The 144179-nt window shown below is 43.0% G+C and overlaps 3 long non-coding RNA genes across 3 annotated transcripts; 1 reads left to right on the top strand and 2 right to left on the bottom strand.

The window, feature by feature from the left end:
- Positions 1-56348: 56348 nt before the first annotated feature.
- Positions 56349-68027, bottom strand: LOC129481140 (uncharacterized). The gene is made up of 3 exons (XR_008657273.2): positions 67788-68027; positions 62415-62476; positions 56349-56936 (listed from the first exon to the last, which is right to left on the bottom strand). It is a non-coding gene; the product is annotated as an uncharacterized lncRNA (long non-coding RNA).
- Positions 68028-83886: 15859 nt separating this feature from the next.
- Positions 83887-102762, bottom strand: LOC129481139 (uncharacterized). The gene is made up of 2 exons (XR_008657272.1): positions 102649-102762; positions 83887-84152 (listed from the first exon to the last, which is right to left on the bottom strand). It is a non-coding gene; the product is annotated as an uncharacterized lncRNA (long non-coding RNA).
- Positions 95838-128046, top strand: LOC134736503 (uncharacterized). Its single transcript, XR_010120567.1, has 3 exons — positions 95838-95954; positions 126944-127033; positions 127759-128046. It is a non-coding gene; the product is annotated as an uncharacterized lncRNA (long non-coding RNA).
- Positions 128047-144179: the final 16133 nt, after the last annotated feature.

The following is a 144179-nucleotide window of genomic DNA, read 5'->3' as shown; positions in this document are numbered from 1 at the left end:
CAGGGCACAAAACTCAAGTATAGTCAAGGGAGATGAAAGCAATTTTTAAAAATGACTATCAAAGTCTGTAGTAGACATCAAAGGATAGAGCAAAGGACACGAAAGAAAGATGAACACACCTCAGAGACTGAAGGTGAGGATGGGGTGGGTGCAGAGGTGTCTGTAGGAAGGAGGTAGAAAGTTGAGGGACATTGGGCCTGATGGCCTTGATGTTGGAGACAGGTTTATGTGCTAAGTATGAGACAGAAGGTTGAGTAGGAGCTTTGGGGAGAGTGCTGGAATGCTTGGAATGGTCACCTAGGGGCAGAGGAGAGGAAGCTCTTCCAGGACAGGTGAGGAGATGGGCAGCCCTGAGGCCCAGCAGAGGTCGGGGCCATGAACTTGTAGTGGCCTGGCCTATGCAGTAGAGTCCATTTCCCCGGGAGTACTCAGTCTCAGAGACAGAGCAAGGCAAAGGTTGACAGGTTGGAATTTTGCTTTGTGAGTGTCTGGTGAGACTAGATGAGCCACTGAGTCCAGAATGAAGAGAGAGAGAGGGCAGGCGGAGCCTGATGAATGGGGAGAAGAGGGAGAGGTCACTGGATGTGAGCACCGAGAGAGCATGAAGGATGCACGGATGTTGTAGAAAAGCAACACACTTGTCCTGCTTTCGATTTTGCTGTGTGTGAGATTCAAGTAAACCGCCAATTTTCACACTAAAGAGCCTATGTAACTTTGCAAATAGCTTGTACAAAAGCATTAAAGCTGAGTTAAAAGGGCAAGTATGCATTTCAGCTACACTGGTCCCACAGTGACATTGCTAGTTATGATTGTAGGGGTGGTAACTATTTAGAAAATAAAGGGAGGGGCCATTCAATATTTCTTATCTTTATCTGAATCTGAAGTATTTCAGCCCTATTGCAAGACAGTACCCTGTAATAGATAGCTGTGTCTCTCCAAGAATAATAAAGCCCCGCTTTGCAGGGAGAGGCTGTGGATGAAGTGCAGTAGGCGGAGGGCTCCAAGGAGTTTCCAGCTGTATTTTCTGAGCTTGCTGAGCATTTGATCAATGGCAAGGAACATCTCAGTTGTCCAGATGCAGTCATCTCACGCGAGGTGCACAGAGACCAGCGTTCTGATATGTAAAGAGAGCCTGGGACTCTCGTCAAATCACCAAACAGGATGCTGGCCATACAGCAAACAGACCTGCAAGCTGTTGGCAGCTGAATGGCGGGCTGCCAGAGCCAAGCCCAGCCACATGATGGGCATGGCCCCAAAGGCTTGGTGGCAATCTGTATTCCAGTGCACGCCCTCCACCACACTGCTGACCCTCCGCCAAGCGGGGCCCATGCTCAGGATCTAGAGACGCTGTTGTTGCAATGCATACAAGCCTCTTTGTTCAAAAATACTGCATGCATGAGAGAAAGCAGCTTCCTTTGGTTCTTTCCTCATGGCCTGGAAAGAAAGGCTTCACAGTCAAGCTGCCCAGCTGACCAGCATTGGGCAAAGGGGCGGGAGGGGAACTTGCTGAAAACTAGCTGGTTGTAGTACACCTAAAAATGGAGCTTGAAGGGGCTTGGCTGGGGCTGTGGCAACCTCACTCAGGTGTCATCCAGGCCTGTGTTGGGCTGGCAGGGGGCCCTTGGCAGCCCTTGCTAATTAAATGTATTGAGAAAGTGGCTTTGACAGGGAAGGCTCTGTCAACACTGCCACTTTGGTGCAATCTTTTCAAATGACAAGGAGCCTCTTCCTTTATGTGCAGAAAGAGCTGAAGAGCAGGATAGATTCAAAATGAGGCACAGGAGCAGTTGAGTAATTACCATTTTCTTCTGTGGCCGCTCCACCTGCCCTGCAGTGATCTTCTATCAGCTGAAGGACACTCTACTGTCCAATTCAGGAGCATGCTCTCTCTGCCTCCAACTTTACTATCTGAAAACTTGGAAGTCACATGAGTAAGAGGCACCCAGTGGGGAAGATGTCCTCAGATCATTCTTCACTTGAGAAAAATACCTAGATCGTCACTTCGCAGGCCTCAAGCAGTGCTGACAAATGGGCTCCACTCAAACCAAGGGGAGAACAGTTTCCATTCGCAATGGAGTGCCATTACCCTTTACTAAAACAAAATAACTTTTTTTAATCCTAAAGAAATTATTTCCTTATTTGTTGACTCCAGAAAGCTATTGGGTAGTTCCAAATGTTGGCTGCACAGCTAAGCTCCTGTTGGGTGATTTGCAGTTTCCCGGCAAGGTCAAAAGGAATTCCCTGGGTTCCTGGAAACAGGTACCCATGGTACCCACAAGCTAGGGTGAAGCTAGAACGATGGAGAGAGATGGCAGGGACAAGCTTGATGGGTCTTGGGGGCATATGCTTTCCCCAGGCCTGGACTCGCATCAGTGCTGGCTCCCCTGTGAGCTTCCTCCAAGTGGAAAAGAAGTCTTGTGATCAGCCTCGAGTGTAATTCCTTTTACGGCACTCCAGCACCTAGTACAGCACACAGCAGGGACCTAGCAGATTTTTAATAGATGGATAGATGTTTCACTTTTTTCCAGGGACTAGGAAGAACTGTTTCTTTGAATTTTGGCTCTATCAGCTTTGTTTGGGCGTGAGACAAGGGCATGCATCTTTTGAAAGGTTCCCAAATCTAGATATTCCTAATATATCACTGCTCCCTGCAGCTCAGCAGGGCACCCCTTCCCTGCCACTAAGGAAAGACCACCAAAGCTGAATTCATAAGCATCCCTGAAGCTCACTCTACTCCAAGTGAATTCTGGGAGTTGACATTTGAGCCAAAAGACTAAAGGAGGTGCACTCCAGTTAATCCAGTGCCTCTAATTGTTCCTTCTGATTTCCAAGAACATGTAAATATTTCTAGAGATCTAGCCCACTCTTCCCTTTGCACCTTTTCCTTCAGACTTACCTCTTCCATGCTTCCCACCTTACATTTATTCACTTAATGTTTATTCAAGGCATATTGAGCATCTGACACTACAGGTTGCTAGGGACATCAAATGGCTAAGACCCGTCCTGTGAGTTTACAGACCATTGGAACTGGGAGAAATGCAGATACTCAGCGTTGGTCTTGACACACGATCATGTCCATGGAGTTACAGTGGTGGGGGCAGTGCATGGTGAAGGAAAGTCAGACTTAATTTTCGTATTTGGGGAGATTGGTTTAGTGGCGTAATCATACCACCTTTAATTTATATTTGCAGTTTATGAAGTCTTTCCTTTCCTTTCCTTTCTTCCCTCTCTCTCTCTGTCTCTCTTTTTTTTAGACAGAATCCTACTCTGTCGCCCAGGCTGGAATGCAGTGCCACAATCTCATTGCAGCCCCGACCTCCCAGGCTCAGGTGGTACTCCCACCTCAGCCTCCTGAGTAGCTGGGACTACAGATGCATGCCACCATGACTGGCTAATTTTTGTATTTTTTGTAGAGACGGGGTTTCACCATGTTGCCCAGGCTGGTCAGGAACTCCTGGGATCAAGCTATCTGCCTACTTCAGTCTCTCAAAGTGCTGGGATTACGGGGATGAGTCACTGCGTCTGGCCAAGAGTTTTCTGATACATTATCTCTTTAATCTTCACACTAATTCTGTGAGATCAGGGATTAGAGCTTTGTTTTACAAATAAGGAAACTGAGGCAGAAATTAGTGACTACTCGAAATCCCAGGGTTAATAGCAGGTTTGAACTCAGGATGTCTGCCAGTAGCCCTGGCCCCTCCTACTCCACCAAGCAGCCTTCCCAGCAGGCTGGCAGCTCCTCCTCCCCTGCAGGTGGGAGTGGAGGTGAGGAGAGCACTCCTAAGGGGGCTAGGCAACTTATCCAAAGCCCGTGCCTACCACCCCACCTACTTCCTTTGCCCACAGCTGCTTGTCTCTTTGTTTTTCAGTTCCCAAACTGTAAAAAAGAAATAAAAATAGTGGTGAAAGTGTTCTGTTCCTTCCTTAATGAACCCACCTGCTGGCTATTGACTGAAATTCTTTTAAAGAGGCACAAATCCCTTCATTCTGCAGGTATAAATAAAAAGCTTAAGATGCAAATACCTGGAAGCCTTAACATACAGATATAAATAAGTTCCACTCAAGTTTAAATGATAATAGAATATTCTATCCTGTCTTTTCTGAGCTAGAAGGCAGAAATAGAAATTACTGGTATTATATAGCCTTTATAATTCCAAAGCAGTTTTACCATAATCTCATTAATTCTATATTCTATGTATAATCTATATCTATATCTATATCTATATCTATATCTATCTATATCTATATCTATATCTATAGAGACAGCATCTAATAGGTGCTAGGCGTTGTGTTGCCTGCTAGGGATGATGTGGGAACCAAAACAGATATAGTGCCTTCCCCCATGGAGCTGAGCCAAGTGAGAAACACAAAAACATAGGTAAATAAATGACGCCAGGCTTGGTGCTATGGAAGAGAACAGAGCAAGGAAGGGCTGTCCCAGGGTAGGGGGGAAAAATTCATACCTTTTCTTCATCCGTCAGTCATACAGTCATGACTGACAACCTGGATAATGAAAGACAGTGTAACACAAGGAAAGCACAACAAACTTACTTAACAAAGTTTTATGTCACATGAAGGCTTCAGAAATGAAGACCTAAAAACCCAGAGAAAGTTATATTTTTATGCAAGGTCTGAAGAAAGAAGTGCATGGTTATGAAGAAATACGATTTGACAGAAAAGGGTCTGATCTAATGGGAATGAACTGGGGGGCGGTGGAGGTCTGCAAGGCCTGTTTGTCCAGAGTCTTTTCTATGTCTCTGTAAGACATGCCTCCCCGCAAGGTATGGGGCAGGACACCTGTCACAGGAGGACTTTCAGCAGGGAAGGGAGAAGGTCAGAGACCTTCCTAGGTTTATGGCTCGCTTTGGGATGAGGAATTCTAGTTTCTGTGCCCTGTTTGAAGGAGAAAGCAGGATAGGAGAAGGTCAGAGTGACCTTTTTTCTGAGGCCCTTGTAATCTCTGTCAGTCCAAAGTACCCAGCATACCAAGGAGCCATACTCTGGGGTATCATGTTCTGAACCCTGACATCAGGCAGAGGGAACCACATAGTCAGAGGCTCTGAGATGAGTGTGGGCACGTGAAAGGACTGAAGGCACCCAGGAGCAGGGAGGCAGTGGAAGAGAGTGGGGACGGGTGGATAAGGGCAGGACTGCACTGAGGAAGGCCTAGGAAATCATGATTAAGGACTTTGAGACTTGAGCCCAAACTTAAAGGGCAATGGAAAACGTGCAAGAACTTTAGAGCAAGAGGGATAACAACATAATCTTTAGCCTTAAAAAAAATATGAACTTTCCTGCAGGCTGAGGAATGGATTGGGAAACAACAAGAATGCGGTCATTGCAGTCATCCAGGCCAGAGGGGACAGCTGCTTGGACTAAGATGGAGAAGTGGAGGTGGGAGGATAGATGATTCCAGAGATACTATAATCTTATAAAACTCACAAGATGTATTAATGAGATAAGGAAGAGGGAGAGTTAAGATGACTTTAGTTCCTTACACTCATTGGAGCAATTGGGAGACAGAAGGGCCAGCAGAAAAGAACAGGCTTTGGAGGGAAGAGGATGAATTCAGTTTGGGGCATGTGGGGTTTCAGTCTGCATAAATGTGGAAGTGGATAGAGATCCTGTGTCATTTTTGCTCTTTAGTGGCTGAAATTGCCTTCTCTGACCCATGGGACTCGGCCAAGTCAACCTCCAGCCCATTGCTTCTAGTCCTGCCCCCTCTGCTGTCTCCCCTGAACCCACCAAACGCAACGCCGAAATACAGTAACATGAAAATGAATGTTCCCCAGGCATTCAGTGTTCCTCCTCTGTGCCTTCCTCATTTCCTGGCAAAAGAGTAGTGGGAGAAGCCAATTTCTGCAATTTGCATGTTGGAGACATTCTTATTTACCAGATACCGCCAGAAAGCTGATCACTGATTCCCAGCAGCCTGTTGCAAACGCATATACCACATGTGGAACTCCAGCTCCTTCAGCAGGAGAGGCGAAAGGACAGCCCACCTCCATGCTCATCAGCCTGGCTGACAGGATGAACGCTGCTATTGAAACAGCCCCATCTTTCGAAAGGCAAATAAAAGTAAACCTCCGCAAGAGAAGCGATGCAGATGAAAACCCACTTCAAGACTCCTTATGCTCTCTATAGTTCATTTTTTCCAAATCCTTTCATTGATTATATTGTCTTAAAAGAGAGAGAGAACAGAAGTCCTTCGAAGTACCTGAGCTATGCCTGCTATGATTTTTCCTTTCTGGGCAAGTTTTTAGTCGATAGACAGAAAAGGGCCTTTTTCAAGCTGCGCTCAGCCTGGAAAAGGCTTGCCAGACTATTCTCCCGAAATCCCACCTCACTGACATTTTTATACTTTCTAACCTGTCTGCTTCTAAAATGCTTGGAACTCTGTAGATAGAAGCATGGCAGATTTTCCCTTCAGGGTAAACGAAGGCCAATGGAGCGAGCTTTTAGGAGCAAGAGAGGAACCTCCTGTCTCTCCTCCTCCCCTAATCCATGCCTCCTCTTCCTCCTTCGCTTCCTTTAATGATTAACAAATATAAAAGCCACAATTAGAGATGTGTTAAATACCTTGGAGGAGAAGTAAGAGAGTAGGTGGAGCTTGATCTCTCGTAAAATTAAACAGGTGTCTTGGCCATTGTCCTCTAGAAAAGCAGGGACTGGGCAAGGAGACAGGTGGTAAAGGTCAAAGGGAGGTGAGCAAGTTCAAGGTGAGAAGTGATTCCGCAGGAGGCGCTTTCACTCTGGGCAGTACTAGCCAGGAGGACAGCTAGGGGCTTAGCGGATATGTTTACTTGGTACAAGGGACTTCTTCAGAATGACTGCAAGGAGAAGCACACCTCATCTCCCAGAATAGTGCACAGGAGGGAGAAAGGAGAGGAATCTGTCAGGCTCCCTCCTGTCTCTCCTCTCCCATTTGTCAAGTTTCCTCCCAAAGGGAGCTACTCCCCCATACTTCCAGATTATGTAATTCAGTCCCTCGTCTCAGGCAGCCAGATCCCACACCTTACATGGTGGTGTTTTATTCAGCTCCGACAGTGGCGGGGCAGGAAACCCAATCTCTCTCCCCGACTGCAAAACCTCACGGAAGTAGTCCTTGTACCTACCATGATCATCCTGAATAAAGTCTGCCTTACCATCTGTCTGAGTCCATTTTCTGCTGCTATAACAGAATACCACAGACGCGGTAACTTATAAAGAATAGAAGTTTATTTGGCTCACGGCTCTGGAGGCTGCGGAGAACAAGAGCACAGCGTCGGCATCTGATGAGGGTGGAAGGCATCACATGGTGTGCAAGCGCGCGAGACAGAGAGAAAATAGGGGCTGAAGTTACCATGTAACCAGGAGCCCACACCCGCAATGACTAATCCACCCCCAAGATAAAGGCATCCCTCTAAGCCATTCAGGAGGGCAGAGCCCTCATGGCCTAATCACCTCTTGAAAGTCCTATCTCTTAATTCTGTTATAATGGCAATTAAATTTCAACATGATTTTTAGAGGGGACATGCAAACCATAGCACCATCTTTTTCTAAAGAAAAAAAAGTGGAGAGGGAAAGCAGAACAGGTGGGGACACTAACAAAAAGAGAAAGAGACGGAGGAGGAAGAGGAGTAGGAGGCTGCAGCCAAGGAAATCTGAAAAGGAACATAAGATCTATGTCTCAGTATAATCAATGACATCATTTTCTTTCCATATACTAGGTTTCAGTAGAAGAGGAAGGAAAAACACAAAGGAGCACCTGGGTGGGGTATGGCCAACAAGGAGGTGTAGGGAGCACAGTGAGTGTGCCCAGAAGGAAAGGACCAAAGGCACGAGGTTCACTGTGCGTGGGCATTTTGCATCTCAGGAACCCAGAGCCACTGAAGAAGGCTGAGGGTGGGAGCACAGGGCGTCAGGATCCCCACTGCTGGGAGTTAAGTTCTCAGAGAAGCACACAGGCACTTTCACACAGAGGAGAGTGCTTGTGAAGCCAGTTGCCACGACTGGTGATGAGGAATGCTGGTCTGTGCCCTAACCTACCTGCCAAGGCCAGCAGAGATGTCAAGATGGTGTCTGATGATGTCCTGTCTCTCTAGTTGGTCCTAAGATTTGACTGTGTGTGCATCCTCGAGTGAGGAAACTGGTAGGTATAAAACTGAACAGCCCCATTTCCTAAAACAAGTGCAGGGCCAGGCCCTCTCCTTGGCAGAGAAGAACTCAGGGCCTCCTTGAATGATGTTGCATGTTCCACTCTGCCTTGCCTGGCTGCAGGAACACCACCACATCCCTCCCAGGCCTCATGCCTGAGAGGGCCTTGTTAGCAGAGCACCCATATAGGGGGAGCACTTTCAAGATCCCTCTGTTAGCCACCTGTTGGCCTCTTGGGAGTAAGTTCATTGGCTTTTCCCTACCAGAGCCCCGTGAAAGCTGCAGAGGACATCCAAGACCTCCTGGACTTTGCACTGGACCCCAAGAGTTAGTTACAAGGAAACCAGAGGGCTTGGGCAAGATCTTGCTACCCAGTTAAACTGGGCTGTGGTGTTTTGGACCTGCCAAGGCTAGACCTTGGTTGTAACAAATAAACACTATTCATGTGACATTCTACAGTGTGCAAAATGCTTTCAGCTTCACTGGTGCTTGTTTTTTAGTAACGGCCCTGTGAAGTTGCTGATGAGCAATCTAGACTAAAGAGGTTGTTAAGAGGAGTTCCTAAGGTCACATAGCTGATAAAGACTTGAGCTCACATCTTTTATTCCTGAATTATCTTCCAGTGCTGTGTTAGAAACCTAAAGAGGAGCCTGAGGGAGGAGACTGCATTAATGCAATTATTCTAATTTAGAGACATAGTTCTAAATTCTTGCATCTAAGGTAACAACCAAGAGCGTTTTAGGCCTTGGTCTTCAGGTGGCACCCACCCTGCACTATCTTGGGCAACAGCCATGAAATCCTCCAAATCATGCATTTGCATTACTCAGTTATCACCCCTCCCACCTGGACTATTTTGAGAAGGAAAGCAGCAAGCATTTCCCAGGCTGCTTCTCTCTGTTTCCCTTTCTCTTTCTTTCTCTCTCCAATCCCCAGCCCCACCCCTGCCACCACAAATGCCACTCACAGAGGCTCACTTTAATAGCATCCATCAGCCTCCCAGCTGGGGGCAGAGATAAGGATGCAGTAGTTACTCCCCTATGCTCTTCTTCAGGGTTTGACGGTGTCACTATCACTTCTTCAATTTGGGAGCCCTTCACACAAAGACATGTGTGCACAATTACCAGTTCCTAGTGTGGAGAGAGGAGGGGAAATCAACTCTGGCACCCAGCCCAACCATGCATCCCTTTTACCTGTAAGGATCTCTTCTCCCTCCACCTGGATGCCTCCTCTCTGTCCTTTCCAGGCACTCCAGCCTGCCTTCTTCCCCCCTTTGCCTGATGAGCTGAAGGTGAGGAAACTGGCCAGTGGGCAACTCTTCCTGGGACACAGGAAACCTCTGTTTGAGGATCTGGGTCATTTCTAGACTTATGGCTGTGGCAGGACCCTGGAGCAGTGAACTGGGTCTGCAGCTGCTTCCCCATAGATCCTTTAGACCAACCAGAGGTGTTGCCACCTTCCAAAAACACTTGTTTTATCCTTTCTTGCTCCTTCTTAATTCAGTAGGCATTCCTGGATTTTCTATCTCCATCTTTCAGATTTTACTTGCCTTGAGGGAGACGATGTAATTGCTGATGGGTTCTTCTTTCCCTCTGCACAGAAAGAAGCAGGTCACTGAGACCATGGTATCACAGTACAGAAAGAGTTTAATTGACAGAAGGCCAGCCACACAGGAGATGCAGTTATTGCTCAAATCAGTCTCCCCAAAGGCTTGGAGATTAGGGTTTTTCAAAGATAGTGTGGTGTGCAGGGGACTAGGGAGTGAGTGCTGTGGATTGGTTGGGGATGCAATCATAGGAATATGGAACGTGGTCCCCATGAGCTGAATCCACCCTTGGGTTGGGGGCAACAGGATGGGTTGAATCATGATAAGCTTTGAGTCTGGGTGGGTCAGCTAGAAAAACATCTCAAAAGACCAATCTTAGGTTCTACAATAGTGATGTCATCTGTAGGAGCAATTGGAGAAGTCACAAATCTTGTGTCCCCTAGCTCTGTGACTCCTGAGCAGTAAGAGGTTATAGAAATATACCTACCTTTTAGCAGAATTTGAGCTCCTCTCATAATCCTAATCTTGTGGACTTTCATTAGTCTTACAAAGGTGGTTCCAGCCTCTGAACAGGAAGAAATCAGTTTTAGGTGGGACTACTATCATCCTTGCTTCAAAGTTAAACAGTAAACTAAATTCCCCCTATGGTTGGCTTGGTCTCTGCCTAGGAATGAGTAAAGACAGCCAGCCTGTGAGGCTAGAAGCCAGATGGAGTCAGCCATGCTAGACTTCTCTCTCTGTCATAATCTTTGCAAAGGCAATTTCAAAGACATTGGATTATTCATAATTTTATGGCCCAAAGTTTTTAATGGGCTAAGTGGTCCCAAGATGTCATATAAGAAGGCGATAGGAAAACTGTATTGAAATACTAATTTTTGCACTTTGCTGGTGTGTGTCCTTGGGCCCATTACTTAACCCAGAAGTCCCCAACATTTTTGCCACCAGGGACCAGTTTCATGGAAGACAATTTTTCCATGGATAGTAGGCAGGAGTTGGGAGATAGTCTGGGGACGAAACTGTTCTACTTCAGATCATCAGGCATTAGATTCTCAAAAGGAATGTGTAACCTAAATCCCCCACATGCACAGTTCACAATAGGGCTTGTGCTCTTACAAGAATCTAATGCCAGCCCTGATCTGACAGGAGGTGGGGCTCAGGTGGTAATGCTGGCTTGCCACTGCTCACCTGCTTCTGTGTGGCCCAGTTCCTAACAGGGCACAGACTGCTACCAGTCTCTGGCCCTGGGGTTGGGGACCCCTGACTTAACCCCATTTCTGCCTCAGTTTCTCCACCTATAAAATCTGAACAATCCCTGTGGAAGGGTCATTGCAAGGACTCAATGAGATACCGCATATGAAAGCCAGCCACTGGCCCAGTGGAGGACTCAGTAAAGGTTTGGCCTTTCTCTAACAGGGTCTTCCTGACCAGATACTCGATGCCTCAATATTGAATTGAAAACTAAAGAAAAACATCACCCGTCACTTCAGAAATCACATTGTCCCGTTGCTCTTTGCATCTCCTCATACAAGTCTGCTTTCAGACACGCTGAAGGCCTCACACTTCCTTTCACTGTTACCCCATTTCACTTAAATGTCAAGTAAAAGCTTCACCCCCATTTCTACCCCAAGTCACCAAAGCAGTTCTGTTTTCCCCATCTTCCATTACCTCCCCACCCCTAGACACACCTGTACCTACAACTAGGGGAGAAAGGCCAGGGAATTATCAGTTCATTTATTCATGTTTTGTGTCCACTTTGCCCCAGATAGGATCCCAGGCAACTCCAAATGTGTCACGATAGTAAGATTTCACTTTAGATTAAATTCAAGTTCGGTAGGTGAGGACATGGTGACACTGGGAAGGTGAGCTACTGGAAGGATAAGAGGGAGCCAGGTGGGAAGTTGGCTCACAAAATGCATGTCAGTTATGTGAACAGATCCAAGAAGAGCTGGACATTGATAAAGAACCATGTACTTACTCCCTGCCCCAACTGGCATTTTTGGGGAAGGGTTAGAAGAGAAAACCACTAAAAATAACAACTGTGGCCACACCCTCTGTTTCTTCCATGGGCAGAAAAGCACTGGGGCCGCTGCATTCTCAGTGTGAGAGTCAGGAGGGGCCCGGCCACGGCTGCTTTCTTCATAGTCTCCAGAAGAAGGTGGCCGCATGTTCATCATCCAGGAAGCCAGGAGCCAATACTCCTAAAACTGGTCATTTAAATTCCTAGTTTAAATGACTAAATTGAGGTAACTCAGGGCTTTGCTTGGAAAATACAAGTCCACAATGAATTCCAGCAAGCTTTGACTTTATGACATGGAAACACTGCAGGCATCGTAGTGACTCAACAAATTAAACAATTATCAAGTGACATTAAGAGTTTAAAAACTAAGATGACTAAAGATGTGTACCCCTACACACACGCACAACCACTAGGTAGGTTTACTCGGAGTTCATGGAATCACTAGAACTGGAGGGAAACTGAGGGCCTGCATTCGCTAGTGGATGAGGATGTCCAGGTTACTGACCAGACCCGTCCTAAAGTGACTGAACGGCAGCGTGGCCATTGCCAGAGCTTCTGATGCCCATTCTAATGAGTGTATCTCTTCTACTTTTTTGTACCTTATTTCTCAACTCACCTACTTTTTCTTTGCCTTTGATTCTGACCACCCCACCTGCAAAGTCCCATCCTTGTCTTGCTGTCTTCCCTATTCTTCTCTCCCTGGACCTGACTCTGCCGCAAAGCTGCTACTGGTATTTTGACTGCTCACTTTCGGGGCCCATCAGAAGCCTCAGCACCAGGAGTTTTATTCTCCTGTTTCTAAGGTGATATTTGGGTTATTTGCAGTAGAGGTGTTTACACCACACACCCTGCATTCACGTTGCTTCCTTTCTGTTACACTATTGATTCTTTCTCTTGGCAGCTGAGGGGAGGCTTTGATGTGGGGATGTGTTGTAGTTTCTAAAGGAAGATGTTGGTGGGAGGATTTACAGCTGTTTGAAGAATTCTTCCTCCGCCCTGGCAATTGTTCTAGAGGGAGGAGCCGGTGGTGCATTTTCCAGGCTAGGGGCTGCTTTCCTGAACTCTGTCTCTCTCTGAGAGGGAGAGAGAGGAAACTGAAGTGCTTCCAAATAAAGATCTGAGTAATGAGATTTGATCTACAGGGATTTGTTATTAAACTCCAAGAATTTCCAGATGCAATCCATAGCACCAGCAGATTTTGCTCCTTTCAGATGGGCAAAGGGGCTGCTCAAGTTGGCGATGAGGAGATACAGGGAGATCCTCTTCACTATCCCATTTCCCCTTTAAATTTTTCCACCACAAGAGACTTCTCCTGTTCTGCTGCAGCAACTCTCAGCAAGTGAATAGTGCTTTCTGGGGACTTCGCCTTTGTTAAGTAGATCTGCAGTGATACAGTAGAGATTTTAATGTGCATTGCTGTGTTTTAATAGACTATTAAACTACAGCATTACACATTAGCTGGCTATGGCACAATTGCCGAAATATTGAAGATGTGCTCTCGGGAAAGCACTATTTACTTTAATGGGGAGATGCTGCAATAGACTGAAAATCTCTGCAAAGTGAGCCAAGAGGAAGACAGGGAGAGGAGAGAACCAGGGAGCTCGTGATCCAGGCTGAAGCAAAACCCTCTTTTCATTCCCAGTTCCTGCATCTGTGAGGGCAGGTTCTCGCTGGGTTGTAACCAACTTGAGTCTGGATGGCTTGTTACCATGCTACAGGAAGACTTTTCCAAGCTGTGAGTTTCAAGGTTGGAGTGACTTTGAGGCATGTAGTCATATGTCTTAGCTTATGGGGGACTGGAGTTTTGATTTTTATGGCTTGTTCTGCTCTCTGTGGCCAAACTGACAGAAGCACAAGGTAGATGATATTCTTCTTTGGAAAAGTCCTTTTGCTCTGAGATTTTCTCCTCCCAAGTGCCCCCACCTCAGCACACACTCGTAAGTAAGCACATACACACACACATACACACACACATACATACACACAGTTGCATCCACACACAGACCTTTTGGTCTTAGCAATAAATAAGGAACTCGGGAATTCTAGAATCTGTTCCCCTCTCATCATTTCAGAGGCGGCTGGGCTGAGACTCTTCCCCAGAGAAAACCACCAGATTTCTGATCAGCTGTGATATAAGGGAGCAATTCAGCAGCTAAAGGACCCCATCCAGCCATTATGCAACGTAAAACTGTGGGCAGGTCGTTCTCCACCTGTATCATACTGCAGCAGAAATAAACTCTGAGAACAGAGCTATCCAAGCCTTACTCAGATGAGAGCTGCAAACAGCATTTTCCAAAAAAAAAATCCATCTTAACTCACATGCTTTTTCTTAACATGCCTTCCTGCTATACAGCAACATTTAAAAACCAAATTGCAAATGCTAAAAAGAGGCCAGTGCCTTCCCAGGATATGCGCCCCCAAAAACACTCTTTATGCAAACCCAGGCCCACAGGAAGCCTGGAGGAGGCAGGAAGAAATGGAAAGACAAGGGAAATAACCCCAAAATCAGGAGTACAACAAGACTTCCCCATCTGCCTAAAGAGTTTGCTCATTCAGCCTTGGAAGTAATTACTTTCTTACTCACCCAGTGACATTTTATTCTGGGTGAGCAGACAAGAATGCTAATTTCATTCATGCTCTCTTCTATGTGTTATTATGAGGAAGGGGGGATTGCTTTCCTTTTCTTTTTTTAGATGGAGGCCTTGTGAGTAGGGCAGGCAAGCTGCCGTCCGCAGGGTAGGATTTGAGATGGTTCCGGGCACGGCCCCTGGCCTCCCTCCTACGGCCAATGCCTGTCATCCCACCTTCAAAGCTTCATCCCTCTAGGGTTTGAAAGCACATACAAGAAGGGAGTTTCACAGCCTGCATCTTTAAACCTTTTCAAAAATGTATTATAAAAATAACATGCATATGGTTAAACAGTTATTTCCCAACAGCCCAGGAAGTTTTCAAATATAAAGAAAACATCTTCTTCATCTACCTTATCCCTAATCTAATTCCTCAAATGGAGCCACCATTAATAATTTCAGTGTTTGGTTCTTTGGGTTGTCGTTATAATTTTAAGTGACTCATTTTCTTAATTTCATTTCAAGAAGCAATCAAATGATTCCCTGTGATTAAAGAAGACAGAAACATATTTTCCCACCTTGGTTGTCCCTCCACTTCTTAAATGGACTCAACATCTTTAGGTAACGCCTTAGAGATCAACTGTAATTTTAGCAACAGTTAGTTAAGAGTGAGTTGAAGGTTCTAGGTGCTGGGCAGGGCTCACAGGGGAAGTCTGGAGACTCATTTATTTTTACTACATGGCTCTATCCGATTGTAGTAACTTTTTCCCCACCCCCTCTTCCATTGGTTAAAGGATTGCAGGCATCGGAAGACAGACAGCCTCGATGCCCAAGTTGAGAACTTGCTTTAAGAGCCTCAACTGTCTTGAATTTGTCTTCATTCATTCAGAAAACATTCGTTCATTCAAAAAACATGTGTATTCTACTTGGACCTTGTGCTAGACAGCATTAATGGCCCAATTCTTCATGCCCTTTGCCATGTAACTTTGCAGCGTCTTGCCGCTGTGTGGGCAGAATGAAATTCCCATCCCTAGCCCCAGCCACACGTCTTTCATCCTTGACTGATGGGATATTAGTAAACATAGCACAGACATGCTGGCCTTGCTTCGTCTTGCCTTTCTGCCATCACCATGACAAGGATGAGCCCCAGCTAGCCCTTAGTCTTGAGAGAAGCATGGCTTTCATGGCTAAGTTGCTCCAGCTGAACCAGCCCAGTGGTGATCACCCAGGCCCAGCCTAGATCAGCCAGACCCCACAGACCTGTGAGAAACAAATGTGGGTGGTGGTAGGCCCCTGCCACTCTATAGTTTTCATTATGTGGCAGTTTTTATTGATATGAAATAACTGATACAATCTCACAGTCACCATCCAGAACACAGGAAAGGCGGCAGGCAGCTGAGCCACTACTCTCAAGGAGCTCACATTCCATTAGCGTCCTTTACAGTTGTCACACCTATACATTACCCCTTACTCTTCCCACCCTGTGTGGCAGTCCCACTTTTAACAAGAGAAAACTGAGGCTCAGGAAGGCTAAGTCACTTCCTATTATAATGTTATAATAGAAGCAATCTAGAAAGTGCCAGAGCTGGGAATATGAACCCAGGTCTTCTAAGTCCAAATGCTATGCTCTTTCCACTACTCCACAGCAGCCTCAACCTCTACCTTCTCCTGAAGTCTGTACCTCTCATCAGAGTTGCAGAGGGACCTGACTTTGAGTGAGGAGATAGATGGACTAAGTAAGTCTATAAGTCTGACCCAAAGTGGACTGCTCTATTATCAATAAAACAAGGAGAAACAACTCCTTTTTATCCCCTGAAATTGTTTCTCCTTGCAATTAAACCAATCTCTGTTTACAAGTATTTAGCATGATTCTAGAAATTGCATTTTAAAATTATGCGAACAGAGAGAAAAGGCAGCCCACACAGTGAGTGATTTCTCGTGGGTAATTGGCTGCTGGTTCTGGCTCCAATGACGCCTTCTTTTTTAGAACATAATTAGTGATTTCAAAGGAAACTGTTAGAAATGGCCTAGGTCTCCAAAGAGAGGCTTTTCTAGCTGTTCACATCAGGAGGTCTACTCAAACTCATGCTGACAAATTTCGCTTTTTGTTTTTCTCCCTTTCCCAATGACCTCCCAAACTCTTTTTCAAAGGTTGGAGAGGCTGTAGATGCACAGAACTCTTCCAGATATGGGAGGAATTCCAGATTTGCATCAGAAAACTCAGAGTCTCGTTCCCCTGCCTTCCTTCGTTCCCTCTTTTTCCTTCTTTCCTGCCTTCCTTCCTTCCTTCCTTCCTTCTCTCCTTCTTTCCTTCCGTCCTTCCTCTTCCTTTATCTTTTTTCTTTCTTTTTTTCTGTCTCTCTTTCTCTCTTTTTTCTTTCTCCCTGTCTTCTTTCTGAGAAAGAGTGTTCGGATTTTAAACAAAGTGTTCATTATTTTCATCATTCATTAAAATTAGATTCAAAAGCTTAAACAATTTGAAAGCTTATTTCTGTCTCCTGTAAGAAAATCTGGCAATAGGCAATCCCAGGCTGCTATGATATGGTCCCATGGTCAGTAAAGACCAGGTTCCTTTATTCTTCATCCTCAAGGTCACCTCATGATTCAAGATGGCCGCTGGAGGCTCAGCCATTACATCCACATTCAAGCACCAAGAAGGAGGCAGGGCTATCTACCCCAGCTGAGTCAGTTACTTTTAGGGAGATTTGCCTGAAGTTCCACAAAAGAATTCTATTTACAACTCATTGACCAGAACGAGGCACATGACCATCTCTAGTTTCAAGAGAAGCTGGGATCAGAGCAGCTAAAAATTAGAGTTCTGTTACTAAGGAGGAAGAAAAGAATGGATGTTGGGATAGGAAACTAGTTTCTGCTGCAGAAAGTGGCAGTGGAGAATTAAGGATTGTGAACCGAATGAGAATACAGCTTGGTTAGTTTGAAACTAATATTAAAACTAAAGAGGTTTGCTTAATTTGTTAGCATCATACTGGAAGCTCAGGGTGCAGAAGGGTTTTGTCTCTTGCCCTGTTCTGTCGAAAATGTTACTTATGATTTGAGTGAAGACATCAAAAGCCCTCTGTCTATCTCTGCTGATGGCACTGACCTGGGAAGGTTAGCTACCATGTCAGACAATAAAATCCGGATCCAGAAGCTCAGGAAATGGTGTAAGCCTGGGAAAAAAAAAATAGCAAGAGAGAATTTAACAGGAAAAAATATAAAATCCAATCTTTACATCTAAAAAATTAACTGCACCATGATTTCACTTATATGAGGTACCTAGAGTAGTCAAAGTCATAGAGACAGAAAGTGGAATATTGGTTGCCAGGGGCTGAGGGGAGGAGGGAATGCAGAGGTATTATTTAATTGAGTTTGAGTTTTGCAGAATTAAGAGTTCTGGAACTGGATGTATAATACAATGTGAAAGTGATGGTTGTACAATGTTGTGAATGTGCTTAGTATTATGAACCATACACTTAAAAATCATTAAACTGGTGAAGTTCATATCATGTGTTATTTTACCACAAGAAAAAATAATTGAAGCAGGGCGAGGTGGCTCATGCCTGTAATCCCAGCATTTTGGGAGGCTGAGGTGAGCAGATCACCTGAGGTCAGGAATTTGAGACTAGCCTGGCCAACATGGTGAAACCTCGTCTCTACTAAAAATACAAAAATTAGCTGGGCATGGTGGTGGGCGCTTGTAATCCCAACTACTTGGAAGGCTGAGGCAGGAGAATTGCTTGAACCCGGGAGGCGGAGGTCGCAGTGAGCCGAGATTGCACCATTGCACTCCAGTCTGGGCAACGAAGAGCGAAACTCTGTCTCAAAAAAAAAAGAAAAGAAAAAAATTGAAAAAAAAATTGCCCAAGAGAGACATGGCTTAGCTACAGATTTAAACTCTGATGTTAAAAGTGAGATGTAGCTATCAAAAAGTGTATTTGAATCTGGATTTTGCAAGAAAAATGGAGGCTAATATTTATAGAACACCTACAACATGCCACATCCTTTTATGCACCCTTAATGATAACTCTGGAAGGTAAATGTTGCTACCCCCTAAACAACAGAGAAACCAAGTAATGGCCCAGTTTCAAACAGCCAGTAAGGTCGGGGCTCTGCTGTTTTCTCTGTCTACACTTTCTCTGTTCAAAGATACGTCCCCTCTGTGGTAGGCCTGGAGGAACTGCCAGGCCCTGGTATTCACTATCAGCCCTGCCTGAAAATCACATCGTAGAGACTGCTCTTCGCTCCTTGGGGAGCACAACTTAGTGGCTCAAGGTAGCGTTTTCCTTGCAAGGGAATGCTTCAGCCAGGTAGTGTTAACAGCAATTAGTTTATCAGATTAAGCAATTAGCAGTCTTTGCCACTTAGCGGAGATCTGGGCCCACGGGAACGAAAGCAGAGCAGGTAAGATATGAAGGGGAAAAGATGGGAGCAAAACACCACGGGGAGCAGTAGAGAGGCTCAGAGAGAGAACCAGATGCCTTCAAAGAGAAGAGGATGGAAGGGAGGTCCTGGAGACCTGCGACATCACCTCGGCAACATCCCCCAGAACAGATGAGGAAATTGAGGCTCAAAGTCAACAACAATTTCCCAGCTAGTTGGTTCCAGCTGGCCAGGTCAGTAGTTCTCAACTGTGGCTGCACATTAGAATCATCTGGAGGCTTTAAAAAGTACCTATGCTGGTGCCCCACCCCAGACCTTGTAAATCAGAATATTGGGGAAGAGGCCTGGGCATTGGTATTTTTAAAAAGGGTCCCGGTGATTCTAATGTGCAACAAGGGTTGGGTGGCCTTGGAGACCCTGGTGGTGGGTTTTTCAGGCAGGAGGTATAGCTCCATGCAGGGATTTCCAGCCGGGGAGACCCCGTCTGGTCTGCTTGGGAACTTGACTGCTATCAATGCACATCTTCCCTCTGTCCAATTGCATGGTTCTGAGGATGAAAGCACTTTCTCATCAAAGGTGGGGAATCCCAGAAGAGTGAAGGATCACAAAACCTGAAGCAAGCCAGCCTGGCCTCTTCATTTCTCCCAGGATATCCGTATAATTCCCCTTTTTTCCATGCCTGCTTCTGAATCTCACCCTGGCTCCACTGCTGCCTACAACGCCTGCTCCTTCATGAGCTCTCTTCATTCAGGTTGGTCTGAAATACTCATTCTTCCATAAATTGTTCCCCAATTTCAAGGAAAAGAGGATTTCTCTGCTTCTTTTACTTTGCATGATTATATAATATACTCTTACTCTTTGTCATTGTAAACTATCCCAGTTTTCATACCTGTGCCAGGCTGGCTACATACAGCAAACCACCAAAGAAGTTAGCTAGGCTGGGCATAAGGACTCTCAGGGCTTATCGTCAAAGCGTCTAATCCAAAGTCCAGGCTGGGCTCAGGAATCTGTACCACTAAAGATACTGCCTACTTTAGCCAGGTTTGCCCCTTGGCTTATACAATATGGTATAAAATGTTAAGGAGGCTCTCTTTTTAGGTTACTGTAGCCTTACGTAAAATGTGTGTGTATGTTTCGAGGAGATACAGGGGACAGTGTTTCATTGCGTTACACAGGAATCACCAGGCACTTATATATGGTGAAGAAATTAACTCTCATTTATCCTTGAAGTTGCAAGTAACTTTTCCACCAAAAGAAATTTAAAATTCCCCTTCCATCTTCACAGCGTGGAGAATGCTGATTGTGGCAGACAACGAAGAGAGAATACAGCAGACACGGACCAACAGACGAAGGAGGAGCAACTGGGTTGTAGGCAACCAGCATTTTGTGGTTTTAGAAAGATTAACCTTTGAAGAAATTAGTTGATAGAGAATGTAAGCTGAAAAGATTTCCCACAAATGAAACAAGAAAAAGATACTCCAACTTAGATCTCTAAGAGATAATAGCATCATAGGACATATGCAAAGGGCAAAATCTCAACAGACAGGACTCAACAGACAGACTCAAGAACAGAGCCTTTGTAAGACCCTGCTGCTAAATTTAATGTCCTTCATCATGGGCTCTTCAAAGGCAGGCAGATTCTAATCTTCTTGACGCTGTCTTGCCGCCCTTAGCATCCCTCCCCACAGTCCCACACCCACCCTCCAGCTCCGAGCCTCAGCTGTCATCTCCCTGGGTCTGAAATCCAGTGAAGTCAGAGTGACTGTAGGGAATGCATGGGTGCAGTGAAAAAGGCTGCTGTACTGGGAAGGGCTGAGAATGCTGGTCCTAAGTGAGGGTGACGCTCATCCTTACATTCAGGGGCAGGAGGAGTCATGAATTTCCAGGGTAGGCAAGTGGGTTACAGAAAGAGGCTGCCTTAGAATACCCAGCTTCCCAGGTGAAATTTTACTGGAGGAGTCAGTTGAGGGTTTATATTTGACAGCAGAAATCATTTGAAATGTTTTCCTAGATTGGATATTTTCCAATGCAATAGGGAGGGTCCTTAACCAGATGAAGATAAGCAGGGATCTGTGATAAACTTCAAGTGGTCTGTAAAACCTCTGAAATCATAATCAAAATTGTGTCTGGGGTCCATACCTTTTATCAGCATCTCAGAGAAATATATGGCACACAAAAAGTTAAGAGTCACTTAACAGTGACTTGCAGTGGCAACACCTCCACCCAGCCCCCCCAGCAACCTCAGCCTCATCAGTATCACATCATTGCTGGGAATATTGTCTCTTCCAGCACACTCTTCTGAAAAATTTACCCTATTGGGAAGACCTTCCTAAATTTACCCTATCAAGAAGACCTTCTCTAGGAAACCTAGAGACCATGAAAGAAAATACTGATAGATTTTATTATATAAAACAGAAAATTTTTTATACAGAACAAAACACTATAAACACAACAAAAAGCGGCGGGGCACGGTGACTCACGACTGTAATCCCAGCACTCTGGGAGGCCGAGGCAGGCGGATCACCTGAGGTCAGAAGTTCAAGACCAGCCTAGCCATGGTGAAACCCTGTCTCTACTAAAAATACAAAAAATTAGCTGGGCATGGTGGTGCGCGCCTGTAATCCCAGCTACTCGGGAGGCTGAGGCAGGAGAATCGCTTGAACCCGAGAGGCAGAGGTTGCAGTGAGCCGAGATCGCACCATTGCACTCCAGCTTGGGCAACAAGAGCGAAACTCTGTCTCAAAAAAGAAAAAAAAAAGCAAATGATAGGCTAATAAAAATATTTATAATTGACATGGACAAAATTTAATATTCTTAATATACAAAGAATAAAGTTTTAAAATGGAAAAAGACCAGAAGAGTTAATTTATAGGCAAGGCTATTCAAACAGATAACATTTAAGAAGACCTACGTACCTCCCTAGTGATCAGATACATACAAATTAAAACAGAGTCACATTTCCCAGCAATTAGATTGGAAAAATGAGTATCAATAATGTCTAACGTCTGGTCATAAACTGCTGTGGGAATGTAAACTGGTATAATCTTTTTAGAGAGAAATTGAATAGTTACTAATACAATTTCAAATGCATACAAATTTTAATCCAGAAATTTCACTTAGAGGAACTTATTCCCCAGAAAAGTCATGCAAGTGTGTACAGTGTTTACTTAGTTAATGTAATAGTAAAAATCTGAAGGCAACATAAATATTAATTAATAGTAGAGTGAGACAAACCATGGAATATGATGCAGCCCTTAAGAGAGACTGATGTCAATCTGTAGGTATCGATGTGGCAGAAGGCCCATAATATATTATTAAGTAAAAAAAAGGAATTATGCCATAGATGACATGATTTTTTGTCTTTATTATAAACTACAAAACAATATGTATATGCATGAATGTTCATGAATACACATTTCCTATCAGCATAGACAATGTTCTGAAAAAATGCATATTTATCTATGAATAGTAGTTTCCCCTGTGATGTTGGGGAGTCATTTGTAAAATCAGTTTTCACTGTGTTATTGAATTTTCAACTTCTATATACTACTTTTTGTAATTAAAAATATAACTAGGTTGGGCACGGTGGCTCATGCCTATAATCCCAGCACTTCACTTCAGGAGGCCGAGGTGGGCAGATCACCTGAGGTTAGGAGGTTGAGACCAGCCTGGTCAACATGATGAAACCCTGTCTCTAGTAAAAATACAAAAATTAGCCAGGCGTGGTGGCAGGCACCTGTAATCCAAGCCACTTGGGAGGCTGAGGCAGGAGAATCACTTATACCCAGGGGGCGGAAGTTACAGTGAGCTGAGATCATGCCACTGCACTCCAATCTGGGCAACAGAGCGAGACTCCATCTCAAATATATATATATATTTTATATATAAAATTTAAAAATATAGAAACATTATATATATATATATATATAGATAACTAAAACACTCTCTTTAGGAGTCCATCACAACCCATTTGTAATATAGCTTTTATTAATGCTACCTTGACCCAGTTTTGAGGCACCCTGGCCAGAGGCTGATTAGTTCCCCTTTTTGAGTAGCCAATTAAATCCACACCCCTACATGGCCTTGCTTATTGGGCTGTCACACTCCTGGGCCAATAAATACCAGTCCTAATTGCCCCAAGGCCAAGGAGCAATCAACCAGGGACAATCCCACATAGTGTGCTCTGTTCTTCCCAGGCAACTGTGAATAGAATCATCTGTACCACTCTATCCTGCTTCTCTCTCTTGATCTGCATCTGGCCTCCCAATTCCTCACCCAGGGTAACATGGTTGAAACACTAGTAAAACATGCTCAGCCATGTTTTCACAGAATATTCCATGGTAGATGGCCAGAGCTCATGGAATGACCTCCAGAACCACCCCATTTCATCCGCCTTTGCCTGGCATGTTTCCTTGGCTCACACCTTGCTGATCTATGCATGGGTTTCTGCCCCTGATGCACCTTTGGCTCCATTCTCTGGCTTCTGACTTTGCTTCTCCCATCTGGCCCAGCATCTTGGAGTGGTCATTGCCTGATGGCCTGCTGTCTGGCACAGCTCCCACCAAACAGGGCCCAGCTTCATGGGCAGTCCTCTAGCAAACCTGACCATAAAGCACAGAAACAGCCAAAACCCAACATGGTCAGACATAGAGTGGGCTGAAGTTGAGGTCCGAAACCAGGCAGATTGTCAGGAGTTTGGAAACAGGGGAAACCAGCAACCGCCTTTCCCAAGCAGTACTGTAAGCAGAGGCAGGGGTGTGGGTGGACACTGGAGGCTGAGACAAGCAGGATATTGGGAGCTAGATTGATATATCGAAGGGAAAAGCAAGGTAGGGGCCAAAAGGGCAAGTTGAAGGTCAGAGCTGAGCGCATCTGTAGAGGAGGTGGCAGGTAAAGAAGGACACTGAGCATGACTTCAAGAGGCTGGGTCTGCATTCTGCCTCTGCCGTCTGGTAGATAACAGCCTCGGGCATTTGCATTTTTTAAGCCCCAGTGTCCTTATCTGCAAAACTAGACATAATGCTATATACTAAGCCCCATGTCCCCACCACTCCCACAACAACCTGAGATCTAGAAGGTGAGAGAACAGCAAGTGGAAGGATAATTGAGAGGCTCCTTGTGGAAGATGCCTTGATTCAGAGGTGGAAGCTTCTTACTAATGTGTCTCTGCTCTGGCCTCCTAAAGTCTTTTGGGCAGAACTCAGGATGTACTAGTAATTGACCAGAGATGGAAAGAACCTAACAGGAGGTTCTTTTACTGGGTTGGCCAAATTCTGTGCCTTTTATCTGCCCTCATGTTGCAATTCTAGTCTCCACAGACCCTCAAATTCTTTTTTTTTTTTCTTTTTTTTTGTAGATGGAGTCTTGTTCTGTCACCAAGACTGGAGTGCAATGGCACAATCTCAGCTCACTGCAACCTCTGCCTCCCAGGTTCAAGCGATTCTCCTGCCTCAGCCTCCCGACTAGCTGGGATTACAGGTGCCCGCCACCACACCTGGCTAATTTTTGTATTTTCAGTAGGGATGGGGTTTCACCATGTTGGCCAGGCTGGTCTTGAACTCCTGACCTCAGGTGATTGACCTGCCTCAGCCTCCCAAAGTGTTGGGATTACAGGCATAAGCAACCACACCTGGCCAGAGCCTCAAATTCTATATGCCCCCCACTTCCCCTGTCCCATCTAAGTACAAAATTTCCTCTCATCCCTGTTTGAGGCTGCTAAGTTAAGAACAACACGTCTGTGTCCAAATCTTCAGGCAAGACGTGAACTCCCAAAGCTACCTCAGTGCAACCCCCTCTTGTTCACCAGTTCTTCAGAAATCTCAATTTCCATTATTGGCAGACATGGGGTTTCCTTGTTGCATTCCGCTTTCATACAACCAGAATTTGTAGACAAGAAAAATACAGCCGTTACACAGCACTAACTGGGCTTTTATGTCACTTCACAGGCAGGAGACTGGCGTGGAATGCCACACACCGCCTTATCACGGCTTGCTTGCTGGGATGTCTATTCATCTTATGCATTGTGTATCTCGGAATTTTCCAAGATGTGGTAGAGAGTCATGTTGCTTGCTCCGAGAATTATGCAAAAGGCTATTCTTTTTCTTGAGCAAGAAATCATAAGCACTCCAGAACACTTTTGACTCAGGCAGACCCGTGGGGTGGGTTTTCCATGAAAAGCAAAAGGAATGAATTGACATCAACTATGTTAACTATCCCTCCCTGAAGGGTGGCAGCTCCCTGATCCAACCCAAACATGAAAGCCATTCTGAAATAACAAGGCTTTAAAAACTCACAGTGGACCTCAGTTCTTTTAGCTTCATGGCTCCATTATGTATTGGCTGAGAGAGCTGTAATCATTAGTTGCCTATTTTTTTCAATTAAAATAATTAAGCCAATGTAGTGTTCATGAGAGTACTAGATTTGGCAGCCTGAGGAGCCGAGCCCTCTGTTTTTCAGCACCGGGGTTCAGGAGGAACTGGAGCTGTGTACCCACATTGGGACTAGCCTCTTGTAAGCAGAGAGCCAGAGAAGATGTTTCACAGGTGAGAGGAGGAGCAAAGGCCTTTGTGTTGGAGATAGCCCTGGGCCTTTCTGCTAAGGGAGGGTGTTTTGATTCTCTAACCCTTTTGGCACCAGGGACTGGTTACATGGAAAAGAATTTTTTCTTGGACCGGGGTGGGGGATGGGGATGGTTTCAGGATGACTCAAGTGCATTACATTTATTGTGCACTTTATTGCTATTATTATTACATTGCAATATATAATGAAATAATTATACAACTCACCATAATGTAGAATCAGTGGGAGCCCTGAGCTTGTTTTCCTGAGACTAGATAGTCCCATCTGGGCGTGATGGGAGACAGTGATAGATTCTCAGGCATTAGATTCTCATAAGGAGCATGCAACCTAGATCCCCCCTATATGCAGTTCACAATAGGGTTCACGCTCCTAAGAGAATTGAATGCCCTGCTGATCTGACAGGAGGGAGAGCTCAGGTGGTAATGCTTTCTTGCCCCCCACTCACCTCCTGCTGTGTGACCTGGTTCCTAACCGGCCACTGACCCAGTCTGTGGCCCAGGGGTTGGGGACCCCGGTCTAGACACTTGGAGAGCACCCAAAAGGCCTGCATTGCACTGTGCTACTTTGAAGCCTCAGGTACCTATGAGTGGGCGCTCAGACTGATTTGCCTCCTAATTTATCAGGCAACCACAGTAGCTGCAAGTTCATCCTGTGGGTGTTAAGTGAGTTTGCTCATTTCCTCTCTGTAAGTATGCAGGCCATACTAGGAGGAAGATGATGATGATGAGGGTGGGGGTAATGAACAGACTGGAGCACTCCAGGGGAGGGCTTCCTGGGACAAAGGCAATGTTTGGCAGCTTCCCAAGGGAGGAGTCACCTCTGTTGAGTAACCTCCTACTTCCACCGCTCAGGGGATTAATGTTTTTGTCCCAAAAGTGGGCTCAGGGAAGCTGGCCTCTGCCCTGTGGGTCTCCAGCAGAACCGCCCTCCCTACTACATCTTCCAAAGCTCTGCTATGGAACTGCAGCAGGTGGGCGTTTGTCCTACAGAGATATTAACAGCATGCAATACAAGCCCAGCCTCATTCTTCACCTAGTTTGCCCCTATTTACCTGTAGATCAGACCTTCATTGTCCTTCCTGGGCCCACTTCTAACTCTACCGAGCCTCTGTTTTCATTGGCTTAGTCTAAGTCGTAACCTTTTTGGATACTAAGGTTAAAAGGACCTGTCAAGGCCTCTGATTCCTCCCTTCTCAGTATTCCATTCGTGTTCCTTCCTCCTTCCATTCCCAATGCTATAGAGCAGACTGTCACGACACAGGGCAGAAAGCCAGTCTTTTTACCATCCTTACTGCAGGCAGTCTTTCACTGGTTGTTTCTAAGGCTTCATCTTGGATTTGCTGAGGCTCTTAACCTAGATCTGCATGGTCCAAAACAGTAGTCACTAGCCACATGTGTGACTTTTTGTTTTTTTTTGAGACAGAGTCTCGCTCTGTCCCCCAGGCTGGTGTGCAGTGGCATGATCTCGACTTACTGCAACCTCCATCCCCCGGGTTCAAGCAAGTCTCCTGCCTCAGACTCCCGAGTGGCTGGGATTACAGGCATGCACCACCATGCCCAGCTAATTTTTTGTGTGTTTTTAGTAGAGACGGGGTTTCACCATGTTGGCTAGGTTGGTCTCGAACTCCTGACCTCAGGTGATCTGCCTGCCTTGGCCTCCCAAAGTGCTGGGATTACAGGTGTGAGCCACTGTGCCTGGCTATGTGTGACTATTTAAATCGAAATGAATTAAAATTAAATAAAAGTAAAAGTGCTCAATAGCCACTTGTGGCTAATAGTCACCATATTGGATGCAAAGATATGAAACAATTCTGTCATCATGGAATGTTCTCCTTTAGACTCTCTATCTTAACTTTTCTTCTGTCTCCAGACTTCCCTCAACACAAATACCCATTCCTTTTCAATAAACTAAGAAATACTCCCCCCAACAACTCGTAGTTTCTTTTTGTCTAAGTCTGTTCCCTAGATGAGATTCTACCCATCTCTGCATAAGGAAAGCTCATAAGATGGTTTTTCTTACACTAAAGGACTGACTCTCCCCTTCTGGGCAGAATTGCACCTTTCTGCTAGAATGTTGAAACATTGGAGTGATTTCTCTTTTTCTTTTTGGGGTGGGGAGCAAGCCATTCCCCAGGTGGGTCAGCAGGCCAATGGCCAAGGAAAATCTAAAGATTGGTGGTGGCTGAGCAGTCTAGAAGGTTTTGTGTGTAGACACTGATGATCAAAGCTGGCCTGATCAGAACCAGGTACTTGGGCAAAGCAAGAAAGACCATATCTAAAAGATTTGTAGGCTGAGAGTGGGAAGTGAACAGAAAGATGAGTAAGTTTAACTCTCATCTGAAAAGAACCATAAACTGGTTAAACAACATGCACAGTTAATAATGAAAGGTCTCAAATTTGTGTCATGCCAAAATGTGTGTACACAGATTGGTACAGGAATGGAACACAAGTAAATTGAAGAAAGAGGAAAAAAATAAAGCCATTATCAATGAAATAAGCACATTCCAGAAAAAGTTTACTCAAGAATGAAATTGTTTGAAATAAAATCCCATTTTCCTTTTGATTTCCAGCATGAAGTAGAAAAGTTACCACTAACACTGCAGCAAGAGTTAAAGTACATGAGTGTGTGTGTCTGTATTTCCACCAGGAAAAAAATCCAGTATGTTTCATTAAACACCAACAACAATACTCGGGTTGAAAACAATACATTATTCTACTCAAAATGAAAGCATGGGTAGGCACATAGTAAGCAATCAATAAGTACTTGCTGATTGATTGAAAATAAATCACAAAATAAAAATACAAATTAGGAGTCCATGCTTCTGCTGATCATGCTTTCCCCAAACTAATGAGTTGTTTATTTCTCTGGCAATGACTTCTCCTAAAGAGTCGTTACGACAAAATGGTGCTTGTTGAGGCTGGGCATGTGCTCATCAGTGTTAAAGATTAGTCTGTATCACAAGTGGTGGTAGCTACAGAGACAAGAAGGCAGGCACAAAATTTAAATTCCTTTCATTTTATAGTAAATTGTGACTTAATTCACCATCAGTCCCTTAAATGAGGGATTCTGTGATTGGCATTTCAGTAAGTAGAGGAGAGCTGCACCACACTTTGTAGCTTGGGGCAAGTCATGCATGTGAGTGGCAAAGAAAGAGGCACTTCCTGGTTAGAAATTTCAAACCAGTTAGTCTGTGAGCAGGAGCTGGGAATACTCATACTGAATGTAGCCTGTGCACAATGATCACGTTGCCAATAACAACTATTGCAGTGGGCATTTATTATGTTTGCTTCCAAATATTCATTTCTCCTTCTTCTGATGAAAGGAACCTCACAGATTGCTCGGCTGGGGTGAGGAATGATGCTTCTCTTCCCACCTCTAGTATTAGAAAAAAATGGAGGCTTAGTAGCCATAACACAGAGACCCCAAAATGTAACATCTCAAGCAAGATAAAAGGTTAGTTGTCTTAACAACCCAGAGCCGGTAGATAGGTTCTGCTCCACATAGTCATGCAGGGACCTAGGCTATGGGGGCAGCTCTGCTATCCTGAACACATGGTTCCATGGTTGTCCCAGGCTTTGCCATTTCTGTCCAGCAGGAAAGAAATAGAGCATGGAAGAGTGCCCACTCTGTGTCTTTAGGTCCAGGCCTGTAAACAGCTGTATATTACTGTAACTCATATTCCATTGGCGAGAACTTCATCTTGTGACTACACTTGGCTGCAAGGGAGGCTGGGACTTGTAGTTTCTAGCCAAGCTCGTGCCCCAAGTGCTCCAGGTAAATTCTAGTTAAGAGGTGGACATATAACCCAAACTAAGGTAAAAGAAAATCTTCCTCAAAATTTGAATCTTGGGCAGAATGACAAAAAGGCTGAACAAAGTTGGAGCTACCCCATCCCAGTGGCAGCATCTTGAAGCTATCCTCCATTGATTTCTTCCTCCTAGAAACTGCCCTGATTCCTGTTGTCTCGTTTTTCACTTTTCCCCATGGCAAGGCTATAAGTACCATCTCTGCATAAGCTAACCAAAGTTGGTGTTTGTTGCTTGCCACAAAGATATGTTTAACTGATGCTGTTACGGTAGGTAGCTACAGTAGGTAGCTAGTCAGATGTGAGGAGGGCAGGAGAGGCCCCCAACCAGGAATGTCAGGCAACCATCAGGTGATGGTCAAGTGGTTGTTAAACTGCTTCTCTAAAATAATAATTGGTCACAGTCAGCACCAGGGAAAGGCAATTTCCCAATAGTTAGAAAAACCTGAAAGTGGTCATCAGCTTCCCAATAAGCTCTCAGGAATTGGGTGAGTGGGCTGTCAAGCATGTGCACTAAGAGGCAAAATGGTGGAGTTTAACTGGCATATGACCTTCTAGGAACATTCTAACTGGTAAGGGAGGAACTGGTAAGGGGAGAACGCCTCAAGTGAGCACGCATACAACTCCAGTATACACACTGTGCATGCTCCCCTCCCAAGTACTGGTGGGCCACTGCACATGCGGACAGCCCACCCCAAGGGAAGAACGAGAGGAGAAGGGATGCAATTCCCCAGAAGCATGCTAGCATATGACACCCAAAGTCAAAGGTCAAACCGCGTACTTGATTTCTCAATTCACCCACTTGGCCCTCTTCCAAGTGTACTCTACTTCCTTTCGTTGCTGTTCTAAACTTTTTAATTAACTTTCACTCCTGCTCTAAAACTTGCCTTGGTCTCTCCTTCTGCCTTATGCCCATCAGTCGAATTCTCTCTTCTGAGGAGGCCAGAGCTGAGGTTGCTACAGACCCATGTGGATTTGCCACCAGTAACAATACAACTATCTCTCAGTACTGCCTATTGTTTAACTCAATAACAAATACATCTTGTATATTTACCGTGTGCCAGACAATGTCTAGGGACTGAGATACATCTATGAATAAAACAGATTACCACCCTGCCTTCATTGTGTCTGTTTCACAGCCACCTCTTCCAATTTCCAGCCAGTGAAACTCCTACTGTAGGGCTCTCACCTCTGTTTCCTTGGTACAGACCTGAAGCTCCAAGACAGGCCCAGTCAGTTTCCCACAAGGGCAGGTGCACAGTGAGGAAATTACCAATACCGCTTGAGCTTTCCTTGGGCATTTTCACTTTTATTTTGTCCTGTTTTTATGTTTGCAATATGTAAATTACCAGTGCATCTTGCAAGTGGGTTATGCCAGCCACAATTCAACTGTTACTCTGCAGCCTTGACAATTCCACCAGCTATAGGCATAACTGTGGTGACAAGTTGGAATTTGCATATTAGCAGCCATCAGTGTACTGCTTTACCGTGAACCCAAATGAGAATTCCAGCCCCCTCCAGGCTATTATTACAGGCACCCAATACCACAAGCACATTCAAAAACAGATGCCTTCATTAAGGTCTCCTCTTTACCTCGTTGTTATGCAAATCACCCAAATGAAGGAGTCTAAAACGTGCTGGAGAGGTGACGGAAGAGCATCTTAAATAAGTAACAAGTCAATGTTCCGGGCATTCCTTGATTAATTGGGAGTTATAGCAAAATACACCAGGCTTCAACCAATGGGAACTTGCTGATAACAAATTACCTTTGAATACCCTCCAGTAATGTGAGAAACTCCCTTTTGCTACTTCTGTAAATTCCCTGTGGGTTTTTTCCCCCCACTTTTCCTTCAGGAGCAGAGGTGGGAGGGAAGAAGTGGGGAGGGGAAGGCGTGGCCAGCTACAAATATTCAAGCTAATTAGCCAAGGGCAGTGGTGCAGGCTTCTGGGCTGTGTCAGGACAGGGTGGACCCGCATGCTTAATAGCAGCCTAATGGGTTCCACCCCTAAAAGATGTATGATGGAAAGATGGCATGAATAATTCAGCAAGCACGAGGTCCCTAACCCACATTTTCTCTGATAAAGAGGAAAGCCACAAGCCTCAGGTACCAAGTTTCAAACCCATCAGGGCTTAATCTCCTTCTTTCAGAGCTTTGTAACTAAGTGCTGTGTAGGTGTGAAAAGCCTTATTACCATGTAATTTTGTTGGGAACAGATTTCCAAGTACCTGCTTTACTTTATATTCACATACACAAAAAAGATCAAAATGCATTTTATTTCCTAACAATAGCCAATTTGGCTATAATTACAGTAAAATACCGAGTTTTAAGGCATGGCGCCCAAGTGACTCCGCACGTCGCTCCCCTCCATACATGAATATCTTCTTATTTATTGCCTTTCCCATAATGAACTTTGAGATAAACAACAGAAAAAGTAATTTGTTTTTTGACAATGCTGAACCTTTGAATAGAGAAAATCACACAGTTGAACACAGAGTGCAGTCCTGTGTGGTAAGTGGTATCCATGGCAACCAATAGATTTTATGCTAAGTCTGGCCTTTAAAAACATTTCACGTTTACCACTGAGAAAAAGATGGCCTTGATTTAAAAATGATACAACAAGTACCTCAAATGGGCATGCTTTCTGCTCTGCGCTGCAAACACAATTAAGAGGCATCTCTTCAGCACCGGATCACCTCAATAGTATCTGTGTCATCCTTGACGTACATCGTGGCCGGCTTGGAAATAGAAAAGGTTGGATGTTTTGTACTCTGCGGCAGGGGCCAAGGTAGTTTGTTTTTCACTTGTTCTCCTTGTATTTAACACCAGGAGTAAAAAATAGGGAGTAAAAATAGCATGTTGGCCTCTTATCTTAGTCTGTGATCATGGTGACAGTGAAAATATTATGGCCTGCTTCTCTTGGGAGCAACTCCAATCACACTGGCTTATTATAACTTGAAATAATGGATGGAGAAATACCTTCCATACCAGCTTCAGACTGAGCACCCTAAATTAGTTTCTGTTCACATTTAGAAAGTTGGGTGCCAAAAATGGAATGCAGTTGTGGCAAAGAGAGGTTGTTGCTTTAATGGTATCTTTGAATAAAATGAGAAAGGAGAAGCCCCCTTTTTCTTTTAAAAAGAAAAGGAAAGAGAGAGACTTGATCTGTGCTGCATCAAAGGAAGGAAATGAAATTAATGTCCTTGAAAGGAGTTTGTTTTGCTGAGCTGTTTTTCAGTTCTTTGATAGCTTCCTTTCTAAGGTGGCATTTCTGTTTCCTTTTGCAAAGAGTGTTATATTTATTCCTCAAAATGAGATTATTTTGGCCACATCAAGAGTTAGAGAAACTCCTCAATGTACTTCCTCTGTAGATATTTTTCAGCTGGAGTGCTTCTGCAATCAATTGGTGTAATGGGCTGAACTACATCCTCCCCAAATTCCCCCCCAAAGCCCTAACTCCCACTACTTCAATGTGACTGTATTTGGAAACAGGACATTTAAGGGAGTGAATATGTTAAAATGAGGCCATTAGGGTGGGCCCTAATCCAATCTGACTGGAGTCATAAGAAGAGAAAATTTGAATGCACAGAGACAGCAGGGATGTGTGTGTGCACAGAGGAAAGACCATGTGAGGACACAGTGAGAAGGTGGCCGTCTGCAAGCCAATGAATGAGGCCTCAGAAGAAATCCCGCCTGCCAACACCTTGATCTTGGACTTCCAGTCTCCAGAACTGTGAGAAGATAAATTCCTGTTGTGTAAGTCACCCGGTCTGTAGAATTTTGTTATGGCAGCCTGGGCAAACTAATACAACAGGGGCGGGAGTGGGATGTCCCTTTACAGAAAAGACAGCTTCTCAGAAGGTGGGTTGGTCAGGACACCAGGGAAGGGAGCTCAAGTTTAAAGAGAGAAAGCATTCAGCTGCTCTGTCTTCCCTAAGGTATGGTTTTTTGGGATATGGGTCTATTTCGTAAACACCTCTCCTGACTCCTCTGACTCACCCATCCTTAATTGTCAGTGGCAAAAGGGACCGATTTACAACTCCTCACTGTTTGTTTTGATGAATCATGGATAATTTCTGAGTCATCAACATTTTATAAAGAGGAAAGTTAACATTTCCTTCATACAACCAAATACCTGAGAGATGACATAGACCCAGGAGGGTGGTGATGCCAGAAAGGAATGGGGAGGGAGGAGGTGCTGCACTTGGTTCCTCACATCCATAAGCTTTACTTGATGCCTGGGACTTGGGCCCAGGACCACACATCAGCCACCTGCCCAAAGGCACAAGCCATTAATCTTTGCGAGATAATTTTCTCCCTTCAGCCCACAGAGAGCTCTGGGCTATCTTTGGTCAGGGAAAGAAAGTTGACTGTTTCACGCAGTAAAACATAAATCACTCTCTTTAGGCCTTGTTAACTTTTACTTATAAACTGTTTTAATGTAGAACTGTCAGGACCCTGTGAAAATAATGGGTGGTGACAGGTTTAGGATTAAAATCTTCTCAGGTAGTTAGGATGGTGAGTTAGGTTATAAATTGCTTTTAAAGAGCTGAGGCGTGGACTATGGGCTTCTTATGCTTACTTCAAATGGACACCAATGAGCCATCTGGGATAAGTATACGCTAGTAATACATCTTAATTATTTGTCAGCAAAGCCATCTTAATAAGAGATGTCTTTCATTTTGATTAAAATGACCCTTGGTAATCTCTAAAGTGTCTTGACTGAAAAAACTCCATTGAAAGGGAGAAGCTGAGTCTTCCAGGGGTTGAGATTTTATGTCTCAAGCAAGGAGAACTGACTCAGAAAAATGGATCAACCAATGTAAAGAAATAGCTCAACTGTCCAATTATATGGATACGTCAGCAACTCCCAGATGACCTTATTTGCTTCAGTGCCAGGACATCAGTGGGTTCATGATTCCTCTCAAAGCTAATCCTATCTCAGGGCTTGCTGGACAGGCATGGCTGTGTACCCACAGGGAAGCAGGGTTCGAGGAAGGGCCAGGACATGCTATTATACCCCAGAGAGGAGGCAGGTGCTACTGAGCATCATTTGTGGAATATGAAAGTTCAATGGGTTGGCAAAGTAAACAGCAGCCATCTCTAGCCTTAGGGAAGTAAATGGTGTTCTCAGGAGACTAAGAAGAATGGATTTCCATCATGTGAATGAAGCTCAAATGGGAATCTGGGCAAGACTGTGCTGGGTCCTGGGTTGAGAGAGGAGCCGACCTGTACTCTACAGAGCTCAAGCCCAGGAGTTCGATGATCCCATTCCTCCCAGCAAGCACTTCTCAGTGCTTGGGGAACACATGGGGGCGTGATAATCACACAGAGGCACCCCTGAGAGGTCAGACTGCCAGGACCATTCATTCATTCATTCATTCATTCATTAACAGTTATTATATCCCTACTGTGTGCCAGCACGAATCAAAGCCCTGGGGTACTTCCATGAATAAAACCAATTAAAATCCATCTCCACATGAATTTACATTCTAGGGGGGTCAGTTATTCCATATCAAGCAAGTCTCATCCATCCGATGGGACCAAGGCTACTTACATGGTTTGTTCCTTGACACCAGAGCAGCCTGGGAAGGGCAGCCGCAGGCACCTGGGAAAGCTCTTGCCAGGAACTGAGCCAGGGAGTTGGAGAGCCTTTCTGTGGCATGGAGAAGCTCTACAATTCAATAACAATTCACTAAGATGTTTCTGACTTTTAAAACATGTAACTATAGTTACAGGGCTTTGGAGAACCATCTGCTAGACTTTAATTTGCTTCTTAGGATTGAGAGGATCATAAATCATGCAATAACACATTCAGGAATATTCTTTCCTCCATATTTGCAGCTTAAAAAAATCAAATGCAGTAGCATCAACCTACCTGAGCATTCTGTTCTTGATGAATTTCTCTCCCATGACCTCTCATGGATGGTCAGGAACAAAATGGAACCTCACTTGTATAATGTACAGAGTTACTAATATGATACACTATATGCAAATATAAAATAATAAAAATACTTTTCCATAAGAATTTTAAATATTTTTTCACTATTAAATTTATAAGACTATTTCCATGTGATTCTAAAGGGTCATTAGCAGATGCCCAGACCCACAATTGAAGGACCTACAGGATGAACATCTAAAGCCCACGGGGAAAATTATGTAAGAAAGATTAGGCTTTCTAGTCCACTGTCATTAGAAAATGCACTTATGGTTGTATTTCTAATAATCAAATCCTCCCCTTAGTAAACATTTGTTAAGCACCTGTATTGTGATAAGCCCAGTTCACCTCTAGGAGCCCCAAATTTAGTGAGGGAGAAACATGTAAGCACAGAAATTTCATGAAATAGCTTACACTCTAAAGAAGTACACTTCAAGGTACTATGGATGCACAAAAATGAAAATCCTTAGCTTTGCCTGGCACTTGCTTCCCAGAGGAGAGGCCATTTTACTTCTTCGAGAAATTCCCAGCAACCGCAAACAGCATGTGTAAAAGTCAGAAGGAAAAGAAAGAACCTGGAACATTCTGGCAACTGAAGGCATATGAGCAAGGCTGGAGCCCAGGGTTCACATGAAAGAGTGATGAAAAATGAGGATGAAAATATTGATGAAGGCAGATCATGGCGTGTATTTTCTACTATGCTAGGAGATTTGGACATGATCCTAAAGATAACAAGCAGTCTTTGAAGGAAAGCAACTTTCTACTGACTCCTCCATGCTTGTTGACTCCATCCCCTTTGAAACAATGGTGTTCCAAGATGGTGCGCTTTTGTGCTCATGGCACAGAGGCAAGCTAATGTATCCATCTGAGGATCAAGTCTTGACCTCAGTTTCATGAACCCATGTCTTTAGCAGCTTCTTTAACTTGGAAAAATAATGCAGTGATCTAGGAAAGAAGGGGCCTTATAGGTAAAAGAGTCAAATGAGACATTGTCCTGAGTTAGAAGCTTGAAATCCAAGGTCTGGGAAGGCTAGGTCAGTCAGGACTTTCTGACCTCAGAAATCTGAGATTCCTGAATCAGGTCCATTGATTCAGACATGTCTCTTAGGAAATTCACTAAACCAAACACTATAAAATTTGCAGGACAAAAGCTTGGGATGGGGAGGCATTCAACTCATACATTCTGGTTTATTTTTAAGATATATTTATCTCTGCCCCTTGGTACTTTAAGAAAAAATCATATAAAGAATAACGTCCAAGAAATATTTTTCTTTAGATCTTGCCCAAACTACTTTCAGATATGATGAGGTGGCAATCTGCCTTATCTAACAAGCCTGGAAATAGGAGTAAATGTGTCGACATCATTGGAGAATTTTGAAATCCTTTCTTTAAATGGCACTCATTTGTTTTATAGCATCGACGGGATGGAATTCAGCAAATTAAACTTGCCTTTCAATGTGGAGAAGATTGGAGTCTGTTAACTGAATATTTCTACTTGGACTTTCTCTTGTAGTTTTACTTAAAGCGTCAATCAATTGCTCTGGGTGCCTTACGTTTCTCTTTAACTGCCATTTTCTGACTTCCATGGAGGTATTTTAGCCAACTAATACTTCTGTGGAGAAAGATGTTGGTAGATTGCAAAGAGCCCTGTCAATTCTCCCTATTCCATTCTGGGCTCTGACAGTGTCTTGATTTGTAGGGTGGGACAAAGCACTTAACCTTTGTGTCTCCAAAAGCAAATTATGAATTCTGTCCCATTTACACTGTTTATTAACAGATGGGAGCTGCACATGATTAACTGTTCTGTTCCATCATGTCTTTGACCTTAAGATGCTTGCCTCACCAAGGGGTGGCTATGCAGAGATATGTAGCATGCAGAGCCTCAGAGAAGGTGATCAGCAAATGCTCGAGATAATAATGATAATGATGAAGCTCACTCGACTTCTCAACAAATGCCAGACTTCCCGCAGGATAACACCTGTGCAAGACAAGCCCTGTCTACTTTGAAAAACTGGAGGAAGCTATGTAAAGTGGACAAGGAAAGTGGGGATTCACCAAAGCTGAACATAACTCTGCCATTTTGTCTAGCAAAGCCACTAATAATGAGTATGTGGGTTCAAAATCAAATGGCAGGTCTGATCTTTGGTGAATTCTTAACGATTAAACCGATTAAGTGCTGTTGACACTTGGCTACCAAACCCAGTGGGGATTCTTTGACCTGGCACAACCATCATCAATATCTCTGTAGTTGAGGAGAGAAGCAATGAAGTCATGAAGAGTTTGGCCCTCCATTTTCTACTCCCTTTATGAATCTGTTTGTCAGATTGCTTGTAAAATCTTCCACATAGCAGCAAAGGATACTTCTTTATTCCCAGTGCCTGATCCATTGAACTGTAATCCCCCTCTGTATTTGTATGTATCTCTGAATCCACATGAGGTTACTGGGAAAGATTCAGGGCTTTCTCTATACCAGCGTTTTCCAAAATCTGTTCCACCCAATACTAGTTCCCCTAAGTGTTCTTCAAATTAGGATTCCTTGATCAAGTAAGTTTGAAAAATGCTTTCAAAAAATATGTTACTTTGTGCTGGGTATAAGTGATCAACAAGTCATTCAACACCCAAACTCTCATGGGTCATTTCATGAAGTAAGGTCAGAGAAAAGACAGAGAATGGATCATGTAAGTTCTTGCAGACCATGATAAGGACTTAGCTTTCTTCCTGATTAGGACAGGCAGTCATTGGAATACTTTAAGCTATGTTTACCCAGTGTGTAGTGGAATATTAAAATCTTTAGGAACTTCTGAGAGGAAGAAATCTGTAAAGCTTTGTTGAACCCAATTCTATGCCAACTTATTTGATGTCTAATACATATTAGCACACGGGCAAACAAAATTTTGAACTTTGGAGAAGGATTTTTTTTGTTGTTGTCCATTTTGATGTCCTTGCCCATTATGCTCCCTTAACATTAAGATACTGCTCCTGGCACAGGGCTTTCACTGCAAAATTGTCCCAGTTTTTAACCTTGAAGACTTCCCATTCCTCTTCTTTGTTCACAATGCTGTGTTATTGAATGCATTTATTTTTTCTTTTATGTTAGTTAGGGTAGGTTAAATGCTATAATTAGAAGACCTTAAAAATGTAAACTGCCATTGTGTATGACTGATACATATTCACTGCACATTACTTTTGGGGACAACCTCATGTCTCAGTACATGTATAAATTGTGCAAGGGTGAGAAATTTATTTCTTCTTGATATAATAATGATATAAGGCAGGTGAATAAGTTGGTAGGTATCCTTCTCCACACAGTTATTTAGGGACCCAGGGTGATGGAAGCTTTGCCATTTTCTTTTTTTTTTTCTTTCTCTTTTTCCTTTCTTTTTTTTTTTTCTGTCACCCGGGCTGGAGTACGGTGGTGCAATCTTGGCTCACTGCAACCTCTACGTCCAAGGTTCAAGCAATTCTCTGCTTCAGCCTCCTGAGTAGTTGGGACTACAGATGCCCACCACCATGCCCAGCTAATATATTTGTATTTTTAGTAGAAATAAGGTTTCACCACATTGGCCAGGCTGGTCTTGAACTCCTGACCTCAGGTAATCCACTCTCCTCAGCCTCCCAAAGTGCTGGGATTACAGGCGTGAGCCACCATGCTCGGCCAGCCATTTTCAGTATGTGGCTTCCTAGGACTCATCTTCATTCTGCCCAGACAGAAAAGGAAGAGAATTTCATATGCTTGTGCATGTAGGTGGTAGGGAGGGGGTGTTCTGGAAGACATACAACAATTCTGCTCACTTTTAGAGCTAGAAATAGTCAATGGCTTCATCTAGATGCAAGGAGGTTAGGAAATGCGATCCCTGTCATTGGGAAGTAGCTCCCAATGACGTTCTACATTACGGAGGGGCTGCATGAAGTCTGTTGGACAGCAACCCATTTCTGCCACAGACCTGCTATACTACCAGCTCTTTGAAGGAAAAATGAAAGTTTTAAAGCATTCATTTTTTGTTAGCTTCATAAATATATCATGGTGCTGGCATAAAACAGATGTTTAATAACTTTGTTTAATTAAGCAGTAGTACATCTAAAACAAATAAACCAGGAGAATGAAAAAAGTTGTGGTGACCATCAGAAAACAGAACAAGGCAGTTCTCATGGTATTTTCGTTCCAAAAAGATAGGCATTTGCGGAGAAAGTGGTCAAATTTGAAGTTTAATTTTTCCCTACCTAAAGAAGGCCTTAAGCAAAGCAGAGGTGGATTTAATGATGGAGATGAGATTTCCAGGGGTTTATCGGCAAGTGAGAAAAGTTCCTTCTACATTTCTTCATTGTATTTTTGGCCTGGAACCTCGCAAAGCAGCCTAAATGCTGTCAAACATCTTCTGGGTCATAAATCATGACCAGAAGCATGGTGAGCACTAAATCAATAGTGCTCCTAATTTTTGAAAAACTAGGAAGGTGCTTATGTAACCCTGCTGGGGAAAGGGAAGGCTATTGGCAGCTTGCCTTGTTTATCCTGAATTGGATTCACGCTTGGAGGCCTCTCTGCTTCCTGGAAACCCCTTTGCTCAGATGGCACTGGGGAAAATGCTGAAATCTGCAATCCTTGGACATCCAATTTCCCCATATTATCTTGTTCTAGCCATAGTTCATTCCGCAATTGGAACAGACTGAAGAGAGGTGTTTACAGTGTTGCACATTCTAGCATTGCGAACATTTTCTCTTCTGTAGGAGTGAGGAGGTGGGAGCTGGAAGAGAAAGAACATTTATCATATGGGATAATTTCCCTCCCAAATGTGATCTTCTTACCTTTTCAGAGAAATAAAACACTTCTGGCACCTATTTCTTAGGAAATTTAAATTCCTAACTCCTCACACTTCTATGATATGATCTCAAAGCAAAGAACATCTGAGCAGAAACACAGCCTGTACTCCAGTCCTCTAAGCTTCTCGGTCTTGCCTGTTTATTATCTGCACCCAAAGTCTGCTGAATTCTCTGGGCTTTCTTTACCAGAAAAGTAGGGTGAAAATGTTTTTTTCTTTGCAGCAGAACCAAGGTGGGGAATGGCACCGGCAGTTTAATACTCCAGATACCTGGTCTATTGTACCAGTCCAGCAAATTTCAACAGGGCTAGATATCAAAACTGCCCTTCATGGACGAGGGAGAGTTAAGTGAGAGAGAGATAAAAAGATATGACATAAATGATCAAAGCAATAAAACTCACTGCTCAATTAGTCAGTCGGAGAGGCAGAAGATAGAGGAAATTGGTGGTTGAGGAAAAGTGTGTATTTGCTCTGCAGGGATCCTATTCCTTTCACAGTGTCACTCTAACCTTCTTGAGCACGCCGTAGAATTCAGGCTGGTTGTTAATTTTATAGGAAGTTCACCTACCCGCCCACCCCTCTTTCCTGTTACTTTAAAACATTAGCTGGTTAACCAAAGAATATTCATCATCTATGCAAATTATGCTTCTCTGTTGTGATGGCTGTAGGAGCAAACAGCCTTGCTCCTACTCCAACTGTTGCCGATGATTTGAGTTTCGTTCATTTTCCCAAGATACCATTATACGCGACACTGAAAGCAAAAGTCCTTTAGGGTCCATTTGGCAACTGCTAGAAATTTATATGAATACGTGTTTTTATAGGCTTAACATGCAATACATGAGTCCTGATATTAGGCATTTCTGACAGCTGCTCCTGGCTTGACCCTGGAGGATGTTCTAGGAAATCCAGAACTAGGACAACATTAGATGTGCCCCAGAAAATTTGGTCTGTCATCGAGAAAGAGCAATTTATATTTGGAGGAACTGGTGGATGCTAATAACTACTTTTGAATTTTTCCAATCTGGTCTAAATTAGCCCTAGTACTTCCAAGGTCTAGCTACCTAATGAGAACAATTATTTCTGGATTTCAATTCAATTAAATTAAAGAAGTATTTTACTCATTTTTATTTGAAATTTTTTCATTATAAAAGTAATATAGCCCCATTATAGAGAATATGAAAAATATATTGGAAAAAAAGACTGCCATAATCCCCTGCCCTAATGAGACTGCTGTATTAATCTTGGTGTAACTGAATAGTATTTAAGGAGCATCCACAGTGGTAGACTGAGTGTGGTGGAACAAACAACCGCAACAACAAAAGCATAAAGTAAGAGGTTCGCAGGCTGGCTGGGGAGGTCCTACATGTGCATGTCACTCAAATATTAGGTTGGTGCAAAAGTAATTGCAGTTTTTGCTATTGATAGTAATGGTAAAGTAATAGTAAAGTGCAATTGTTAAGTCTCTCATTATCTTCGAATTTGAAGACTCTTGAAAATGACTTGCAAGATCTTCTATAATCTGAGCACACCCTTTCCTTGATTTATTTAGTCAAAAATTATTGATCGAATGTCTCCTTTTTCCCAGACACTATGTGGGTCACTAGACATATATCCATGAATAATAGAACAGCAATTTATTAAGTGCCATTGATAGTAATGGCAAAAATCGCCATTACTTTTGCACCAACCTAATAACAGAATGGGGTCATGCATGATGGTATGACTGGTTTAGGACTGTAGGGGCTTATGAATAAGGCCTAGTATCCAAGCAGAGATCCACAAGGTCACAGGAAATGAGTAACACCTTAAAGAGTGGACAGATGTGGTCAGGGGAGAGGCTGCTGGAGTCAGGCCAAGGGGAAGCAGGATGTGGAACCAGGGCAGAACTAGGGAATGAATCCAGCATATTTGTAAGGAATAAAGAATTGTGGCTGACGGATTTAAATGGGGAAAGTCATATATCATACGGTAGAAAGTATCAGCCCCGGCAACATAGCCTGAAAAGTCCTTGTGAGATGGAACTATGTTATCTTTTTCCCCAGCACAGCATCTGTCACATAGTAGGCACTTAACTGTTGTTCTATTATTCATGGATATATGTCTAGTGACGCACATAGTGTCTGGGAAAAAGGAGATGTTCAATCAATAATTTTTGACTAAATAAATCAAGGAAAGGATGTGCTCAGATTATAGAAGGTCTTGCAAGTCATTTTCAAGAGTCTTCAAATTCGAAGATAATGAGAGACTTACAATTGCACTTTCTGAGTTAGGGTTGGGGGTAGGGAACAAATTGAGACTAGCAGTCTAGAAAAGTGAATGTGGTAGCAGAGTGCAGAAAGGATTGGAGAGGGAGGGTCTGAGGGGAGGAAGAGCAGTTAGGACATTATTATAATAATTAAAAGAGGCCGAGTGTGGTGGCTCACGTCTGTAATTCCTGCACTTTGGAATGTGGAGGCGGGTGGATCACTTGAGGTCAGGAATTTGAGACCAGCCTGGCCAACATGGTGAAACCCTGTCTCTACTAAAAGAATACAAAAATTAGCTGGGCATGATGGTGGGCGCCTGTAATCCCAGCTACTCAGAAGGCTGTTGCACGAGAATCACTTGAACCTGGGAGTGAGCCAAGATCGCACCACTGCACTCCAGCCTAGGTGATAGAGTGAGACTCAATCTCAAAAAATAATAAATAAATAAAGAGAGAATCTGATGAGAAGCTGGAGGAAAGTAGAGGCAGGGAAAATAGGAAGAACTGGAGATAAGGAGGCAGAGATCTGAAGAATAATTGGATATTGGGCAGAGATGGTCTTGACGAAGGCAGTCAAAAACTCTACAAGCCTTGAACTTGGAAATCTGGAGATACCAGTGAGGGAAACTGGGTAGTCAAAAGGTGGATTCTCTTGGAGGAGAAGGGCTGGATGCCATTTTAAACTTACTGGGTTCAGAGTGACACTGGCACATTGAGACCAAAACACTGGGCCACCAGACTGCAACTAGGTTGGCTCTAGTGGTACTCTCTAGCCCAGTGGTATTCACACATTTTCATCAAACACCCATCAGGAAAAAGTTTTGAGCATACAACCTATGGTTTATTGTTACTTATTATTGTTATGTATATGTACACTCTAATATATTAGATACATTACAAACTATACATAAAATTTAAATTAAAAAGGAAGGCAAGATTAAGTTGACAAAGACAATATTTTACAATATTTTGCTAATGTGATGCTTCATTTGAGTAGCAAATGCTAATATTCCAGAGTGAGAAACTCTAAGGATGAAATGGATTGTGAATGGTAGTGATGTAAATTCATATTTAAAATATTTTTTAATAACATCAAAATATCTTGATCAGCTTCTTGACAGACCCTGTTGTAATCTGCTTGTTCTTTGCCTTGAATGTGGCTGAGGAAGAGCTTGTGTCTGGAGAAAGGGTGTCCGCAATGCTTTCTCCTACTGTTTGCATGTGCTGCGTTATTAGTGGAGTGAACATGTGTCCCAGTTTGCTTAGGACATTCTCAGTTCACACCTGTTTCCTGGCATAATGATTAATAGTGCCCCCTTTAACCTCAGAAGTGTCCCTCTTTGGATGATAAATTAGATCGCCCTAATTATTAGTATTATCTCCAATTTATAGTTTCATTTCAGGAAATTTTTTAAGCTGCTTGTCCATCTTCGTGGGTTGGTTTGGTTTAAAAAGGATGATGCAATCCACAAATCTGCCTAACAAGCACTTATAAACACAGTGGGCTGCAATGAGCTGCAACAGCCTCCATGGCTGTGGGGTTTAAGGTCAACTCTACATTGCGTGGACATCCGTTCAGCCCTAAGGGCCACCATGCACTAACATCCGTTCAGCCCAATGGGCCACCATGCACCACACATAACCCACAACTGTCTGACTTTTAGACTGAATGAAGATTCACTGTCCACACAAATAGGGACTATTAATAAACCCTCACTTCTATCTCAGTTTTTGCCTGAAAAAGAATTAAATATGCATGAGAACATTCCCTTCGGTGAGCTGCCTTTTGCACCTGCTGGGACTATTCACCTCACACTGAGTTCTTCAAGGGACTCCTTACTCCCGTCTCTATCCCCAAGGCTTGGCACTGCATTGGCCAAATAGGAGGTGTTGAGTGTGTCCAAGGAATAGTGAATAAGTGAATGATATATGCAAATGAATGAAATTCAGGTGAAATGCAAAAGTGGAAGTGATGAAGAAGAGAAACTAACGTCTATAGTACTTTTCTTGAACCCAACTCTTTCACTAATGCTTTCATTTACTCCTTCCTATAATCCCATTAGGTATGCTTTTTTTAGCTCCATTTTTACAAATGAGATTGAAATTCAGGAGAGTTACGTAACTTATCCAATGTAAGTGACGAGGCCTGGTCTGCCTGACTTCAAACTCATATTCTTTCCCGGGCTTGGCAGTGCAGAGGTAATATTTGAAGGCATGAAAATCAATGAGTTCTTCAGTGCAAAGAACGTACAGTCAAAGAAGAAGAGGGCTAATGGTTGGGTTTGGGGAACTGCCTACAGAAGGGGTTCCCAACCCCCAGGCCACGGACTGGTACTGGTCTGTGGCCTGTTAGGATCTGGGCCGCACAGCAGGTGGTGAGTGGTGGGTGAGCGAACATTACAACCAGAGCTCTGCCTTCTATCAGAACAATGGCAGCATTAGCTTCTCAAAGGAGTGAGAGCCCTGTTGTGAACTGTTCATGTGAGGGATCTAGGTTGTGTTCTCCTTATGAGAATCTAATGCCTGATGCTCTGTCACTGATTCCCATCACTCTCAGATGGGACCATCTAGTTGCAGGAAAACAAGCCCAGGGCTCCCACTGATTCTACATTATGGCAAATTGTATAATTATTTCATTATACATTACAATGTAATAATAATAGAAATAAAATGCACAATAAATATAATGCACTTGAATCATCCTGAAACCATCCCCCGAACCAGTCTGTGGAAAAATTGTCATCCATGAAACCAGTCTCTGGTGCCAAAAAGCTTGGAGACTGCTGGCCTACAGGGACCAGGAAGGACCAGGAAGAGGAGTAAATACAGAGGGGTGAGGGAAACCAGGAAGAGTTGGATAAGGACATCTGCTTATGGAGGAGGGAATCACACCAGGAAAGGAAGGCTGACGTGTTCAAGGCCTGCAATGAACTGAAGAAATGGGGGCCATGAGAGAGAGTGACTGGCGACCCTCAGAGCGGCTTGTAATCAGACAAGGCAGGGAAAGGCCACAGTGCAAGGTAAGAGAAAGACAGGCTGATGAGGAAACACACAGAGGAGAAGCACACACTCCTTTGGGAAGCTTCTCACTGAAAGGCAGTTCAGGTCCAAGAGGGTCAGGCAAAGCTTTCTCAAGTCACAGGAAATGTGTGCATTTGTGAAGGAGATAGCAGAGACAGTTGGCATTCACATCTATATACTCACTCCCATTTACCAGCCTTCTTTGCAAACAGATGAGGGCCACGTAGTTATTTCTGGCCAGAGGATTGCAAACAGGAGTGATGTGCAGAGCTTTTGGTGGAGCTAGGAAAAGCTGATGTGCCTTCTCCGGCACCTTCTTTCCTTGACTTGGTGCCTCTAGAGACCACGTGTTCCAGATACATAGCTCCAAAGCAAAGGAGAGCCATCTAGCCTTTTTCAGACTGTGAAAGTGAGACATTAGTCTTTGTTGTGTTAAGCCACTGAAATTGTAGAGTGTTGTCTGACAAAATAGCTAATTTCCATTATTCTGACTAAGTGAAACCAACCCAGTTGTCCTATAGAACTGATGTTTATGGTTTCTTTTGAATAAACATAGAGATTGGCCCTCCTTGTCTTGAAATTTGAGAAAGTTACATTTGTCTTATCTGAGTTCCTTTCTTAGGAAACCAATCATCAGGCCTCCCTGATAGTATCAAGGAACTAAAACATCCCAGATCATGGCACCTGGACAATGATCAGACCCCTCACCTGTCATGATTGCCTAACCCATCACCTGCATCCTATTGACCTACTCTTCTTCCTCAACCCTCCCTAATTCCTGTTTCCCCTCATGTAGTTACATTTGTTCCCTGCTATATAAATCTCTAATTTTAGTTGGTCAGGAAGATTGACTTGAGACTTATCTCCCATCTCCTTGGCTGCAGCACCCAACTAAAGCCTTCTTCCTTGGCAATATTCATTGTCTCAGTGATTGGCTTTCTGTGGTGTGAGCAGCAGGACCTAGACCAATCCCCTGATGTTTTGGCAACATAAGGAAATAATGAGATGATAGAGAGAGAGGGAGAAGTCTGTCAGGATTCAGGAAAGAGTGGGATTTAGAAGGGAGAACAATTCTTGACCTGAAAGCAGAGGAAAGGCTGAGAGGACAAAAGTTGAGATTGAGGGCTCCTGTAGGATGAGCTGATCTTCTCACTGGTGGAAGTTGAGGGGCTGATCACTGAGCTCACTAGCTGAGGAGTGGTCATAGGAGCTGGGGCTGGAGAAGAGAATCCATGATCTGAAGCAATTACTGTCAGGCCTGTGCTAACCAAAGAATCAATAAGGCTTTATCAAAGCCCAGCTGAAGTTGGATTTCTCCTCAAGAAACATATAAAGAGCTGGAAAACATCCAGAGGAGAATGAAAATGATCAAGTAAATGTGATTTTTGTATGAGGAGAAGCTGAAATGATTGGAACTCTTCAGCCTGAAAGCACAAAGGCTGAGCAAGATGTGATCAAAGGGTTTATATTATGAAAGGGACAGAAGGAGAGGAAGACACAGTCTGGCTCACTGAAACTTGCAAAATTCTACAAAGGAACGCACCCTGAAACCTGAAAGATGTCGTTTTAAGATAAAGAACCAAAACACTACTTTCTATAGCAGGTTAGTTATTGGCATAAGGTATGGTGTAAGATAAATACAGCAGGAAATTGAATTCTGAGACTGGATTTTCAAAAATGTATACAAACATTACATAGAAATAAGCAAGACTTGTGCATGGTTGAAAGCAGAGTGGAAAAAGAATATGGTTTTGAGATAGAGAGACCTGGTTTTGAGCTCCCCTTACCAGTGTGTTCCATCATTCATCCAACAAATACATAGCACTGTTGAACACCTGCTATGCATTTGCACTGAGCTACACAGCAGGGTACTGGTAGTGTTTCTTGATTTGGTGCTCCCGGAGGCCACGTGTTCCAGATAGTGTAGCATCAAGATGGAAGAGGGCCTGTCAAGACATGCATGGTTCCTGTCTTCATAGGGTTTACAATTTAGTGGAGAAGGTAGATATAAATAAATGATTGCAGAAATAATTATTTAAATTAAAATTTTGATAAGTGCCTCCAGGGGCAAGCACAGGGTGCTGTGAGAGCATCCAGAGGGACTAAACTAATCTGGGTGCATGAAGGAAGATTTTTTGAAGGGAGTGATATTTAAGCTGAAATTTATTACAAAACCAATAAGAATTGGCAAGTACCAGGCGTGCCGGTTCATGAAGAAGAGAAACTAACGTCTATAGTACTTTTCTTGAACCCAACTCTTTCACTAATGCTTTCATTTACTCCTTCCTATAATCCCATTAGGTATGCTTTTTTTAGCTCCATTTTTACAAATGAGATTGAAGAATGCCTGTAATCCCAGCACTTTGGGAGGCTGAGGGGGGCAGATCACCTTAGGTCAGGAGTTTGAGACCAGCCTGGTCAACATGGTGAAACCCCATCTCTACTAAAAACATAAAAATTAGCTGGGCATGGTGGCAGGTGCCTGTAATCCCAGCTACTCAGGAGGCTGAGGCAGGGAGAAACGCTTGAACCCAGGAGGCAGAGGTTGCAGTGAGTGGAGACTGTGCCACTGCACTCCAGCCTGTGCAACAGAGCAAAACTGTGTCTCAAAACAAAACGAAAGAAACAAACAAACAAAAAGAATTGGCAAGCGACCAGGAAGGTGAAGAGAGTTCCGGGCAGAAGAAAAGGCAAGAGTGAAGGCCTAAGGCTGACAAATTCCTTACCCTCTCTGAGCCTCAGTTTCCCCATCTGTAGTAAATGTTGCTGGTGGCCCACACAAGACACATCCCACAGCTGCTTGGAGTGTTGGCTACCAACAGCCCACAGCTGCCCCTTTGGAGAATTCATCCTCTGCCTGGAGAACTGCATCACCTGAAATGCCTGGGAAGTGATGGTACCCCATTCCATCTTCACTGTGGGCAGGTGGAAAGGGGCGGCTGCAGCCCAACCCAAGGATTGACTGGTACAGGGGAACAAAAGGCCAGCCCTTCCCTCATGCTGTGGTGTCACTCCTGCTCCAGACATATATGGGATCAGCCTAAGCCTGGACTTCAGTGGACATGACACCTTTGCTTGACTTCCTCTCCTGTCTTCTCTGGAGACCTCTCCTGAGAGTGCTGTCTCCATGTGCACTTACACAAGAGTCTCCATCTCAGGCTCTGCTTCTGGGAATGCCACCCAGGGTGGTCACCTTAAATGAAATCATGGATTTAAAGCACCTGAGAGGGCCAGGCACGGTGGCTCACGCCTGTAATCCCAGTGCTTTGGGAGGCTGAGTCAGGCAGACTGCTTGAGCTCAGGAGTTCAAGACAAGCCTGGACAACATGGTGAAACCCTGTCTCTACAAAAAATATGAAAATTAGCTGGGCGTGGTGGCATGTGCCTGTAGTCCTAGCTAATCAGGAGGCTGAGGTGTGAGGATCACTTGAACCTGGGCAATGAAGGCAGTAGTGAGCTCAAATCATGCCCCCTCCACTACAGCCTCGGCACCAGAGAAAGACCCTGTCTACAAACAAACAAACAAGAGGGGCCTGAGACACATACTGATGGTCATGCAGTGGAAGAGCACTGGACTAAGAGTCCGGTGGGGTGCGGTGGCTCACGCTTGTAATCCCAGCACTTTGGGAGGCCGAGGCGGGCGGATCACGAGGTCAGGAGATTGAGACCACGGTGAAACCCCGTCTCTACTAAAAAATACAGAAACTTAGCCGGTCGTGGTGGCGGGCGCCTGTAGTCCCAGCTGCTAGGAGAGGCTGAGGCAGGAGAATGGTGTGAACCTGGGAGGCGGAGCTTGCAGTGAGCCGAGACTGTGCCACTGCACTCCAGCCTGGGCGATAGAGTGAGACTCCGTCTCAAAAAAAAAAAAAAAGAGTCCACGGCACTGGCAGAATGAGCCCTGGGAGCATCTCTTGATACTTCCTTCCAGATATCTGGATACTTTGCTTTGTGCAAGGAAGTTAACTGTACTGTTAACAAAATACATTCATATCCATCATCTAATTTGTCTTTCAAAACAATCCCTTGGAGTAGGAGGCAGCAGGTATCATCTCATGCCTCATGGTCCAGATGAGGAAAGCTAGGGTCAGAGAGATGAGTGACTTGCTGGAGCTTACCCATCTGTGTTGCTGGGACTCAGAGCTGTGACCTTGGTCACCAAGCTCTTTCACCTCCACACACCTCGCCCATCCTGTTGATTGGTGCCCCTGTACGGATTGAGCACAGATGGAGATTGAGGACTTGCCTGACGTGATGTGGCATTTTCATGCTCTTGTGAATTTGCTTTCATCTTTGCTAATTCGACCTTGAGGGAAAACATGTTAACTATGTGAATACACATAACACTTTCAAAATGTGTATCTGTGTTTTCTTTTTTCCAAACAATGACATATGCTGGCTTCCTTTACCTCTGAGATTCAACTAGTGCATAACAATCTAAAGGGGAAAGTAAATGAAATGGTTTGGGTACTGTTTCTGTTAGAGAATTAAGGAAGTCTTGAAGAGCCCCAGCCTCTCAGGCAAATTTGCTGAAAGATGCCGAATGATACCAGGGAAGGAGTCCCACCCACTCTCTCCTGCTGTAAGCTTTGAATAAGAGGGCAGAGTGACCTTGTACGTAACCTATCTGGTCCTGAAATTCTATAGGCAGAAAAAAGAATGCGTTGGCATTTGTGTGATAGCCTCTGGATTTTTCTTTCCCTGCCTCCAAGTGCACAGAAACAGGACTTTCATTTCTTGAGAGTTAATTTCCTTCAGCAGCTTACTCTCCATCTGAAGTCACAATCCTCTTTGGGGAAGCAATTGGTTATTGTGTAAAGGATTTTGAAGTTACATACTAAGGATTATGACTCTATTTGGTGAGTAAGAAGCAGTGTCAGGAGAACTCTTAAGCACCAAATACCCAGTTTTGATGAAAATGTTCCTAGTGGAGATAAATAAGGGAAGGAACAGTAAAATCTATGAAGTTGTTATGGGAGGGAGAATTGCTAATGAGAACTTCATCCAAATGTGGCACATCATTTTATCTATCAAACACTGCAATGTGTTTCTGCCAGGTGTACTGGGACACTCTGGTTATAAATTGAACTTTACTGGTTTTATGAAACTCTTTGTTCTCATTATTTTTATCACATCACTCTTGCCATAAACATAATCCCTGCCCTGCCTACCTCTGAGGACTTCAGCGAAGAACAAATGAGAAAATGTGCAAAATCACTACATTTCTGCAGAGAAGTCTTCTCGTCATGTGTAGCTCATCACAAAACAGAAAGTCCACAGTATGGTTGTTTCACATTCCTGACTGGTAGCATTTTTTAACACGGTTCTACAAGAACACTGTTTTATTTAAACATGTACACGAACCTGACCGAAATAATGCTCATGAAATATTAACCTAAGAAATCTAACCCAAAATGCATGATGTGGGAAAATTGCAAATTTCATAATGCTGATCATTCAGTGTCTTTCACTACTGTTTAATTTTTTATGTAAGCCACATATTTGCAACCAGAGTTTGTTGGCCTACAATTCAGAATGTTAACTTTAGCATCACATGGCTCCAGGGAAGCCGGGCCTGTTTGCTCATGGGAGGTACGTGTGTACTCCCATTTGGCTCTCTGAGTTAATTCATTAAACAAAAAAATGTGTCCTTATCCTGCAGATCCCCTTTTCCTATGGGTTACCATGGCTTCCAGCCAAAAGTCATTTTGATTAGCCTCCTTGCTTTAGTTTGGAAATAAATTCTAAGGAAAAGAACTCCAACATACATCCTGAAACCATGTGACTCCACCAGACCAGAAAATGCTACACGACTTATTGTGGGGATGGACTCTGAAGCCCAGAAGTACATGCCACTCTTATTTCTGCCCATTTGCTGTAGAATATAATCATATTTTCTTGAGAAGAACAGGCACACTATTGTGCTCTTAGTCAAAAGGTTCATATTTCCTCTGCGTTAAAGTGAACTTTCCGCCATTTTGAGCTCTCATTAGTTCTTATGAATCATTTTTCAAAGTCAGCCGTGAATGCCCATTTATCCAAAAGCCCATGTGTGATGCTCAAATGGCTGTATATTTCCTGCACAGTGACAAGTGATGCCCTTAATGATGACTCCAAGGTACCGTGAGATCCTGAAATGTCTGTAGAATCATCAAGGATCAAATAACACTCACCACAAGCTTAGGATTAAGTGTATGTGATTTGCTTATAATTCATTGCAAAACTGATAACTCTTGTTGATATATAGGTAAGTCTGTGTTAGATAAAATATTAGCCAACAATCCTATTATCCCAGTGTCAAATAAGAAAAAACACCCAACTAATATCTTTCAAAAATAGAAGCTAGGAGAGTGACTTTTAAAACAAATCTCCAGAGGACTCAGAACTTTGATTTTTAATAGATATGTTCATGAGGACTTTGCAGCCCTAAGTACATTCTTTTTTTTTTTTTTTTTTTTTAAATGTAGTCTTGCTCTTGTTGCCCAGGCTGGAATGCAACCTCCACCTCCCTGGGTTCAAGCGATTCTCCTGCCTCAACCTCCCAAGTAGCTGGGATTACAGGCTCCCACCACCACACCCAGTTAATTTTTGTATTTTTAGTAGAGACAGGGTTTCACCATGTTGGCCAGGCTGGTCTCAAACTCCTGACCTCAGGCGATCCACCCACCTTGGCCACCCAAAGTGCTGGGATTACAGGCATGAACCACTGCACCCAGCCCCTATTTACATGCTTAATGCAACACAGACATGTACAAATGCGTGGCCTTTTCTGACCATACACCTCATTGTGGATGGAGGGCAGTGAATTTGCTGCCTGCCTGTAGGGAGAGTCAAGATGTGGCTTAGATCATAGCTCTGATCAGAAAACCCCAAGGAGGTCTACAGCCTTACCACCTGTCTTAGTTTGTATTTTGTTGCTATACAGGAATACCTGAGGCTGGGTAATTTATAAAGAAAAAAGGTTTATTTGGCTCACAGTTCTGCAGGACATACAAGAAGCATGGTGCTGGCATCTGCATCTGATGAGGGTCTTAGGAAGCTTCCATTCATGGTGGAAGACAAAGGGGAGCAGGAATGTGCAGACCACACGGTGAAAGAAGAAGCAAGAGAGAGAGGAGGGAGCTGCCAATCTCTTTTTTGCTATCAGTTCTTGAGGAAACTAACAGAGCAAGAACTCACTCATTACCATGAGGATGTCACAAAGCCATTCATGAAGGATCCGCTCCCATGATTCAGACACATTTCTTTAGGTCCTATCTCTAACATTGGGGATCACATTTCAATATGAGATTTGGAGGGGACAAATACCCAAACTACATCACCACCCTGATCACACTCCATCTAGTCTGATCTTGGAAGCTAAGCAGAATCAGGCCTTATTAGTACTTGGATTCGACAAAACCCCAGGAGGCCCATTTTTAGAAGGCCTTATACCCAACCCAGGAGAATAAACACATCTTCCTCCTTACAGTAATATCCGGTGCTTCTCCATTGAGGAGTCTGTGGCCTGTCCTTGTGGGGTTGTCACCATACTGGTCTGTGGAAAGGTCCTCATGCCAGCTGGGACCCTTGGGTCTAAGATGACTTATCAGTCAGACCTATCCCCTTGGGGCAATTGGCAGTGGAGCAAGTGCTAGCGTTGTCCTATGCAACAGGATATATTCATTGGTTTTCAGTTAACAAAGAATACTGGTTAATTGCAAGGACTTTGGTGTTAACCAGACCAGCTTTAAACCCCCTTTTTGCCAATTACCAGCTATTTACTTACCATTGTCAAATTGCATAACTGCTCCAAGCCTCCATTTTCTCATTTGTATATCAAAGATAATAATGCTACCAATAATATCTGCTTGCAGAGTTGCTGTGGATTAAATGAGATAATGTGTGCCACATCTTTGGCACAGTGCCTGGCACACAGTAAGCCCTCAATCAAGAGTGACTTTTGACAATGAGATATCATCTCACCCCAATTAATGGCTTGTATAAAAAAGACAGGGAATAACAAATGCTGGTGAGGATGTGACGGGAAAAGGGAACCCTTGTACACTGTTGGTGGGAATGTAAATTAGTGCAACCACTATGGAAAACAGTTTGGAGGTTCCTCGAAAAACTAAAAATTGAGCTACCATATGATCCAGCAATCCCACTGTTGGGTATATACCCAAAAGAAAGGAAATCAGTATATTGAAGAGATATCTGCACTCCCATGTCTGTTGCAGCACTATTTACAATAACTAAGATTTGGAAGGAATCTAAGTGTCCATCAACAGATGAATGGATAAAGAAAATGTGGTACATACACCACAATGGAGGTGGTGTACCACATATACCACAATGGAGAACTATTCAGCATTAAAAAGAATGAGATCCAGTCATTTGCAACAACAAAGATGGAACTGGAATCATTATATTCAGTGAAATAAGCCAGGCACAGAAAGACAAACATTGCATGTTCTCACTTATTTGAGGGATCTGAAAATCAAAACAATTTAACTCATGGACATACAGAGTAGAAAGATGATTATTAGATGCTGGGAAGAGTAGTGGGGGATTGGAGGGGGAAGGGGATGCTTAATGGTTACAAAAAAATAGAAAGAATAAGATCTACTATTTGATAGCAAAACAGGGTGGCTATAGTCAATAATAATTTAATTGTACATTTAAAAATAACTAAGAGAGTAATTAGATTGTTTGTAACTCAGAAGATAAGTGCTTGGAGGGATGGATATCCCTTTTCCCATGATATGCTTATTTCACATTGCATGCCTGTATCAAAACAGCTCATGTACCACATACATATATACACCTACTAAGGACCCACACAAATTAAAAAAAAATAAAAACACCAAGGTGGGTAAAAAAGAGAGATTGACTATTGTTTTTATCTGGCAACCTTCCACAATCAAATATACATATATACATGTGCAGGCTTCCTTTATTCTTGCTGATTTAATAACCTAAAATCATTTTCTCACTCATTATTATAATAGTAATCATTATTACAATTACTGCTTATTCATGACACCTCAAATTATGGTAATTATTGTTTTTAATCCTGCTCTCACAAATGTCATTAATAACTACCAACCATTAGTTGTCATTAATAATTTCCAACTTAGTGACATCTCACCTCACGTGCGGGATAAATGAGAGTTTGTTTTCTTAGTGCCAAGGGCTGGCCATAAGTGAAGGATGTGTCTCTATTAAACAAAAATCCACTGCAATGTTCAAAGTGAGTTTGTTTTCTGCTCTGAACTAAACACAATAACCGACTAAATTTAATGTCCAGCCTAAAACATTTTATAAGATCCTCTTCTGAAAGCAAACATTCAAGGCTATGAGAAGCGTGTGAAATCATGTATACTGGGCACGAGTATGCCACCCACGGTTCTATGGGCAATATTCTGGAAGAAATAACTGGGTTGGTGTGCTTGTTTTAAAGCTATATGAAATATCAACTCACTTTAATAAACTCTACATAATAAATGCATGAGTATATGGGTATATAAGCTAAATCTCATTAACTTCCATATTTTTCCAAATTATTTTATTTACTGGGATTTTGCTAAAATTAAATACAGTATGTGGGATAGAAACCAGAGCGTGGGGCTTCAGCTTCTGAGAGAATAAACTACGGTGAAACTTGGCTTCACTTGAGCCATGAAATGACAGGTTGTTAGAGCGACAAATGAGAGATGAAGAATGAACAGCATTCCGTGTGGGTTCTAGACTTTTGATTTCCTTCCCCGTCACGTCCCATGCAGCTTTCTTTAGCTGCCGGGGTGAAGAGACGGTGGCAATCAGCAGGTCCTGGAGAGGACACAGGATGGGGAGGGACAGGCAGTGAGGCTCAGGTGCCCTCCCTTCACCCCCTCTTTGAGAGGGTACGCTAAGTTGGCATGGCCATTCTCACATGTGCAAAGGCAGCTGGATCCATCCCTGAAATGATTTTCTGCTCATGCAATTTCTATACTCTTGCTTTGTTCCCTGAAGGGTAATAATACGGACTTCTCAAGGTCAGGGACTAAGTTGTACTCAGGTTGGTAACTCCAGCGCGTCACACAGGGCCTGGTGAACAGATGGTGCCCTCTAAAGATTCCTGAATAAAAAGGCAACTGTGCAGAGTACATCCAAAAGTGGGTGGGTGTAGCATGGAAATGTGTGGGGCAGAAGAGAAAAAACAGCCTGGGGCTCTTTCTGGTCCTATAAAACGGACTCAGGTCACCGTGGGTCATGGCTACCTTTTCCCACTTTGATTTCTGTGTGGTAGAGAGAGGTTTTCAGTTAAACCATTTGAAAATCCATCCTTGTCAATCAAAATGTTCAAATATCTACAATTTAAGGTTCAATCAAATGGTAGGCAGAGGGGTTAAGAGCATTTATTTCGGATGCAGAAATCTGAGTTTGAATTCTGACCTCTCTGCTTAGAACCCATGTGACATTGAACATGTTACTCCACATTTCTCAGCTTCCATTCCTTTGTGGACCTGCATAGTTGTCAAGTTGTAACAATAACACATTTCCTGTTTAGCTGCTACTGTACCGTCTCCAAGGTTTTAGCACTCAGACCTGGTTCTATTCCTTTTTTTTTCTTTTTTGTGAGGGAGTCTCGCTCTGTCACCCAGACTGGAGTGCAATGCACTATCTTGGTTCACTAAAGCCTCCACCTCCCAGCTTCCAGCAATTCTCCTGCCTCAGCCTCCCAGGTAGCTGGGATTACAGGCATGTGCCACCGCACCTGGTTACTTTTTGTATTTTTAGTAGAAACGGGGTTTCCCCATGTTAGCCAGGCTGGTCTTGAACTCCTGACCTCAGGTGATCCACCCGCCTCAGCCTCCCAAAGTGCTGGGATTACAGGTGTGAGCTACTGGGCCCAGCTGGTTCTATTCCGTTTTATTTGTCCTCTATTGTCCTAAAGGTAGATCATGGCCATATTTTGTTAGTCACTCTCCCACTCTGCAGTGTACTTTCTGCATGATGTTAGTCATTATACTGTTTGTCATTTTAAAATAAGATTGAACTAGAAGCTTGAAAACAGTCATTCTATTGGTTTTTTCTATTAAAATCAGAAATTTCAATACAGGCGGAAAGCATTTTTTGGTATTTAATTATTCAAACTAATGGGTTTTGTTGTAATGAGATTTTTAAAAACCATTATGATTGGCAAAGGGCTGAGGCTTAAAATATTTTCTTTTACAGATATGCGCTGCTTTAATGAAACCCAATATGCAAAAATCTAAACTTAGGTAAATTGGAAGCTTTATCTAGGCTTATATTGTTTACATTACAAAAGGGCTATTCTGCTTCACTAAAGCATTTATTTCAGTGTTCCTTAAAAAGTGAGATCTCTGTGGTGCATTTAGAATACAACTTGAATGATTACCAGGTTATTTACACACAGGTGTTTTGTGTAAAGCAAGGTTCACCTAGGGAGAGGTTGGGCTGCACTAGGAATGACTCTGTATTGTGTAATCAGCCAGTGAAGAGGAACTGAGAAGAGATTTTGAGTGACATCCTCATAGAAGGTAAGAAAGATTCAACATGCGACTTTCAGGGCCCTATCTCATCTTGATGTGAAGGCATCTGTCAAATGTACCATTATATCTCTTTAGCTTAAATGGAGCGGTGTTTAGCGATTAAAGTAATGGAACATGAATCAGGAGTCGTGTTTTCTGTTTCTGTCTCCTGTACCTTCCAAGTAGGTAGTCTTGACGTGTTCACTTTAATGCCAGTTCACTTTAAAGCAATTATTTCCATCCTAGGCGAGGCAGTAAAACCTTGTTAATGTTTTTAATAGCCTGTGAACTCTTCAGACGAAATATCTGGCCTTTGTGCCCTCCTCAGCTTGTGAACCAATTGCCAGCAAGCCCTCTACTCACCATGTGTCCTCACCTTTATAAAGAAAAGAAATGGTTATACACATCAAATCATGAGTAGTGAAATTAAGAAACAAAAAGAACTGTCACTGAAACTGTACTTAAAAACTTTCCAAACAGCTTTAGTAAATAAAACTTTAAAATCTGTTAAGTGGACAGCAACCTGTCACTAAAGCTGTTGTACAGGCTATTTTATTCAAAAGAATTTGTTAAACATATATCAGCAAGTCAGGGCCAGTTTGTGTAGCTAGCAAAAAGACAGAAATATCCTCATTATATAGAAGTGGGCAAAATACTGAATATATCTCACAATCTAAATTATGAGCGTTTGAAAGTAGAGTTTTGATGATTTTAGACCTATGGTCTTTGAAAGTAAACATTAGTTCTAGAATTGCAGTAGAATCAGATTTTTTGATATAATCATTTAAATATATAATTGCTTTACTTATCTATGAAGGGAAAGCAAACTGTCTTTAAAAGAAAACAAAAGGGATGTGATAGATGTGTATTTAAAGGAAAAGGAAGAAACCCACATGATGAATTAAAGCTAAGGCTAAGTAGATAAGCTATCTCCCTTCCTTTTGCTTCTAAGAGTAGAATTTATTCATTTATTCCTACTTTTTACATGTAATATGAAACCAACCTCCTCAGAACCCAGAACAGTTCCTGGAACAGAATAGCCACTCAATAAACGAGTGAGCTGGCATTTTTGGAAGTGCTGTATCTCCATATGCTCAGTGTGGGTATGGTGCCGTACAAAGGCAGGATGGCAAGTGCAGACCAGGCCCTATCCCAGTCACACTAGCAGCTAGCACAGGTGGTTGGTTAGCAGAGACCCAGGACCCATCACTGCACCCCAGCTAGGGGCAGCCACCCATGGGCAGCAGAATTCCTGAGCAGGGTATTGATTAAAGTAGGATTTTTGAGTCCCAGAGAGAATGGACAGACAGACACGGGAGTAAGGAGAGGAAACCTGGTTGCAGCCAGGCTAGAAACCAGTGAGTCTTGATGCCGAGTCCCTGATATCTGAGGTCAGGACCTATCCTGGGAACTCACATCAGGTTGAACTTGAATATGGAAGACCACTGTTCCCAGCTCTGGGGCAAGGGACTACGTTAAGGTTGGGAATTTAGCAATGACATGGAGTTAGCATGTCTATGGTTTCCTAGGTCGTGAAAGAAATAAGAAAGGTTTTAAAATCTACGATCTGATTATGTCTCACAGAGTGCTACCGATTCACATATCAAAACAGAATAATTATGAACAAGGGTTATTTAAATTAAGGCTTTCTCTAAGCATTCCATTAATGCTGGTCCCAGAAATAGTCTAGAATAGATAGTTTGTTTTTTCCTTTAATGAAGAAGGCTTTCCCTACCCTCTATCAGGAAGGCATGAAATAGATGGTACCCTTAAGCTAGGTAATTTGAGGAGGGTTTAATAGAGGGACTATTTACAAAAATGTAAATTGGATTTAGGAAACCAAAAGGGATAGTGCAGTGCCCCTTACTCCCAATAGCAGGAAGCCATTCCACCTTCAGACATGAAGGGCAGTGTTTGGAGAGGGTTTCCCACTTAAGTCTTTGTAGAGAGATAAAGGATGGGAGACAGTGGGGAAATAAACACCCCAATCATAGCATTGCCTCACCCATTCATCTCCCGCCACCCCTCTCACTGGCTGAACCAAACCCAAAGCCAGAGGCCACAGAGACCAGCCTCCCAGGCAGAGCTGGATGGAGAAGGGCAGAGAGCGGACCTGGAGGGGCAAAGGGTAGCCAACACAACTCTCTGGGAAATTAATCCATATTAAGAAACCGATACTGTTTAGCTGCATACCAGATACCAGGAAGAAAACTTTAAAAAAAGAAAATATATATACTGCAAAGACATTGCAGAATGGATAAAAATATTAATTTGGAGAAATAGATGAAATCAGCTCTATTTGACTTTTCAGCACATTTAAATATTGGTAGCACATTTCATAAAAGCACCCAATAGGTAGATGTCTTTGGTTAGACTGCAAACTTCCTGAGGGCAGGACCTGGACTTTATTGCTCATCCTTCACAACCAATACTGTGCCTGGCACATATCATGTGTTCAGTAACCACTTGTGGAGTGATTACATACATGAATTAATGAATGAAGTATATTCTAGTTTATTTTTCTTGTCAAAGGAAGCTTTATCCAAAAAGAAAAACAATCACAGAAAACCTCTTTGATCATCTACCCCCATGTTTGAAAATTCTTTCTAAACTATAACATTGGTTGTTCCTGCCATTCTAAGAGGATTACACTAAGCATGAAGGAATATTTTTTGGTTGACTTAGAATCTAGCAACACTTGGGGCTGTCATTCTAAATTGTACGTGTGGGCAATAGGGCTGATTTTCAAGATACTCATAGCTTTTAAACACAAATAAATAAACATGTGGGAATTGCCACACCAGATCAGACTGATGGTTTATTCTGTTAAGAATTCTCTGCTAGGGGTACAGATTCCACATTTTTCCTTAAGTGTAAACTCTGATTAATTTAGGATTGGAATTAGTTAGGTTCCAATGGGTAGAGATTTTACTTCTCCACCAAAAAAAATTTTTTTTTCTGACACTATCATATTTGAGTTCTCTTCTGGTGTTTTTCCAATGTCACTAAACAATTTAACTTAAATTGTCTCTGGACTGTATTTTTTAGTTAATATTTTTCCTATTTGAAAGAGAGTCAAACAATTAGGTCATGTTATCGTATTCCTTCTTCCCAATAGTAGATGAAATAATTGCAATTCTCTTTTAAACTTTCTCTCTCTATGATCCAAGTTCCCTAGTAATGTCGCCAGTTTGATGGCTCTTTGACAAACTCCTCCAAACCTCTCATAATCTTGAATAAACAAAATGAGGGCCATTGACCTGGCCACTTTTGGTGTTCTGAGGACAGTCTGGGCCAGGGTTCTGTCACAGGTGTGGACTGATCAGAGAACGCTGACTTTCACACCTAAAAAGAAGCTTATAACTCAGCTTATGTGGGTTTCCCTGGTTAACTTTGTTTAATGCTAGGGTAATTTCCTGGCAGTGGCCTCTGGTAATTTTCTGTGGTCTACACCTCTTGTCCTTTCAGAAATCTGGCTTTTAACACTGATTCTATTCTGTTTCCAAAGTAACAAATCATTGCAGGCACATGGAAATCTCCCAGCTTTCACAACTCTTTAAGTCTCCCCTTCCACTGTTTCTAAAAGAAAATTTCTCCTCCTATTCCCTATACCAGACTTTGAAGTCACTTCTATTTTTTGGTTGCTGTAGAAAGACTGAGCCCCCTGCTGTGGGAAAGAGCCTTTGTAGACGCACAGATTGATCAAATCTCCTCTAAAACCTCTGGTAGAACTAATGACGTGGCCTCTTTAGTCTGTATCTTTTACCCTTCTCTTCCCTTTTTCCCAATCCCATTTCTACTTCCCATCACACCCAAGCCATTTTTGTGGCTAACCTTTGAACCCTCTACAAACCATCATTTGTGGCTTAATTTTGAACTCTCTACAAGTTCTTTATTTCCCTCCCTAGTTTAGTTCTGACTTCTTGAAGAAGGGACAAACTATACTTTAATAAGAGGAGAAAATAAAATTTAAATTATACTATATATATGAAGATATACATAAACAAAAAAGTTAAAAATCAAAAAATAGATCAGCAAAAAATTAATAAGATAAAAATTTCCTCTAATCCTATTATTCAGAGACAACCGTTTTTTCCATTTTGATGTATATGAATAGTCTTTTCTAAAACAACCATATGTACGTGTTTTTAATAAAATAGGACAATACTATTTATGTCTTTTTAATCTCTTCTAAATAATACATTGAAGATATTTTCCATGTCAATCTTTTACATCATTTGAAGTGACTGCATCCAATTCCATTTTGTCAATGTTCATAGTTTATTCAACAACGATCTCATTGTTCTGATTTTCATCTCACTACAGATGCTCTAATGGTCACCTCTATGCCTAACATTTGCATTTGCCAACATAAACAAATAGCTCTAGGTGGAATTACTATATCAAAGAGCATGCAAAATAGTGGGGACTTCTATACAAATCAACCATGTGGCTGAGATTTGGAATCTGATCTGCTGGGAATATTGAGAGTTTGAGGTAAGGGGAAAGATAAGAAAAGGAGGCTGCTTTGGAAGAATGGGAAGAACATGATTAATGAAGGAGGCCTGAAGGCATTCAGGTAAAGAAATCAGAGATTTGGAAGCTTCACTTATAAACCAAACATCCGGAGGAATGGGGTTCATAGAACACTTCAGAAATCTTAGTCTCCTCCCTGACTCAACTGAAAAACTAACTTTATAGATGGACGACACCTCAGCACTTCCCCATTTATCTCTTGGCATGTTTCCTCAGTGAAACATTTCTCAGATGAAAAACAGATTGCAACATCATGGTCTCAATAGAAAACACAGAGAGAGAGAGAGAGAGAAAGATTTTAAAAAGAGAGAGGATTTTAAAAAAAGGAAATTCAAAAGTCAGCATTGTTTATTTCATATAGCATTGCAAATTCCACCCCAACAAATCAAAGCTGCAGTAGGGTGTATACAACCACCATTCTCATGACCTTTGAAATTAGAGATGTGAGATGGCTGTTCTGGCATGTTTGTCTCCTTTGTGACTAGTCCAGTAAGGGTGTTGTCCCAGTTGTCTTAACATCTGATTGAAATAGAACCTTGGAATAAATATAGCAGACTGAGATTCTCCTTTCGGAACAGTTCACAAATACAACTAGGCTGAAGGAGGGACTTTGAGACTGTATCCAATGATGCCATTTCAACCATGGGTTGAGGAAATTAATAATAAAAACTAACATCCTTTGTCTTGGGTGGCCATAGAACATGTCCTCAATTCTGGACCCACATATCGCTTCAAGTCTGGATGACCCTGGAACCCAGAGCAAACATAAGGCACACCCACAAAAGAAGGAAGAGAAGGCAGAAGGAGACTAAGAATAGGAGAAAAGTAAAGAAAAGAGAAGGAGAGAAAAGAAAGAAGTGCAAATGGAGAGAAAGTAGAGAAACTGTTTCACTGCCATCAGTGGCATGAGAATAATGATTTGTTTATCCTGCTCTAAAGACTTCCTGTGCCAGAAGCCTTGAGATATTATAGTCTCTTCTCCTCCAGAAGAAAAAAAAATTTTCATACAGTTTGAAGTTTGCATAGCACTGGCCCTTAATACACACACACACACACACACACACACACACACACACACACAGTACTTAAATGGTCTCCCAGAAACAAACAGAGTGATTGTCAAGTCCTTGATGAACTGGTCTGTGATAAGCCACACATGGAAACGCAGGGGGAATGTACTTGTAGGAGGTCCAATCACTGGTACATTGTGTTGCCTTCAAGGGCGTGGTTCCAACACAACCTGAGTGCAGGATGTTTGATACCCATTCTTTCTGAGTGGGTTCTTTACCAACAACTTCTCCAAAATGGCAAGCCTTACTTCTCAGTACTGTCATCCAGGGTGGAGAGATGCTACAGCTGACAGCAGTGACTGGCAGGAGCCTGGAAAAGTACAATAATATTCTAAGTTGTCTTTAGTCTTATTTTTATTTAGGCTAATTTGCATGAGTGGTTTATGCCAAATGAGGATATTTTTCCTTCTCCTTGGAATAGCTTTATGTGAAAATATCACTCTTTTCAAAGTGCCCAAATATTACTGTGCTGAATAATGAGGCAGATGGAAAATAGGAAGGGTGGAGCAAGTTCAAAATGCTTTATGGTTGGCAGAATAGATGAGCTTTTCAGATTTCCAGTCTCCCTCTACTTTATTCATCTGAGAGCACCGTCTACTCCATCCTGCAAGGATGCAAGGACCAGAGAGGTTCCTGGCTGTCAGCTTCCAGAGGAGCCACATCAACCTCTACAGCCTCCTACACACAGCCTATTCAAAGGACATGCGGCTGCTGTCTGTCCCCGGGCTTAGCATGACGCATTCTAAGGAGTGAACATGCCCAGGGAAAGCTTCCAGGCTGTAGGACGTTGCTGCTTGCAGAATTCTGCCTGAAGCATCAACCTTTTTCCAAAAAGAGTATCCAAAATTCAGTGCATTATGAATTCTTAGAAAATGGAAGATTACAAGGAGTTTTTAATCCCTTTCTGAGCAGACAGAAGCAGGAAGCAACCACCAGCTAAATATTTGACTAAATCCAGTTCACAGTTTTGTGTTGCTGGTAACATGGGTATGTCTGCTCCATTTCCAGAAGGGCAGCTGCCATATAGATGGGTTCCAGTGTTGTTCCCCGGCTCCAGTGTGCCTGCCTCTTCTTGCTCTACCCAAACCTAAGCCACCCACCAAGGCCCGTGTGAAATGTCAGCAGCAATTGCAGGAAGCCTCTCCCGTGTAGACGCCTCCTTTCTGTACCAGTCCTCTCCACTAAACAATTTAGAGATTAATAATGTAGCAACAAGAGAGAGATTAAAAAGCCATCTGGTTGGCGGGCGCCTGTAGTCCCAGCTACTTGGGGGGCTGAGGCAGGAGAATGGCGTGAACCCGGGAGGCGGAGCTTTCAGTGAGCCGAGATTGCACCACTGCACTCCGGGCTGGGTGAAAGAGTGAGACCCTGTCTCAAAAAAAAAAAAAAAAAAAAAAGCCATCTGGTGAGCAGGCCCTGACACAGCTTAAAATACTCACAAAACCAAAGAGAGATGAGAACTCACAGTAAAAGCAAGAACTTGGGAGTCAGACAAGTTTGAGTTCAATTTCTAGACCTGCTACTTACTAGTTATACAGTTTTGGGGGTGTTTACATAACCATTTCATGCTTCAGTTTTGGAATAATAATAGTACCTACTATTTTTTGAGATCAGTTAATAGTAATTCTAAACAGTCTAATATAAATAGCATAAACATTAGCTATTGCAACTACTGCTTTTGCGGCTGGGATGGACCACCTATTGCCGATCCCCCGGGGGAGCCCCACTAACTTCATGACTGATGGAACTAGATTGAAAAGGCCACTCATGTCTGACTGGCTGATGTAATCAACAAGAGCCTGCACACGGGCAGGAAGGTCCTTGACCCTCAGTCTGTTCCTGGATGTCAAGAGCTCACGGGGCCAGAGTTCATTCGTCCATTCCCTCAGTGTTTGTGCTATTACGTGCTGGGCACTCATCTAGCAGCTGGATATAAAGCAATGAACAGAGCTGATAAAAATCCCTGCCCTCGTGGACCTTACACTCTAATTGAGAAAACGGGCATAAAAGTAAAATCTATGGCATCCCAAAGGCATAGGCAGTGCAAGGATGATATCATCTATTTGAGATAGGATGGCAGGATGACCTTAATGAGAAGGTGATGTTTGAGTAAGGCTATGACACCATCCCACTTCCTCCCAACATCCCTTCTCCTCAAGAGTTCCTCTCTTTCTATATCCATAGAAACTTAGCATGCACAGAGGCCATGAGCTACTTCTGCAGGCACAACACATGATCAGGAGGGGGAGAGATGATCCAGCTCCTGGCCAGCCCCAATGTAGAGAGAAATGGTCCCATTAGTCCTGATAGAGAGAGACATGTCCTGCTGATATAGCAGGGACAAAGAGGGTCACTGAGGGGCCCCAGGCAGCAGCAGCAGCAGGTGGTGATCAGAGAGTTCCACGCGGGCATCTCCAAAGGAGTTCTAGGGTGGGGAGGATAGACCTGCAAAGTGGTTCTGACCACTTTTGGAAGAGACAGGTAAACATCCTTTGGCAGCTGTGGCTCAAGAAAGTGGAGGGTGGTGACTACAAGGACTGAGAATGCTGAGAACTGAGCCGCCTTGCAGGCAGTGCCCCGCTGGAGACCACAGAGCCTGATGCTGCTAGCACCCGGCAGTGCTGGGAGGTGGAGACGCACAGCTGAGACTTAAGTTTGGTTGCCATCATCATTCCTTCCACCTCTTGGCTTTCCCTTCCAAAGCGGTGGCCCAAAAAGCATCCGTCATGGAAAATGTCTCTTGTTGTTTTATTTATTAGATTTATATTCTATGTAAGAGGACTGTAAGCATCTTAAGGGCAGAGACCAATTCTTACACTCCAATGCCCAAAATAACTCCCATAGGGCTAAGTAATCACCATAATAGCTGACACTTCTTGAGCATTGCCACATGCCACTGTCCCAAGTGCTTCACGGGGATGAGGGCTTTTAACTCTCACACCTCTCAGTGAGGTGGTAGCTTTATCATCTCCAGGTGAGGAAATGGAGGCACAGAGAGGTGAATACCTTGTCTGAAGCCACTCAGCCAGGAAGTGGCGGTTTGGCTGTAGCAGTAATGCTATGGGCTGAGTCTCACCCCTGCTGCCCCATAAATCTGTTATTGAAGTCCTGAGCCCTGTTACCTCAACTGTATTGAGAGACAGGGTCTTTAAAGAGGTATAAGTTAAAATGAGGTTGCTCATGTGGACCCTAAACCAATATAGTTTACGTGGTGTCCTTACAAGAAGAGGGAATTTGGACACAGACAGATACAGAGGGAGACCCCATGAAGGCACAGGGAGAAGGTGCCATCTGCAAGCCAAGGAGAAGCCTCAGGAGAAACCACCCTGCTGACACTTTGATCTTGGAATTTCTGCCTCCAGGATTGGAGAAAATAAAGTTCTGTTGCTGCTTAAGCCAACATAGTGGCTTCACCCAATCTGTGGTATTCCGTTATGGCAGCCCCAGCAAATTAATGCAGGTACCTAGTATTTTAGAAAGATCTGGAAGGCATTGCTTTATTTATGAGGTCACTCAATCTGGCCCTGCCGTCTCTCCTGTGTTACTGTGCAGAGGTGGTGTCTCTGGGTCCAAGGCATCTGGCATCCAGCAGCCTGAGATGCCCAAGGTTTCCTCAGTGCTACATGTGCCCCACTAGGTAGAAACATTCATCCTTATCACACAGAAACTGTTATTCACTGGATTACGCCTGATACAAATCATGGAACTTGACTTTTTCATTCATCTGTTCATTGGTTCATGGAACCAATAATTATTCCGTGCCTGCAATGTCTCAGGCACTGTCCTCAGTACTGGGACTATAAAGGTGACCAGAAATGTGTTACAGTCTCAGGGAAGTAATCGTACAAATAAATGTAAAATGTATTTCAATCAAGTAATCAATCAAGTAATATAAAATAATCAATGTGGTAAGAATTTATAAAGAGAGACACCATGTGATGGAAGCAGAAAGTAGGGGAAGTTGGCCAAGTAAGTGGGGGTCAGCAAAGGCGTGAGCCTCTGGAGATGGGGAAGATGGGTTATAGTTAATTACACAGAGAGGACATAGGGAGTATCCAGCAGGGGAGACAGCAGGGCCGAGACCCAAAAGAAACAACCCAACACACACCAGCCCTGCCTCTCAGATGCTTGCAGAATGGAGGGAAAAGGGAAGGAAAGGAGGAAGGAAGCAAGATGAGGAGAAGAAGAAAAGATAGAGTAGAAGAAGGAAAGTCAAAGGGAAGAAGGAAACTAACATTAATTGAAATGTACTACATTCCCAGCCGTGTGCTAGGCATCTTCACATGGTTCAGTTCATATTTTCAGCCATAATAAGAAACATCTCAACAGGATCGAGAGGAGAATGAGTACCTCCTTATATTTTAGCCCCCAGGTGCCTCCCTTGCCTCAAGGTCACCCAGGCCCAGCAGCTCTAGACTAGACACATGTTTCCATATCCCTGTGGCCTGGGCCACCAGCAGGAGGCCACCCCACTGTGCTGCAGCAAGCCCTCTCTCTGAAGCCCAGCACGGGCGCAGCGTTCTCTGAAAGCCTCACACAACCAGTTAGGCGCCCAGACAGTCCCCGCAGCTGAGCTACCACAGCCTGTGCATTCCATCACCTCTGCAGCCTCCCTGCAGGACTTTGAACAAAGCCCAGGGGGGCTGGTGAGGATAACAGAAGGTCAAGAATTGGTGGAATGTGATAGGATGTGCTGAAGGATTCAGATTCTCAGGAAAAGTCCAAGATAGCAGCAAGAATTTATAGCTCAAAACCAAGACCTGGAATACAAGCAGAGAGATAAACTGGGCTATTTTAAATTGCTGCCCAAGAAGTGCTTTTGTGCTATATATATACCAACAGAAAAAGAGAGAGAAAAGCTCAGATCAAAAATATTTTAACATGCATTTACTTGCCACTTTCAAAAGGCCTGGTAGCACTTAGGTCAGAGGAATTCCTTCTATTTTCTATAATCTATCACAGTGCTTACTTAGCACTGTCATTCTCCCACCTCCTTTACTAAAGAACACAAGTAACGGCTAAATGAAGTTTGTTAACCCATAATCTCCAAAAGTATGATTGAGAGCCTTGTCTTTTACCTAGATCAGCATCTATATTAAAGTCCACAAGAGAGTTTTTTTAAACATCTAAAGCTGGGAAAAGCTTTGCTTCCTTTCCAGTAATAAGAGCTATAGAACTTGCTATGTTTTCCCTTTTACCATGGCTACTAGGAAACTCAGAGTCATGATTAAAGTTCAACTGTTGCAATTATGTTGACCGTTATGCTTAACAATTACCATTTCTTTTAGACCAGATGTCCCGGTTTTCTCTTTCCTATTTACCATGGCTTCCATGAACATATTTTTGTTGTAGATTGCTGCACATTCTTTGAGAAGGGAGTGTAAACAAAAATCAAACAAGTTCTATTATCTGCCCCTGGGCCAAGCTTCTCAAACTAAGAATTCCTGTTCTTGGTCATTGCTTTAAAAGCCTTAGCCACTCTGACATGACAGAGATACCTTACCTTTCACCTCTAGTTCTCACAGGAAATAATTTGAGTGCAGAGTATATTATCTATTGCTATATAAAAAATTACCCCAAAGCTTAGCAGCTTAAAACAATAAACATTGATTATCTCACACAGTTTTTGTGAGTAATGAATGTGGGAGCCACTTAGCTGGGTGGTTCTGGCTTAGTCTCTCATAAGATTGCAGCAAAGTCATTGCCCATGGCTGCAGCATCTGAAAGCTTGACTGGTGCTGGAGAGTCTGCTTCCAGGAAGGCTTGCCACACTCCTGGCAAGGGAATATTGGTTGTGGGGGGGCTCAGTTTTTTCCACATGGGCTCCTCCATACAGCTGCTTGAGCATCTCACAACATGGCAGCTGGTTTCCTCCGAGCAAGTGATCCAAGGGAGAGAGCAAGAACAAAGCTGCAGTTCCTTTTATGACCTAGCCTTGAGGGTAACACATCATCATTTCCACCACATTCTATCCATAAGAAGTGAGTCACTAAGCACAGACCACATTGAAAGGGAGGGTAATTAGCCTCCACCTTTTGAAGGAAGGAGTATCAAAGAATTTATGGACCTATTTTAAAACCACCACTCAGATTATAAAACTATTTTCTTTTTTTTAAACTAAGTATAACTAGGGCACAACTCGGTATTCAACATTGCCTTTACCTAGCTGCAAACCGGGATAGAAAAAAACATGAAGGTTGGGCACGGTGGCTTACACCTGTAATCCCAGCACTTTGGGTGACTGAGGTGGGTGGGTCACTTGAGGTCAAGAATTCGAGACCAGCCTGGCCAACATGGTGAAACCCCATCTCTACTAAAAATGCAAAAAGACTAGCTGGATGTGGTGGTGGGCACCTGTAATCCCAACTACTTGACAGGCTGAGGCAGGAGGATCACTTGAACCCAGGAGGCGGAGGTTGCAATGAGCTGAGATAGTGCTACCACATGCACTCCAGCCTGGGTGACAGAGTGACATTCCATCTAAAAAAAAAAAAAAGCATGAAAAAGAAAATGTTTTTTTCCCAAATGATATTCTGCCAGCCAGCACACTGAAACTGCATGGATCTATGACATTCTAAATATAGTGTCTTAGTCTGTTCAGGGTGCTATAACAAAATACTTAAAACTAAGTAACTTATAAACAACAGAGAATTATTGCTCAGAGTTCTGGAGTCTGGGAAGTCCAAGATCAAGGCACCAGCAGATTCACTGCCTGGTGAGGACCCATTCTTCATAGATGGTGCCTTCTGGCTGAGCCGTCACATGGCAGAAGGGATGAACAAGCTCCCTCAGGCCTCTTTTATAAGGGCACTAACCCCATTCATGAGGGCAGAGTCTTCGTGACCTAATCACCTCCCAAAGGTCCCATCTTTTCATATCATAACTTTGGGGGTTAGGTTTTAACATACAAATTTTGGGGGGACATAAACATTTAAACCATAGCACACAGGCATATGTGTGTGTGAGAGAGAACATGACTCCAAATGGAGTGAGAATAAGAGACAAGACTAAGGTTTTGAAAGGAAAGAAAGGAAACAATGTTCTTAGCCAATCTTAAAGGTCAGCCCCACTTGAGACACAATAGAAACTAAAACTAAGGTGGCAAGGTCTAATGTATCCATAAATTACTCTCATCTTTTGTCAAACCTTCTGGTTAGACCTCCAGAGAGAAAAATGAGAGGAGGCTCAGAACAAGGTTACCAGTAAGAACTGAGTTCATCTCTGGCGGGGATTACAGATGCTGGTGAATGGGAGCGGGAGGCATTAGTCCCAGCTCGGATTGTTGTAGAGCCATGTTGCCAGGGGAAATCCTGTAACTCCAGTTGACCAGATGCTGGGTGCCTGATATCTGCCTGCTGCTATTCTGAACCCATGTGGCAGTGATACTTAGCATCTCATTCATCTAGAAACTGACCCCTCATAGTGAGGGAGGCCTCAAGAAAATGCGAAAGCTTTCTTACTCATCTTGACAGGCCACCACTTTGCTTTCCTTTGATAGTGAACGCCCTGACGCTAAGGTGATTCACAAGATAGCCAGGTTTTCATTCTCCTTAAAGTCATCTTCACTCTTGCAAAATTGCCATAAAATACTCCAATACACACGAACTAAGTAACCAGCTCTGTGAGGTGTGTAACATTCTTGTCATGTGGGAACTAACTAGCCTAAAATATGGGCAAGCCAGAGAGTATATCATGGAATAAAGCATGCAGCTTGGAGCTTTTTTTCTTTATTAAGAAATTCAGATGCCTAAGGACATTAAATTTATTCATTCAATGACAATTAACTGCACATTCTCACCACCCCTTGGGTCACACTTCCACCACCACCACCACGTCCAGCTTCTGACTCAGCAGAGGACACTTCCCAGACCCATTGAGGCTGAGTTCAGTGCCCTCCCCAGGCCTTCCATAGGAGCCCTGTGCATATTAAATGCCTTCCCGGACCGTGGTGTTTTACATTTATCTGACGATGAGTCTGTTTCTACTTACAGAACATGAGCCATAGAGGGAAAGAACCTAGGCATGCGTATTTCATTTGTACGAGATGCTAAGGCTGAGACAAGTGCTGGTGACTGGTGTGGATACTTTACTTTGGGGAGGAATCGCAGGGATAGAGAAGGGGTATGGGGAGGGAGACACAGGAAAGGAAGGGAGGCCAGTAAAGGAGGGGTATGTGCTTGAGGTGGTCACCAGTGTGTAAGGGGAGCATGCATTCATGGTTTCCACCCCTCACTGGTCAGGGTGCAATAAATCCCTGACTTTTCCCAGTCCAGTGGATGTGCCTGAGTGAAGAGTTTCCCAGCAGGCACCAAACACCCTGGGTGAGAGAATCCTTAGGGCAGCTGAGGGGAGGTGCTGTTGGATGCTGCATTTTACAGCAATGGCTCATGTAAAAAGAGGACCAAAGGATGTGAGGCAGGGTTCAAGAGGTGACCAGTGCAGTGATGAGTCAGGGAGAAGGGATAACAATTTGGAGGCCATTGCAGTCACCTGTAAGGACCTGAATTCAGACAAAGGTTATACAGACAGTGTAAAGGGAGCCAGTGAGAGGGCTGTTTAGGAGACAGCATTGGTGGATCATGCAGACTCCAGCTTGAGGGAGACAAGGGCGCTGACTACAGATGTCTCCCTGGCTTCTGCTCTGACTTGCAGAGGGTGAAACTGGGAACTGAGGAGGAGTGCGGGACCTGAGAAGCCTGGTGGGGGTTGCAGGAGTCGTGGAGGAGACTGGGAGCAGCTGAGGACCAAGGCTTAGGAAAGAGGACGAAAAGCGCCAATGAGGGCTCAGCTGAAGGAAGAGGCTGTGATTTCTAGTGGCCCCCAGCCACATGATGGTGACGTTTTCTGCAGACTGGATATAGGAACAAGTCATGTTGACAGCAGATCTGATCTAAGTTTGGGATTTTGTCGGATAGGTCTGGAAGGACAAGAGAGCAAAGGAATTGAGGATACTAACAGCATGTAAAACCCTAGACCATATGGCAAATTATACAATGGGCTGTCGATGATTTTTGGAATCTTTTCATGTGTTCCAGATTCTTAAATTAATTTGCGCAATATGGTGATTTCTCCTGTCTGTGACCTGAAAAAGAAAATTAATGTGTCCAGTGTTGGTGCTATTATTTATTGCCAGAAAACATATATATTTTTTGAAAATGACATTGGCCAGAAGTTTCCGGCAGGCTTCACAGGCAACTGAAATGAGCTCCTGGGTGCCTTCCTTGGAAGGGGCTGAGGTCATGAAAGTTTACAAGGCTTCTCGCAGTTGGCACTCAGCTGTCCTAGAAATGACAACGGACATCTAAAAGCCAAAGGGCTTTAAGCAGCCTCTTTTCCTAGTCGGATCTCCATTAGCATATGTTGCTCCTGGGTCCCGTTTCATTTTTGATTTTCTGAGTTTCTCCCCTCCCTTTTCCCCTCTCCTCCTTCTCTTTTCTCTATCCCTGCTTCCCCCAGTCCCTGGTGCTGTAAGGTGACAAGAAAATACTTGAATCCAACCCAGCATGTCCTCTGAGTCATTCTTTGAGTAAGTGCTCTAATTATCCTAGAGCGGGACATGCCCCCAGGGCATTTGTGCCAGCCACACTTAGGCTGGTTCTCCCCATGATCACAGAGTACAGACCCTTAAGGTTGGAAGGCACTGCTGTCCTTTGCCGTGCAGTTGTGGGGATGGGAGAGGGGATGGGGGTGGGGGAGCAAGACCTTAACCCATCTCTGCTGAAAGCCCTGGGGTTTTGTTTTCTTTGGTTCTTTTTTTAAGGCCTTCTATGTCCATGCCAATGTTATTCCATCTAGAATGAGTTTTCAAACCTTTGGCATTTGCTTTAAAGGTAAGTCAGCTTTGAAGATTCTGGTGGAAATTTCAATCATATTCCTATTCATAGTCAAAGAGTGAGTGGGAACTAAAAATATCAGCATTTTTATTTTTTTTCTTTTGAAGCCCTGAACAGAACCTCCCCAAGTTCTCCGAGGGAGCCAGGGAGTGGCGTCTGGCTCCTGCACCAACGCTGACACCCTGCGTCAGTGTCATTTGCCGGTTCTCGGAGGCCCACAGGTCTCCCGACAAAGCACCACGGGTCTCCAAGGCCATTTTTCTAAACATGTAAAATGAAATTCCCTAAATACATTACAAATTTAACAGGCAAGACAATTTGGCTACAGAAAAACCTCAGAGCAGTCAGAATGTTCTGAGTATTAAAGCCAAATTAGCTGACAAGTATCGTCTCCACTCCACGTGCCGCCTGACATCAAGCGGTGCTAAAAGTTATTAGCAGGGCGTTGTGGCCAAAGAGAGCTCCGTGCTGCTTTCAAGCCCACGTTCATTATTCATTGGCTTGTTCTGCCTGTGCTCTTGCAGGGCAGTTATAGTCTCTAGACATGGACAAGGCAAGTGAACATGGGGTCGGAAAATATTCTACTTGAAAGGCAATCCTAGCATAGACAATGACTTACCATTGATGGCTTCTGTGTGAGTCAGTCTTTCTAAAAGAGGAAAGCCTTCTTTAAAAGAAAAAAAAACCTCCGAAATCTGTCGACATTTTTTAAAAACTCAGATCTGTCTTTTGGAATTGGATTTAAATTAAGACAAGATGACTCACTCTGCCAATGCCTCATTAAAATAGAGATACCTTAAGAAGGCCAGAAGTTTGGACATTGAGGTTGGATACAAAGTGTTCTTCCATTTCTGGACCTCTGCTCTCCCAAAGACAAAAGCATCTGGCAAAGTCTTATTATTTCTTGCCCAACGGGGTCAGGTTGCCCCTTGGCAACGTGGGCCCACATTCTGACTGACAGGCTGAGTTAGCAGTCCGTAGCCAAGGCAATAACCATTTGGTAGAACCATATCAAAGCTAATTATTAAAGTTAATTAACAGGAAGCTTAATTAACTTATTAGCCATCCAACGATGGAGAAACTGCTAAAGGTCACTTAGGACTGGTCAGTCCTTTGCTGTTTCATTTTAGGTGAAGGATGAGGCAGGAAAACATTTACCAAGTGAAACAGAACAAAAAGAAAAATTGCTAAAGATCAGAGGCACCATGGTAACCCTCCATTCTGAGTGCCAAACCACATCCAGCAGACAAATGATAATAATGACAATTTCTGGTAAATTGTGCTAGATATAATGCTTGTCACAGAGGTACAAGCAGGGGAACCATTGTTTCCATGCTATAACTTATCTATTCCTTTCACTTAAAATCTTAGAGGAAAAAACTTATCCACATGAAAACAAATCACTTTTTGGATAAATTACCTGAGAGTTTTGCCAATGCAGAAGATGTGATGCCTGGTGAAATAAAAGCAGATGGTCATCATAGCAGACACTGAGGAAATAGTGATTACCCACTCACCCATCCTATCTACCCTGGCCCACCTAGCCTGTCGTTAGGATTAGGTTCAGCCTTATTTTCTGGATACTTAAAATGAATCTGATTTAGTACATATGCACCAACTGTAGCTTGGTGTCTATTTGACACTGGGCAAGTTCATGCAAATCCATGGTGGCAAGAATATGGGATTGAGAACATAGGCTTGAGAACCAGACTTAGATTTGAACCAGGGCTGCCACCTGCCAATTCCGTAACTCAGGCAACCCCTGGGCCACTCTGGACTTAACATGCAGTGTTGTATGGAATAAAGGCCTCACCTAACAGTTGTAGCACTGTGTAGGAGCTCCGTAAATTATATTATTGTCTTAAGTGGCCTGTTTAAGTAATGAAATGTAGGAGGGCCATGTATTTATTAATCCTTTATTTAATACATATTTATAGATCACTTCCTACATACCGGGTCCTGAAGGAGCTCTGAGGTTCTCTGGGATCACCATGGGACTCCGGAGGAGACTGGATCCCTCTGGAACATGGGCACACACTGGGGCCAGTCCACTCTGTCCAGAGTCTGCTTCCACTGTCAACTCTGGTTACCATGGAGGAAAGGCTTGCAGATTTTTTGGTCTCAGAACCCCTTTACACTTAAAAACGATCAAGGACCCTGTATTAGTTTTCTTGCTACTGCTGTAACAAATTACCAAAAACTCAGTGGTATGAAGCAATGCAAATGTAGTGCCTTACCATTCTTGAGGTAGGACATCAAAACCAGTCTCACTGGGCTGAAGCAAATGTGTCAACAGGCCTGGTTCCTTCTGGAAGCTCTGAAGGTAGTCTGTGCCTTGTCTTTTTCAGCTCCTGGAGGCCACCTGCAGTCCTTGGCTCACGATCCCTTCCTCACATCACCACAACCTCTGCTTCTGGCATCACTTCTCCTACCAGTTACTCTCATCTCCTGGCCCCTCTTAGAGGCACAAGAGCCCCTGTGATTACATCAACCCCATCCAGATCATCCAAGATACTCTCCCCATCCTGAGACCCTTAACTTAATCACATCTGTAAAGTCCCTTTTCCATATCAAGTCACATTTGCAGATCCTGGAGATTAAGATATAGACGATTTTAGGAGATCATTATTCAGCCTATCACAGACCCCAGAGAGGTTTTGTTTATGTGGCTTATATTTATCAATGTCTACTTTGTTCACAATTAAAGCTCAGAGATTTAATCATTGTGTATTTATTAATTCACTTTAAAATAGCAAGAATAAACTTGTTATAGGTTAAATAAATAAAATATTTTAATGAAAAATCATTATATTTTGCAAAACAACAAAAAATAGTAAGAGTGGCCTTACATCACATTTTTGCAAATCTCTTTAATGTCCAGGTTAACAAAATACATCTAGATTCTCATATATATTGTGGGTGTATATACATTTTTTGGTTGAAATGCATAGAGAAAATTCAGCCTCACACACAGACACATAATTGGAAAAGGAAGATCATATTTTAATAACCTTTTCACTACAGTTGTGTATATTCTTCTTTGATACTACACCAAAACTCAATAAGTGACAATATCTTAAAGATTAGTTGCAGTGTGGAATCTAAAAGCATATTCATCAGCTTTTCATATTCTGTCTTAGTAAAATCCACTAGTCTACTTTGAAAGGCTCTTTAATTTGTGCATGAGTTTATAATATCATGTTACAATACTGGTCATTTGGAAAATATTGGCTCACTAGGTTATGCAGGTCTTCCATGTATTGATACATTTAATTATATAAAATTTTAAATTATACTCACTAATATTACCATAAGTTTATTAGAAAAGTCTTTACGTATTGGGAAACTGTCAACATATTTCCCAAAATTCTAACTTTTGCTTGAAAACTTGTGTGTTATCATTGGCAACACTGTTAGTTGTTCCCCTTGAAGTAACAGGCTCACCTAGTTCATTTTTGAGAAGATTTCTGCCAAATACTGAAGTCTAAATAGTCATAATTAGTCAGCAATTCTTTCAAATAAAAGTAGTGATTCATGGGGAAAAAGTGGTTAGTTCAGCTTGTAACTCAAACGATCACACAAGGATTTTCCTTGAGACAATTATCATAATTGGGTATGCAACATAACACATTTTTCATTTTGTCACCCAGAATATAAAAAAGAGATTCTCAAGAGTTGAGAATTAATAGAATCAATAATTCTTATTGCTTCTTCAAGAGTGTTCTTAAATGGAAATATCTTTGGTATCATAGTGTTTTTTATAATCATTTATTTTGCTATGAGTTCCTGGCAATGAGGAATATAATGGCAACTAGTGTGATGTATTAGTTTGTTTTCACGCTGATATGAAGAAATACCTGAAACTGGGTAATTTACAAAGGAAAGAGGTTTAATTGACTCACAGTTCTGCATGGCTGAGGAGGCCTCAGGAAACTTATAATCATGGTGGAAGGGAAAGCAAACATGTACTTCTTCACATGGTGGCTAGAGAGAGAAGTTCCAAGCAAAGGGGGAAAAACCCTACATAAATCTATCAGATCTCATGAGAACACACTCACTATCACCAGAACAGCATGGGAGTAACTGCCCCCATGATTCAATTACCTCCCACCAGGTCCCTCCCACAAAAAGTGGGACTTATGGGAACTACAATTCAAGATGAGATTCGGGTGGGGACACAGCCAAACCATATCATTCCATCCCTGGTCCATCCCAAATCTCATGTCCACACATTTCAAAACCAATCATGCCTTCCCAACAGTTCCCCAAAATCTTAACTCATTCCAGCATTAACCCAAAAGTTCAAGTTCAAAGTCTCCTCTGAGACAAGGCAAGTCCCTTCCACCTATGAGCCTATAAAATCAAAACCAAGTTAGTTACTTCCTAGATACAATGGGGGTACAGGCATTGGGTAAATACACCCATTCCATACGGAAGAAATTGGCCAAAACAAAGGGGCTACAGGCCCCATGCAATTCCAAAATCCAACAAGGCAGTAATTAAACCTTAAAGCTCTGAAATAGTTTCCTTTGACTCCATGTCTCATATCCAGGTCACACTGATGCAAGAGGTAGGCTCCCACAGCCTTGGGCAGCTCTGCCCCTGTGGCTTTGCAGGGTACAGCCTCCCCCTTGCCCCCCTGCCCTGGCTGCTTTCATAAGCTGGTGTTGAGTGTCTGCGGTTTTTCCAGGTGCACTATACAAGTGGTTGGTGGATCTACTATTCTGGAGTCTGGAGGATGGTGGCCCTCTTCTCACAGCTCCACTAGGCAATGCCCCAGTGATGACTCTGTGTGGGAGTTCCAACTCCAGATTTCCCTTCTGCACTGCCCTACCAGAGGGTCTCCATGAGGGCCCCACCCCTGGAGCAAACTTCTTCCTGGACATCCAGGCATTTCCATATATCCTCTGAAATCTAGGTGGAGGTTCTGAAGCCTCATTTCTTGATTTATGTGCACCCACAGGCTCAACACCATGTGGAAGCTGCCAAGGCATGGGGCTTGCACCCTCTGAAGCCACTGCTCACACTGTATCTTAGCCCCTTTTAGCCATGGCTGGAGTGCCTGGGATGCAGGACACCAAGCCCCTAGGCTGTACACAGCAGGAGGGCCCTGGGCCCGACCCACAAAACCATTTTTTCCTCCTAGGCCTCCAGGCCTGTGATAGGAGAGGCTGCTATGAAGATCTCTGACATGTCCTGGAGACATTTTCACGTTGTCTTTGTGATTAACATTCAGCTCATTACTCATGCAAATTTCTGCAGCTGGCTTGAATTTCTCCCCAGAAAATGGGGTTTTCTTTTCTATCACATCATCAGGCTGCAAAGTTTCTAAACTTTTATGCTCTGCTTCCTCTTGAATGCTTTGCCACTTAGAAATTTTTTCCTCCAGATAACCTAATTCATCTCTCTCAAGTTCAAAATTCCACAAATCTCTAGGACAGGGGCAAAATGCTGCCAGTCCCTTTGCATAACAAGAGAGACCTTTACTCTAGTTCCCAAAAACTTTGACATCTCCATCTGAGACCACCTCAGCCTGAACTTCATTGTCCATATCACTATCCACATTTTGGTCAAAGCCATTCAACAAGTCTCTAGGAGGTTCCAAACTTTCCCACATCTTCCTGTCTTCTTCTGAGCCCTCCAAACTGTTCCAGCTTCTGCATGTTACCCACTTCCCAAGTTGCTTCCACATTTCCAGGTATCTTTACAGCAGTGCCCCACTCTCCAAGATACAAATTTATTGTATTAGTTAATGTTCATGCTGCTGTGAAGAAATACCCTAGACTGGGTAATTTACAGAGGAAAGAGGTTTAATTGACACACAGCTCTGCATGGCAGGGGAGGCCTCAGGAAACTTACAATCATGGTGGAAGGGGAAGCAAACATGTCCTTATTCATAAGGTGGCAGGAGAGAGATGTGCTGCACAAGGGGGCAAAAGCCCCACATAAAACCATCAGATCTCATGAGAACTCACTCACTATCACAAGAACAGCATGGGGGTAACAGCCCCTGTGATTCAATTACCTCCCACTGAGTCCCTCCCACAACACACAGGGATTATGGGAACTACAACTCAAAAACAGATTTGGGTGGGAATACAACCATACCATTTTATATGGTTTGGTGCCACTACCCTGATTGGTGCTAAGGAGCCAGTAGGCTTACCTACTATTGCATTTGCACCACTGGGGCAAGTGTCAACACATGAATAAGGCAAATATCATCTTAGCATTATTATGAAAACAGTTTTGACCTCAACAGACTCTCTGAAAGGTCTTGGGAATCCCCAGGAGGCTTACAGATCACACTTTGAGAACTGCTGCCATGGAGAAACCAATACCCCAAGAGACATGGACCCAAGTAGAGGTGATCCTTTTTAACTGTTAGAGACCACAGAGGCAGCTCCAGATAGCAAACATATTCCTGGAATAGACAAGGTTCTAGTCCTAACTTAAATCCTTTGCAATTTATGTTATTTTTTCCATTGCAACCATAGTTCTCCTACCTGAAAGATGAAAATCATATCTTTCCTAACCACTTCAGAATTTTATTATGAGAATAAACTTCAATTATATGTGTGAAAATAATTTTTTCTTAACATATTTATTGGGTATAATTGACATAAAATAAACGGCACATATTTAAAGTATGCCTTGATGTTTTGACATGTAGATACTCCTGTGTAATCATCACCACAGTCAATACAATGAACACATCCATCATGCCTGACATTTCCTTTTGTCCCTTTGTAACCTGTTCCTCCTACCCCTATGTTCACTCCCTGATCCCTAGGCAATGATCAAGCTACTTTCTGTTACCATAGATTACTTTGCATTTTCTAGAATTTTATATAAATAAAATTACATTGTAGATACTCTTTTTTTGACTGGCTTTTTCCACTCAACATAATTATTTTGAGATTCATGCATGTTGTCATGTGTAGCAATTGCTCATTCCATTTTATCCCTGAATAGTATTCCAGTGTATGGGTATACTATAGTTTGTTTATCTATTCACCTGTTAAGGGACATTTGGGTTGCTTTTAGCTTTTGGTTATTACAAATAAAGCTGCTTTGAACATTGGTGTACAAATTTTTGCGTGAACATATCTATTCACTTCACTTGGGTAAATACTTAGGAGTAGAATGGCTAGATCATATAATAGGCATGTGTTTAGCTTTTTAAGAAACTGCCAAACTGTTTTTCCAAAATGGTCATCTTATTTTACATTCCTACTGGCAGTGTGTGAGTGTTGCAGTTCCTGCATATCCTCCCCATCACTTGGTATGGTCAGTCTTTTAAAGTTTAGTCATTCTATCAGGTGTGTGATATGTGCTAAAAGTGATTTGAGGCCAGGCGCAGTGGCTCTTGCCTGTAATCCCAGCACTTTGGGAGGCCAACGTCGGTGGATCACCTGAGGTCAGGAGTTTCAGACCAGCCTGGCCAACATGGTAAAACCTCTTTTCTACTAAAAATACAAAATTAGCTGGGTGCAGTGGTGCACACCTGTAATCCCAGCTACTCAGGAGGCTGAAACAGGAGAATTGCTTGAACCCGGGAGGCGGAGGTTGCAGTGAGCCAAGATTGTGCCACTGCTCTCCAGCCTGGGCAAAAAGAACAAAATTCTGTCTAAAAAAAAAAGTGATTTGAATGCCAAAAAAATTTCAGGGCATGTAGATTTAGCTAGCATACACTTCCCAATCATTGGTCAGTATTTCTGTAAATATTTTCCAAGGTTTTTGAGACATTTTTAATTCTTAATAAAGATGGCAAATTCTTCAACAGCAATGATGGGGATTTTAATTTTTTTGATATTTTTTAAAAAGACTGTTGACTGCCCAGTGAGGATATTTTTCTTCATATCCCTCCCCCAACAAATTCTCCCAACTACTTCATGCCTATATTTACATCCAGTCAAATAGACATAGCTTTGGAGGATTTTACAAATAAAAAGGCCATTCTGCTAACATGTCCCAATGCCATCAGTAATTTCTGTTGGTTTTGTCTTCACATCATTAGGCCAGTTCTTATTTTCACTGCAAAGGCAGCTCCAGCAGGAAGATTAGAAACTTGAGGTGACTGGAGGCAAAATATGTTTGGAATTTTCTTGCAGCTACTTCTTAAATAGAAATAACCTACACAATGCAATTCTTCCCAGAGACATCCTGATTTGCATCCCCAGAATCACACTCAATCTCGTACAAGACAGAGGGCCTGGCTAACTCTGCTAAGGAGGAAAAAAAAATAGAACATTAAATAGCAGGGAAGACCAGAACAATTTCTAAAAATAAACACTAATTAGATACACTTTTTAAAAACAATGCTTACTTCCTTGTTTTCCTGTCAATGTCAACTTATCATGTTACTGCCTATTATTAATAAACCCTTTTTATCAGTGTTAACAACTTGATAATTTATAAAATACTTTTAGATGCATTATCTCAATACATCTATAAGGAATGCCCATTTTTAGAAATTAACAAAAAATGTAGAAGGAATGCCCATTTTTAAAGATTAATAAAAAATAAAAGATGAGAGTCTTAGAAAACTTAAGTAGCTTACCCAAGCAGCCCCTATTCATTTGCTATGGCTGTGTAAAAAATTACCTCAAAGTTAGCTCCACGGTTTGAATGTTTGTTCCCACCAAAACCTCCATCGAAACATAATCCCTAATGTAAAAGGTAGGGCCTTTAAGAGGTGTTTGGGTCATGCTGCTTTGCCTTCATGGGTGGATTAATGAGTTAATGGATTAATGGGTTACCATGAGAGTGGTTCTGTTATAAAAGCCAGGTTGGCTCTCAGTGTGCCGCCCCCACCTCATGTGATGCCGTTTACCATGTTATGACACAGCATGTGGCCCTTGCCAGATTCAGCTGCCTGATCTTGAACTTCCTTGCCTCCAAAACTGCTAAATAAACCTCTTTTCAAAAATAAATTATCTAGTCTTGGGTATTTAGTTACAGCAACAGGAAACAGACTAAGACACTTAGCAACTTAAAAGAACACTAATTTATTATATCAAAGTGTCCATGAGTCAGGAATTCAGGCATGAATTAACTGGGTTCTCTGCTCTAAAATCAAGGCAGGGGCTGCAACTTCATGTAAGGCTTTGATTTCTCTTCCAAGCTCACTTGCTTGCTGGAGGAATTCAGTTCCTTGCAGTTGCTGTTTTGTCTTAGAACTTGAGTTGCAAGTTTTCTTTCTGGCTATCCACTAGGATCATCTCAGCTCCCAGAGGCTGTCCTTGAGTCCTAGTCACATGACCTTCTCACAACACAGTAAATTATTTCTTCAAACCTGGCAGGAGACTCTCCAGTCAGCTATGACGGAGTCTTACTTAATGTAAGGTAATGGGAGTGACTATCCCAGCACCTTTGCCATTTAACAGAAACTAATCAAGGGAGTCACTATCCTATCATATTAATGGGCCCCACACACTCTCAAGGGGAGGAGACTATACAGGGTGTATACACCAGGGAGCAGGAATCTTGGGATCCATCTTAGAATCCTGCCCCTCACAGATCTGCAGATAATAAATTGTAAGGATAAGAGTGCAGGTATAGATGATCCAACAGTTTTCCATGGGTGTTTAAGAGATGTGTCATCAAGAGGCCTTGAGCACCTATATACCTATCCTTTATCACATCCATTTCCCCTGTAGAGCTCCTTGTCAACATCAGTGAGTCCCCAGTACCCCCAGTAGAGAACACAGTTGAAGCATATTCAGCAGGACCTGGATCAGGTGACTTGACTTTAGTTTGGACCTGTCTGAGGTGGCTCAGGAAGGTATCCTGAGTGCCAGAAAACAGCACCACTGATGGTGGCACTCTCCCTGGGTGGCCAACAGCATTTTTTCACCCAGTACACACATAGACAGGGCAGTCTGCTTGTGGCTGCCAATTCCCTTTGAGGAGCTGCCATCCTTTGCTTCTTCACTTCATAGTTGTATTAGTCTGTTCTCATGCTGCTAATAAAGACATACCTAAGACTGGATAATTTATAAAGAGGTTTAATTGACTCACAGTTCTACATGGCTGGGGAGGCCTCACATTCATGACAGAAGGTGAATGAGGAGCAAAGTCACGTCTTACATGGTGGCAGGCAAGACAGCATGTGTAGGGGAACTCCCCTTTGTAAAACCATCAGATCTCGTGAGACTTGCTCACTATCACGAGAACAGTATGGGAAAGACCCACCCCCATGATTCAATTACCTCCCACCAGGTCCCTCCCATGACACATGGGACTTACAGGAGCTAAAATTCAAGATGAGATTTGGGTGGGGACACTGCCACACCATATCAATAGTCTTCCCAGTGACTTTATTCAGAATATAGCACCACCTTCTCCTCTTTCCCAATTTCTAATCATAGTTTGTTCAGAGGATCTTTTTCCATGTCCAGCAATTCTCAGTCATCTTATGACATGGTCCCATCACCCGGAATTGTCCTTCCGTTGAGGTCATCACTAGCCACCCAACAATATTTGTTCTCTCCTTCCTTGGGCACAAAGCTAAAGTATATTTCCCAGCCTTTCTTGCAGTAAGGTTCTCTGCAATGGAGATGAGGTAGTGTGGGCCACTTCCTGCTCTGGCTCATAAAAACTCTCCACACTTGCTCTTTCATGTTCTTTCCCCTTGCTTTGGCTAGCTACAGATATTGGTGAGGACTTTGGGGATGAAGAAGCCACAGACAGAAGGAACCTGGGAGAAAAGTTGATCCTCCAACCTGAGCCCCCTCTCAGAATAGCTACATGAGAAATACAGCCTTCTATGGTATTGAGGCATTGCCTGTATGGTCTATTTGTGGCCTCAGCCTAACCTGCACTAACATGTTCAACTGTACTTCCCTACCTCCTAGTCCAGTGCTCATCACAAAGTAAGCAACTAGTCAAAGAATTAATCAGTAGATAATTGTCTGTCATCCTGCTGTATTCTATTCACTTTCTTCTAGCAACTCAATATAATTTCATTATAGCAAACAATAAATGCTCCATTAAAACCTTTAATGTCAGCATTGAATGTTCTGGGTATTGATCATAGATCACCTTGATGTTACATTAGATTTCTTGACCAATTTCATCACCTGTAAGTCATTTTCCTATCTGGGGGCTAAGAACTGCTGTGGCAGGTTGCCAAGCACCCTGGTTTCAACTTGGACTCTTCTGGTTTATAATAATAATAACTATCATTCATCAAATGCATAAAATAGGCCAGGCTACACACACACGCACACACACACACACACACACACACATATTTTTCATCCAAACAACAAAAACCCTGTGATACTGGTATTACTATCATGATGTACGTAAGAACCAAGGCTCAGAAGTTGAGGAATTTATGCAGTATCAGGAGGTGGTGAAGCAGGCCTCAGACCCAGGTGCTCTTTCATCTCTCTATACAGACTTCCTGTCTACTGCTATCCCCCACTTCAAGGTTTCTCTGCCACTGAGCCATCTGCCTTCTTCACCAGAAGGAGTAACACAGTCACTGCAAGCCCATATGGCACCTTTGTATGAATAAGAACAAGGCACCCCTACATCAAGACACTTTGATGATAACTGCCAGGAATTTGTTGGAACAAATACACAAGTTTTCTATAGATATAGATAATCTGTATCTATATCTTTATCTATATCTATATCTATAATGTACATGGTAGTGCTCCTTAAGTTGTTCAGTGTTCAACCCATACAACTGTGTGGAGTTGTCCTGCGGGGGAGAACAGCAAATGGTCATGTAGGTTCTGATGCAGGTTTTAATACAGTTTTTCTATAGTGAGGCTACTGGTGCTCAGAAGACTCATTTTCTATAGGAGTTTGGTGGTTCTATGTCTCCCTATTCTAATAAAAATAAAAAATAAAAAAACCTGTCACAGATGACTCAAGAAGAAGAAGACTGCTTTATTGTTTTTCCCAGCTTCTATTTCTTTGATTGTGAACTCTACTTAGGAGTAGCTACCCAGACCATGTAGCTCATTTTACTCCTTCCAGAAATGCTGTGGGCCTCTGAAGTTACGAACCTCAGGCAAGAGTAGAAGGAAGCATGTGCTGTCCCCACTGGCAGAGTCAGCAGCAGCAGAGTGGCAGATGATGCAGCCAAGCCTTCCCTTAATGCTGACCTGGAAACTTCATTGTCCCTTCTTTATTCTGCAAACTGCAAAGAGAAATGAGGGAAAATGGGTTCATTGGTATATCTTTAAAATCAAACATGTATTTGTTCACCAAGGCAGTGTATTAAGTGGAGCCTGAGAAGAAAGGAGATGAGATAGTGTTAAAAACTGTTAGTTAACAATAATATATTGTTTCAGATAGCAAGATGGATATTGAATGTTCCCAACACAAAGAAATGATAAATGTTTGAGATGATAGATATGACAATTACCTTGATCAATATATTATATGTACTAAAACATCACTATGTACCCCAGGAATATGTACAATTATTATTTGTCAACTTAAAAAGTAAAATAAAAATAATGTTATAGGAAATAAAATCCAATATAATAACCAGAGAACTTGAAAGGTTTAGGGAGGTATAATTCCCAGCTGCTGCTGCCCATATTCATAATTAGCGGTGTTTCTAGGTTCTTAATCTAGAAAATAAAATTGGATGTGGATTTTTCTTCTTTAGGAACATAATTTCTTCGGAGCAGAGTGAATTATTAAAGTTAACTTTAAGTCATCTGGAAAGAGGCATTTAGGCTCTGACATCTGGATGACTACCAGCCACCAGAGGTTACTTAGCCTCTGTGAACCCTGGTTTTCTCATCTGTGTAATGGGAAAGGTAGCACCTACTTCATAGGGTTGTTGTGAAAACTAAGTAAGAAAATTAATATAAACCATTTGTCTAAGCCTCTTTCATTTAGCAGGCACCAGTAAATAGTAGTTATTACTATTAACATAATAATAAAAATAATATAAAACTAATATTAAACCCACCTTCCCCAAGGGTGACAAGACATTTCTTCTCAATATCTTATGGCATTTAGCAAAGTTTCTCCCAAAACTCGACACTTACACCTTGAAAGAAATTCTGAAGGAATGAACAACTGTAGTGAATAATTAATTCTATAACGTGATATAAAATTTGTATGCAAAAATTACTACATGGATTATGGTAGCAATTTTAACAGAATACAGTCTTCTAAGCCTGAGAGGTAAAGAATAAGAAGTCCACTGAAACGAACTACCATGAGGAGGGGGAATTTGGATAAAGACTCTTACTAGTAAATTGTGGCGGTCTCTTTGGACTTGGGATTCAGGTTCTTCCAGCTGCCCATTCCTATACTTCTGCTGTCTGATCTGGATTTAGACATGGGACGGTGCACCCAGAGAGAAAGAGAACTGGGAAGTCTAGATTTAGCCAGAGAAAGCTGAGGCTGGGCTCAGGTCTGAGTGCATTCTGCATTACCTCTTCTCTACTAGTCCTCAGTAAAAATAAGAGATACCGATTGGAAAGTTTCTGAGTTGATTTTACATTCAAATATGATGCGAATGTAGTTATAAAAATGGCTATTTGTTCAGGTAGAACAGATCTGAAAGAAAAAATGATAGGATTAAAGGGAGGAGTAAAAGACACTCCCTATAATGGAACAGCAGTGAGCTTTTAAAGGTCCAGAGCTACCCCAATTTGATTGTAGAGGCTGTGCAGTGTGCAACCTAAACAACTGTACATTATGATCCTGAATGGGTCTGAAATCCCGTTCATATGCTTACTTCCACAAATGTCAAAGGCACACCTAGTTATGCTATCTCAAAGGTATCCATGCCTCCCTCCCAGTCTGCTCTGCTCAGATTACAAGGTCCAGCCTGAGGCCCCATGGGGTTGGAAAACTCAGAGGGACTCCTAAGTTTGAGGGTCATTCTAGATAGCAGGCAGCACTGGGGACCACTATAGTATTGTTGTTCCTTTGAGTCCTATTCTACGCAACTTGGCACTCTGGAGGCTGCCAGTTAAGAGCCACAGAAGGCAGAGAGTTGTGTTCTTGGTGAAACAAAGCCCTGGGCCCTGCATGCTCACTCCTCCTGACAGCATGGCCATGGTGGTACCCTGCATTTTTCTCTGTTTAGTAGATGAAATACAGCCTAAAGCCAGAAATGAGAGATGCACACTTGCTAGTGAAAGCTCAGGGCTGATGTCAAGTAGATGTCCTGGCCCAATACAGAAAAGGGGTGACTCTCTCTATTTTTCAGATAACCTGTGTTTCTCTATAGAGGAGGTGGGGTTGGCAACGCATCACCTGTTGCCTGCCTGGAATGACTATGCCCTTGGCCAACAGCAGGCAAAACCGTGGCAAATGTGCCAGCAACACCATGCTACTTGTGGGTGGACGGCCTTCAAGATAGAAAGAAAATCAGGAGCTTTCCTTTCTTCCAGGCTCTGAAGCAGGGCAACAGAGAAAACATATATTATGGTGCCAGCATAAGTAAAAATGTTTCATGTACTTTTTTATACTATACTATTCTATATTATATCATACTGTATTATATTATGTTAATTAATCATATCATATGCCATCTCACCTTTATGTCATATCATATGGTACATGTGACAGGATGACATAATACTCTTTTAAGGGGGAAAAAGTTATCTGAAGCTTGAATAAACTCCTTAGGAAATTCCAATCATGATTTGTTTTGTGTTTGGTTATTTTCTCTTTGTTTTTGTTTACATGTTGCCTTTGCCTCTTTCTTTTGCAGTCTGATATTGAGGTTAATATTAAAAGGATGCTACGAAGAATCCTATAAAACTGTAAAAGACAAGAAAATGACTGGATGCGTTCTGGGTCAGGCTGAGCTTGTTGTGAAAATGGAGTCCCTGCAAAGTTTGATAATGGGATGATGCAGCAGAGAGATGCAGGGGTTAATGACACTGAAGAGAGCTTGGGGAGTGGTGATGGGGTGAGGAAAACGAGAGTGGAGCTGCACATGGGGAGGGGGGAAAAAGGAGGTTGCTAGGCAACTTCCCAGGGGCAGTGGAGAGAAATCCTGAGGGAAGAGGTCCTTTTGGAAGCGCTGGGGCTTGCCATGGGTGGCTATCTGTGGTGAGAACTGACAGACCCAAGAGGTGGGTCACCTAGTTGGAAGCCGGCTGTTTGCCCAGAGCTGCTTCCTGCAACAATAAACAGTCAGGAGAAGTCAAGGGTATACAGCCCGAGCACTGCGGCAAACCATCTGCATAGTAGCTGGGGTGCAAAATAAGAACAGAAGCTGTTCATTCTACACCCCGTGCCCTGGAGAAGACAATGGCATGGCCAGTGGTGCCTAGGGTTGTGGTTTGCAAACGCATTCATTGACTGCCAACTGGGTACCAGGCATTACTCGCTGGGAGGAACAATGGTTAAACCAGACGTGATTCTTGTCCATAGCAGCTCTTCATCTAATAGAGGAGAAAGGCCTAAAGACATGTGCATTGCTAATTAGTTATAGTCATGGGGTATAAACCAAAACCTAATTATTGAGAGTTTGGAGTATGGAGCCAGGTTCAAATCCCAGTCTGCATCACACTAGCTACGTGCTCTGGGATAACAGGACCTTGTGGAAGTTACTTCATCTCTCATTTGTAAAACACGAATGATCATAGTACCTATGTCATAGGGTTGCTGTGAGAACTAAATGAGTTGACAATGGTAAAGTGCTGAGGATAATGTCTAGCAAATAGTGAGGTTTGTTCGATAAGTTCTGCATAGGATCTAAATAATCAGGGCCATGAGTGCAGCATTGAATATGGCATAAGTACCTTTCCACACATCCATATTTTTATAAAGGTGACGCTCAGCTAGGGAACACTTGTGACGCTGGGGCTCACAGGCTTCCCGACTTTTCTTTTTTTTTTTTTTTAAATTTTATTATTATTATACTTTAAGTTTTAGGGTACATGTGCACAATATGCAGGTGTGTTACATATGTATACATGTGCCATGTTGGTGTGCTGCACCCATTAACTCATCATTTAGCATTAGGTATATTTCCTAATGCTGTCCCCCCCCCTCCCCCCACCCCACAACAGTCCCTGGTGTGTGATGTTCCCCTTCCTGTGTCCATGAGTTCTCATTGTTCAATTCCCACCTATGAGTGAGAACATGTGTGTTTGGTTTCTCGTCCTTGTGATAGTTTGCTGAGAATGCTATCAAATGGTTCTTTGATTATCCTATTGCATGGTTCACATTGTTGTAAGACACTTTCTCTGGGTGGAGGAAATCGTGTCTTTCAAACTCAGATATACAGCCCAAGGCAGAACTAGGTCTGAAGAGCATAGCTATCAGTTTCTTCAGCTCTCCTTCTTGTCTTCTTTTCCTGTCACCTGGAATGGGGAAGAATAGGTGCCTTTCACAGTACATTTCCTTTGCCATCAGTAGGGTCCTGCCCTAGCTCTCTTGTCTGCACAGGGTCCCTTTCCCTTCTCCATCTACAAAACGCTGAAGGCTACCTGCAATTTTTCCCAGAAATTCATTTAGGTGTTTGGAATGCACATATCGATAGCCTTGCATTTCCAACTTTTCTGGCCAGGTAAGCATGTTGCCTGTTCAACAAAAATAAATTTAGATCCACAGATCAGCACATGATGTTCTTATTATCCCAGCCCTGCCTCCCTGCAAGGGCCCCCATGATTACTTTGTCGGCAGGACCCAGGGCCAGCCAATTGCCACACAGAGAGACAACTCCAATGTCAGCTGTACAAAAGACAGGGTATTTATGACACAAACTCTTTGCAGAAGAGAGAGGTGAAAAATGCCCTAAAACAGGAAGAAACACAGTCTTGAAGACCTATTTCTTCTGCCCTGGGATGCCCTCCCCATAGTCCCCAGTCTGTCCACAGAGCCATCTGGGGCCATCACTCCAGTGTCCCAATGGCCCAGATCCATGCATTCTGCGTGCTCATTCTACCCTCAGGATTTTCCATGACAGAGATAGTTAGCAGACTATTCAAACTTCCAGTTTTCTGTCCCCAGAGAGCCTTTTTTGGTCAATTCAGATAAAGGCTAAGATTCAGAGTTCTCTCACTTGATTCCATGTCTGAGGGCATTTGACAGAATGGGCAGAAATTTCTCTTTAAATGCCTATGTCTCCGGTAAACCATAATTTTTGCATTAAGTGTGAGGGCCTCTTTAGGGAGATAGTAAAACGTTGCAACCGCTCCCTGTGCATAGACTCTCTCCAGGCCCTGCGTGGTCTGTCGGCTGTTTTCATCCTCATCCATCTGGTAAACTGGCCTGGGGCCTATTCACGAGTTGGTTGGGCCCTTGACCTCAGGCACACATCCAAAGCAACATGGGCTTAGATGGCCAGTCTGAGTAATGCCGGAGGTGCCATCTGTCCTGCAGGAAGACCATCCTCTGTGTCAGTCCTAAAGCATTGGCTCCATATTTTAATCACAGCTGGTAACCATCATTTGCCAAAATGAAAGATACCTGAACAGTTAGGAAAGGAAGGCACGTGATTCAGGGGCAACTTTAAATATTAGCTAGAAGTTTCAAGCCACAGGAGGATCTCCTAGACAAATAGGAATGACAACAACAAAATAATAATAAATAAAATTAGAAAATTGCCCAAGAATAAGGAGTTGCCCAAACACTTAGAAAAACCCAGAAACATTCTCATAACTTGCAGAATAACCTAGCAATGGATTTTGTCAAAAATCAGAGCTACCAAAATGGTTCTGAAAGTCCACCTCATAGACAATTTGCATTGAGGCCGGCATGTCTCATCTTTCCCCATTCCAGAAAATGCCCAGGTTTCTCCTAGAGAAATCGAAAACTCCAATATTTCTAGCAATATTCGCAAGTCATGGAGGGGAAGTGACTACTCCCAGAAATAATACCACTGCTTACCCAATCCATGAAGTGAGAGATTTAAAAGACATTTCTCTGTTCCAAAGGCCTATGGGCAGAATTAAAAGTAATTGCCAGAAAAGCCAGTTTCAAAACAGTCTCTACGCTTGCATTTATTGAATGAGCTTATTGGATATATTGGTTGCAAGCAGGAAGCAACCTGCTGACCTGAGCTCCCTGTGGCCCTGGTCCTCTCCACTCTGATAACATCCAGGCAGATCTTACAACTCCTCCAGTCACACCCAGATACCAACTCTAGGCCAGACCAATGCAATCTCTTGCCTGTATTTCAACTTTTGATTTCTATTGTATTTATTTAATGTTCCCTCCTTCCCCCCAGCTTGGGCCTGCTGTAGTTTGGGAAACTTGTTGGAGCAGGGCTGGGGGAAGAAGGAGGAGCCTGGAGCATCGCAGTGAAGAGGAAACCCCCTTTCTGCCTAACTTCCCCTCCAACTCACAGGGTCTAATTCAAGGCCCTCAGGCTTAAGCCCAGGGCAGAAAGGATTAGAGGGGAAAATTGGAAAGACCTGTATGGGTGTAATCTAGTGCTGATGCTCCCTGGACATAGACTTGTATAGTGCAGGTGGGGGTTTTAAAGCACAAGGTAGTATGTAACTTGCCCAGTTAGAAAGTGGCAGAGCCGCAGTGGCTTATGCCTGTAATCCCAGCGCTGGCAGCAAATCCACTACTCTGGAGGCTGAGGCATGAGAATCATTTAAACCTGAGAGGCGGAGGTTGCAGGGAGCCTAGATGGTGCCACTGCACTCCAGACTGGGTGGCAGAGTGAGACCCTATCTCAAACAAAACAAAACAAAAAAGCAATAGAAGAAAGTGGCAGAGCATGGATTCTGGAGCAAACAGCAAGGAGATTCTATTCCCCTTAATTTGAGCAATGTTGCCTGTTATGACATCCTCAGCACCAGGCAGTCCCTGACTCCGTCCCCCACACTTCTGCTGGGGCACACTGCCATCCAGGGGTCACCTTGGCCAGAGTCCCTCAAGATGACTGGCAGTCAGATATCTTCAGTGTGGTCAACACTGGTGCTCAGGAAGCACAACTCTGAATGGTAAGCTCTTCACCAAGCAGCCTTCTTTCCACTCTGCCACTGGCCAACTGCCCAGGCAGTCTCTAGCTTTTGATTTTCAGACATGCATGAGGAGCCAGAACCTGCCTGGAGACTCCAAATGTCCAGGGACTCATGTCAGCCCCCTGAGAGGTACCTGAAGTCATCTTCCCTCGGCTTTAGGTGAGGGAAGCTCCCAGCACCCTAACAACTCGTTCAAAAGAAATCCTCTCCTTCTGATTTTTGTATCTTTAAGGATTTCTTGTATACCCCAAGGTGGGCCATAAGCTCAGGTTGCAAAATCTGCTTCACAATCCCTTGACATTTCTTCTATGGGTGATTGGACATATCCTGTTCTCAGACTTTGAGTCCTTGGCCAAAACTCAAAACTCAAAAGGAACAAAATAAAAGCTACATTTGACATCCTGTTACACATGGTAGAGGCAAGACTCTCCAAAACATAGTACATATACATGTTAGGAGTAATACTCTTTAAAATGAAACGCTGTCTCCCAGGTTCTTCTTTCTACACACACATACACACACACACACACACATACACACACACACATGAAACAGCAGGGAGGGAAGGAGAGAGAGAATAAGGAAGAAAGAAACGGAGGAAGAAAGAAGGAAAGAGAAAAAGGAAATGAAAAAACGGAGACAACAGAGAGAGGAGATACAATAAAGGAAAGGAGGGAAAGAGAGAGGAAGAAGGACAGAGAGAAAGAGAGAAAGTAAAAGAATGAAAAAAGAAAGAGTCTAAGGAGAGAGAGAGACCATGTGCTCACACAGACTGGGCATTGGCATCACTGGTGTAACTAACATGACACGAAGCCCTCTTTGTGTATCATATATAACAGTTTATGAGGCTCTTTGTGGAATCTCCTAATAGCAGCCTTTTAAAAAAGGTATTATTGGCCGGGTGCAGTGGTCGGCTCACACCTGTAATCCCAGTACTTTGGGAGGTTGAGGCAGGTGGATCACTTGAGGTCAGGAGTTCGAGGCCAGCCTGGCCAACATAGCAAAACCCCATCTCTACTAAAAATGCAAAAATTAGCTGGGGTGCACGTCTGTAATCCCAGCTACTTGGGAGGCTGAGGCAGGAGAATCTCTTGAACCTAGAAGGCGGAGATTGCAGTGAGCTGAGATTGCACCATTGCACTCCAGCCTGGGCAACAGAGTGAGACTGCCTCAAAAAAAACAAAACAAAACAAAACAAAACAAAGGTAAGGTAAGGTTTTCCTTTTAATACTAAGCAGACCCCAAATCATCTTCTTTTGTGACAAAGAACGGCCTGTAAAATCAAGCTGCAGACATAGAAAGGCAAGCTAGAAGCTTGCACAGGTGAACACCAGCAGCTGTGCCAATAATAAGGGGCTACCTGGGGACTAGCTATGTTAAAAATGGCAACTACATCTTCCATTTTCTCTGTCAACCATGTGTACCGTAAGGAGCAGGCAACATGGCACCTGCCAGGCAAAGACTTCATTTGCATAACAGAAGATTAGGGTGGGGCAGCCAGCTTCCTTGTGTGCTATGTAAACACCTGGTCCAACCAATCTTTGGGCCCTATGTAAATCAGACACCACCTCTTCAAGCCAGTCTATAAAATCTTGTGCACTTAGCAGTGGGCCAGAAGTCCCACTCAGGCATCCCTCTCTCGCAGGAGAGAGATCTATTCTCCTTTCTCTTTCTTTGGCCTATTAAACCTCCACTCCTAAACCTACTTCTTGTGTGTCGTGTACTTGATTTCCTTGGTGTGAGACAATGAACCTTGGGTATTTATCCCAGACAACAACGCCACTTCAGTGAGTCCAATCATTGGGAGTATTGAAATGAATGTTGGGTGATCACCTGCCAGGTGTACCAAACCTCACTGCCTAATCACCTGGGAAGCTTGTTAAAATACCACTCCACCACCACTACCACCACCACCATCACCATGGCTGCCCCAGAACTACTGAATCAGAATCTCCAGGGGTGGCAACTGAACATCCATATTTTTTCAACTCCCCAGGTAATTCTGAGGCAGCCCATGTTTGGGATTCACTGCTGTAGAATTAGATACAATTATCTCTACAGTTCCTTCTAATTCTAAGTTTCTATCATTCAATGCACACCCCGGATGTTTAAAATCATCCTTTGTGTCCATACAAAGCTTCTGAGCCAAAATTTCTTCTTCCCAGAGAAGAGGCCCTGAGAAAATTCTTCAAAGTGTGGGGACCTCGAGGTCCTGATTCCAAACAGCAACAAACATGTGCTCTAAGATTAGCTTTTCTGAACCATATTTCTCCCTGAAGACTTGTCTGTTTCCTCAGTGAAGCTATCCAAGCTTCCTAACCTCCCTCCAAGGCCACAGAGACCTCTTCTCCCTCCTCCAATTTCTGACCAGCAATCTGTGTCCTTTTTTCAGAGGAAGGGGGAAGCAGAGGGCACTTCTCATATGCTCTCTGGCATCAGCTGTTGGGGGATTCAATAGGCCTGGTTAATAATGCCAGGCATTGCCAGCAAGTCACAAACTAATTGAGAAATAAGACAAAAGAATAGGGCATGTGGAGAACAAAATAACATCTTCTTTGTTGATAAATGTGCTATTAGACTAGCAGAATTCACAGCCTAGTCACCCTGTCACCAGCAGCACTGGGGACAGCTCTTCCCTGGGGCACAGATCCCCGCCCTTGCCAATGATCACAGAGGAGAGAGCAAAGCAAGTGCTTCTTGTGGGCAGCCTGGCTCCTAACAGGAAGGGGTAGGAAGGGAGCGTGGTTCTGTGTGCCCTGTTCCTCTTCATGGCTCTCCGGTTAAAACATGACACTCCTCCTTTCTGGGGACGGCTGGATGGAGAATGGCCAGCTGAGTCACACAGGTGAACCCCTCCACCTGGGACAAGCCCCCCAGTGCAGGAAGGAGGCTTCCTGCCTCCCCCAGCACTTTCTTATTCTTTTCTATGTGCCTTGGGTCCTTGATAGGATGATAAACCAACTGAATGCAGGAATTCTGTATTATCTTCTGTTGATGTTTTCTCCAAAGTGCCTGGCACTGTGCTGGGCAAATTACAGAAGTTCAAAAAATATATTTGTTTTTGAAAAATAAAGGACAAATAAAACACAGAAGCAAGGAAATGACAGGAGGGACAGAGAGGGGAGGAAGAAATGGGGTTGGGGGACTTTGTGATGATGATTTATAAGCTTATCTTAAAAATAAGGGAAGCATGAGGGGTTGGGGATTTGACTCTGAAAGCAGATGTCCTGAGTTCAAATCCTGCCTCAGCCCTTTACTTGCTGTATTGCTCTGGGCAAGTTGCCTAAGTTCTTTTTCATCTGTACCTACCCGAGTGGGTTGTTGTGAGCATTAAATGGGATTTGGCTCATCAAGGGGTTAGAATACCAGTTGACGAACTGTGACTTTCAGGTTATTCTGACCTGATGAGTGTTTTTGTAAATAAAGTTTTATTGGAACCCAGACACATCTGTTCATTAATGTATCGTCTATAGTGGCTTTTGCAGCTACTCTAGTAGTTGAAACAGAGATTTTATGACCTGCAAAGCCTGAAATATTTACTGTCTGGCTCTTTAGAGAAAAAGTTTGCATATTGACTCCTGGCTTAGAACACAAAGCCCCATTCTTTCACCCTATGAAGTAGAAGACTGAGCACGTATGTCACTCTCTTTAAAGCAGTGCTTGATTCTTTTTTTTTTTTTTTTTTTTTTTGAGACGGAGTCTCACTCTGTCACCCAGGCTGGAGTGCAGTGGCGCAATCTCGGCTCACCGCAAGCTCCGCCTCCCGGGTTCATGCCATTCTCCTGCCTCAGCCTCTCCGAGTAACTGGGACTACAGGCGCCCGCCACCACGCCCGGCTAATTTTTTTTTGTATTTTTAGTAGAGACGGGGTTTCACCATGGTCTCGATCTCCTGACCTCGTGATCCGCCCACCTCGGCCTCCCAAAGTGCTGGGATTACAAGCGTGAGCCACCACGCCCGGCCCAGTGCTTGATTCTTGCAATTAGACATTGGTACTCCCTTCCCACTGTCATTCTACGGCACCTCAGACTCCTTCTACGGCACTTGTCACATGGCATTGTCTAAAGATTCTCCAGTCTGGGATTGTGTCATATTCACTGCTCCAGCATAGTGCCTTAGACAAAATTGATACCCAGGAAATGCTTGCTCAATATTCATTGGTAATACACACATGCACAATAAAAACCCTCTAAAAGGAATAACTATAAACCTACAAAGTGACAAAGGCTAGAGTTCTGAGCAAGCCTCTCTGGACTTTTCACTATTGCTGCAACAGGTAGGTTTTCATGTCCTTCTTTCTGCCTCTTTATTTCTGTCTTCTTGCTTCTCAACATCTGGCCATGGTGGTGGTGGTGCTTGAGTGGCAACAGTCTTGCACTCACTAATGAGCCTGCAATCTACAACTGGCATTCCTTTCCATTTCTTGCAGGGCCATCGGCCTTCCCTTCAGTGCCTGGAAGTTCATGTCAAGACATTTTGGCCAGGCAGGCATCAGTCTTTGGGCAGATGATCCTAGTGGGAGATGAGGAATGCTCGCACCTGAGTCTCTCCCACCTTGCGTTCCACAGCAGGTGTGCCAGGGGCATTCTAATCATGCTTCTTGTGGACTTGCATCTGCTTCTGGTTTTCAGAGCTTCTGGTCATTTTTACTACAAAATATTAGGCTCTATTTATCTGTCACATCACCAAAGCTAGTCCTGGATATTTCTGACCAGGAAATATGTGAGCTGTGTTGTAAACAAGACCATGACCATGGGCACCTCCCTGATCCTCATCCTCTTCCTCAGTAAAACAAGAGGAAATGGTCACAAGCCCCTCTGATTCTAACATCAATGGCATCTATGAGGTCACATGAACCTTCAGTGCTAGCAATGTCTTCAAATGGGATTAGCAGCTGGCTTGAGCACTGACCCATTTGAGGGACTGGTTGCTGACCCCACACTCCTCAAGTTCTCTGTCTGTAGGATACTAGGATGCTGACCTTTCTTCATTCCACTGACGTTATCTGGCCTAAATCCTCAGCTTGAAGGTAAAATTCCTTAAAAAGCTCTGAGCTTCCCAAAGGCTCTTTGGGGTTCAAAGGTGAAGTCAATGTTTGCCTCCAAGTAAGAATTCATTAGCTGCTATTGCCAATGAGAGCTGTTTTCTCTGAGCAGAAACGAGCTCCTTGGAACTTTGCAGGTCTCTAGGTCAACAGCTTAACATGCAGGATCTGCAAACGCCTGTGGCCTCATCCACCAGAACTTGCTTCCTCACCCGACTCCGCAACTTGGCTTCCCATCAGAAAACAGCTGAAAAGTACCTGCCATGTCTTGCTAGTGAGACCCAGGTCCCATCAGACATCAGACCGCAAATCTAAGATGGAGCTAGAAGCTTGAATATCTCTCCTGGGTGTTCTGACACACTCATTCTCCAGCTTGACTTAAAAAGAAGAGCTTTTTTTCTCCCCCTTATGGCATTTTTATTCTCATAGGAATCAGTAAGTAGAAACCTATTTGTAAAGTAATGGGTAAAATGATTACTGGGGTTTTTTAAATGCTCTTTCTGATGTTTCCATTTTTATTTAACTCAACAGTGGAAGATATACTGACAGCCACACTTATTCATGATCCAGAGAAATCTTTGCTTAATACTGTATTAAGCACTATTGAGAAGGAACATCCCTTGGATGGCTTTCTCCAGGTGTTCAGGAGCTTTTCCACCCTCCCTCCACAGGGGCTGACAATACTTCAGCAAAGCTGGCTCTTGAGGATGGAATTTCATTTTGGGCAGAGCAATGTCTCAGGATAGGCTTGGGAGTCTGCCTTCCTTAGATAAATGGGCCTAAAGATGGCAAGATCATCTTCCCAGGATTGACTGCCACGGCACACATGTTAGGAACAGACTTTATTCTGACTGGGGAAAGGCCACTGAATGAGCCCTTTTTAATTAAAACCCCCGAACCTTCCTCATTAAGACTTTTGGCACATGCTGACAGTGGAATTTTTCCTGCATGGTCCTTTTGGGAGCTACCTAGATGACTTTGGCAGAGAAATGACATGTAAATAACGTTTAGGATTATTATTATTGGGCTAGGTTCTCATCCTGTGTAACTCTCTGGGAATTCTAGCACTCAGACTTGCTTGTTATAAATACTACACCTTTCAACTTCCTCCAAGTGCACAGGAGACGAGGTGGTGGAGGGCTGTGTGGGGGTTAGGAGATGGTGTTGTTTGGAAGATCCATTAATCAAAGTCAGCTCGAAAGTCATCCTGCACATGATTAAATCAGTTATAAAAAATTATTCCCTTATTTCAGGTAACTGATTCATTCCCCACGTTTCCAGGGATGCAAGTAGGAGGCAGGTTTCATACACATCTCAGGAATGGAAAGCAGATTGAATTGACCCAGTGGGTGATGAGGTTATAGAAAAAATGACACTGATTTGGCCCCAGAGCAAGGAACCAGGACCCATCAAAGTGGGGCCACGTCTCCAGCAAGATAAGACACTTTTGGGAGACAGAAGATAGGGATGGGAGACTATTCCCAAAATTTAAGAGAAAAGCTTCTATTTAGGAATGCTGGTACCAGATCCAAGCTGACCACTGATTCACTTAGCCAATACATGAGTCTGTACCATGAGCCAGGTACTGTCCCCTGTACTGGTCTAGGGTGGTAAAGAGGACAGACAAAGTCCTTGCTCTCTGGAAGCTCAAATTCTAAGGTGGGGGTGGGGGAAACAGATAAATAAGCAAATAAGCGACTATATGAACAAACACTCAAGATGAATTCAGATAAGTTTAAAAATGATACAAAGTCAACAAAACAAAGAACAATGATGGAAAGTGATGGGGAAGGGTAAGCCACAGGAGCCTGGGCAATGCAGACAGAAGGAGCAGGGAAGGCTTCTCGAGGGAAGGTGCATTTGAGCTGAGATCCAAAGGAGGAGAAGGAGCTAGGTGTGTGGTGACATGACTTCAGAGCTTTCTAGGCAGAAGGAACAGCAAGTGCAAATACCCCAGGGCAAGAGCAGGCTTGGCATGTTCCAGGAGCAGAAAGAAGAGAGGTCCTTGTGCCACCCCATGAGCAAAGGAAAGAGCAGCAAGAGGACATCGGGAGAGGCCAGATGCCCTTGGCAGCCATCATGAAATGTTTAGACTTCATTGTGCAAGCATGGGCAGCCATTAGGGAGTGTGGAAAAGACTACTAGTTGTCTACCCCTGCCCCCACCCATCCAGTCTCTCCTTTTTTTTAGTCCTAGAATGTTTGAGTTTTAGCCAGCAAATGCCCACACGATTAGAAGGTCCATTTTCCAGTCTTTTTTGCATATATGTGTGGCCATAGGATTAAGCTCCTGTCAACAAGACATGTGCAGAAGTGATGTATGCCACTTCTGGACCTAGTTCTTAAAATGTTTGAGCATGTGCCCTCCACTTTCTCTTTTCCTCATCTCAGTGGTTGGTGCATGCATCTGGCTAGAGAGCCAGCTTTGACTTTGAAGAGTGTAGGGTAGCACCTTATGATATGGTGAGCACCAAGATAGAAGGACTCTGGGTCCCTTCATGGCTGTACATAACTTGGCCACCTGCCTGCCCTGAACCATCTGCCTTCCTTTGCTCGAGCAGTTGCATTTTGGGTTGCTTTGTTATATCAACTCAGCCTGCATTCTAACTAATACAGGATGTTTCAGTTAGGAAGGTGACATGATCTAATTTACATTTCAAATAGATCAATCTAGCTGCCACGTAGTTAATGTATTGGGAGAGGAGAGAGAACAAACTGGATACAGGGAGGCCAGAGGCCAGCTCAGAAGCCATTGCAGTAATCCAAACTAAAGGCACCGATGCCTTAGGGTAGCCACTCTGCAAATAAAGAGAAGTGAATCGATTTGGGATCTATTTTGGAAGTAGAACCAAAAAGATTTGAGGAGGGATTGCATGATTGGGAGAGAGGTTGAGAAAAGAATAATTAAGTTAACTCCTAATTTGGGATCCTTTGGTGATTTCCCCAGATATCTAGATGGGATCTGAAGACAACAGGAGGTGGACCCCATGGAAGGAGGTTGGGACATCTCTGACATGAGAAACTACCCACAAGATAGCAAACTCAGAGATGGTGCATAACACAATTGTCAGTCTAATAGTCTTCTGTATAGACACAGATTTCATGCCTCACATTTGAGTTGAAAATACTTAAGATTCTTTTAGTTGCATGTAACAGAAACCAACTCTGGCTAGTTTAAGACATAATAATTTACTGGAAGGATTGACACAGCTCATAGAACCCAAGTATAGCCAGATCTTTAAAAAGGACTAGAACCGAGGACTAGAAAGATTACAGGAACCACAAATACTCTTAGCTCTTTATCTCTGAACAGACCACTTTTTTTTACTTTTCCATAGATACGACGAATGATGGTATCTTCAGGGATTCTGAGTTTATTTTACTTCTAGCAAACAAACTATACCAATCTAGATACGCTTAACCCCCTGGGAGTAAGAATTTTACCAGCTTTTCCTGGGTCAGGGTCCAATCAGCTATAGCCAGGAGGATGAAACCAAATAGTACAAACATGGCTGCCTCTGCCCATCCATGAGAAAAGGGCAGGTCACAGAGAAAGGAGTCTATATGAGCTGGGGGGACACCCTCCTGGAGCCTTCTAACAAGGTCCATATTGACTAAGAATATCAATTTCATGAAGATACAGCACCTTAGGACTCCAATGGTCCTTCAGAATGATCTACTTCTAGTACAGAGTTAAATGGAAGCCATCTTGAGCTGATAAATATCTTTCTTATTTTTAGAGATATCTTGCACAGATTTCATAGCTTTTCTTGGGGACCATTGGTGGGGACTTAGAATTCTCACAAATGCTTTCTGCTTGTTTCTCACATTTGCACTTGCCACAGCCTGTGAGAAGCTCCTCTTGTTCTCTCCTCATTCAGAAGGTGGCCATCTGGGCACCCATTCTATCTGTCAGAATAACCCTCCCTGATGGTACACCTCCAGCAAGGCTGGACTGGAGTAAATAGGGAATTCTGTAGACAACTGACCTAGATGTGACCCTGCAGTCTCAAAGATTTGTCTGAAGTATCGCTGAACAAACCACAGGGCTTTGGATCTTAGATTTGTTTTTTCTAGAAGCATCTATTCTGCAAATAAGTAATCCCATCTTTCCCTTCCCCTTGCACACTCTCAAACACTCATTCTTTATTCTCACCCAGGGCTGCTTCTCCCCACTTCTCTGAATAAAGTTTAAAATTGAGCTATAAGAACAGATATAGCAGCTCTTTATCTGTCAGAGAAAGATTAGCTAAGGATAGTTATGGGCCCCAGGCAAAGATGGGGATGCAGTCTGCCTCTTAAAGGCTTGATTGGGAGGATTTTATTGTTATTATAAAATTGCACTTTCTTTTAAAAGTTTAGAGCTAGGTTTTTTTTTCCTTCTTTTAGTCACAGGAGGTCATGCACTTTTTTTTATTAGACACTTCTTATTTTTAAGGCTGAGGCTTAACAGCATGCTCAGTAAGGACTATGAGAACTGAATGGGGCCTCCGAGGAAAGCCTCACCTCCATCTGTAGGGCTGGAGGGACACAGGTTATGAGCTTCGTGCCTCCTGGTAATACGTGTGGGTCATAGCCCTTTCACCAGAGAGCAAGCCCATGGCGGGGGTTGAAATATACTGTTTCCAAACAGCAAGGCAATGGAAAATGACCTTTTGCTATCCTCTCTACCTCATGATTTTTTTGACTTTTTTTATTATGGACACTAATGATTATGATCAAATAGATGTTATGTATAAAAAGTGCTCTAAAAATACAATCTCATTATTTTTATGGGTTTTAAATTTCACGCCAGAGTTTCTGTTCATGGTGTTGATAACCAGTGATCATCATCCCAACTGTCACTTCACCAATAACTATCATGAGCTCTTACTTTTTTTTTCTCATTCTTTTATTGTGGTAAAATATACATAGCATAAAATTTGTCAGTTTATTTTTTAAGTGTACACTTTGGTGGCATTAAATACATTCACATTGTTGTGCAACCATCACCCCTATCCATCCCCCCCAAACAGAAACACTGTACCCATTAAACATAAACTCCCTTTCCCCTCTTACCCCAATCCCTGGTAACCCCTATTCTACCCTGTGTCTGTATGAATTTGCCTATTCTAGGTGTCTAGGTGTCTCATACCAATAAAGCATCTACTTTTTTTTTTTTTTTTAGACAGAGTCTCATTCTGTCACCAGGCTGGAGTGCAGTGATGCGATTTCAGCTCACTGCAACCTCCGCCTCCCAGGTTCAAGCAATTCTTCCACCTCAGCCTCCCAGGTAGCTGGGACTACAGGTGCACATCACCACGCTCAGCTAATTTTTTGTATTTTTAGTAGAGATAGGGTTTCACAATGTTGGCCAGGATGGTCTTGATCTCCTCCTGACCTCATGATCTGCCTGCCTCGGCCTCCCAAAGTGCAGGAATGACAGGCATGAGTCACTGCACCCAGCAGCATCTGCTTTTAATTCTACTCTCCAAATCAGGCACTGTGCCTTGATACCCTGCTATACAGAGAGTGACCACCAGGCCTCCCCACACTCATACAGAGGCCAGAGACAATCCATTCTAAGTTATGGTCTCTCAGCAGGAAGTCCATCCTTTGTACACATCATTTTATTTAAACCTTGTAAAACCTTGCAAGCTGGAGATTACTATCCCCCACCTTATAGCTGCAGAAAATAAAACTCCCACAGGTTAGATCACAATGCTGGTAAGCAGCAAAGCTAGATTCAACTCAGGCTAGTACCAATTCCTGCTCTTAACCCGTATGCTGTCCTCCATTCCCCACTGACTATTGAAGTTGTATATCTGCCAACTCCTTGGCAACTCAGAATAGCTGTCCTCCAGGTTCTTGCCAAGGATTAAAATCATGACCTCTATGTTGTCCAATGTTTACACAAAACCCCAGGTTGGAAGACATGCGACCTCTGTAGGAGGTACGTGCACTTCACCGAGAGGCAGTATAGTATAGTGGTTAAGCACCCAGGATCTGGAGCCAGGCTGCTTGAGCTCAGCAGCTGAGTGAACTTAGCCAAGTTACTTAACCTTCATGACTCACTTTCTACTTCTGTAAATGGAAATGATAATGAGATAATGATGGGGATGATAATACCAATCTTACTGTGTTCTTATGATGAAAAATTAATGTACATAGAATACTAAGACCACTGCCAGTGCTTAGAAAACATTATGTATGTGACAACTCTTATGACTTGTCATCCATTTCTTTCTTTTTTCCTTTTTATTTATTTCTTTTCTTTTCTTCTCTTTTTTTTTTTTTTTTTTTTTTTTTTTTTTTTTTTTTTTTTGAGACAGAGTCTTGCTCTGTGATCCAGGCTGGAGTACAGTGGCACAATCATAATTCACTGTAATCTGGAACTCTGGGGCTCAAGTGGTCCTCCCGCCTCAGCCTCCAAAAGCATTAAGATTACAGGCATGACTCACCACACCCAGTTTGTCATCCATTTTTATAGCTAACTGATTCTTACATCTGTTTAGTCATAGATTCTTCAATGGCAAGTTATGCATCTCTATATCAGTTATAATGCTTACTGATGCAGGTCATAAAAACGATTCACATTGGCTAACATTCGATTAAAATATCTGGAAATAACTGAAATCTAGATGTAGAGCAGATTCCAGACATGGTACAATCAGCAGTGAGTGCTGTCATCAACAACTTACTTCTCTCTGTTACTCCATTCTGCCATACAGCATCAGTGGCATCCTAAGGCTGGTTTATGGGGGCAAGACGGCTTCCAGTGGTAACCAGAGCTTTGTGCTTCCTGTGCAGATCTAGAAAGAGATAGAGCATAAACAGGCTTCACCATATGATAGTTGAGCCATCTCAGGTCTCATGCTGGAGTGGATCCCTACACAAAATCAGACAGGACTAACAGCAACAGCCTCAAATCTCTGTACCCCACAATGCAACATACAAACTTGGCAGACAATTCCAGAAGTTTCACAGTCTGCAGATTAAGACCCTGTAGGAAATATTTAGAACATTACTCATAGAGAAAGCCAGACTCTCAGGAAGTTGTATATATGAAAGACATTGTTTCAACCCCTCTTAGAATCACCATGACTGAATTGCATATCAGTATCATGCCATGGGTCTCTTCTTCACCTATAATAGTGTTAGGAAAAGAGTTTGCTTCTCCTGAGTAATTCATTCAATTTTATTTTATGGACAATGTAAAACATATTTAAACCATGTTTCCATCTCCCCTTAGGCACCTTAGGTTCATAGCTTACCTCAAGGAAAAAGTAGAATTAATTTTTTTGTGCTTACCTTGTACTTTGTTTTATTGTTTTCCTATTAATAATTTCCCTTCCTCCTAACTCAATTCATTACTTTGTATTGCATGTAAATTTTAATATGCAATGTATGGAAAAGTATATGTATACTCAATGCCAATCCCAGCCTGAATAGTTAATTTTAAAAAGCAAGCAAATATAAATGTTCAGTTAAGAAGACAATTGAGTAAATTATGCATGTTTATAAAATTAAAGACATTGCCATTAATTACAGCATTGAAAAATAAAAAGATGAAAAATGATACAGAAATTTTAAGAATTTGGAGGATAGGGAAGATAGATATCTAAAAACAAAACAAAACAAAACAAAACAAAAAAACAAAAAACAATAAATGGACTGATGTTTCATCAGAAAAAATAGAGCCCAGATACAGTGGAATGCTATCCTCAAGGTATTCAGGAATATAATTGTCAACAAGGAATTGTATACCTAGAGAAACCGTCACTCAAGAGTGAGGGCAAAACAAAGCGAAGAGAGTTTCTCATAGGTCATTGCTGAAAGAACTACTGAAGAGAGTTATTTATTTAGAAATAAATTGAACCTAGAAAATAGAAGAGGAACACATAAAACATTGTGGAGCAAATAAATTGGTAAATACAAAGGGAAGTCCAAAGAAGTATCAACTGTAGAAATGAAAGAAAAACAAAACAAAAACTCTATACATAATATAATGACTAATTTTAGGGTATTTAAAAACAAAACAGAACCAAAATTTTAGATAACAACATGGATCATAAGTGAGAGTCACCAGAATTAAAACATTCTAAGGCTCTGGTATTGTTCCACGGAGGGTAGATGTATTGATTTAATGTTAGATTTCTTAAATCAAGTATGTAGGCTAAAAATTCAAAGGTAACCGCTAAAAGAATAAAAATTGAATATGTACTTCTAAAAATATAAATATTCAAACTAAATACAATTATATTAAATTTACCCACTAAAAGACAGAGATCATAAAATTGTTTTTTAAAAATATGCCTTATCTTCCTAGTGAATTTTTCATTTTATCATTATTTCGTTCTTTATCTTTTTCCCTATAAATTCTTTTTGTCTTAAAACTTGTCTTTTATAAATATAAATTCCAGTATCTTGAGTCAACCATTTTTAACATGTTAGAATTATTCCCTACTGGCCTTAAAGAAATTACACAAACATGTTACATCTTTTCCAGAAAGGCTTTGATTTAGAAAGATGTCCGCTTTAATATGTGCATAATATTGATATCATATTCATTACCTCTCGAGTTATAGGCTTCCTAACTAATATGCATTCACATGCATATTCAATTATTAATATGCATTTATCCTCCTAGACATGGGCAATATGTGTCAAAAGTAGAATATTCTTGTTAGATTTTTGGTAGATGCTTGTTATCAAGTTTTGAAAAATATTTTTCTTTTATAGTTGGTGAACAGTTTTTATTATGAACAAGTCTTTAATTTTACACTTTTAAAACATTAGAAGCTCTACAGGATACTCTGTCCTTTGTCCCAAGTTCTATTCAACATTGTTCTACAGGAGATCTTATCCAACAGAGTAAATCAAGAAAAAAAATTCAGAGGTAAATGGACTAAAAAGGAAGAGACAGCATTGTCATTATTCACAGGTACTATGATTTCTTGATGTGGAAAATCCTTGAAAATTTCCATATGGACTATTAGAATTAGGAAAGATTTCAGCAACTATGCTAAATACAGCCACCATACAAATGCAAACTCACTTATCATCATTAATATTGGCCTTGTCTAGAAGGACACATCATGTCACATTGTTAGAGCAGGCCTGGAAATCAAAAGATAGTAGATATGAAATTTACTATTATTTACATACTAACATCGACAGTCTGTTAAACCAAAACTCTTCTAGGAAAAAATTAATACGTGTGTATATAATTTCTAAAGGCCATTCGGGAACATTCCAAAATGTCAAGAATGGCTGGCTCTAGGCAGTAGAATCTTCATATATGGCTTTTAAATTTCATCTCGATAATTATCTGTTTTACAAAATTTCTACAATAGGCATGTACTACTTATAATTGCGGGGGGGAGAAATGTTTTTAAAAAAAATAAAAAGAAACACTGGGGCCAGACCCATCCAGCGTCTCTATCTTACCTCCCACCTCCCTGAAGAGGCATTCTAACTAGCCTGAGAGTTCTTGCCAATCCAAACTGCTTTCTGCCTCATTAGTTCCATCTTACTTCAATTCTCATCTGAAAAAAATATTTTTTTCTCCATTCCTTCATAGTGTATTCCTTAATTTCTCCGGTTCTGTTTCCTCTAACTATATCATCCAGTCATGTGATGTTTTGGCCCAATACAACCTAGATTATAATAATACCTTTACTAAACATATGGTATCCCACACTGCCACAGCCCTTGGCAGATAGAATGGCAGAGACATCTTGAGCAAGACCTGCCTTTAACACACAGTGGAGGCAGTTGCTGGGATGGGACAGTGTCATATGGTTTCAAATTCCACCATTAAAACCTTTAGGTTAAGCATTGCCCTCTCTTGGTCCGTCTTTAAAGATTCATTTCTGCTGGAAGGCAATTAAACATCAAATAATTCTGTTTAAAATCTCCCTCATAGTGAAAAGGAGTGGAGGAGGTAGACAAAAGAAAAACAATTTTATATAGTCCAACTTTGGACTAGGCCCACCTTACAGTGAATTCCCAGCTCTTCTTGTGGCAAGAAGAATCCTGGGAAGATCAGAAAGGAGACTGGCTCACCTAAGCGGACTTGTTTCATGATATGCTGCTGTTACTTTCTACTAAGAAAGACTTTTTCAGATTATTCTGCCAAAGTGTTCTGTAGAAACTGTTACAATCCAAGTTTTCAGAATTTGGACAAATCCTTTTAGTCTTACATCCAAGCACTTGGCTCATGAAAGTGAGTGAGAAGGAGCCAAGATGGCCGAATAGGAACAGCTCCGGTCTCCAGCTCCCAGCCCCAGCGACACAGAAGACGGGTGATTTCTGCATTTCTGCTTGAGGTACCGGTTTCATCTCACTAGGGAGTGCCTAACAGTGGGTTCAGGACAGTCGGTGAAGCGCACTGTGCGCGAGCCGAAGCAGGGCGAGGCATTGCCTCACTCGGGAAGCGCAAGGGGTCAGGGAGTTCCCTTTCCTAGTCAAAGAAAGGGGAAACAGACGGCACCTGGAATATCGGGTCAGTCCCGTCCTAATACTGCGCTTTTCCAACGGGCCTGGAAAACGGCACACTAGGAGATTGTGTCCCGCACCTGGCTCGGAGGGTCCTATGCCCATGGAGTCTTGCTGATTGCTAGCACAGCAGTCTGAGATCACGCTGCAAGGCGGCAACGAGGCTGGGGGAGGGGCGCCCGCCATTGCCCAGGCTTGCTTAGGTAAACAAAGCAGCCAGGAAGCTCGAACTGGGTGGAGCCCACCACAGCTCAAGGAGGCCTGCCTGCCTCTGTAGGCTCCACCTCTGGGGGCAGGGCACAGACAAACAAAAACTCAGCGAGAACCTCCACAGCCTTAAATGTCCCTGTCTGACTGACAGCTTTGAAGAGAGTAGTGGTTCTCCCAGCACGCAGCTGGAGATCTGAGAACGGACAGACTGCCTCCTAAAGTGGGTCCCTCACCCCTGAGCAGCCTAACTGGGAGGCACCCCCCCAGTGGGACAGACTGACACCTCATTCAACCGGGTACTCCTCTGAGACAAAACTTTCAGAGGAACTATCAGACAGCTGAATTTGTGGTCTCACGAAAATCCGCTGTTCTGCAGCCACCGGTGCTGACACCCAGCCAAACAGGGTCTGGAGTGGACCTCTAGTAAACTCCAACAGACCTGCAGCTGAGGGTCTTGTCTGGTAGAAGGAAAATTAACAAACAGAAAGGACATCCACACCAAAAACCCATCTGTACATCACCATCATCGAAGACAAAAAGTAGACAAAACCACAAAGATGGGGAAAAAACAGACCAAAAAAACTGGAAACTCTAAAAAACAGAGCACCTCTCCTCCTCCAAAGGAACGCAGTTCCTCACCAGCAACGGAACAAAGCTGGATGGAGGATGACTTTGATGAGTTGAGAGAAGAAGGCTTCAGACGATCAAACTACTCTGAGCTACGAGAGGAAATTCAAAACAATAGCAAAGAAGTTAAAAACTTTGAAAAAAAATTAGAAGAATGGATAACTAGAATAACCAATGGAGAGAAGGGCTTAAAGGAGATGATGGAGCTGAAAGCCAAGTTTCGAGAACTACGCGAAGAATGCAGAAGCCTCAGTAGCAGATGCGATCAACTGGAAGAAAGGGTATCGCTGATAGAAGATGAAATGAATGAAATGAAGAGAGAAGGGAAGTTTAGAGAGAAAAGAATAAAAAGAAATGAACAAAGCCTCCAAGAAATTTGGGACTATGTGAAAAGACCAAACCTACGTCTGATTGGTGTACCTGAAAATGATGGGGAGAATGGAACCAAGTTGGAAAACACTCTGCAAGATATTATCCAGGAGAACTTCCCCAATCTAGCAAGGCAGGCCAGCATTCAGATTCAGGAAATACAGAGAACGCCACAAAGATACTCCTTGAGAAGGGCAACTCCAAGACACATAATTGTCAGATTCACCAAAGTTGAAATGAAGGAAAAAATGTTAAGGGCAGCCAGAGAGAAAGGTCGGGTTACCCACAAAGGGAAGCGCATCAGACTAACAGCTGATCTCTCAGCAGAAACTCTACAAGCCAGAAGAGAGTGGGGGCCGATATTCAACATTCTTAAAGAAAAGAATTTTCAACCCAGAATTTCCTATCCCGCCAAACTAAGCTTCATAAGTGAAGGAGAAATAAAATACTTTACAGACAAGCAAACGCTGAGTGATTTTGTCACCACCAGGCCTGCCCTAAAAGAGCTCCTGAAGGAAGCACTAAACATGGAAAGGAACAACCGGTATCAGCCCCTGCAAAAACATGCCAAACTGTAAAGACCATCGAGGCTAGGAAGAAACTATAGCAACTAACGAGCAAAATAACCAACTAACATCATAATGACAGGATCAGATTCACACATAACAATATTAACGTTAAATGTAAATGGGCTAAATGCTCCAATCAAAAGACACAGACTGGCAAACTGGATAAGGAGTCAGGACCCATCAGTGTGCTGCATTCAGGAAACCCATCTCACGTGCAGAGACACACATAGACTCAAAATAAAGGGATGGAGGAAGATCTATCAAGCAACTGGAAAACAAAAAAAGGCAGGGGTTGCAATCCTAGTCTCTGATAAAATAGACTTTAAACCAACAAAGATCAAAAGAGACAAAGAAGGCCATTACATAATGGTAAAGGGATCAATTCAACAAGAAGAGCTAACTATCCTAAATATATATGCACCCAACACAGGAGCACCCAGATTCATAAAGCAAGTCCTCAGTGACCTACAAAGGGACTTAAACTCCCACACAATAATAATGGGAGATTTTAACACCCCACTGTCAGCATTAGACAGATCAACGAGACAGAAGGTTAACAAGGATATCCAGGAATTGAACTCAGCTCTACATAAAGTGGACCTAATAGACATCTACAGAACTCTCCATCCCAAATCAACAGAATATACATTTTTTTCAGCACCACACCACACCTATTCCAAAATTGACCACATAGTTGGAAGTAAAGCTCTTCTCAGCAAATGTAAAAGAACAGAGATTATAACAAACTGTCTCTCAGACCACAGTGCAATCAAACTAGAACTCAGGATTAAGAAACTCAGTCAAAACCGCTCAACTACATGGAAACTGAACAACCTGCTCCTGAATGACTATTGGGTACATAATGAAATGAAGGCAGAAATAAAGATGTTCTTTGAAACCAACGAGAACAAAGACACAACCTACCAGAATCTCTGGGACACGTTCAAAGCAGTATGTAGAGGAAAATTTATAGCACTAAATGCCCACAAGAGAAAGCAGGAAAGATCCAAAATTGACACCCTAACATCACAATCAAAAGAACTAGAAAAGCAAGAGCAAACACATTCAAAAGCTAGCAGAAGGCTAGAAATAACTAAAATCAGAGCAGAACTGAAGGAAATAGAGACACAAAAAACCCTTCAAAAAATTAATGAATCCAGGAGCTGGTTTTTTGAAAAGATCAACAAAATTGATGGACCGCTAGCAAGACTAATAAAGAAGAAAAGAGAGAAGAATCAAATAGATGCAATAAAAAACGAAAAAGGGGATATCACCACCGATCCCACAGAAATACAATCTACCATCAGAGAATACTACAAACACCTCTATGCAAATAAACTAGAAAATCTAGAAGAAATGGATAAATTCCTCGACAAATACACCCTCCCAAGACTAAACCAGGAAGAAGTTGAATCTCTGAATAGACCAATAACAGGCTCTGAAATTGTGGCAATAATCAATAGCTTACCAACCAAAAAGAGTCCAGGACCTGATGGATTCACAGCTGAATTCTACCAGAGGTACAAGGAGGAACTGGTACCATTCCTTCTGAAACTATTCCAATCCATAGAAAAAGAGGGAATCCTCCCTAACACATTTTACGAAGCCAGCATCGTCCTGATACCAAAACCTGGCAGAGACTTAACCAAAAAAGAGAATTTCAGACCAATATCCTTGATGAACATTGATGCAAAAATCCTCAATAAAATACTGGCAAACCGAATCCAGCAGCACATCAAAAAGCTTATCCACCATGATCAAGTGGGCTTCATCCCTGGGATGCAAGGCTGGTTCAACATACGCAAATCAATAAATGTAATCCAGCATATAAACAGAACCAAAGACAAAAACCACATGATTATCTCAATAGATGCAGAAAAGGCCTTTGACAAAATTCAACAACCCTTCATGCTAAAAACTCTCAATAAATTAGGTATTGATGGGACGTATCTCAAAATAATAAGAGCTATCTACAACAAACCCACAGCCAATATCATACTGAATGGGCAAAAACTGGAAGCATTCCCTCTGAAAACGGGCACAAGACAGGGATGCCCTCTCTCACCGCTACTATTCAACATAGTGCTGGAAGTTCTGGCCAGAGCAATCAGGCAGGAGAAGGAAATAAAGGGTATTCAATTAGGAAAAGAGGAAGTCAAATTGTCCCTGTTTGCAGATGACATGATTGTATATCTAGAAAACCCCATTGTCTCAGCCCAAAATCTCCTTAAGCTGATTAGCAACTTCAGCAAAGTCTCAGGATACAAAATTAATGTACAAAAATCACAAGCATTCTTGTACACCAATAACAGACAAACAGAGAGCCAAATCATGAGTGAACTCCCATTCACAATTGCTTCAAAGAGAATAAAATACCTAGGAATCCAACTTACAAGGGATGTGAAGGACCTCTTCAAGGAGAACTACAAACCACTGCTCAATGAAATAAAAGAGGATACAAACAAATGGAAGAACATTCCATGCTCATGGGTTGGAAGAATCAATATCGTGAAAATGGCCATACTGCCCAAGGTAATTTATAGATTCAATGCCATCCCCATCAAGCTACCAATGACTTTCTTCACAGAATTGGAAAAAACTACTTTAAAGTTCATATGGAACCAAAAAAGAGCCCGCATCGCCAAGTCAATCCTAAGCCAAAAGAACAAAGCTGGAGGCATCACGCTACCTGACTTTAAACTATACTACAGGGCTACAGTAACCAAAACAGCATGGTACTGGTACCACAACAGAGACATAGATCAATGGAACAGAACAGAGCCCTCAGAAATGATGCCGCATAGCTACAACTATCTGATCTTTGACAAACCTGACAAAAACAAGAAATGGGGAAAGGATTCCCTATTTAATAAATGGTGCTGGGAAAACTGGCTAGCCATATGTAGAAAGCTGCAACTGGATCCCTTCCTTACACCTTATACAAAAATTAATTCAAGATGGATTAAAGACTTATATGTTAGACCTAAAACCATTAAAATCCTACAAGAAAACCTAGGCAATACCATTCAGGACATAGGCGTGGGCAAGGACTTCATGTCTAAAACACCAAAAGCAATGGCAACAAAAGCCAAAATCGACAAATGGGATCTCATTAAACTAAAGAGCTTCTGCACAGCAAAAGAAACTATCATCAGAGTGAACAGGCAACCTACACAATGGGAGAAAATTTTTGCAACCTACTCATCTGACAAAGGGCTAATATCCAGAATCTACAATGAACTCAAACAAATTTACAAGAAAAAAACAAACAACCCCATCAAAAAGTGGGCAGAGGACATGAACAGACACTTCTCAAAAGAAGACATTTATGCAGCCAAAAAACACATGAAGAAATGCTCCTCATCACTGGCCATCAGAGAAATGCAAATCAAAACCACAGTGAGATACCATCTCACACCAGTTAGAATGGCCATCATTAAAAAATCAGGAAACAACAGGTGCTGGAGAGGATGTGGAGAAATAGGAACACTTTTACACTGTTGGTGGGACTGTAAACTAGTTCAACCATTGTGGAAGTCAGTGTGGCGATTCCTCAGGGATCTCGAACTAGAAATACCATTTGACCCAGCCATCCCATTACTGGGTATATACCCAAAGGACTATAAATCATGCTGCTATAAAGACACATGCACACGTATGTTTATTGCGGCACTATTCACAATAGCAAAGAGTTGGAACCAACCCAAATGTCCAACAACGATAGACTGGATTAAGAAAATGTGGCACATATACACCATGGAATACTATGCAGCCATAAAAAATGATGAGTTCGTGTCCTTTGTAGGGACATGGATGAAACTGGAAAACATCATTCTCAGTAAACTATCGCAAGGACAAAAAACCAAACACCGCATGTTCTCACTCATAGGTGGGAATTGAACAATGAGAACTCATGGACACAGGAAGGGGAACATCATGCTCCGGGGACTGTTGTGGGGTGGGGGGAGGGGGGAGGGACAGCATTAGGAGATACACCTAATGCTAAATGACGAATTAATGGGTGCAGGAAATCAACATGGCACATGGATACATATGTAACAAACCTGCACATTGTGCACATGTACCCTAAAACCCTAAAGTATAATAAAAAAAAAAAAAAAAAAAAAAAAAGAAAGTGAGTGAGAAAACCCATCAGGAAGCCTCTTTTGATAGACAGAAGTTGCTAGGGTAGGGAGGTTCTCTGCCTACCCCTCACCCCACAGCAGGGGCCCATGCTGAGAGCAGTGTCAGGGCCATCTCAGTGTCCCCTGCCCAGCCAACAGCCCTAGAGGGGTCTGGGCTGTGCACAGGGCAGCTCCCTGATGTGATTCCAGCACTAGCCTCTCACTCAAAACCCTGCAACCTGGTCCAACACAGTCACTTCCTTGCCCTGTTCAGGTTGGTGTTTAGGTTTATTAGCTTAGAGATTCCCATAAAATAGATATAGAGAAGACTGGGAAACCCAGAAACACCAAGTAAAACCTAGGCATCTTAAATGATTCAATGTTTTTTTCCAGGCCCCACAGGAAGTTTAAAGTAGTTGGCGATTTAGTCAGGCATACAGCCATTCAGTCATTAAACAACAATGGAGCATCACCCCATGTGTAAAGCCCCTGCTAGGCCTTGGGGTTGCAGGTGGATACAGCATAATCTCTGTTCCAATAACTTAGCAGCTAGATGGCAGGGATATAATAACAGGCAAATAACCATGAAACAAAGCAGCATAAGAGAAGTATCATGAGAGAGTTCCAAACCAACTTTGGGGCCAAGGGGTTAGGCAGAGGGGTTGGAGTCCTGGATCCAACAATTTCTAGCTGTGTGACTTTGGACATGGCCAAGCATTTACTGAGCATGTTCTATGTTGTGGGAAGTCAGGGACCCCAAATGGAAGGACCGGCTGAAGCCATGGCAGAAGAATGTGGATTTGAAGATTTTATGGACATTTATTAGTTCCCCAAATTAATACTTTTGTAATTTCTTATGCCTGTCTTTACTGCAATCTCTAAACATAAATTGTAAAGATTTTCATGGACACTTATCACTTCCCCAGTCAATACCCTTGTGATTTCCTATGCCTGTCTTTAATTTAATCTCTTAATCTTGTCAGTTGAGGAGGATGTATATCGTCTCAGGACCCTGTAATAATTGCGTTAACTACACAAATTGTACAGCATGTGTGTTTGAGCAATATGAAATGTGGGCACTCTGAAAAAAGAACAGGATAACAGCAATTGTTCAGGGAATAAGACAGATAACCTTAAACTCTGACCACCAGTGAGCTGGGCAGAGCAGAGCCATATTTCTCTTCTTTCAAAAGCAAATGGGAGAAATATCGTGAATTCTTTTTCTCAGCATGGGATATCCCTGAGAAAGAGAATGCGCACCTAGGGGTAGGTCTCTGAACTGGCCCCCCTGGGGCTTACCTGTCTCTTATGGTTGAGACTGCAGGGGTGAAATAAACTCCAGTCTCCCATAGCACTCCCAGGCTTATTAGGAAGAGGAAATTCCTGCCCAATAAATTTTGGTCAGACCGGTTGATCTCAAAACCCTGTCTCCTCATAAGATGTTATCAATGACAGTGGTGCCCGAAACTTCATTAGCAACTTTAATTTTGCCTTGGAGCTGTGGTCCTGTGATCTCGCCCTGCCTCCACTTGCCTTGTGATACTCTATTACCCTGTTAAGTACTTGATGTCTGTCACCCACACCTATTCGCACACCACCTCCCCTTTTGAAAATCCCTAATAAAAACTTGCTGGTTTTTGTGGCTTGTGGAGCATCATGGATCTTATCAACGTGTGATATCTCCCCGGATGCCCAGCTTTAAAATTTCTCTCTTTTGTACTCTGTCCCTTTATTTCTCAAGCCAGCCAATGCTTAGGAAAATAGAAAAGAACCTATGTGATTCTGGTAGCAGGTCCCCCGAAAGTTCTATATGCCAGACATGGTGAAAAGCACTCTACTATGCATGATCTTGTTTTGTCTTTATAATAACCATAGGAGGTGCTATCTCCTTTTTATAGACTGGGAAACAGAATTCAAAGCAAACACTGAGTTTGCAGTCCAAGATGTTTACTAGGGATCAGCACTTTTGAAAAAAAGGGGGAAGACACAAGATTGGGCAGAGGAAGAAGCTAAACTTTGATGAAGATCAAACAAAGCCTTGAGCCCAGAGCTTTGGAGCGTGAGAATTGTCTGATGGAATGTTCCACTTTGGGCTAAAATGGCTGGGCATTTACAAGGATGCAGGCTGCCCTGAGAAAGACAGGCAGTCCTCTGCAGCTGAGGAAGACCCGAAAGGAGCTGACAGCTTGAGGTCATTTGCTGGCCACACCCGCACTGCTGGTGAACAAATCCTGAGCGATGTCTCTCTATGTCTAACACAGGATCCTCCCCTGCTAAACTTAGAAGGATTAGAAATAACTTTTGGAAGTACTTGGCACAAATTAGCTGCACAATAAATTGTAGCTTTTGTTATTTAACACACAGCATGGATAGGAAAAATGTCGTGGTAACTCCTGGGGGCTATGTATCAAGGAAAACGTCATCCACGTTGGTTGGACCTTAAAACAATTTCTCCCCTCCTGTCCGTGGCTGAATCAGCCTGAATCATGCCGAGACTCACCTTAACTACAAGGTGTAGCACAGCTGTAGAGTGTGATGTGGGAGGCCTGTTTTGTGGCACGATTTTCTGAAAGTAATAGCAGATGGATTTTTGTTCGTTTCATGAGCATTTAGTAGAAATATTTTGTAGTGATAGTGTTTGTGAAAAAATGCCTCAGGTGGGTGTTATTTACCAGCAGGATAGGGAGGAGGTGGTTCCAGCAATTTGAGGAGTACATCGAAGCTGAGCTCTGTAGGAGCCAAGGTGGAGCAGGGTCTGTATGGACTTGTGGTCAAGTTGAGAGGCAGTGATGGAACTGTGGTTATGAGAGAGCCCACGCTTTCCAATTCCTCACAGCAAGATCTGTTCTTAAAATATAAAAATGACAACTGAGACAATAAGAAACAGGCCTTTGGAACATGCGTCCCACATCCTGGTTGCTTAATGCCATTGATCCTATCAGTTCATTGGAGACTAAGTACCTGATGTGTATGACATTTGGAGAAAATTGTTTATCCACCTATTATTTTTAACTAGAAAAAGGTGAGAGTCAAATATTTTACTATTTTATGTTCTTTTTTGCATGTTTGTAAAGCACTTCATAGTCTTCGAAGCATTTTCACATTTGTGGTCTCTAGGCTTCTCAGCTTCTCTCTCCTTATGGCCTTTGTTATGAATACCCAGTTCCTCTCTGTTGCTGGACCCTAGTACCTGTCAGAGCAACTTTTGAACCTATTTTGCTTGCAAATTCAAGGAACAGGTGACCGGCACCCACAGCCTTTACTTCTCTTTCCATTACCTTCTTAACCTCTCACAGCATGGATCCCACCACCACCCCTCGACAGAAAACACCCTCATTGCAGGTACAACCAGGGTGCTCCCGGACAATCAGTGCTATTCAGCATGGCCCCTCTGAAGCAGCTGGCATCTTCCAACCTTCCCCTTTTAGAACTTTGTCTGATTTTCTTACAACACTAAGCATAGCAAATACATTTGAAATTGAGTGCTTGCTTCTACCAGTTAGTAATGGTTGCTTGGAGTGTTGTGTGGAGAAGAAAATTCAAGTTACATCTAGGATGCTGTGATTGATTAACATGCTTGTCACAGGCCTGAAAAAGAGAGAAGTGGCACATGTTCTAGGCATTCACCTTCTTATACCACACATTTCTCTTACTTCTCTTTGGTTTCTCCTTTTATTCTTTCTCTATTTGAGCACTTGATTTCTTCTTAGTCCCTAATGCGGTCAAGAATTTGACCCCCTAATGGGGTCAAAAATTATTGAGAGGATTAAATGAGGTGATATATAGAAAGCTCTTTGAATATATTGGATCCTGAATCAATAGCAACCATTATTATCATCCTCAGTATTTTCCTATTGTCTTTATAGATTTACTTCATTAGATATCTGTGTGTTTTCTTTTTCTTTTCTTTCTTTTTTTTTTTTTTTTTTTTTGAGACAGAGTCTTGCTTAGTTGCCCAGGCTGGAGTGCAGTGGCGCAATCTCGGCTCAATGGCAAGCTCTGCCTCCCAGGTTCACGCCATTCTCCTGCCTAAGCCTCCCAAGTATCTGGGACTACAGGCGCCCACCACTACGCCCAGCTAATTTTTTTGTATTTTTAGTAGAGATGGGGTTTCACCGTGCTAGCCAGGATGTCTGTGTATTTTCTTTATGCAACTTAGCCACTGCCTTGGCTCCCAAATCTAGTTTTCCAGCCCCAACAACTATCTACGCTTAAAAAAGAAGACAAGGTAGAGAATAGGAAGCAGAAAACTGTGCAAAGGGTAAAGCAAAGACAAGAAGTCCTAGCTAGAGCAATCACTCAAGAGAAAGAAATAAGTTTGATGATATGAGTCTGTACCTAGAAAATTCTAAAGACTCTGCCAAAAGCCTCCTGGAACTGAGGAACAAATTCAGTAAAGTTTCAGGATACAAAACCAATGTAAAAAAAATCAGTAGTGTTTCTATACACCAACAATGTTCAAGCTGAGAGCCAAATCAAGAATGCAATCCCATTTCCATAGCCATACGCATAAAAAGAAATGCCCAGGAATACATTTAACCAAGGAGATTAAAGATCTCTATGAGAAGAATTACAAAACACTGCTGAAAGAAATCAGAGATGACACAAACAAATGGAAATATGTTCCATGCTCATGGGTTGGAAGAATTCATATTGCTAAAATGGCCACACTGCCCAAAGCAATCTACAGATTCAGTGTTATTCCTGTCAAACTACCAACATCATTTTTCACAGAACTAGAAAAAACTATCCCTTCATATGGAACAAAAAAGAGCCTCAATAGCCAAAGCAAGTGTAAGCAAAAAGAAAAAAGATGGAGGCTTCACATTACCCAACTTCCAACTATATTATAAGGCTATGGTAACCAAAACAGCATCGCACTGCTACAAAAACCAGTCAAACAGAGTACAGAACCCAAAAATAAAGCTGCACACTTATAGCCATCTGATCTTTGACAAAGTTGACAGAAATAAGCAATGTGGAAAGGACTCCATATTCAATAAAATGGTGCTGGGATAGCTGGCTAGCCATATGCAAAAGAATGAAACTGGACCTCTACCTTTCACTATATACAAAAATTAACTCAAGATGGACCAAAGATTTAAATGTAAGACCTCAAACTATAAGAATCCTAGAAGAAAACCTGGGAAACACCATTCTGGACATTGGCCTTGGGAAAAACTTTATGACTAAGTCCTCAAAAGCCATTGTGACAAAGACAAAATTAACAAGTGGGACCCAATTAAACTAAAGAGCTTCTGCACAGCAAAACAAACAAACAAAAAAACTATCAACAGAGTAAACAGGCAACCCACAAAACGGGAGAAAATATTTGCAAACTATGCATCCAACAAAGACCTAATACTCAGAATCTATAAGAAACTTAAACAATTGAACAAACAAAAACCAAACAACCCCATTAAAAAACGGGCAAAAGACATAAGCAGACACTTCTCAAAAGAAGACATACAAGCAGCCAACAAATATATGAAAGAAACAGTATCACTAACAATCAGAGAAGTGTGAATCAAAGCCAAAATGACATATCATTTCACACCAGTTAGAACGGCTGTTATTAAAAAGTTGAAAAAAACAACAGATGCTGGTGAGGCTGCAGAGAAAAGGAACCACATGCACTGCTGGTGGGAAGGTAAATCAGTTCAGCCACTGTGGAAAGAAGTTTGAAGATTTCTCAAAAAACGTAAAACAAAACTTACCATTTGACCCAGAAATCCCATTTCTAGGTATATATCCAAAAGAAAATAAATCGTTCTTCCAAAAAGACATATGCACTCATATGTTCATTGCAGCACTATTCACAATAGCAAAGGCACGGAATTAACCTAGGTGTCCATTAATGGTGAATTGGATAAAGAACTGGTACATATACACCATGGAATCTATGCAGCCATAAAAAGAACAAAATCATGTTCTATATGAATCCCAGCAGAAAACCTAGGAAACCCAATAGATGCAGCTGAAGGCCATCAACCCAAGCGAATTAACTCGGGAACAGAAAACCAAATACCACATGTTCTCACTTATAAGTAGGAGCTAAACATTGGGTACTCATGGACATAAAGATGGCAATAATAGATACTGGGAACTAATAGAGGTGGGAGGGAGGGAGGGGAGAAAGGGTTGGAAAACAAACTATTGGGTACTATATTCACTACCTGGGTGATGGGATCAATCATATCACAAACCTCAGCATCACGCAATATACCCATGTAACAAATGTGCACATGTACCCCCTGAATCTAAAATAAAAGTTGAAATTATTTTTTAAAGGATAAGTAAAAACAAAAAACTATGGAAGGTGAAATTATTTTCTCCCCTAGGAGCTTGTTCATTGGTTTGTTTTCAACCAAGCTAGAAAGCTTTGGAGGAAAGAACGATTTCAGAAAACGTATTCTGTCTTTGTGCTCTAGCAGAGATAGGATCCTCCTACCAGAAACACAAACACTGACCTCAAAGTGCTCTGACCTCAGGCTCCACAACTCGACCTCCTGATTACCCCACTGCCTGGCTTCCTTTCGTATCTCTTGCCTTCTACTCACCTGCTGTGAGCCTTCTTTGAGTGCCTCTCCAAGGGCAGAAAAGCCAGGCTAGGAAGAGAAACAGAAATGCAGAAGCACTGGTAGATCAACACAGAGAGAAGAGGGGGAAAATACGAGGAGGGGAAGCAGCTGCCAACAGTGGGGCCCTCATCCCTCAGAGCCACTCTCAGCCTCCACTCCCCTCACCTGCCTCCAGCCCTGAGACACCAGATGCCATCCTGGCCAACCCGTTGTGGAAGGACGTTCAGCCCTCAGTGTCTATTTTCTGACCCACAGATGAAAGTGAAAAAGATGAATTTTGCTTTTTTTTATGTGATAGCTGTAATCCCACCGTTTCTCTTTCCTCTAAGCCAGGGGGCATCAGAAAGATTTCTGCTGGCCACAGATGGAGCTGTTGCCCTGGCTGTTCTTGATTAGTCAGGGCTCCCAGTGAGAAGGGCCTCGGCTTCACAGGCTCCTTATTTCACCACCCCACTCTCAGAAGAGGAGGCCTTCCCTCCACGGTCTCCTCAGGAATCTCAGATTCCAGAAAATAAAAAGAACTTCCTCCTCGCAGAAGGCTTAGCCACCCCTGCTTCAGTTGGTTTCTAACCACCAGTGCTAGGGCTTTTTCATGCTCAGGAGGTTGACTTTTTCACAGAGGACAATTCAACCCTTGTTTGGTGACCTGCAGGGTGTCCCTTCTGGGACTGAGAGGTGACGTCTAGAGCGTGGCTCAGCCCCACTGCCTCTTGGTCTCTCGGGGATGGGTCACTCAGGGTAATGGCTCAGCCTCTGGGCTGTGGCTCAGGCAAAGAGCGGCTGCCTCCAGCCAGGAACTGGGTGCGGATTCTGGAGTATGCCCAGTCTCAGGCTCTCAGCCCCTCACTCCCCATCCGAGGAGAAAACTCTCCCAACCATAAAGACATGAGTTGCCTTGTTGCATTAAACCGCATTATAAAGAAATCCATTAGCCACTCTGAGCACTGCTCTCCTCTGGGGCTTCCCTTGCACAAAGATATTTTATCTTTTTAATGAATAAAACATGCTGATTTCCTACAATTAAAGAGTGTGGTGGTAATGGAGAATTCTCAGGAAGGATTCTGAAACCTGTGCACTGTGGAGCAGAGGACCGAAAAACCCGGCTCTGGGGCTTCCTGTCTCTGCCGCTGAGTGATGCTCCTTCCCCAAAGGTCCTTGCTTCTTCCTTCCTAGAGTCCACTGCGCTTCCCTGCCTGCCTGACATGGCAGCCCACCGACGAGGGAACTGCGGTTCACTGAAAAATCACTGACATGTAGCCGACCGAATAATAGGAGAGAAAGCATACTAATTCATTCAATGTGTATCCACGGGGGCTTCAGAATGAAGACCCCAAGACACGGGGGAAATTGTCTGTTTTTATGTTTAGGCTTAACAAAGTATGGACAGCCAGGTAGAAGTCTGATTTGACAAAAGGGAGGATGATCTGATGTTAATAGACTGAGTCAGAAAACCCAGTAAGACCTGTCTCGATTCTTCTTGGCCTCTCTAAAGCATTCCTTCCTTCTGGGTGTGGGGCAGGGCCTCTCTGGAATGGGGGTCTTGTGACCTACAGTCAAACCAGGTAGGTCAGATATGTTCTTTATGATCAGTTTTCACAGATAATATTTTTAGATTTTATGGCCAGCTTTAGGGAAAAAGGGTTCTGGTTTCTATAACCTGCCTTGAGAAAGAGGGATTCTAGTTTCAATGGCTGACCTTGGGAGAAAATGGGACTGAGAGGAGGGCAGGAGAAGGTCAGAGAGAAAAGTTTGCTTCTGAGGCTGCTGCTGAGGCCTTCCTTTTCGGGTACTGTTTTCTGAGCCCCAACAGAGCAGCAGGTACTCAGGAAGTTTCTACTGTCCACATCAGGAGAGATGCGGAAGCACTGTGCCCTGTCTTCCTGCATTCTCCCTTCTGCATTCTTGTTGGCTCTGGTTTCTCCCTCTCTCCCAAAAGCCCCAACTAAGTGTGAACTGTAATAAATAGCTGTGGAGACAGGCCAGCCTGAAAGCTAAGGCCAGACTCTTACTACGTTCAGAAGACACAGCTCCCAGCTAGAGGCCACAGCCATTTTCCCAGAAGTGTAAAGTGACTATTAAACCTGGCTGTCAATGATTTGCCCTTGGAGGAGCTAGAAAAACATGCTGGGAAGACACAAAGGGTTGGAGTTTTAGGGAAAAAGAAAATGAAATGCACAAAGCTGTGTAACTTTTGCCCTCCCTCCCTACTCCTCGCATTTTGCTGGGGGTGGGAAAACAGGGAAGGAGCTCTACCCAATGTGTTTAGCTTGGGCAAGACCTGCTACATCATTTGCAGGACATAGTGCAATGAAAATGTAAGGCTCCTTGTTCAAAAAGCAGGACAAAGCACTAAAATTAAAAGCTTTTCACTTTCTTCTGCAGTCTTTCTCAACTTGTCACGGAGCTTTTTATTTGCTATTTAATGTTGTTCTAAGTAAAAAATTAGAATTTAAAATTATTAGCCCGAATTTTACCATTCTACTTTATATTGTGCAATGCCAGCTTTAAATGCAAATTTAAGAGCATTTAACTCATATGCAGATGCCCTGACATTGCACAATTTGTATTTCATAGCTTGTATGTGCATACGTATTTTGTCCTTTCCAGAAAAGAGGAGATGCTGTCTTTATTTTCCTTTGTGACATACACACATTCTACTGACATTCTCTACCTTTGACTTACTGATGTTAAGGAAGGACTGAAGACAAAAGAAACTATGGGCTGCTCTCTCTTTCCCTTTCCTTCTATGTCACCATTTTCACTTAAGTGGTTGGTCAATACAAGGAATTAACACTAATGCTATGTGCAAATGGGATAGGAAGAAATGGCAGCATGCATTATGCACACCTCTCCTCTGCTCAGGTGCGTGCACTACTTCACAAAAGACAAGTTTAAAGATAAAATGATTATGAATTTCAAGATGGTGACAGTAGAGCATTAAGTCAATCTGTCCCCTGGCTGCAGCTTAGGAGGGGAAGCACCAAAGACCCACCCTACACATGGGCACAGCACAAGCCAGAGGAACAGCAGCTGGCTGCCCTTGGTTGTGATGGGCCCTACCTTAAAAGTGGCTTGGAGGGGACCAACAGTGCTTTCAGCATTCAGAAAGAGGCCCACATATAAGCAGGGACATTGACATCCCAGTTTGAATAGGCTGCCTGGAGGGGTGAGGGAAGGAGCATCCGCCGGCGGCCTGTGACCCAACCACAAAGAGTCAGGGAATCATCTGTCTCTCTCTGAAGACTTAAACTAGCCACAGACAGAGCTTGGAAGGGCATGGGGATTGAATTTACTATATTGAAGTGATTTACCCAAACATCACTGTTGGATACTGTCCGCTTGGTGGGTCTTGGAATAAAATATTAAAATCAGTTGTACAAAGAAAGCTCTATTTCCACACACCTCCTTTTTGTGGATGGTTGTAATTTGTGAAATTTTCATCCTGTAAACATCAGTTGAGCACTCACTGTGTTGCCAAGAACTATTTTAAACACTAGATACATATTTATCTTCACATTTAAGAAGACCCCTAGCACCCTGAAATTTTGCTTCAAAGCACTTCCCCATTTTGTCATCGTACATGTATTTGGATGCTTATTTTGACTAATGTCTGTCTTCCCAGCTAGACTGAGCTGCCTGAGGGCAGGGACCATATGAGCCAACCAGCCTTCCCCAGCAGCTTGCTAAATGCTGCATCGATGATGGTGCCAGTGTACAATTGTTTAGGCCATGTGGTACACAAGAGCAAGGCATCTAAAGAGGTAGTCTTCGCATTGAAGACACTGTAGGTTTCAGTTTGTGTGATGACAGCTTTCTGGCAGGTGGAAGTATGTCTTACTCTAACATATTCAATGTAGTATGACAATTTCCCAGCAAATAGAAGTAAAATGTCTTGAGCAAGGGGTGCCTTTTCTAACTTTCACAAAGACACTATTTAGACTAGTGCAGCATTGACTGATTGACTAATCAAAACATCTCACTTCACTATTAGTGACTGGGAGCTCTGTCCGATTAAGATGTTGCTACTAAAAACAAAAAAGTTATATATATGTACACACACACATATATAATGTAATATATATGTGGTTTTGTAATATATACATTTATGAAGGAAATGTGATATATATACACACACATACATATAAATTCCTTCATAAATACGAAAGGAACAGGCCATCCTGCATCAGCCATTTGGCTGCTTTCAAATACTGAAGACTCAGAGGAGTATTTGATTTGCTTCAAGCTGAAATATAACTACATGAGCTCTCTCTGCTCTCTCTCTCTCTCTTCCTCTCTCCTCTAATAAATAAGGAAAAAATAAAGTCTTTTCTCACCAGTTCTAACAACTGGCCTTACAGATGGGATTCATGCCCCAAAATGAATAAATTCCAGGGTGGCAACATGCAGATTAATTAGGCAGGAAATCATCTCCCTGCAGCAGCCCGCTCCGCATTCTCTAACAAGACTAAAAATGATTTGTGCCACCTGTTTATGGCTCCAAGCATTTGCCTTGGTCCTTCAATGACTCTATTAAAAACTTTTTGATTAACTTGGTCCAATGGTCAGCTTTTTGTTTGTTTGTTTCTTTGGAGTAAATAAACAGAGGTTCCGCATCCTTGTGCCTAGAGAGCCATCTGGGTGAATCAGCAGCAAGTAGTTAAGCTTGAAATACCAGGAGTGTAAACACCACTCTCAGGTCTGACATTACCTGCAAGACTCAAAATTTGTCTGATTCATAAAAACTCCATTGCACAGGTGTGTAGAATGAACTTTCTTTCCCATTTATTTTAAGGACATTTTAGCTGTCAGGAGTTAGGAAGAAGGTGGCTTTGTTTTTTACAAGGCTGCAATATTTTTCACTGTTAGATGTTGAGAGGTGATTGCATGTGTGTGTATATACAGACACATTCCCCAGTTTGGACCCGAGTCATAATAAATTTATGTGCTATTTACACATGGCTCTAAATCATTTCACTAAGAGAAGCACACAGCCTAGGAATTTAACTGTTCTTTCTGGTGCATAAATGACTATCCCTGTCAAAAAAAAAAAAAAAAAAAAAAAAAGAAGAAGAAGAAGAAAAGAAAAGGAAGCAGCAGCTTTCCCTGTCACCAGCAAACTAATGATGATAGCTTGTTCTTGTCTAGCACCGAGTGAAGTGCTCTCCCAAGTATGAGCTCATTTGATTGTCATAAAATCCCTGTGAACCACCCATCGTCTGGGAAGTGAGGAGCGCCTCTGCCCGGCCGCCCCGTCTGGGAAGAAATGAGAAGCGCCTCTGCCCGGCCGCCCCGTCTGGGAAGTGAGGAGCGCCTCTGCCCGGCCGCCCCGTCTGGGAAGAAATGAGAAGCGCCTCTGTCCGGCCACCCCGTCTGGGAAGAAGTGAGGAGCGTCTCTGCCCGGCCGCCCCATCTGGGAAGTGAGGAGCCCGGCCACCTCGTCTGGGAAGTGAGGAGCGCCTCTGCCCGGCCGCCCCGTCTGGGAAGTGAGGAGCGCCTCTGCCCGGCCGCCTCGTCTGGGAAGTGAGGAGCGCCTCTGCCCGGCCGCCCCGTCTGGGAAGAAGTGAGGAGCGCCTCTTCCCGGCCGCCCCGTCTGGGAAGAAATGAGGAGCGCCTCTGCCCGGCCGCCCCGTCTGGGAAGTGAGGAGCGCCTCTGCCCGGCCGCCCCATCTGGGAAGAAGTGAGGAGTGCCTCTGCCCGGCCGCCCCATCTGGGAAGAAGTTAGGAGCGCCTCTGCCCGGCCGCCCCGTCTGGGAAGAAGTGAGGAGCCCCTCTGCCCGGCCGCCCCGCCTGGGAAGAAGTGAGGAGCACCTCTGCCCGGCCGCCCCGTCTGGGAAGAAGTGAGGAACGTCTCTGCCCCGCCGCCCCGTCTGGGAAGTGAGGAGTGCCTCTGCCCGGCCGCCCCGTCTGGGATGTGGTGAGCGCCTCTGCCCGACCGCCCCGTCTGGGAGGTCTACCACGGAGGCCAGAAGCAATGTGGGGGCTGGACGTGGTGGCTCACGCCTGTAGTCCCAGCACTCTGGGAGGCCAAGGCGGGTTGATCACTTCAGGCTAGGAGTTCGAGACCAGCCTGGCCAACATGGCGAAACATATGAAAAATACAACAGACAAACCAACCAACCAACCCAGTGACAACAAAACAGGTCTACCCTGGAGTCATACTCTAATTTTTTCTATTTTCCTCCCTTTCTGATCCTTTATCCCACTTTCTTTTTCTTCCTCTTCCTTCTCCTTCTTCTTTGTCAAATAGAGGATTGAGTTATTATCATTGGTCCATATAAAGTCCCTCTCTCATTTATTTTCTTTAATTCCCACTCCCCATTTCTATTCCCCGTCTTCCCATGTGCAACCTTCCTAATATGTTTGATACGCATCTTTTTGTTTGTATGCATTTTTAGAAAATGTTTATTGTTTTGTGTGCAGAAAAAATTAATAATAAAAAAAAGAAAAAAAAATCCCTGTGAAGTGGGAAGAACAGGAATTATCAGGCTGAATTTTTTTTTTTAATAAATGGAGAAACTGATGCTTAGGAAAGAAACTGACCTTCTCAAGTTCATACAGTTTGTGAGTGTTCCAAAAACAAAAAAAAAAAAACAAAAAAAAACTAGACTCTGTGGATTATGCTATCCAGTAGTCCAGCAGTCTTTCTAATCTACACTGCATCTGTGAGCCACTAAGGCTTACCATCCACTGCATGTTCATGCTCATGTGTTTTGGACATTTTGGTATAATACTTAATTTCCTAAGCCTTGGGCAGTTACTGAAAAGTTATGCTCTATTGTGGATTTGGGCCTGGATAGGACTAAGCACCATCACAGATGGACATAAGCATACTTATTACTGAACTCATGGAAGACATCACCATTCAATCACCTTTCTCATTGGCTAATGGCTCAGATCAGATCAAAAAAGAAGTTAGATGAAGTCCTTGTGTCCTCAGAAAACACAGCATGATTTGCTTCAGAACATACTGTTCTTTGATTCCTAGGGTGCCAAAAGAATAATCACTAGCTTTGCTTTAGCTTGCTTCTCACTCCTTCTGAAATTGGAATTCTCACTGAGGAATTCTTCTCAAGACGGTGTTCTAAACAGCCTCTACTAATTGACCAGTGAAGGAAACAAAAAATATTTTACCCTAAAATATACTTCTTTTTTTTTTTTTTAAGACAGAGTCTCACTCTTGCTCTATCTCCCAGGCTGGAATGCAATGGCGTGATCTTGACTCACTGCAACCTCCGCCTCCTGGGTTCAAGCGATTCTTCTGCCTCAGCCTCTCAAGTAGCTGGGATTACAGGCACCTGCCACCACACTCTCCTAATTTTTGTATTTTTAGTAGATACGGGGTTTCACCATGTTGGTCAGTCTGGTCTGGAACTCCTGACCTCAAGTGATCCACCCACCTTGGCCTCCCAAAGTTCTGGAATTATGGGCATGAGCCACTGAGCCCAGCCAAATATACTTCTTTGGCATAATTTGATATGGCTATTCAGAGAGGCTGCAAGCACAAGAATAGCCTTGCAATTTCCTCCCTTTTGGGGGAAAAGGAGATTTGCATCTGCGGAGGAAATAAAGTGAAGTAACTAGGACATGCAAACAGGACTTTTCTGAGGCAACCCCTTGTCCAGAGCTAGGAAAGATTAACTGATGGGGAGAGAGAGAAAGAGAGACAGACTCAGAGTCTGACACCTTTGAAGATCTGACAGAGAAACTGTTATTACAGGCTACTATCTATCTATATTTTAAGGGTTGCTACCTATGAGGTTCATCGGCATAACAAGACCATCCTCACTAGCCAGGCTAGTGGTCTTATGCTAGCCTTCTTCTCTTCTCTCCCTCCTGTAACCTGTCTTGCCATGCTCCAAGCCCCTATTTTTTCCGTAATCTCAGGATGGTATAAAACTTCAATCATCAACCCCCCACCTTTAAGCCTCATATTTTGTGTATGATTCTCATGCCCATATGCATGTCAATAAATGTGTATGCCTTTTTTCTTTCAACTATTATAAATTTGTTTTATAGACTCAAATTATCGAAACTTCAGGGGAAAAATTTAAACTTTCCTACACCAGAATCAACATGAGAGAAGAACCTAGTTGCCACCCCAGCCAGGTATTTTTGAGGCAACTGTTTTTGATTACATTGGTTACTATATAGTCACTATATTATTTCATTCCTAATCAAGTCATGACAAGTGCTAACCATTATCCCTCATCACTAGAACCAGGACATTAACACCTGAAGCCTCTTAGGGCATAAAACTGGCTGAGCTCAGTGGTTCATACCTGTTATCCCAGCACTTTGGGAGGCCAAGATAGGAGGATTGCTTGAGACCAGGAGTTTGAGACCAGCCTTAGCAACATAGCAAGATCTCATCTCTACAAAAATAAAAATAAAAAATTAACCTGGTGTGGTGGTGCATGCATGTAGTCCTAGCTACTTGGGAGGCTGAGATAGGAGGATCACTTGAGTCCAAGAGGTCAAGGCTACAGTGAACCATAACTGCACCACTGCACTCCAGAGCAAAGCCCTCTCTCAAAAAAAATTTTTTTTTTAATTAAAAAATAAACCCTATCCAGACCTGCCACACCCTCTGCTGGGTGTGATTTGAAATATATGCTGAGCCTGGACCATTGGTTTGCAAATGAATCTAAGACAGGTCATCTACCATCCCCCACTAAGCCTCCACTGCTATAGCTGGAACCATAAAATGACAAAAGTAGCATACACTCTTCACACTGTATGTAACCCAGTATCTTAACCTCAAAATGTATTTTGAAGTTTCATTTTCTCTCTTCTTAATCTTAAGAAAACCCTTCTTCCTCTTTCTATTCCAGACACTCCCTTGCACCATATTTGCTTGTCTAATGATGTACTTGCTTAGAAGTTCCAGGGGCTAATCTTGAAATAAACAAGGCATAGAGATCCAGTTGTGGAAGTCTCCCCCACCTAGAAATTGCCTCAAGGTAGTTAATCTACAACCCGACCATTGTCAAAATGGTCCCAGTTCATACTCCAGGTGGACAACAACTCAAGATAGCCATTGGAGCAAGATATGGCGACCTCCATCCTGCACCACTCCCACATGCTTCCCATACCAAGTTTCCCTTCTCAACCCCCTTCACTCAGCCTAAAAATTTGAGATGGTTCTTTGAGACCTAAGTACAGCCATTCTTCTCAATGTCTAGCCTTTGAATAAAACCGCTTTCCTCCATTCCACCTTGCTTCTCGTGTTTTGGCTTCCGAGCGGCAAGCAGCCAGACCTGAGTTTGGTTAAACCTGGTCATTGTGTGTCAAGCTAAACTCTTTAATTTTTCTCATAGAACTGTGGATTTATTTGAATATCTATTGTCTGTCTTCAAAAAAATAGGCTATAAATCTCTACAATCTCTATTAAAGGGAAGCTGGTGGACCTCTCCATGCCCAAAAGGGAAAGTGAGCATTCCCGGTGGCTTCTTCCCTGGCTTGCTTCATCAATAACTCCAGACCAGAATGCTCTCTCTGCAAGGAGGGTCTCAGACTTCTTTCTTGAACAGGAGAGTGAGCACTTTCTGCACCTCCTTCCCCAGCTTGCTCTAGTGAAAATCCCAGCCCTGCTATCTCTCTGTAGAAAGAGGTTGGAGAACTATGCTGGCAAGAATGACAGCCATCTTCCCTGGCTTACTCTAAAGATAAAGTCTTGGAATCTGTCATTGGGAGGATGCTGGGGGACCACTCCATGCCTGAAAGAGAAAGTGAGCACTCCCTGCACCTTTCTCTCTGGCTTGCTTCAGTGATAACTCCAGACCAGAAATCTCCCCTTGCTAGGAAGGTGTGAAACTTCTGCTTGCTCAAACAGGAGAGTGGAAACTCCCCACACCTTCTTCCCTGGCTTGCTCCAGAAATAAATTCAAATCTGCAGACTCTCCCTGGAAGTAGTTTCTGCATGCTCCAACTTTTACAGCTTCCACCTGAAGGACTAGCTCCTAAATCACCTCACTATGGGAGTTGACAGACTCTGCACTCCTGAGTCTCCTAGACCACTGAGAACAAAAAGGTGACTTTTAAACTTGTAAATTTTCAGCAGTCATCTCAAAGTGAGTAGTCTGATCAAGAGTACAAGCATCTGCTTCAGACTCTTTCCTTGATGTAGAGCAGAATGAGTGGAGATAAACTCTAGCTCTCAGTTTCTCTGCAAAGGAAGAAGGAACTAGAACATACATCTAACACCATCTGCATCCCACCTCTCTTAAGACAATAGCACAACTTGACACTGTAATTCCTTTTTCTTTTTCCTTCTTTCTTTCTTTCTGTCTGTCTTTCTTTCTTTTTTTCTTTTTTCTTTTTTGACAGGGTCTCATGCTGCTGCCCAAGCTGGAATGCTGTGGCATGATCATGATCATGGCCCACTGCAACCTCAACCTTCTGGGCTCAGGTGATCCTCCTGCCTCAGCCCCCACAAATAGCTAGGACTACAGGTGTGTGCCACCACACCCACATGACACTTTAATTTCTTGGAAGCCACTAAGAACAAAAACAGTAGGTTGGGGACATGCACAAACAGTTTAGAGGCACCTGGAATGTCTGGTCAGGCAAATTGGGCAGGAGCAGCTCCCAAAAGAGAGCAGTATAACAAGATTAGGGAAGGTAGTTTTTAAAATCTAACATGCAGAGACCAACGCAGAGAGTGAAGGAAAATGAAAAAAACAGGAAAATGAAGAAAATATCTTCTGAATAAAAGAACAAGATAACTCTCCAGAAACTGACTCAATGGAATGGAGATATGTGATTTACCTGACAGGGAATTCAAAAGGACAATTGTAAAGATGTTCTCCAAGGTAAGAACAATGCATGAAAAAACTGACAACTTCAACAGAGAGATAGAAAAATGTTAAAAAAAAAAAAAAAAAAAAGGAAGAAGAAGAAGAAGAAGCAAACAAACTGAAATCATCAAGCTGAAGAATAACTGAATTCAAAAATTCAATAGAAGGCTTTAACAATGACTAGATCAAGCAGAATAAAGAAGTAGTGAACATGAAGATGGGTTATAGAAAATTATACAATATGAGGAGAAAAAAGAAAGAAAACAAGTGAAGACAACCTAAGGGACTATGGGACATCATCAGGTGGAATGATATGTGCATTATCAGAGTATCAAAAGATGAGGAGAAAGAGAAAGGGACAGAGGACATATTCAAAAAAATAATGGCAAAAACTTCCTACTTCTGAGGAAGGAAATAAAAACCTAAATCCAGTAAACTCAACATATACCTAATAGAATGAGTCCAAAGAGACTCACACCAAGACACATAACAATAAAATTGTCAAACATTAAAGACAGAGAATATTGAAAGCTGCAAGAGAAAAGTGACAGTTACTGTGAGGCCTCTGAGCCCAAGCCTGCACATATACATCCAGATGGCCTGAAGTAACTGAAGAATCACAAAAGAAGTGAAAATGTCTGGTTTCTGCCTTAACTGATGACCTTACCTTGTGAAATTCCTTCTCTTGGCTCAGAAGCTCCCCCACTGAGCACCTTGTGACCCCCGCCCCTGCCTGCCAGAGAACAACCCCCTTTGACTATAATTTTCCACTACCTACCCAAATCCTATAAAACGACCCCACCCCTATCTCCCTTTGCTGACTCCTTTTTTGGACTCAGCCCACCTGCACCCAGGTGAAATAAACAGCCTTGTTGCTCACACAAAGCCTATTTGGTGGTCTCTTCACACGGACGTGTGTGACAGTTACATATAAGGGGACTCTAATAAGACTCTCTGAGGGTTTTCAGCAGAAATCCTGTGGGCCAGAAGGGAATGGGATGATATATTCAAAAAGCTGGAAGATTAAACAAAATAAATAAACCTGCCAACTAATAATACTAGGAAATCCCACTCTTCAAAAATGAAAAGGAGATAATCACTTTCTCAGACTTAAAAAGGGGGGGAGTTGCTAAGTAGAAACATAAAAATATACAAAAATATAAAACTCATTGGTGAAAGTAAATATATGGTCAAACTCAGAACCTTTATACTATAATGGTCATCTGAAAACCAATTATATCTCTAGGATGAAGGTTAAAAGACAACTATTAAAAACAACAATAGCTACAATAATTTGTTAAGGGACACAAATTATAAAAGATACAAAATGTGTGACCAAAAACAAATTAGGAGGAAGTAAAAGTGTAAAATTTGTGCAAGCAAAGTTATCATCAGCTTAAAATAAACTGTTATTCGTATAAGATGTTTTATGTTAGTCTCATGATAACCACAAAGCAAAAACCTTTAGTAAATACACAAAAGTTAAAAAGAATTTAAGGCATACCACTACAGAAAATCATCAAACCACAGAGGAAGAGAAAAACAAAAGATCTACAAATTAACCAGAAAAAAATTTAACAAAATGGCAATCCTAAGCTCTTACATGTCAATAACTACTTTGAATGTAAGTGGATTATATTATCCAATCAAAAGATGTTGAGTGGCTGAATGGACAAAAATGTAAGGCCCAACTCTGTGCTGCCCAGAAAAACTCATCTCACCTCTAGGGATACAAATAGACTGAAAGTGAAGGGATAGAAAAAGATATTCCATGAAGAAACAGAGAGTAGAAAGGTGGTTACCAGAGGCTGGGGGAGAGGGGTAGAGATGGAGAAAGATGTGATCAAGGGTACAAAGTCTCAGGCTGGAGTAACAAGCTTTAGTGATCTATTGCACTGCATGTTGAGCACAGTTAATAATAATGTGTTACATATTTCAAAATTGCTAAAAGAATAGATTTTTAACATTCTCACCACAAAAAATAAGTTGGTGAGAAAATGGATATATTAGTTGGCTTGATTGAATCTTTCTAATACAGTGTATACATCAATCAAAACATCGCATCATCACATTTTATCCCTTAAATATGAACAACTATTTTTTGTCAATTAAAAATAAAAAGTAAAAAATAAACTATAAGCTCCTTGAAGGCAGGGAGAACTTTGTTATTTCCTGCACAAGAATAGTGCTAGACATGTTGTAGATCCTTGATAAATATTTGTTGGTTAATTGACAAGAGGAGAAGAGGGAAGAATACCTATTTGTGCCACGCATGCTGGGAAGTGGATTCATTTCTAGGCATGGGATTTTATAGAGAATCACTAAATCTGGGGCGTTTGAGATAATATTATGTAGGCCTGGGCTTTCAGAAATATTCTATCCATCTATTTTTTTAATTTTTTTTTATTCAGTCAGCAAGTATTGTCGAAACACTTATAATGTGCCCAGACATATATGGTAAACACCTCTGACAGCAATGATTTGCGCATACCCTGAGAATGACCCCGTATGGCTGACACGCCTGAATGTGTGTTTGGAGGGGATTCATTCCTTATCTGTGAGGAACATCTGAGCCCCCAGCCCATCCTGTGGAACAAGGGCTGTACAGGGGATCAAGACTCTGAGTTTTGGGTTGGATGAAGATTGCCAGGTGGAGGCTGTTAGGGGAAGGGTGCTAAGTGAAAACGCCATATAACTGCATGCGTTTTGCAAGTGGTTGTGGTTCTTCTACCCAGCCTACTGCCACTGGGCCAAGCAGTTCTCCTGCCCAGCTTACTGCCACTGGGCTGTGTAGTTCTTCTGTCCAGCCCACCACCACTGAACCAGCAGTTCTCCTGCCAACCTGCCACCACTGGACTCTCTCCCCTGTATGCAAACCCCCAATAACCCCATGTCTCAGTTGCTGTCTCTGGGTCTCTTTGGCGTCTTGAACCTGGTGCCATCCTCCTTGGAGTTGACAGGAATTTAGCACAATTGGTGAGCTATCTAGAAGGCTGGAGAAAATCCTGTGAGCACCAAGATGATGGGATCAGGGAAGGGGAATCCACAGGGGAAATTCTGAGCTGGCCGTCCATATCTATGTGGGACCTGAAAGCCACTATCCTTGATGGATGGGGTTCAACATGTGAGCACAAGGATGCCCCAAAAATGCTAAAGGATCTGGAAGAGTTGTTGCAGGAGATGGCTCTGACTGAGCAAGGGTCAGATGCCCAAGTGGTTGCAGCTGCAATTGGCTGGCTGCTCTACAGAGTAGCCACTGAAGCTGAGTTCACATTGCAGGCAAGTGTTTGTCAGTTACAGGATGAACCGCAATTAGAAAGAGATGCCAGGTTAGCTCAGGCTGAAACACTGGAGAGCTTACTGTCCTGCCTGCAGGCACAGGATGACAAGATGGAGACCCTGGATTGTCGGGTAGCCCATTTGAATGGTCACCAGCCGCCATATCAATGGGTCTGAGCTATCATGACTAAATCCTCCTGAGACCCTAAGTCCTGACACCCTATGGAGAGCTCTAGTGGGGAGGAGAGTGAAGACTGGGATGAGCTTTTAGAGGTTCCCATCCCCTCTGTGCATCTGATGGTCACCACCGAGATAAAAGCCGACCCAGTGTGCCCATAGCAGGTAGCCCTGCAAGACTTGCCTCTGCCTGGAAGACCACAGTGCACCACCACGTGGGACCACACAGCTGTGGAATTGGTAGAGCTGGAAAATAGGTTCAGGCAGAAGGGGAGAGAGTTGACTGTGGAGTGGCTTCTCTGTCTCTGGGACATGGGGGCAGAGGGTGTTGTACTCTCCGTAAGTGAAATGGCATCCATTATAGACCACTGGGTCTCGAGGCAGCCCCTCTGTGGTGCTGGTAATGGGGATCAGGCTGTGCCCTTGGCTGGGTGACTGTAGGCTGCAAGGCAGCCTTGCCAAGTAAGGGAGATGTCCCCACATCTCCTTTGCAATGACAGACTGTGGAAGAATTGCAGGACATCCTCTAGGAATTAGGGATGTAGCATGCTGTCTATGCTGGGCATTACCAAGGTCCCAACGATGAGCTTTTCAGTGCTAGTATGAAAGACACCATCTTATAGTTGGCACCAGCCAATGGTATGGCACACTAGTGTCTATCCTGAGCCCCTTGGTAGGACAGCCAGTGTCTCTTGTGGCTCAAGCAGACACTGACTTGGAGGAAATGGTGGGGGGGAGGGTACTACATGGGTGAAGGGTACACACTGCTGGAATGAAAGGAGACAGCCATGGGACCCATCAGGGTGACCCAATAACAAATGTGGCACAACCTCTTAGTGGCAGGGACACCTGCTGTGAAAACAGATAAACAGCCGAATGCTGTTCTGGTCAGACTAAGGCAGAAGCTCAAGTTGGAATAGCTCCACTAAGGAGCCTCAGGTACATCCCACTGCCCCTCCCACAGAGAGATGGCAGGCACCAACCTCTTTAACTAGGATGCAGGAAGATTCTGGTCAGGATTCTCAGGGCAGCTTAGGGCTGGGGAACCATGTTCTGAGAAGCATCGAGGTATGGGAATGTCTGGGAAATTAGGTGAGATATGAAGAACAAAAGAACAAGAGGAAGCCTGGAGTGTTCTCAAAGAAAGCAGGACAGGAACTTCTCAAAGCCAAACGATGCAGCAGGTGGAACATTCCCTTACATGATTGAGCAAGGAGACAGATTCAGGCTTGGGGAGGATGACAGTGGGATGCTTAGGTGCGTTCCCCTAGGTGTTTCTCCATGCTGCCCACCTTCTCTTCTCTCCAGCATCTGTGATTCAGGCTAACTCCCGCTTTTGAAGCCAGAGGTCTGCTGAAGCTAACGAGGCAATGGTAATGACTGAAGAGGACCATGATGAGCAGGGCCAATCGCCCAGGGCTCAGGGCAGTCTGCAGCCTCTCCTGTGGCAGTCCCCACCCGTTTGGCATCATGGAAACACCAGCACCTTATGGCCTTTCTCTGGGCAAGGCAGCACCTCAACCTGCCAGAGACTTCCTAGAAATCTACCCTTCTCCCTTTCACACCTTGCTTTGCTGTTGTCATTTGCTTTACTTTGCTTTGTTTACTGAATGGCCCTTGCTGGTCTCCAGCAGCAAAGCAAGGCCGTTCTCCTCCACTCCCCCTGCTCCTCCCACCCCTCACCCCCATGCAAACAAGGACCACGTCTGCATGTCTGCCCTCTGCCAAGGTCAAGGATGCTGATGAGACCTTAGGATCAGCCCTGTCTTATCTCCCCTGCTTTCCCCAGCTGAGCAGGGAGGTCAGACCTCAAGCTGCTGAAGAGGCCCAGATGCCTGCCAGCTTGGGTGGGCACATTCTTTTTTTTTCTCTGACTCTTGTCCATGGCTTGTGGGCTCTGGATTGCCTTTCCTCAAAAGAGAGTGGTAACAAGTGCAACTTGGGTATAAACTCTGGGAAGAAAAAGCAAAAGCAAACTTTTTAGACCTCTATGGGTCCGACCACCACATTCCTCATGACCCTTCTCCTCTGGACTTAGGGGCCACAGCCCCAGAGAATTCTGGACTGCTGCCTGCTTTGCTGGGCCCCTTGGGATGTCTCAGGTGCACGTGACAATTGAGCATCAACTTGAGAGCTATCTTCAGGTCATGGGGCTTTACATGAAAGCATCCATTGCCACTGAACTTGCAATTCTGACCACTCACTCAAAGCAACAAGTGACTTTTGATGTCATCCTGAAGAAATGTGCCCTTTCCTGCCAGCCCTTGAAGCAGTCAATCTCCCATCTTGCATATTGTTTTTGTGACCAAACTGCATTGCTTATCACATATGATTGATCGGATAAAAATTATGAGCAAAACATTCTGCTAGCTTTTCCTTGTCCTGTCATCTGGTAGAAAGAGATTTTTCCTGAAGCAGGTGAGAACCTTTTCTTTCCAGAAGTGGTGAGGTTGCTGCCTTCCACACCCGGACACCCGGAGGGTTTTCCAGGGCTGTGTTTTTAGACAACAACATTCACAGCATGTCTTACAGATTTTGAAAAGGCTATAGGGTAGTATACCATCTATCTAGACATTTAAAAGGCATTTAAAAATGCCAAATGTCTGTTCTCTGGCTGGTCAGGTGAGCTTCTTTCTATGCTTCATTTCCAGAGGGTTCCTGTGGAAGTCACCAGCACATAGAGAGAAGGGAAAATGTGGTTATTCTGCATCCATTGTACTGCAAGGAGATCGGGGCTGATGTGGCTGGCCAATTCACAACCTGTCTCTAATGTATTCCTGTTTGAGAAACTGATCATGGACAGCTAAGTGAAATGCGATTGTAATATATGATGTGCTCCCAGGAAAAACCGAGAGTTGATGAGAGAGATTCAAGCAGCAAACAGCTCCAGGGGAAACCCGAGAGTGGGAAAGAACTTTTCTGCTGAACGAGGCTCTTACTTCTCATTTGCAGTGGGTTAAGCTGTTTCCAGGATGCCATTTTCTGTCTCTGATAATGTGTGTGTGTTTTGTTATATTAGCCCAACATTTGGCAAATGGTTTCCAAGTCCAAACATTTGGTATTATTTTGTGCTAGGTGAACGTGGCGCTCTAGGCAGGCTCAGGCTTGATTCAGAAATCTGGCTATGAGTGTGCAATAATTTGTCTGGATCGTTTTATTTCACAGCCAGGCTGTCCTTGAAATGCTTAATTCACAGAGAGGGAGAGCTGCTATTTGTTTTAGTAGCCCACAGTCGAGGAAAGAAAGTGGGATTGAAAAAAGTCACATGTCTCTCTTGCCAAAGACCTGGATCCCCTAGCTTGGTTTCTCCCAGGTTGCCCCCAGTTTTGGACTGATAACCTAAGTCATATAAAAGTTGATAGGCATTGACTAATACCGAGAGATACAAAGTAGCCATAGAGTATAACTAAGGAAAGTTTGTTATTATAACTAAGTCCAGTTACTATGTATAACTAGACTACACATAATAGACTAGTTAGAGAACTGAAGCATGTAAATAGGGTGCCATGAGGAATAGTACCAATATTTTAATCAGGCATGTAATTAATCAGCACCTATTGATTACATCAATCCATTACTTTTTCAAAAATGTGAATTGAGTGTCTCCAGCACCATGCCAGGTGCTGGGAATACATCAGTGAATTAGACACTAGCCTGTCCTCAAGGAGGTCACAGTCCAATTGGAGAATCTTAGAAGTAAATCAACAATCACAGTACACAAAGACAAGGGCCATGATGGAAAGTCCGGGCAGCTGGAGGAGTACGAAGAAGGGTTCCTAACTCAGTTGTGGGGGAGGAGAATGACAGAGTCAGAGAACACTTCCCAGGCCAGACAATATCTACTGAGTCCTGAAGGGCGGACAATAACCAGTTGGTAGCTAAGCACCAGGTGTCAATTAGGTTCATGACCTACTCTGGTGCAAAGAACTAACTGGAAGCAGAAGATGAGCACAGGATGTGTGGTTTAGTGCTCTTGGGATTCAGCATTGAGCACGAGTCAGAATTTCCAGAGGATTTGATGTGGGTCCAAGAAGATTGAAAAAGTTCACCCAGGTAGGCAGAAGAGCAGAAGGCCCTCTGTGAAGGAAACAAATTTACAGGAATGAGAAATGGGATGCTTAGAGGTCAATAAATGTTCATTGAAGAGTACATGCTTCTGTATGAAAAACAAAGTCATCTATGACATGCTTCTACCCCCAAGAGCAAGAGTCAATAAACTTTTCCATAACGTGTCAGATAGTAAACATTTTAGCTTTATGGATCACACAGAATTGGTCCACAGGCTATGGTTTGCCAATCTCTGCTCTAGAGGCTCACACTCTTATTGAGAACACAAAATAGAGATACGAAAACTGTATAAAGCCAAATGACCTTGCCCGGAGTCTTGGAAGATTAGTAACAAGGCCTGGGTCAGGTTGTGGAGAGCTTTGAACATCAAACTCAGTGTTTGGACGTCAGCTGGTAAGCAGTGAGGCACCACTGACGGCTTTCAGCAAGGGATTGCTTTTTGGAAGATCAATTTTGCAACAAGATGCAGAATGGATGAAAGCATAGAGAGCCCGGAGGCAGGGAAACTTGTAAGAACTCTGAAGTGGTACTCAAAGTATCAACTGAGAACTCAGATTCTGCACGTAGTGGGGGAATGGAATGGGAAGTACAGGGTGAGAGATATTTCATAGTTTGATGACCAGATATGAGGTCTGAAGGGAGGAAGGAAACGCAGATTCTTTGGGTGGCTAAATGGTGGTGCTGAATGAACAGATACAAACATTTGGGAAAGGAACATGGTATGAAGGGACAATTCATTTATCTCAATGTATATTACTTTAGAATTGATAGTGGTACATCCACATGAAACTGTTCATCTAAAATACTAGGAGAGCTCATCAGTGTGGCCAGTACTGCAAAGTAGAATTGTGGGCCACGCATGAAAAATCAATAGCAACAAAAGGTAAGAAGGTTAGTAACAATGGACACTCATGGACAGCCGTTATCCTGCCAGGTATCGCTTTAGACATGTTACATGGATTATCTCCTTTAGTCACCCCTACAGTCCTCTGAGGCATATATTATTATCCTTATCTTACAGATATGGAGATTGAGCCTTAGAGAGGTTAAGTGATGTGCCCAAAGTCACACAGTTAATAAGGTGTTACACCACAACTAGAAGTCATGTGTGTGTGCCTTGGAAGGCTGTGCTCACATCAAACCTCAGCCTCTTGGTTCAGGGGATTTCCTTCCTGCATGCAGAAGTTTTCTTTCCTCTCCACTAGCCTGTCGAACTCAGAGCCTGTGTTCACTCTTGCTTTCCCAATGTATATGGAAAAATACCTTCTTTCTTCACTAAATTAACCAAAACCTCCCATGGTGCTACTCACACGCCTACTCATCCTCTGCAAGTCTAACTTCTCTCCTGGAGGCTCCCTCACTCTCTTCTGCCAGAAATGAGACCCGGGGACAAACAGCGGTATCATCTATATCCCTGCTGTAGCTGAGGTCACTGAATTCCCCTGATCAGTTCCTCTCTCACAGCGTAGCATCTAGACTTCACGATCATGGCCTCTTCCCCTCGCCTTGTCTGGCAGCAGGGCCAGTTCACACCTTGCATGTGTTCCTTCATGTTTTAGCTCCCAGAGGTAGATGGCAAAATAACCACAACCCTTCTTCTTCCTGCAACCATGCCCTTGAAACATGACTCTGAAGCCCCTTCCATCAAGAGGTAGAGTCTGTTTCCCTACACTTTGGGTCCAGGCTCTCCTTGTGACCTGCTTTGACCATTAAAATATGGTGGAGTGATATTTTACCCATTCCAAGCCTAGGCTTTAAGAGTTCTTACACACATTCATTCTCTTTCGAGACCCCTATCTCTGCCTGGGCTAGCCTGCTGTGGGAGAAGAAGCTATGCGGACCAGAGAGGCATAGGTCATTGTCCCAGCCAAAGCCTGAGACATGAGACAGCCCAGCCAAGATGAACACAACCACCCACCCACCCACCCAACACACCAACACCACTGACTGTGGGTGCCTGACGGAGCAAGCTGTGCCCAGACTAAATTGATGATTTACAGAATCTTGAGCTAAACAAATGGTTGTTCATCTTTTTTAAACTACTAAGTTTAGAGATTTCATAGCAGTATCTAATACACTACCCTTGTCTCACTAAGATATCAAAAATATCTACATTTGAGTAGCAATCAGCTAACCGCATTTTATTCTAGAACTTCCTGGACTGCACATATTTGAGGACTCAGTCACCGACTTGCCTGTGTTTGCTATGAGTCGCCTACAGAACTGAAAATGGGAAGCAGAACTAGGCTGGCTATACTCCTAACCACAAGGACACTCTCCTTCTCAAATGAAAAGGCTCTAATTAAAAGGCAGGAAAGATCAGGTATCTCTGGAGTTCACTGTTAAAATTGTCAAAAAAAACCTCAAAGTCGCTTTGCTTCTGACTATTCATACATTGGAAGACTAATTAACTATGACAAGCTGACCAGTGGAGACCATTTTCATAAGGATGACACGATGATGGATGGGTCCATGCTGTTACAATGTCATTGCTAAAAAAGACGTGATGAGTCCAAGTTCCAATTACTAAGATTCATATACAATACAGAGGTCTTTTTCAAGCCACAGAACCCCATTGCAACAGGCTGACGTGTCATCTTTTCTGTATTTAAGAGCCACATTCATGGGCCGGTGACATACTGAGCTATGCATGCTAGGCCTTCTCTGCATCTGGCAGCTGGAACGAGACCCAACTAAGTCTTTTGCTTCAGGGCTTTGGGTACCAAATGAGGCATTAGCACAATAGAAACACCCAACCCAGAGCAATGTTTTCCCATCTTCAGACTTGGAGGCCAAGAGGCCATAGCAAGGACATTATGTAGATATTTATACAACCATTTAAAACATAGCCACTCAAAAATGTCAAAACCATTCTTAGCTTACTGGCTGTAAAAAAGTAGGCAGCTGGCTGGATTGGGCCCACGGGCTATAGTTTGCCAACCCTTGCCTGAAATAAACAAACTTGTTAGATTTCTCACTAGTGTTATATTTCTGCAACTAAAGTTCTCTTAGTTACAGAAAATTTCTCTTAGGTACAGAAAATCTGGTCACAAGAAGTTTGAAAAATAAATTAACATAAAATTATATACAGTCACATGTTACTAAGATATGTAACATATTATATTAGTATATGTTATTATAATATACAATTTTATATTATATATAACACATGATATATGTATTAATATATTACATGCATTAAATTAATATATGGCTATGCTAATATATTTTATATCAATATAAAATATGTAAATATGCTAATATATTTATGTCAATATAAAATATACTATAGTAATAAATTATATACAGTAATATATTAATTATTATTTGTTTCAGCTAAAGTCACAAACTGTTTTCTTTCCTTCACACAAAAGCTGAAGCTCCCTCATATGGTTCCGGATGTTTCTGCTAACTCACAGCTTACCTAAATCTCTCAGTGTTGTAAAACAAAAAATACTCCCTTGTTTTACAAAACGGGGAGATTTGTCTAAAAAAAGCAGCAAACAAACACTGATTTCATTATTGGAGGTGGATGGAAGGGAGAATTTTGCAGTCTCCTATTTTTGTCATCTGTTGATCTAAATGTCTTTTCTGTAAGAAAGTTGAATACTCTGTGACACTAACATTTCGAATTTAAAATTTTTAGTTGGGAATACATTCATATGATTTGAGAATCAAATCCATATAAAGAAATATCTTCTAAGAAACCCTGCTCTTCCTCCATTGCCATCCACCCTGTAGATAATCCGGTACATGTTTCCAGGGCCGTTCCTGTTTGCCCCCTTTTATGTTCCAAATGTAGCCTATTGCGCATGCTGTGTTGTACTTTCCTCTGTTTTCCTTTAACTTAGGATCTGTCCTGGAAATCTTTCCATATCAGTACATAGAGAGGTGGGGATGGATCTAAGAGAATTGAAATTAAGCAGATTTATGTTATAAGCAGTTTATTAAGATATTTTAACTCTATAGGGGTACAGAATTGAAATAATGTTGTTTTCCAAACTGTCTCTAATTCTGCTGAATCCAATCCCTTTTTTGCACTGGGTAGTGTCTCCCTCAACATTTCAACCTGACTCCAAAACTTGAAAATTACTTCTACTTATTAAAACGGTCATTTTCAGTTTTTAAGAGTGGTTTAAACACTTATTCCACACACTGTCCCACGGGCCGGATTTAAGTCTCTTGAGGCTTGGCGTGGAGCACTCATTGGGTGGCAGGGGTGGGGGGTCTGTACTCACACTCTCCCCCTTTCCCTTCAGTGTTGGGGTAAGAACGGGGACAGGGAGGGAGGACTTTCTCCTTCTGTTGTTGCTATGGAGAAGCTGAGGCCCTCCTTTGGGGCCAGTCACTAGCTGTTCATCTGGCTCACTGCCTGTGGGCTTCACAGAGACAGGTGGTGGTGGCTCTAGCTCTTATAGGCAGTGGTGGTACGTATGATTAGGGATAAAATGCTGTTATAAGTAGCAGAAAATCCAAACAATTGTGGCTTAAGTAAGAAAGAGGTAATGAGAAGTCTGGGGCTATTACCGTGGCTTCACAATGTTGTCCTTGACTTAAGCTCGTTCTGGCTTATTGCTCTGTCATCCTAGGGTAGCACTCTCATCCTCATTCTCACAAAATAGCTGCCAGAGCTCCAGCTATCTCATCCAAGTTACAAGAAATAAGGAAATAAGGAAGAGCGAAAAGAGCTAAAGGAGGAAAGAATATTGTCCATCACAGGAAAACAAACCTTCTGAGATATCCCCAGCAGGCCTCCCCTCGTTGACCTATTTTACTTGAACAACCTGAGCTGCAACTAGGCAATGTGATTTTTAGCCAGGCATTTTAGCCAGCAACGTTTTTTCCAAGAGAATTGGACTTCTCTTCATAAAGTAGAAAGTGAGAGTGGCTGTTCAGTACATAAAACACCATCTTTGCCATATGGTTCCTTGCAAGATTCAGCCACATTTTCCAGTGAACCACCAGCACGTGACCTCACAGTGCTCTGCTGGATGTGCCTCTTGCAAAACTGTAACCATCAAGTACATCCACCCTCTACCACCCCCACCTCCAGAATCTACTGGTGTGTGTGGTATGTGTAGGATCTACCCTCAGTCCTCCTCGGACACCAGAAACCACAGAGCGTGCCCTTGTCCCCTGTCTGCCTGGCCATCCTGCTATTCTAGCCCTCTCTCACCGGCCTCTTCCTCCAAGTGCCCCCTACGGGGCCAGGCACCCTACCCTTCTGGAGGTCAGCAGTTTGCAAACAACTTAATTGGGACAGCCCAATCTTTATGAGGGGCCCATTCAGGAATCACTCTTCTCTCAGCAGCACTGCACTTCCCCATCAAGGCACCTGCCTTCAACCCAAGTTCTCATAGATTACCAGAGGGCTGGATAGTAGTACTGTGACTATAACCATTCACAGTCGCGGGTGATTTCCTGAACTTAGTTTGTCATCAATTTAGAGCCTTTTATTCCGAGTCTTAGGCTTTAGATGAAACTCTGGAGTGACCAGAAAATTCCCCTTGTCTCCCAAATGTGCCCTATTATACTTTGTGTGGACTTTTTCACAGCCGTCTGCTCCCCAAAAAAGATGCTCCCTCACCTCCCTGATGGTGCAGTTCTAGGGTTAATGGACTATTCCGACCTTCAAGCCCCATTATTTTTTTCACAAGTATTTATAACTACAGATGCATCAGCCATAAATGTACATCCCAACCACCTCGAATCAGAAAGAAGCTGCGTGTCGAAGCTTAAGTCCAGTTAATGGGTTTGAAACAGTTGTTGGGCTTCGAGCCTCATTGCTTCTATCCTTTTAAAAATCTTTAGGGTAGTAAGTCATACCAGAGGAGATGCTGTAATCCATGTCACAGAAAAAATGCCTAGTTTATTTTTTCTTACATTCTGAACTTTATTTAATGCATAGGGGCTTTGGGAGCTTCGAGAGAGAACCGGGGTGTATGTGTAAGTGCTGGGTGAAGCTAAGAGAAAAGAAAGAAGAATCTCAAGGAGTCTTTTCATCATCAAAACTCCTGCCTCTGCAGGCTCCCTCTCTCATCCTATTTGCTGTTACCTTCCCCCAACTTCCTCCAGGGACAGATCATTCCCTTAAGCTCAGACTTTCATTCTTCAACTACCATAGCAATTTGGGTTGTTTTTATCGTGAGTTCCACAAGTGAGCAACATTTGCAGACTTGCCTAGGAGACCTAAGTAGTACCAGGAGGGACTGATTCTACAAAGTATGCTTGGCCAGAGGCCTTCACGGAGGCAAAGTCCCTTTGGAGACCACATAAGGAGTTCCAGCAGAGGCCAGGCCTGGCTGACCTACCCCTGTTCCTGGGCCCTGGATCCTGGCCCAGTCCAGCTCAGCCCTGAGGAGACAGGTCCGGAGAAATGTCCTGCTCTCTTCCCTGATCCACTGCAGCCCTGGAGACTCCGGGATCAAAACTTGTATCTTGTCTGTTACCCTTCCATGCACGGAATGTAAGCTCCATGCATGCAGGGAATTTTGTTTGTTTAATTCCCTACTGTAGCCTCAGTGCCTAGAACAATGCTGTCACACAAAAGCACAATAAACAGTTGTAAATGAATGACAAATCTAAGGTCTAGATTTATCTGTACACTTTGGGTAGTCTCCATTGTGCCTGCAAAATAATTGTTCTCTTCCATTGAGATCTTGCACAGGGTTCCACAGGCTGTCCCAAGTTGCTGGTTGACCAGGTGAGAGGCAGGCTAGATTCTCAACAATAGGGTAAGAGGGCACAAGAGGAAGCCAGGCCTAGGCAAAAAATAGTGTGGGAACATGAAGTTCTGCAGCTGACTTAGGGCTTAGGCCTGGATCCTGGTCACAAGCCGATCAACTGGAGCAAATTCAGATCTGATGGGTCCCATTTGGGTGTATGCACCAGAGGCATGTCCAGAATCCTACAGAAATTGTGGAGCTGGATAA

This window comes from Symphalangus syndactylus, chromosome 4 (assembly GCF_028878055.3).
Source record: "Symphalangus syndactylus isolate Jambi chromosome 4, NHGRI_mSymSyn1-v2.1_pri, whole genome shotgun sequence".
Classification (NCBI taxonomy): domain Eukaryota; kingdom Metazoa; phylum Chordata; class Mammalia; order Primates; family Hylobatidae; genus Symphalangus; species Symphalangus syndactylus.
This window is presented reverse-complemented; position numbering and strand designations above follow the sequence as displayed.